The sequence below is a fragment of the Mauremys reevesii genome, unplaced genomic scaffold, assembly GCF_016161935.1.
Source record: "Mauremys reevesii isolate NIE-2019 unplaced genomic scaffold, ASM1616193v1 Contig55, whole genome shotgun sequence".
NCBI classification, from domain to species: Eukaryota; Metazoa; Chordata; order Testudines; family Geoemydidae; genus Mauremys; species Mauremys reevesii.
This window is the reverse complement of record NW_024100868.1, coordinates 10,481-154,659: the sequence shown is the minus strand read 5'-3', so window position 1 is coordinate 154,659 and position 144,179 is coordinate 10,481. Positions and strand designations below refer to the sequence as shown.

General features: G+C 43.6%; 1 protein-coding gene across 1 annotated transcript; it reads right to left on the bottom strand.

Annotated features, from left to right (window-relative positions):
- Positions 1–67,928: 67,928 nt before the first annotated feature.
- On the bottom strand, positions 67,929–127,066 carry LOC120394391 (trans-2,3-enoyl-CoA reductase-like). The gene is made up of 11 exons (XM_039518628.1): positions 126,997–127,066; positions 121,273–121,317; positions 117,260–117,363; positions 89,836–89,951; positions 87,182–87,287; positions 84,920–84,992; positions 82,646–82,689; positions 76,716–76,773; positions 73,650–73,735; positions 72,541–72,586; positions 67,929–69,406 (listed from the first exon to the last, which is right to left on the bottom strand). The coding sequence occupies exons 1-11, from the start codon at positions 127,016–127,018 to the stop codon at positions 69,279–69,281; spliced, it is 828 nt and encodes a 275-aa protein (XP_039374562.1). The 5' UTR covers positions 127,019–127,066; the 3' UTR covers positions 67,929–69,278.
- Between the last annotated feature and the right edge of the window lie 17,113 nt (positions 127,067–144,179).

Genomic DNA, 144,179 nt, shown 5'->3' with positions numbered 1-144,179 from the left:
GCTTGCCCCATTAGTGTGGACTCACAAAGTCGAATTAGTGTCCTTAGTGTGGATACACAAATTCGACTTTGTAAGGTCGATGCCAGAAATTCGACTTAAGTTGAATCGATCTACTCTTGTAGTGTAGACATACCCTGGTCTACACTAGGCATTTAAACCGGTTTTAGGAGCGTAAAACCGATTTAACGCCACACCCGTCCACACTGAGAGGCCCTTTATATCGGTATAAAGGGCTCTTTAAACCGGTTTCTGTACTCCTCCCTAACGAGAGGAGTAGCGCTAGTATCGGACTTACCATATCGGATTAGGGTTAGTGTGGCCGCAGATCGACGGTATTGGCCTCTGGGCGGTATCCCACAGTGCACCACTGACAGCTCTGGACAGCAATCTGAACTCGGATGCAGTGGCCAGGTAGACAGGAAAAGCCCCGCGAACTTTTGAATATTTCCTGTTTGCCTAGCGTGGAGCTCAGATTAGCACATGTGGCGATGCAGTTAAAAATCAAAATAAAGAAAGAGCTCCCACATGGACCATGCGGATGTGATCGCTGTAAGGGCAGGCAAATCTGTTCTATCAGCGCTCCGTTACAGAAGACAAAATTCAAAATCATTTTTAAAAAATCTCCAGACAGACGCCATAGCTCAGCGCACTGCTGCGTGACAAACGTAACGGAAAGCCAAAGAATCAAATGGACGCTCATGGACTGGAGGACTCAAGCTATCCCACAGTTCCTGAAGTCTCCGAAAAGTATTTGCATTCTTGGCTGAGCTCCAAATGCTTCTAGGGTCAAACACAGTGTCCGCGGTGGGTCAGGGCATAGCTCGGCAATTTACGCACCCCCCACCCACCCCCAGAAGTGAAAGGGAAAACAATCCTCTCTTGACTCTTTAACATGTCACCCTATCTTTACTGAATGCTGCAGATAGACCCGATGCTGCAGCACTCAACACCAACATCCTTGCTCCCCCCCGCCATGGGTGGCTGATGGTGCAATACGACTGGTACCCGTCCTCATCATCAGCCTATTGGCACATGGGGCAGTGCAAAAGGACTGGTAACCATGCAGACTAGCATCGGTGAGGTCTATCAAGGGTGCCTGGCCCTAATTTTTCCTGGTAGATGGTGCAGTATGGCTGATAACCATCGTCGTCATAGCAACAGGGGGCTGAGCTCTGTCAGCCCCCACCCTTCATGTGTAAAAAAAAAGATTCAATTGCCCCTGGACTAGCAGAGGGATGCTGGGCTCCTCTCCTCCACACTCCTTACTGTCCTGTCTGGACTATCATAGCAGCTGGAGGCTGCCTTCCACTCATTTCTCACTAACAAGTCAGTGTGTCTTATTCCTGCATTCTTTATTACTTCATCACACAAGTGGGGGGACAATGCTACAGTAGCCCAGGAAGGCTGGGGGAAGAACGGAATCAACAGGTGGGGTTGTTGCAGGAGCACCCCCTGTGAATAGCATGCAGCTCATAATTTCTGCAGGATCTGACACAGAGCAGCTGTGCTCTCTGATACAGTGGTTCTCTAGTACACTTGCCCATATTCTAGGCAGGACTGATTCTATTTTTAGATACCAAAAAGGAGGGATTGATTCTGGGAGTCATTCCCAATTTTGGCTTTTGCGCCCCTGGCTAAGAGCAGCCGGGGCACTTATGACAGCAGCAAATGGTGCAAAACGACTGGTAGCCATGATCATCTTTTTACCAATTTATGGTATGGTAGATGGTACAATATGGCTGGTAACCATCTCTGCTGTCATGCAAAAGCAAAAGCATGCTGCTGTGTAGCGCTGCTGAATTGCCTCTGTCAGCGGCATCTAGTACACATACGGTGACAGTCACAAAAGGCAAAACAGGCTCCATGATTGCCATGTGTCATGGGATCTCACCCCCACTTTGAGCTTGTGGGTTCAAAGATGGGGACCCGCAGGTATTCTTCCCCCACCCTAACCCTTAGGGTAGGATTCCTTCTCGCTGCCACCACCCGATTATTCGGTGAATCGGGACACCCCTCTGTTCCCCCCTGTCTCCCTTCAAAGACACTCCCTGGGAACACAGATCCACTCACAGAGGAGGAACCTTCCCCCTCCCTCTCCCCTAGCCACTCTGGGGAGATTTCTGATTCAAACTGCCTGAATCAAACCCAGGAGGACTGTCTCTTCCCTCCTCCCCTTCCCCTGAATTTCCCCAAGGGAAGGAATTAACCAAGTCCAAAGAAAAGAAAAAAATTTATTAAGAGAACCAAAAGAAAATACAGAATCTCTATGAGTCCAAGCTGGACACTCATAGGGTATAACCTTGCTAAGTTCTGGAGAGAATCCCCCCTCCTTCTCAGTACAACCAGTACAAGCAGAATTAAGAATAATCAATAACAAACACACAGAATTGCAAACATAGGATTATTAGTTAAGACACAATGTATCTTTCTAATACTCACTATCTTGGCTAGAAGAATTTAGTTCAGAAAGGTAGAACTTGTAGGGACTTGATTAACTCGTCTGGTCTCTTGAACTCCAAACGGCCAAAGACAAAAGACACAGAATCAGAGGGAAAAAGTTCCCTCCTAGAAATTTCAAATTCTTTTCCCTGATTGGTCCTCAGGTCAGGTGCCCACCAGGTACTATGCTTTAACCCTTTACTAACTATTCATGACACCATGCTATGGCATCTGCCAGGGCAATCCAGGGAAAAAAGGCGTGAAATGCTTGTCTGCCGTTGCTTTCCCAGAGGAAGGAGTGACTGACGACATTTACCCAGAACCACCCGCGACAATGATTTTTGCCCCATCAGGCACTGGGATCTCAACTCGGAAATTCCAAGGGGCGGTTGAGGCTGCGGGAACTATGGGATAGCTACGGAATAGCTACCCACAGTGCAACGCTCCAGAAGTCGATGCTAGCCTCGGACCGTGGACGCACACCACCGATTTAATGTGTTTAGTGTGGCCGCGCGCACTCGATTTTATACAATCTGTTTTACAAAACCGGTTTATGCAAATTCGGAATAGTCCCGTAGTGTAGACGTACCCCCACTGTCTCTATTTGTGCTTTACAGAGGTATAGTATGCCTGGGTCAAAAAAAGGGCTTGGCCCAAGACTTGAAAAATGAGCTTATTGACTTGTGTTATCTGAAGTGATTAAAATGATCAGACCTGACAGGAGGCTTTCTAGTTCCCATTTTCGGCAAATTATGAGCGATTTGGATGACGGACAGGGTCAATCAGTTTTAATAATTCCCTATTTCTGGCATACAAATGAGTCACAAACCAAAGTATCACAAATACTGAGTTAAACCTTATACTTGTAAAGTACAGGAGTGATGTTGCATTTTTACATCTTAAGTTATAACCAAGCTGCAGGAAATGCAAGCGCCATGCTGAGTAAATTATAGAATACTTTATTTGGCTTGATGATGCCCAGCGAGCTAAAGTAAATATGTCCTTAAAGTATTAGTAATTCATGTAATATGTTAATTACTCAGTGTGTAGTCATTACATTTCCAGTATCACTCATTACTCTAACAGCACTGTGGTGTTTCGGCAGAATTATTTGACTCGTAATTATAAGGCTAGCATTCTGTAAGTTTATAAAGGCAGATTTTTCTCTGATTTGCATTGATTTTGTTTTATTTGCCATTTTGCTGCTTGGAGTCTTTATTCCAAAGAGTCAACAATTATCAATTAGTTCAATCAAGAGCCAAACTAATAACATGGCTTCATTTGCTAAAAAATAAATAAAGAAACTCAAAACCTTACAAAATCCAATAAAAAATAAGCAATTAAAGTATTCAGAGTCACTGGAGCTCCTCAGTCTTTGATATAATATTACTCCAAATGGAAAAAGTACTGCACAGTTAGAGAAAAATGACTCCTTAGGAAGCTCAGTGTTGATTTTTGGCATTCATTGAGGTTGTGTCTACAGTAAAAATCTACAACTGCAGCTGTGCCGCTGAAATGTAGACACTAAGGTGATGGAAGGTGTTCTTCCATTGCTGTACTGAATCCACTTTTCCGAGAGATGGTAGCTAGACCGATGGAAGAATTCTTCCACTGACCTAGCACCGTCTATGCTGGAGCTTAGGTTGTTTTCCAGTATCACTTAGGGATGTGAAAAATTAATGTAGAAATGTAGCTGGGTCAACCTAACTTTCTTGCATAGACCAGCCCTTTCCTATGTGACCTTGGGCAAGCCATTTCAATCAGCTGGGGCTTCAATTTTCCAGCTATATAATGGGGACGGATTGCTCAGTGGTTTGAGCCTTAGCCTGCTAAACCCAGGGTTGTGAATTCAATCCTTAAAGGGGCCATTTAGGGATTCAGTAGTATCAGTGTCATGATCCAAAAATCATGAGTTTGCTCTTCACATGGGGTAGCAGTTGCTTTTGTGAGGGAGGGATAGCTCAGTGGTTTGAGCATTGGCCTGCTAAACCCAGGGTTGTGAGCTCAATCCTTGAAGGGGCCATTTAGGGAACTGGGGTAAAAATCTGTCTGGGGATCAGTCCTGCTTTGAGCAGGGGGTTGGACTAGATGACCTCCTGAGGTCCCTTCCAACGCTGGTATTCTATGAAATCTTCTCCATCACTATATAAAACACTAATACTTATCAGGTACTTTATGCATACATGGCTGATTTAAGCTTACAAGATGTGTGGAGATCAGTGATCCTACCACCAGAGACTATACTGAGGTATACTGACTATAATGAGGTAACTAGCAATGCAATGGATAATACAGAGTCTGTTTGGGCAATGGTCACATTGGGGAAGAAAACTACCAGAGCCTCACCCGGGATAGTGATTGGGGTGTGCTATAGACCGCCGGGATCTAGCTTGGAGACAGATAGAGAGCTCTTTAATGTTTTTAAGGAGGTAAACACTAATAGGAACTGCTTGATCATGGGGGACTTTAACTTCCCGGATATAGATTGGGAAACAAATGCTAGTAATAATAATAGGGCTCAGCTTTTCCTAGACGTGATAGCTAATGAATTCCTTCATCAAGTAGTTGCTGAACCGACGAGGGGGGATGCCATTTTAGATTTGATTTTGGTGAGTAACGAGGACCTTGTTGAGGAAATTGTTGTAGGGGACAACCTTGGCTCGAGTGATCATGAGCTAATTCGTTTCCAAATAAATGGGAGGATAATCAATAGTGCATCTGAGACTAGGGTGTACAATTTCAAAAGGGCTAACTTTACTAAATTAAGGCAACTAGTTAGGGAAGTGGACTGGGCTAACATATTTAGGGATCTAAGGGCAGATGACGCCTGGGGTTACTTCAGGTTGAAGTTGCAGGAGTTGTCAGAGGCATGTATCCCGAGAAGGGGGAAACGGCTCGTAGGTAGCAGTTTTAGACCGAGCTGGATGAGCAAGCGTCTTAGAGGGGTCATTAAGAAAAAACAGAAAGCGTACCAGGATTGGAAAATGGGAGGGATCAGCAAGGAAACCTACCTTATTGAGGTCAGAGGGTGCAGGGAAGCTGTGAGAAAGGCAAAGCGACGAGTGGAGATGGACCTAGCGAAGGGGATTAAAACCAATAGCAAACGGTTTTTTAGCCATATAAATAGGAAGAAAACAAAGAAAGAAGAAGTGGACCGCTTAAAACTATAAACGGAGTGGAGATTAGGATAATCTTGGAATGGCACAATATCTGAACGAATACTTTGCCTCGGTCTTTAATGAGGCTAATGAAGGGCTAAGGAATAGTGATAGAGGGACCGATGGGAATGAAGATATGGGGGTAGACATTACGGTATCTGAGGTAGAAGCCAAACTTGAACAGCTTAACGGAAGTAAATCGGGGGGCCCGGATAATCTTCATCCTAGAATATTAAGGGAATTGGCGAGGGATATTGCTAGCCCGTTAGCGATAATCTTTAATAAATCCTAAATTCGGGATTGTACCGACTGACTGGAGATTAGCTAATGTAGTTCCTATATTCAAGAAGGGGAAAAAAGTGACCCGGGAACTATAGGCCTGTTAGTCTAACATCTGTAGTATGCAAAGTCATGGAAAAATCTTAAAAGATAGAGTGGTTCCGGAGCATGAGGCCGATGGCAACTGGGACAGATTACAGCATGGATTTACGAAAGGTAGATCGTGCCAAACCAACCTGATCTCCTTCTTTGAGAAGGTAACAGATTTTTTAGACAAGGGAAATGCGGTGGATCTAATATATCTGGATTTCAGTAAGGCGTTTGATACGGTACCGCATGAAGAATTACTGGTTAAATTGGAAAAGATGGGGATTGAAATGAAAATCCAGAGGTGGATAAGGAGCTGGTTAAAGGAGACTGCAGAGGGTAGTATTGAAGGGGAACTGTCCGGTTGGAGGGTTACCAGTGGAGTTCCTCAAGGTTCGGTTTTGGGTCCGATTTTATTCAATCTATTTATTGCTGACCTGGGAACCAAGAGTAGGAGTGGGCTGATAAAGTTTGCAGATGACACCAAGTTGGGGGGTATTGCCAATTCGGAAGAGGATCGGGATATTCTCCAGGGAGATTTAGATGACCTTGTAAACTGGAGTATTAGTAACAGGATGAAATTCAATAGTGAGAAGTGTAAGGTTATGCATTTAGGGATGACTAACAAGAACTTTAGTTATAAGCTGGGACGCACCAGTTGGAAGTAACGGAGGAGGAGAAGGACCTAGGAGTCCTGGTTGATCGTAGGATGACTATGAGTAGGCAATGTGATGTGGCCGTTAAAAAAGCTAATGCGGTCTTGGGTTGCATTAGGCGAGGTATTTCTAGTAGGGATAAGGAGGTGCTAGTCCCGTTATATAAGGCGTTGGTGAGACCTCATTTGGAGTATTGTGTGCAGTTTTGGTCTCCCATGTTTAAAAAGGATGAATTCAAACTAGAACAGGTACAAAGAAGGGCCACTAGAATGATCCGTGGAATGGAAGGACTTTCGTATGAAAGGAGACTTGAGGAGCTCGGTTTGTTTTCCTTAACCAAAAGAAGGATAAGAGGAGATATGATTACACTCTTTAAATATATCAGAGGGATAAATACCAGGGAAGGAGAGGAATTATTTCAGCTCAGTGCTAATGTGGACACGAGGACAAACGGATATAAATTGTCAGTCAGGAAATTCAGGCTTGAAATTAGACGAAGGTTTCTAACCATCAGGGGAGTGCAATACTGGAACAGCCTACCGAGGGACACAGTGGGGGCGAAGGACCTCCATGACTTTAAGATTAAGCTAGATAAGTTTATGGAGGAGATGGTATGATAGGATAACGGGCTTAGTCAATAGGTCAATTAAGTGCCACACTGGTAAATAGTACAATGGGTCAATGGTATGATATAACCTTTTCCAGAGGGTTTGGCTAGAGAGTCTTGCCCGCATGCTCGGGGTTCAGCTGACCGCCATATTTGGGGTCGGGAAGGAATTTTCCTCCAGGGAAGATTGGCAATGGCCCTGGAGGTTTTTCGCCTTCCTCCGAAGCATGGGGCAGGGGTCGCTTGCTAAGGAGTGGGTGGATCGGCTTATGTGGCCTGCATCTTGCAGGAGGTCAGACTAGATGATCATAATGGTCCCTTCTGATCTTGAATTCTATGATTCTATGATTCTATGATTCTATACTCCCTTTCCTCCCCACCCCAAGCCAACATTTTCAAAATTGGACACTTTCTCAGTGTCACAAAACTTGATCAAGTCTGTCTTTGATTGTGGCATTGAAACTATTGTTATATCTGACCATGATCATATGCATGTCTTTAGGCTCCCAGGCTATGCACTCCCAACCAAAATATGGAGATTAAGTACCTCTCTGCTGTTTGATACATCATTTGGTAACTTCATCCAACAGGAATTAGAATCCTTCCGCTTCCGTACACCCCAAAAAAATGCCCCCGTCGCTTCTTCAGCTGTCACACTTCATCAGAGGCCATATTATCTCTTATGCAACCTTTAAAAAGAAAAGTATTTAGAAAGAACATCGAATTGATACCCCGGTGAAAGAAATTAAGGCCTTGGATATAGATTATGATTCTGCCTCCTCCTCAGAGAAATTCAAAGCCCTGGTCAACCTACGACACGAAATCAACATACTTCAATGCCAAAAGTCTGAGTGCTTTATTCTGTTTGAAGCACAACTACTGGGTATCTTGTAAAAGAGCTGGCACGCTGTTGGCATATAAACCTAAGCAAAAAGTGAAGAGAAATATGATTGCTGCTATTTGCGATAGCAGCAATAAATTATATACAGCGCAATCAGATATAATAAACAATTTCAGCAGTTGTATTCAAAATTAGCTGATGAGGTAATCAGTATGATGCCCTAACTGAGTTTTTAGTGGCTTGTCTCTGCCACGGATCTCTGACTCTCAGAAGGACCTCTTAGCTGCCCCTGTAGAAATCACAGAACTGACTCCGGCTATGAAAGAAATGAAGGTCAGAAACACTCCTGGGGTAGAGAGTTTCCCTATTGAATTTTCTGAAAAGTTCTCTGAAACTTTGACACGTAGATTATTGAATATGTTCAATGAGGCCAAGAATGAGCAAACTCGCCCACCTACTTTAAGAGAAGCTGTAATTTCAGTTATCCTTAAACCTGTGAAAAACCTTGCACTAGGCAGTAAGTACAGGCCAATTTCTTTGATCAATTGTGATAAGATTTTAGCTAAATATCTTACTATGAGAGTGGACAAAAAATTTTCACGTTATACACGTGAGGCTTCCTTTGTAATAGACGTGGCTTGGATAATTTGTGTCAACTGATTGATATTATTGCTGTTTTGAGAGCTTCTAAAGAACCCTTAACTGTCACCTCTTTAGATACCTTCGATGACATAGCCTGGGACGATTTTTTTCATGTGTTAGCAAAATTTGGATTTGATAAACAATTTATTGCTTAAATTAAGCTCTTGTACTCTAACCTGACTTCCAGGGCAGAGATGCGTCTTCTCTTCTGTTTGATTTAGCTCTAGAACCTTTAGTCATTGGCCCACCATGATTATGTTGATTTGCTCAGGTGGCAACCAGAGCTCAAAATTATGCTGTATGCAGATGATGCTCTTGTATTAGTATCTAAGCCTGAGATCACCATTCCTAACCTTCTAACCACTATCAGTAAGTGTAGACTCCTCTCAGGATATAAATTAATTGGGGTAAATCAGAAATTCTAGGCATTAACAAATATGCCAACAAAAGTCTCTTCTCAGTTTGGGACTTTCAATGACAATGCTATTACGTGAAATATTTAGTAATACTGATTCCCAATAATATTCAGGACATTCCTCAGATAAATGTAGAACCAATTGTTGCCCAACTGTCTAGCAATTTGGGGAGATGGAGTTTGTTAACCCTCAGCTTATGGGGTAAAATTAATATATTGAAAATGAATGTCTTTCCCAGACTTTTCCTGAGCGTTCTCCCTATTTCTAGTCCTCAAACTTATTTTAGAAATTCAAAAATATTTTCAGAACGTTCCTTTAGGGTGCAGGTAAGAAACCTAGACTGCTCCTGAACAAATTACAGCTCTCCCTAGCTCTAGGAGGATTTCATTTTCACAACTTGGAAAATTAGCAGATCTCTCTTTTGTTAAACCAGGCATCTTTGTGGCTGTTAGATCTGATCGCACAGACCTCCCCCATCTTGGATTCAGATTGAATGAGAACTCTTCCCCTTTCAGGCATTGTAGAATCAAATATTATAGGGTTAATGGCTCCAGAACTCCCACTATAATGGCTGTGAGGAAAGCTTGGTCAAACTTGGCTAGAAAGTAATGCTGCCATATGTTCTCCCATGTAGAGGTGGTCCTGTGGAGCAATCCTTTCCTTAAAATCTGGGACAAACTTTGATGTACAGAGAGTGGATGTAGAGACGACAGCTAATTGACAACGATAAACCATTTATAGCTCTTCAGGAAGAATTTGGATTGCCCTGCTCTGGAGCATAGACATATCTACGGTTAAAGCATTTACTTACAAATCTATTTGGACCAGAGGCACTGGAAGCTCCAGAACCTCCCGAACTTTTATTATTTTGGAGGAAACAGACTGAATTTACTCAGCCAGCAGTAGCGTTTTACAATTTTCTGGCCCAAATCTCTGCCAAAGATTGATAATGTGAGAGTTGCTTGGAATGGAGACTAGGATCTCTGAGCCAATGGAATAAAATCATATTGAACGTGAAAAAAGCATCTACAGACCTGAGAATACGGTTTATTCATGAAAAGACACTTTTTCTGAATATATTGTTTCCCACAGTGGTAATCGGCTTCATAAATGCTGACTGCTGTCGAAAAGGTAATTCTCTGGGTGCTACACTAGCTCATGTGTTTGGGGAGGTGCCGCTGAATCAGCAATTTCTGATATGAGGTGGGTCAAAAGTGGATGCTCTGCTCTCCCGCCCCCACCACCTGAAATTTCATTCTTGACTATATTCCTGAGACCTGGAGGTTACCTGGTAACAAGGCAGCTTGGTTCCAACGTGTAGCTTTGGTAGCTAAAAAATAAATCCTGCAAAAATGGAAAAGTCGATGTCCTGGCTCATTGCGATGGCTGAGCTCGCATGTAACAAATAACTGGCATTCCTCAGAAAGGGAATAACCAACAAATTCAAAGCAATTTGGGCTGACCTTTTAGAGGACTCTGATTAATGTAGACCCTGAAGATAGATGTATTGCTTGCTCAACCCTCCTTTTATCCTATCACTTCTTACTCCCTGCGGGCCTCCCCCCTCAACCGTTCCTCACAACTTCTTGTCAAGTGCTGCAAACGGACCATTTTCATTACCACTACAAAAAGGTTTTTTTCTCTTCTGCTGATAATAGCTCACCTTAACTGATCACTCTTCTTAGAGTGTTTATGGTGACACCCATTGTTTCATGTTCTCTATGTGTGTGTATATATATATATATATATCATCTTCCTACTATATTTTCCACAGCATGCATACGATGAAGTGGGCTGTAGCCCATGAAAGCTTATGATCAAATAAATATGTTAGTCTTTAAGGTGCCACAAGTACTCCTGTTCTTTTTCCGGATACAGACTAACAGTGCTGCTACTCTGAAACACGTCTTACTTTGTGTATCACGATGAAGCTGGGGTTTGGGTATATTTCTTGTATTTGGAAAAAATGATAAAAAAGTTATAAACTTTTTAAAAAGTGAGGCTGTTAATACTTTCTTTGTCTTTTCTAGAGTGTAAATATTTGGGGGCAGGGACCATCTCTCCCTATACACAGAAGCGCTCTTGTGCTCAGCTGTGTATATTGATGTACTATAATAAGAAGAAAAAAAATCTCTATGTTTCTATATGAGCATAGTTTGATATTTCGCCTCTCTGCCATAGTCTGGGCTAACATCACTCCATGACACCTGAGGCTTTTCCTGAGACAGTGCTAAATGGAGGCTGTATTATAAAATTGTGCCTTGTGGGGTAAAATATGGCTTTCCTGTTCCTGCCCTCTTGAGGACCACGGATGCCATTCTTTGGACTGTTACAAATTGTACATCCACAAATGGGGCATGTACTTGGTACTTCTAGAATCACAGGGCACTATAAGCTCTCAGAAAGATTGCAGGGCATTAAGGCAGGATTTGACCCACGTGCTTGATGAAGGGTATGAACAAAATTCAGAATGAATGAAAGTGTAGTACTGAGCTAATTAAGTCTCATGGAGAAATTGGCTGAAAAAGGATGGATTTTCTAATGGCGCCTGGATGTGTTTATTATTTGTTATTATGTATGTTTCCTAGAAGGCACCATTTTGCTGTGCTCTGGCTGAGTAGTTCATCCACATAGTGAGAGCCCTGAAGAGATCACGAGCTAAATAGTGAGGGAAACGTAAGTAGTATTGTGCCCATTTTAAAGACAAGGAACTGACACCCAGGAAGAGTCAATGAGTTTCCCAAGCTATCCAGGGAAAGCAAAGCCATGAATTGAACTTAGGTATTTTGAGCTCCAGAACCCTGAGCCCACCTTACATGTGATGGGGTTAAAAGAGAGTAATACAGAAATATCAACAGTCTTTATCCTTTTAAAATGTCTTAAAGCTAAGCCTGTTTTCTGCTTATGTAGCAAAACTAGTCAATAAATGCTGACAATTAATTGTGTGTGTAGAATGGAGAATTTAAAGAAACAAGCCAAAAATATTGCTTTCTCCAGTGTAATCTGAATCGAAAATAGTGTCGAGGCAATTAAAGGAGAATAAAGTGCTAATGGAAAAATAATTGCATATGTGCTTCCCAGTCATACACTGTCCCTGCTGGGCGCCGGGCAGAAACCTCTATTTTCACAAAGCATATTTGGTTTGATCCTACCTAGCGTTTAGGCTGTTTGGCAATGCATGAGAGCCAGCGGGAGCTGTGTGCGCAGCGCTGTGCCACTGTCATTGGCAAGTGTGTCTCCTGAACAAACCAAACAAAGTCAAATTTAAATACGCTAAAAAGTATTAAACCAAGAGGCATTTGACTCTGGTTTATTGATGTAGTCCCCAGCCACACTGCAGTGCCTGTCTATAGTTGCAGCAGAGTCTTGCACGTGCTTTGAATTTGGGAAGAACCGCTCTGTTTGACATCTGCATTCTCGTACTCTCATGGCACGCTAGGAAGTCTCCGGGGAACAACTTAGGGAATGAGGCCATCGAGGTGTTTGGGTGCATACATGTAAGGCAAAGCTCCCATTCATGTCAGTGGGATTGGAGTTAAGGTAGCACAGGATAACTCTGGGTCTCTCTTCACTGCAATCAAACCCCATGGCTCAATTGACTTGGGCTTGTGGGGTTTGGGCGGCTGGGCTAAAATTAGCAGTGTAGATATTTGAGCTCGAGCTGGTGCCCAGGCTTTGAGACCCACCCTCCTTGTGGGGGTTCAGCTCCATCCCGGGCCCAGGCATGTATGCTGCAATTTTTAAGCCCCACAGCCTGACCCCCCACAAGCCAGGGCCAGCTACGGGTCTTTCATGGCAGCATAGCAGTACCCTCTGAAAACCTTTGGGGGGGCAGGAATTGTCCTTTTTTGTAAAGCCCAGCAGGCTGGTCAATGACTGGGGGCTCCTGGAGGCTCCAATAATACAAAGGATAGATCATAATTATGAGTGCCACCAGTAGCTCATAATAAGCAATTCCTAGAGAGGCACTGGAGTGTTTCCCCTCGAAAATAAAAGCTGCCACACCATTTGCTCAAATGGTTGGTGCATGCTAGAAAATGAAGCCTGGGTGCGAGACAGGTGTGGGTAGTCTCAGTTCTTATCAGTATTACAGAAGCACCTGAGATAAAGGACTCATGCTCTAGTGCTATGCACATATATACTAAGAGATGGTCCCATCTCCACAGAGGGCATAACCTAAATAGACACCACAGACTTTGGGTCTGTGGGGAAACAGCAGTACAAAGATGTGAAGTTATTTGGCCAAGGACTCACATCAGGTTAGAGGCAGAGCCAGGAACGGCACGCCAACTCCTTTTCTTTTCTTTCTTTTGTTTTTTCTTTTTCTTTTTTTTTTTGTTGCTTGGGGCACAAAAAAGCCGGGAGCCAGCCCTGAGTGGAGGTGAGCTGCGGTGGTGGGGGGGCGCGGGGCGAACTACAGGAAGTAACCTGGGGTAGGGAAGCAGAGGAACCGCTCCCCCAGCTCACCTCCACCTCCTCCCCTGAGTGCACTGCATCTCCGCTTCTTCCCCTCCCTCCCAGGCTTAAGGGAGGGAGAGGTAGGAGGGGAAATGCAGCATGCTCGGGGGAGGAAGTGGGGCCAGGGATTTGGGGAACGGGTTGGAATGGGGCAGGGCTGGGGCGGAGCTGGGGGGCGCGGGAAAATTGTTTTGCTTGGGAGGGCAAAAAACTTGGAGCCGGCCCTGGCTGTTAATAAAAGATTGCTTTCTTTTGCTGAATCTGTAGCGGGAGTAAATTTTTTAATGACTCATTAGAAAAGCTAATAGTTATGAGTCCATTATACTCTACTGCCAATCTATCATAATATTTTTTTTCTGTTTGTGCTTCCAAATCTGTTGGCTTAAATCTGTTTCCATTGGAATCAATTGCTAAGGTCCCTATTCAGCCACATAGAGTGCTTAGTAGGGTCATCACAATTCAGCAAAGCACTAAGGGAGAGATTTTCAAATGCACTGAAGGGATTTAGAAACATTAGTCTCATTGGAAATCACAAGGGGACAGATTTCAAAAGGAACAAAGGCGTCTGAAGATGCAGACAGGTGCCTAGCGGCATTTTCAAAAGTGTCTGAGCAGGTTAGACACCTAAGTCCTATTGATGTCATTGTAAATTAGGTTGACTTCCTGGCCATTTTTGAAAATTCCAGTAGGTGCAGGTATTTACATATCTAGGCACTTAAATATCTCTTAAAATCTGGGCTTCCTACCTTTCCTGCATTTGTTAACATTTTGCACATGATCCTGTATTGGGCTAAATATGAAGAGCATTGACCTGGAAGCCATTTGCAGCACAAGAACTTTATTAAGCTTCCTAGCATATATACATTGCTGCATTCTCTTTTCTGCCAATGGATGTCACTCTTTCTAGTAACTATCTTCAAGCCTTCAGATTCAGTTCTGGTCTCCCCAATTCAGTAAGAGCGTCCAGGGATGATTAAAAGATTGGAAAACCTGCCTTAGAGCTCTGGGCATCGATCACTCTATTTACTGTAACAAAGATAAATGACGATAACAATCCATAAGTACCTAGATGGGGAACAAATATTTGATAATGCTTCGGTCTAGCAGGCAAAGGTGTAACACAACCAAGTGGCTGAAAGTTGAAGTTAGAAGTTAGACTGGAAATCAATTGTACATTTTTAACAGTGAGAGTAATTAACCATTGGAGCAATTTACTAAGAGTCATGGTGGATTCTCCATCACTGGCAATTTTTTAAAATCAAGTTTGGATATTTTTTTCCTACAAGACGCTCTAGCTCAAAAGAGATTATTTTGGGGAAGTTCTATGGCCTGTGTTACACAGGAGGTCAGAACAAATGATCACATTGGTCACCTCAAATGGATTAAACTATCTACAACCATTGGATGTTGTTTATCTCTTTCTCACGTGTCCATGTAGTCCATTGCTTACTGAGCAAAGAGTACTTACAGTAAAGTTTGGCAACTACGTTTCTTCCTTGTGAACTAGAGCATTAAATCCATTGTCAAGTGCTGCCATGGGGTGGTTTGTAAGCAAAAAAGAGTGGGTTCAGAGGTGGGTGACAAGAACTATTACTGGCCTGGAAAAAGGGCACGGAGAGATGGGAAATCTTAGGACTGAATACCGTAGAGAAGAGGCAAATAAGAAGGGATACGCTTGAGTTTGCAAAATACACTATGTCAGAAAAGGTAGATCAGGAACGTCTGTTCTCCCTGCCTCAATATAAAAACAAGCAGGCATTCAGTGGAAAGGAAAGGTGGCAACTTTACAGCAGGTCACAGGAAATTCCCATTGACTTCATTGGGAACAGGAGCTCCAACTCAATTAGGTCAATACAACTAATAAAAAACCATGAGGGGTATGATTTTAGTTGATGAGCTCGTCATTGAAGGGATCAGGCTCAAGTTACTTGTTGATAACTTGTTTTTAGCAGCAAATACTTACCTTTTGCAGTCCGCTCTAGTTTTTATCATGTGCTTAGAATCAGCCTGGCCCAGTGCACTGGGGCTGGCCAGAATTTCAAGAGACCTGGAATCAATTTCTTGCTCTGCCAGTGATCTTTGTCAAATTGCTTCACCTCACCGTGCTTCTGTTTCTCCTCCACTTTTTGTGTCACTTGTCTGTCCTTTGGGGCAGCGACTATGTTGCACTCAATGTCTGTATAGTGTCTATCACAATGGGGCCTGATCTCAGTTGGGAGCGTCTAGGCACTACTGAATTTATAACAGAACCTCGGTTGTATTTTCTTTGCTAGCTGTCCTGTCTCTCCTTCACTGCATGCAGCTTCCTTTGTTTTAATATTCCTAGCGCAGTGTGTCGCCTTGACATGCATCAGCTTGTTCGTCTGCATCCATGGCAGTGTGGCTACTATTATGCTAGAGATGTTTACAGATGCGAGTTGCTTTTACCTAGCCACAGAGACCCTAAAACAAGCACAAGCTTGATTCTGTGTAGGACTAACTCCTGCTGTAAATAATGGCACATTGGACTGCTAAGAGAAATTAATCTGGCAGGCTTTCTTTCATGGTACTTGGGGGCATCAAGATGTTACAAAACCTGTAAATAGAAATTTGTAAGAGCTACATCTACTTGCTCTTACTCACTGATAATAGAAATGTGTTTCCGCTGCTGCAGGCGAATTATGTGACCTGTCAGTTACACACTATACTCTATTAACCACTGTGTTTAGGCTGTAATCCGTTCAGTGCCTTTGGTCTCCTTTTGTTATATGTACATGGGGAATGTCCTTTTTCAATGCATGTGTGTAAGGTCCTTTTGTGCTAATGGAAATAAAACGTGGCTACATTAATGCAAAAGGCAGACATCATCTGAGGTCCTTTAATCTCTGTTCTCCCTCTAGAAGCAACAGGGGAATATGCATGTTTAATCCACAGATTCCTCTTAGACAAAAAAGAGGGAAAGAATGGTCACTTCCGAAATCTGGAATCAATTCCTGGCTCTGCTACAAACTTCCTATGGGACCTTCAGCAAGTCACTTAATCTCCTGCACTTCAGTTCCCCTCCGTGAAATGGAGATAAGCGTATTTCCCTTGCACTTGCATAGTTAGATGGTAAGTGCTCTAGGGCTCTGTAGATTTTTGGTACAGTGCTTTGGACTAAAGGGGTCCCAGTTTCAGTGGGGCATCTAAGTGTTGCTGTGACATAATGAGAACTGCTTCTGCTTGCCCACCTGGCCTTACTGCTCCATCTCAGGAATATCGGCATGAGTGTCCATGAATCAAGAGAGCAAGACGGGTGGAAGGGGATGTCTGTACGGCAGTCGGGATGCCATCACAGCTCGCGAAGACATACCCGAGTCAGCATTGGGTGTGTCTACATCTAAAGGACTACAGAGGCACAGCTTTGCCACTGCAGCTGCCCTGCTGTAGTGCATCGCGGTAGACACTGACTGTGCCGATGAGAGGGGTTCTCCCATTGCTGTAGTTAAGCCTCCTCCTCAGGAGCGCTGTCTACACCAGGGACTGGGTTGGTATAACTGGGACTGGGTCCGCGTTCACACCCCGAAGAGACCTTGCTGTACGAATGCAAATGCCTAGTGTAGACAAACCTAAGCTCTAGCTAGCCTGAGTCCCAGAGCAGGGAGGCTATGGCAGCACAGGCTTCAGTATGAGCCATACAAGCCCACCAGGAACCATGGGTCGTTCTCCTGGGGTCAGCCCATGCTGCAGCATGTACAGCCACAGCTTCACTGCTCCGGCACAGGAGCTAGCTGGATTAAAGCTACCTCACGGATGTCTACTCCAGCTGCAGTTAGGTCCTGGTTGCAGTGTAGACACTGCGTAGGAGTCCAGGCCGGATCAGGAATGTGTCTAAGTATTCACGCTGCGTTTAGGTGGCCCCTGTGGTTTCCAGAGAGCTATTGTTGTCCTCTAGGGGGTTTTAAGAAATGGGCAATTTTTAAGTCAATGTTTATAACAAACTGGGTCCAATTGGTGCTATTTAATCCTTGGCCTGCAATAAGGGCCAAGGTATCTGAGGGAGAACTTGGGCAAAATATTGTCTCAGGGCAGGTGCAGCCCCTTAGTACACGTGGTCAGTCCATGGTCAGTGTGGAAGGAAGTTGGACAATGGCCTCATCTCATTCTGCTCTCCCTCCCAGGCTCATTTAGGCTGACGCTCACTCCTGAGGGTGCATGGAGTAGTTACTGTGCTCCTTGAGTTCAGGCCTGATTCTGAAGCAATTAAGTGGGAGCAGCCTCCTTCATGTTGTCCCCTGGGCCAGTCGTCCGTTATGTAGCAGTGGCCTTATTTACAACCATATCATATTGCAAAATCACGTTTAATTTTCTGTTCTCTGTCACCCCAGGGTCTCTGTCACTCTGCCTTCGCTCTCCCACTTTCCGTCTCGCTGATTGAAAAAAAATACATCAACCTTTCTTCCAAAATGCCATCCTGATTTTTCATCACAAATTAGCAATTTCATATTTTTCGGCCAGCTCTCATATTTCAGATCACTTTCCTGTGCATGTATTGATCTGGCTTGGATATTTCCACAGTGAATCTCATCGGACGGTTGTGTTTTTTCTCTGACCTCATTGGTGCTCCAAACTCGCCCTAGTTTAGCATTTTGTGCACCTGTTTATGTGCTGTTTACTCCTTCCTGCAGATCAACAGTGAAGATAGTTCAATTATGTTGCACCTAGCTTGAGTGCAGTGGAATTGTGAGGTGCTGTTTCCTTTTAAAAATCTGTCCCAAAGTGTGGTGCTGAATTGAGGCTTCCAGTTAGCACAGGAAAGCAGTGTCAAGAACCGGGGCCTGGAGCGGAGCTAGTCTCCAGGCAACCTCATCTGTATAGCTAGTTTGCAGCAGGCCGCCTGACTGGCAGTGCTCCCTGATTGGCTGGAGAGGCCAGCAAGCCGGCTCCTTGAGCTGGCTCTTAAAGCAGCAGCACATTGCTGTTTGCTCAGTGCTCATGACCACCCCTGGCTGTCCTACGTTACCTTGTTCCTGCTGCTCCTTCCTGGCCTTTGTCCTGCCCCACCTCAGAACCCCTCTTTTCCTGCTACCCTGCTTGCTCCAAGTTCCTACCTTCTGGCTTGACCCTTGGCTCCTGCTTCACACTACTGACTCCAGAACTGGCACGAGTCATTGGTACCCAACACCTGCTCTGACCACTAGGCTAGGCCACCCTTGTCCCAGTCACCTGACAACAAATAGTTTGGGTAGGTTTGTTTAAAGTTGGTCAACTTCTTATTACTCTAGGATCTAGGGCCCTGATATGCTTGGGACTGTAGAAGCACGTCTTAGAAGACAATTTCTGCCTTCAAGAGCTTAAAAGCTGAAAGACAAAGAAGGGTGGCAGGAGACGCAGCGATGAAATGACTTCACTAATGTCACACAGTCATGCCAGAAATAGAACGCAGCCCTTCTGAGGGGCAGTCTGTTGCCTAAGCCATTAGACCATGCAGCTTCTCCAACTGCACTGGAAACTCATCCAACGTACACATTCTGCATTAACCAGAGAAAGACTAAACAATGTATGGAAAACTATTTTTCAAAAGGAAGCTCTTTAACATGCACTCCATGTTACTGTCCATTTCATTCAAGAGGAAATTCAACATGCCTTGTCCTCTCGTAAACATCAATGAACCATACAGTAGTCTAAAGCTCCTGTATAGCGATGTGAGAAATGGTTGGCTTGCAAACTAAAATGTATTGTTAATATTGGCACATTCAGCATTCCAGTATTTTAAGGGTAATGATTGTTTATGTATGGATTCTAGGTGGCAATTCCCAGTCTTAATTATCTGGCATTTAGTTACAGCAAATGGTTCCCTAATTCCTTAAATGTAAATAAATTAGCATGAGCATGTGCTTAATGGACTCGCTCATATTTTCCTTTTCACCACTGGAAATTATTCGACTGTAACTAAGCACCTCCATACTTTGTAACTGTTTATTTATCTCTCCTTCTCCTTTTGAAAGTAACATAGTCAAGCTAAATCGTTGGGCATTTTTTAGGTACTTGAGTGATGAATGTGCTAGCTATTTCCATACCATTAGTTCGTTGTTCATGGCATTTTTATCTTTGTTTAGGTAGGAGGAGAAGATGAATGAAGTGCAAATGTTAACTACATATTAAAAATTTGATTTATTCTGAAATGTAATAAAGCTCAGGGATGAGATTGCCCCATAAAGCAATGTCCTTGGTCTGGGAATGTCAGCTATATCAAATACCCCTAAGATAAACCCACCTTTACTTATTTGGTTAAGTAAACAGTTTGGCTGTTCAAACATTGGTGCACCCAAGAAACACACATTCCGGTTTTGTTTTTCAGCATAACACTCAAAATGTCTCTCTCTAGATTTCATGTATCATTCCTGGACATCATCACAGCACCATGGAGTTTGGTAACAAACTGATGTGATGTTGACATCACAATTTTGGTTAAATCTTGTCATGGATTAGGTTAAGCCTTCTTGAAACTGATGGGTGTGAATGCACCCTTCATTTAAGATAGCAGAAAGAGACGGTTAAGAGACGCTACCTAAAACAAGGCAGAACGGAGTTTGCTCAGAAACTATTAACGTGTGTGTGGAGGGTTCCGCAAGATACCAAGTTTGTTTGGGGTTCTTTTGGGGGCGTGGGGAGGAATTGCTGTCTGTGTATAAAAGACAAGCGGGAGGGCAGACAAACTGAGAGAGACTAGGAAAGGCAAGAGGGCCAAGCAGTCGCCTGTAAGCATGTGTGACTCTGGGAGAAGTCTAAAGAGTTGTTGGGGGTGCTGAGCCCATAAGCAAATTACTAGCTTTGTCTTTGATTCCTCCTGTGTTCAGAGAAGCAAAACTTTGTGCACTCCTTGCAAATCAACAACGTTACACCAAGGTAAATACCAGACTCCATCAGCAATTTCTACTCTCAGCTGGAATAATCTACAAGGGCCCATACATTGACTGTCCGTTTGGGTTGAAAAGGGGTAAGATTCTAAGTCCTTTACACCTGTATTTCACGTTGCATTGCTCGGTGATCTCATTTAGCTGCCAGGCTTTTCTTTGTTAATAACTTAGCTTTCACTTATCATACAAAATACGAGAGCCCTCAGTTGTGACAGAGACATGCACCAACTTCAAATCCCTGGGAATTGCATATGTCCTAACTGGTAGTTTAGGTTTTTTTACTTTTTTTTTTGACACCATTGTCCCCATTCTGCCTTTGATTGACCTAGCAGCGATTCCCATTTAAGCCAGTGGGAATTCCAGTCATTTAACTGAGCGCAGAGCTTGGCCTGTTATTGGCAGGGTAGCAGCCCAAGAGCCTTGTCATTTGGGAAAACTAGGTCTATGGGTCCTCTTTGCACTGTCAACTAAGGGAAAGGTTGTTTGTTTGTTTTTCTGCATTGGTGCACTTCTTCCAGTGGTAACAATGGTGAAGTGTAGAGTAGGAAAAACACATGCATAATTTCCACTATGTCATCCAAACCTTCAGACAAAGAAAGCAGCCAGGACTGGGCAATGGATGCATATGTGTGGGCTAAAGTTTGGACCTCATGATACACATGCTACCCATAACAGGGTAGATCACTAATAATACCCCCTTTTGAGCTGAGTGGTTGGCTAAAATTTGGGGTCTTGTAGCTTGCTTCTGTTAGAAGGAGACATTGATGACAGACCCAGGTATTCTTTGCATCAATCTTCTTTATTTATAAAGAAAGTACACAAAGTCCTGTTTTCCTGATCACAGTAGGAATCAAGCAACCGGAGGCAGTTTCCCTGTTCAATATCCCAAGCCTCTTTTTACAGCCAGCACTTTGCCCAAAAAGCTCCCTCTTACTTAGCTTTCTCTCACACTCCGCATGTCTTTCTGGCTGCCCTTGGCTTTCGCCTGACTTCTCTGTCTGCTTCTGAGGTGTCTCTGCCATGTCTGTGCACACATTCGCACATCTCCACCAAAAGAGTGCCCTGCCCTCTGCATTTGCATTCAGACCCCACTGAACCCCTCCAGTCACCTAGCTCAGTGCATGTGGCCTGTGTTTTGGACAGTGACATCTATTGTCTCAGCTAGTTTATTCCTTAAAGCAGCTTAATTGCTTCTTACCTTTATCTCGAATGAAGGGCAGCTGTATGCCCAACTGTTTCAACAAGATTTCGGCCAACCCCTAGCATAACATTTATGTGTTTATACAGTACATTGTCATGCTACTGTCATTTTACAATAATCCATGATAAAAAGTCACTGTTTAGAGTCATTCTAATTTTGCACATATTACTTTAATTAGATTAATTACTATCTGCTGTAGCTTCCTTTTTTTCTTCGTTAGTCATTTTATGTATTCTTGCAGTTTGCATGAAGTTGGGCAACATCTCCCTGTGAAAGCTGATGCTTGACATTATGGACAGAATTCAACACCTAGGTAAGGCAGCACAGCTCTCATTGACTTCTACTTATGTAAGGGTTCCATGAGTGTAGTGCCTGTGTGTGTGAAAGGGGTCCCATAATGACTATAAAAAGCACAGCAGAGATTTACCATCACGTACTATAGAGGGGAACACAGGAGGTTAACACAGGATGCAGGTGATGAGTTGAGACTGCTGTTTAGTCCTGGGTTCAAGATGTTAAGGCCAGAAGCAACCATCTAGTCTGACTTCCTGCATTACATAGGCCAGAGAATTACACAGGCCAGAGAATTACACCCATCCAGGATCGAGCCCACATCTTGAGGTTGAGTTAGAGCATGTCTTTCAGACAGAGAAATCAAGTCTCCATTTAACGATTTCAGGTGATGGAGAATCCACATCACCCGTAGATAAGTAGTTCTAAGGGTCAATTATCCTCACTGTTAAAAATGTGCATCTTATTTCTAGTCTGAATGTATTTAACTTCTGCTTCCAGCCATTGGATCAAATTATTTTTTGTCTGCTCGATCAAAGATCTCACTACTGTCAGAAATGTTCTCACTATGTTGGTATTTATAGATTGTGAGTTGACATATTTATTGCTCATAATAACAGCATTTTACTTTTGCTTGGTCCTCCTACCACACTCTCACCTATGGCATTTTATCATTATTCTAGACTGTGAATGGCCTAGCTCATGGACTGTTTTACTTGTGTGTACAGGGCCTGGTACAATAAGATCCTGATCCTGGAATGTTGCCACAGTGTGTTACCTAGATTTGGAAGGCTCATCCAGTCCATAGGGAACTATACTATGGCTTACAACACAAAGTTCAATTCCTGCTTCTTTTGAAATCTAACAGGGATACCTTGGCCAAGTCATTTAGCTTTAGACCTGTACAAAGAATGGATTTTCCAGTTAATTGTCTATTCTAAAAATATTTTTTAAAAAAGAGTCTTGGTTCACCTCAAAATTGAACTTTTTCTTTTTGAATTTCCTGTAAACAGCAGGTAAAAAAAAATTCAAGTCAAACAAACATTTTGGTTGGATGTTGAGCAATTTTCTACATTTTTTCATTGTTTTAAAATAAAATTGAAATAAATGTCTAAAGAAAAAAAATACAGACTCCCCAAAACTGATTTTTTTTCTGTTGCATTGTTCATTTTGCAGATTACAAGTTAGCCACTGAAATGAAAAATTGTTGGGTGAATCACCTCCTTTTAAAAGGAAAATGGAGCAGAAGGATGCTGCAACAGAGACTGGTAGTTCACTACAGTGATACGCCTCGGCCATAGGCTGCAGAGTTGATTGTGTGCAAGAACAAGGTAGTGTGTCATTTGAGTGAATTCATTTTCTTTGAAAAGGAGGATACAGGACATGTATTGTCAACAGATAGTAAATTATACAACATATGCTTTGCCTGTGGGCATCTTTAATACATTCTGTAGGGGTATTCGCCCTATACCCATCCTTCTCAACTTTTAAACTTGCCAATCAAATGTATGAAAGTGGAAAATGTATTTGGTTGAACCTCGCACCATACTTTATAGATTACAGTGATTATTTACAAGAATAAAAGTTTTAAAGGATGTTTTCTTACAGAGAAAATAAAATGAAACTGGTTTTAAGAGAACTGGAAACACAAAGCGTATTACATGCACATTCCTCGGTATAGGTCATCATCAGTATTTAAATCACATTTTCAATTCAGGCCACTAGCACTTGAGTTCCTAGAATAATTGCTAGCCTTTATGTGACACACATTGTCCCACTGGGTTCTAAAGCTATCTGCTAAAATAGAATATTCGACAATAGTCGAAGACTGGATAGCCCAAATTCTGCGTTCTGTGCCCGCCATTGGGAGGGGACTGTTCGGCAGTCGTTAGAATTAAGGTAATCAAGGTATAAACGGTGTCTTCTGGGGACCAGGTGAATCAGTGGCTACCGTTACGACATTCCCTGCCTTTGTGGTGTAATAGACCAGGTGGCTTGATGCAGAAAAGAAAAGGACTGTCATACAAAATCCAGAATGTTTGAGAGGCCTGTCCTTATGTCAGATAATTATTATGATTATTAGTATTCTCCCTACTATAATTTGAGGCACTGAATGAAGTTCAAGGCTAAACCAACAAGATTGTAGTAGGGCTAAGAGAAAGTGTCTCAGTTCTCTTCTCTTTCTATACTGCAAACATCACATGCCCCGATTTCCTTTTCTCTGACAGGGGACTGTAACATATAGGGCATTGCTGCCAGGGATTGTTCCACCTATTAGGAAAGATAGATTGATTGCAAGTTAAATATAATTATTCGTGATACACTTTTATATTACGGTAGCGCCAAAAGTCCTCAATTGAGATTGGGTCCCCATTGTACTGGGTGTTGTACAAACAGAGAAAATAGTTTGTTTCATACTGACACACATATCTATGCATGTGTAAGTGGGAGGCCTTTTAATTGCTAGTACAGTGAGCATGATGTAATATAGCTTTTTATGAATTGTTGTTATTGATTTCAGAAGAGCTGGGGAAATAGCAATGTAATAGATGTGAAAATATTTTTTTTCCTGAATAAAAGCACCAGGTTCATGCTGGCATGTCATTAGGTTTTCTGAGTATTTCAATAACTACCAGTTGGCTTGGATGACCAGCAACACAACACAAAAGGAAAGTAGTGAATTGTGGAAATGAACAATTAGCAACTCACCTACTACCTAGAAACTAAGCTCCAAATCCTTAGAAAGAAAATCAGGATTGCTAAACAAAAGAGGGACTAAATATGTAACAATTATTATTTGTAATATAGTCCGGATAGATGCAGTGGTAAGTAATATTGCATACGAGTGCAACAGTGGTTACTTACCAAGTAGTTAGCTTTTCCATTATTTATGGAATAATTATTCATACTGTGAAAGTCTGTCTACCTTCTAATGTGGCCCCAATTTTCACAGTATTTGAGTGCCTCACAAAAATTAATTACTTAATTTATCCTCACAACGGCCCGATAAGGTAGGGAAATATTAACATCTCCCTGTTTTACAAATGGGGAACTGAGCATAGAAAAATTGTCACACGGGAATTGCATGGCAGAGCTAAGGTGTCCTGAGTCCCACGCTAACCACAAGACCATCACCATAAAAACATACCAATAAAAATTTAAAAGACTGATAATTTTAACAAAATGATGCTTGATATAATACTGAATTACTGGTCAGTGCTTAGTGAAGCAAAAGTGGAAAGACGCTCAGTTGAAATTATTAAATTATCATTTGTCACTTTAGCCATCCTTTCAAGTGTTCTTTAATTTCTCTAGGGCATATTTGCTATAACCTACAATTGCAGAAGTAATCTGGGTTCGTTTCGTCTAGTTTTCTTTAGGTTACCTGGGTTCTGTGCCTTCAGGCATGCATTTTCTATATATTATCAGAGACATTACAATGGAATGGCACAAGTCCATAGAGAACATAGCCAACTTCTGCTCCATGTATTTTTATAAGGTACCTTCACAACAAGGCATTTTTCTTTCTCTGAGAGGATAATATGTTAATTTCAGTTAAATGGATTCTTAAAGGGGGTGCTTTCATTTCAGAATTTTTCCAAGTTTGGGAGCTTTAGGTTAGGTCTACACAGCAATAAAAGACCCATGGATCAGAGTCTCAGATTCTAGTTCAATGGACCCAGGCTGGCGGAGTATGGGTTGCAGAGCTAAAGGTACAGTGTAGACATTTGAGCCTGACTTCCAGCTCCGCACTATAAGCCCCACGAGCCTGAGTCAATATACTCAGGCTCCAAAATTCAGTGTGTCGGATTTTCTTTGCAATGCATCCATGCCTTTATTTCTTAGTATCCAGAATGATGCCAAAATTCAGAGAGAGAGAAAAGAGTTTGCTCCCTAAAATAGACAGGCACAACTCACCCCACCTTCTGGCTGAAAACAGATTGCTGCTTCCAGGAGCTGCACTACAGCGCACCTTTTGTCTATTTTAGAGAGCAGCCTGTTTTCTCTCTCTGTATTTGGTTTCTTGTTTGTCATCATTCCGAATACTAAGAAATAAAATGGTGTTACTTTGCAACTTTCCAGCAAGAGTAGTTATGTCTGTATCTATCTTCTCTACATATGTGCCATGAATATGTTTGCACGCCTAAAATAAGCAGAAAATAAGATACACGTTTTGCCAATGTGCACAGCAAACATGGTGACCATACTGTCTTATATGCTGTTATTTTACAGGAATTTGCTGTTCAGTGCAATCCAAAGATTACAGAAGTGATGGAGAAAACAGTCATAGCAATGGCATGATGGTGGCACTTGTAGATGGCTTCTGGGAGCTCCGAGGCCACTATGTAAAGCACTGATGTAGGAAAAAAATAATTATCAAAGTAGCCAAGAAAGCAAATTATTATTTTTTATCCTGCAGTGTAACTCTTCTGCCTTCTGGAGTGTGTGTATGGTAAGCAATATACATTGGGCTAAGTCATTTGTGCAGGGGAATGTGGGGGACTAAGATGCCCCTTGATTAGTCTGTGTGGGCTACCCACATTGTGTGGCAACACACGGAGGCAGAGCAGCCTCGCTGGATGGGGCTTATTTTCCCCCTCCGGTGCAGGTGGGAGAGCAGCAGTGGGTGGAGCTTTGGTTCTGTTTCCCCCTGCTGCCAAAGTATTGGCTAGCCAAGCTGAGACAGCGCAGAGGTGGACGTGAGCGACACCAAGAAAAAGGCTGGAGCAAGAGGGGAAACAAGCACCGATTCTGAGACTCAGACCACTTTGATCCCTATTCTGCTCCTGGGACACTGCAACTATATGGTGCCCCTCACTCCAAGCGGATTGCTAGGTGCCAATCTAGCCCCTCGTCAGTGGTTCTGAGGGCCGTAGCCGTAAAATATTGTCCAGTAGAGAGAGGGGTTTTCCAACCAGTTATATATGGTATTTGCATTAGATCCCGAGATAAACATTTTAAAATCCTGATACAGGAAATATAGGTTGGAATTACTGTCTACTCAAAAAGATGGGCTAGTTTTAGTCATATATTGCACCTAATGGCCATATGATGTAGTTGAGAAGGGAAAATGAGCAAAATATAGGAAGATTGTATAATTATATATTTTTGGTCGGGAAGTAAAAGAAGAAATCTATATTTAACAGCATTTTGTTTTTCCAGACACAGACTAATTAGATAATTTCAGCATGAATGATTTAAGTGTACAGCAAAACAAAACAAAAAACAAGAGTCAAGTTTCCAGGAGATTTATGATGTCAGAAGTAATTTTAATGAATAGCAATACGAAGACAAAATACATAAAGTAATACAACTAAATTATCTTAACAAATATGTAGAATGAACCCTATCAAGAGTAACTAAGGCCACCAAAAATCTTAGGAGAGCAAAAATCTCACATGAAAAGAACCAAAAAAATAAAATAAAAAAGGAAACCACAAAAAAACTCTCCCTAATCTAAGCAAATTTTAAAAACGAAAGGCCTAATGCCACTAAACTCAGTGGCAGACTAGTTCAAACAGACTATGAATGTTAGCCATTACACATGAAAAATCCAATATAAAGTTGAACTCTCTAGTTCAGAGTCACTTTCATGACTTCAAAAAGAATCTCAACAGCTCTTATGAGATTAGAAACGCTTTGCAGTCTTCATAATCAGAGTGAGGCATTTTGACGTCTTTAAACAGGCTTTTATTATCTTTTACACACACAAAAAGTCTAAAAGTAGTAAATGACATTCTGTCACCATTTCTCACTGCTATCCTGGCTGCCCTTCCTCCACAAATATACACGTTCCAACCCCAAGCAATTCTCCATCCCAAAACTCATTCATTACTACCTCTCCAATGCAATCGGTTTCAACCCCCTGCTACTCTGCATTCCTGGTGATGAAGGCCATACCAAGATCTAGTGGCTAGAAGCTGGCAATAGATAAATTCAAGCTAAAACGAGGCAGAATTTTTTAAACTAAGGGAAATTAACTAGTGTACCAAGAAATAGGCTTGATGCAGGAATTCAGTGCTAGTTGGGAGGCCAGAGTCGATGATCAGAAGGATTTCTTTCTGGCCTTAAAATCTATGGCTTTATGACTAGCTCACTGTTGGGAGATTGTGGCTGAATGCTACCTGGTGAAGATACAGAGCAAAAGTACAGAGAAGCACTGACGAGAATAGATTGGGTCATGCTGAAATTCCTGCCATTCGTTCATCAGTTCTTGTATCTTGCCTCCATCAGTGGGCAAAAGGTAAAGCTTTTGAGAAAGGTGAAAACCGTCCTAATACACCTACCAACCATGCTACACTTGTATGGGACAATTTCTTCTTTATTTCACCTCTTTTGACCTTTGCTGTCAAACACGCATGTCATCCATTTAACCTCTACAGCAGGAGACCTAATTAGTAATTTGGCTCTATGGATGAGGTAGCCATCTGGAAGCCAGAAGACCTGAGGTCTGTCCTGATTTGTTGTGTGATCTTCGAAAATTCAATGACAGCTAACTAAAATTCCTCTGTGCCACAGTTTTTCTCTCTGTAAACTGGGAATAATGCTATTTTCCCACTCTTGTGTTCTGAGACCTGTACACACAAAGTGCGATATAAAACAGAGCTTACATAGCTATGTAAGTGGCCATAAAAGAATTCAACCCTTTTAGAAACCCAGCCACTCACAGCACTTGAGTCAATGCATTAGCTGAATTCAACAGACGATTGTGTAAAAATGTACAGCATTTTACTGGGGCTGACTTAGCTGCTCAGATCCCATTGGCGGCGTCCCCTTTTAACCCCTTATGATGGGCAGTTCCTGAGCTGGTGTAAATTGCCCTAGCTCCGCTGACCGTAACTGAGCTGTGACCCTTAGCACCAGCTTAGGATGCACTCGCTAGTGCCCCCTGATATATAACACACCGGATCTGATTCTGGGCTGTCCATGCAGGTGGAGACAGCCCCTAAAACAAGAGGGGAGTATGTTGGCTTTACACCACCTTTGTAGCAGCCAGATTCAGGGTTCCTAGGGAGCGGGTGAGGCCCCTGACATGAATTAGAGCATCTAAGTGCTGTTTTAATATATGGCAGCTTCTTATGCACTGCCTATGGGTTCTATAACTGTCCAGAATGTCTACATTGGCATGCATAATGGATAAATCTGCTCCCACTCCCTGCACACCCCTTCTGCTGCAAGTTGCAAAGGCAGCAGTGTAGGGCCACCTGCTCTGGTGTCATTCTCCCGCTGCAACTTGTGGCACCTTTAACGGCTCTTGTGATGGGGCGGCTGGCTCTCACTGGAAGAAAAGGGGTTAAAACAGCCCTAGGAAGGCTGTGCTGGAGGCAGCCAATTAGAAAGGTGCTGAGAAGAGCAGCCAATCATGGCCCAGCAGGCTCATATAAGAAGAGCTGCAGTGCAGAGCAGAGGTCAGCAGTGGACTGGAGCTCAAGGGGAGAAGACCAGGCTTCTAGCAGAAGAAAGGAGCCTTAGCATCTGGGACAATTCAGTGCTGCAAGGAGGGACCAGCTGGCTGTTAGGACCTGTAGGCCGAGGCCCTGAGGTAAGGGCAGAAAAGGTTGCTGGAGCCACGTGGGAAGTGGTCTGGGGACAAAGGCCTGTAATTGATACTGAGGTAGTCAATTGCAGGTAGATTGCAGGTCCCCTGGAAGCGGAGAACACAGAACATGGCAGAGCCAGAGGGCAGTGTCGCTGAAGAGAACCCTGAGTGTTCTTGGGGTGACATGATTCCAGAAACAGGGTGAGAGCAGGGAGAGACCACTACTAAAGTGCTCAGAGCTAATTGGCAATACAGCCAGTGGAAGGTGCCACAGTGGTGATGTGCACCCTGTCACAGCTCTCTATGGTTCTGGGCAGAGAGCAGGACATAGGGACTGATGTGTGAGCGAATATCTGTCACTGAGCATTGTCAGTCTCACCTGGTTAAATCAGTTGGATTTTAGTTGTAACAGTGTTCCAGAAGTCCTTTTCTATGCACAACATGGACAAAAGGTGCATTCAAACACAAGGTTTTAAGGGTGGAGATCATCCTGCTAGAGCAGTGATACTCAGACTTGGGGTCGCAAGCCGCAAGTGGCTCTTTTTAATGTGTCTCCTGCAGCTCTTTGCAGCAATGATATTAAAACACTGGGATTTAGGTATTAACCAGTCAGTATGCTTTTACTATATCAACAAACTGTAGTTAATAACAATATGATACTTGTTCAATCATTTTGCCATGAGAGATTATATCCCATCATGATGTCTAAATATGAATATGTTGTACTATAATGAATGATACAATGAATATCAGGGTTGGAATGGACCTTTGGAGGTCATCTTGTCCAGCCCCCTGCTTAAAGCAGAACCAATCCCCAGTAAATAATCTGACTTTTTACCCCAGAGCTCTAAATAGGCCTCTCAAGGATTGAACTCATAGCCCTGGGTTTAGTAGGCCAATGTTCATCCCACTGAACTATCCTTCCAACCCCTGCCAGCCCACTACTCTGGCTCTGTTGGGTAATGTTGATTGTTAATTTGGCTCCTAAATCACTGAGGTCTGAGTCTCACAGTGCTGGACTGTTGTTAGGTTACGGATGCTGTATCCTTTCTAAAAGAACTAAATGTGATTAGCTGAAAAGCTACAGAGCATCTGCAATCTTCGTCATCTGAGCAATAGAGCAGCCTTCCAAGAGCTCTATGTCCAGAGACGTGTTTGTTCTGTTGGGAGTCAGGAAAAACCACAGCCTTCAAAATGCTGATGGGATATTATGTTCACCAATGGAAATTCAGTCATAACGGATGCACCTGGGAAGCTCCTGTGGAGCTGGCAAGGTGAAAAAGAAGTGGAAAGATTGAAGACAATATTAACTTTGCCTTTGTTGTGCTCATTATTTAATTATGTTTTATTTTTTATGTTTTAACCTAAATATGAAACTGAGTTTGGTGCCAGCACAGGAGGAGCCACGGCCGTCATTATAGCAATGCTAGCAGGTGTCAGCATTTCAATATATACCTGCCCCCTTTTCACCACAAACGTCTTAAAAATTCACTGAATAGAGAAACTTACTATACAAAAATCTAAGCCCAGGTGGAACATCATTGTAATATGGTTATACCACTGATGAACATTAACGGGCAAGAAGGGCCAGATTTTCAAAAGCTCAGCTCCCATTTAGGCACCTAAATGAACTGGCCCCATTTTAAAACATGCTCAATACTCAGAAGCTTTTATTCAGAGCAACGACATTTCTGGATGCTCTGCTCTTCTAACGCTTGGGCCATTTTAAGTGGGGACTTAAAATTTGAAAATCTGGCTATTTGTTTCAGTGCATAAAGAGGAATTTCTGCTTGAAAAGCTAACCAGTATTTGGAAAGAACAGCTAAACCATCTCTCTCGCTCGTAATTAGTACAATCCTATTTCTCTAATGATCAATGTTTTCTATTCTCTTGGAATGTCTCTCATGCTGGAAACTAGCATTGTGTAGAAAATAACATTTTATCTTCTTTTGTCTCAGCTATAACATATTTTGATAGGGAAGACAGGAAACTGAAGGTGTTTCATAAGCGACAGGCATCTAGCACTGAAAAAGGTAACTAAAAATTAATAATATTTTTCATTTAACAGCATTTTGCTAGAGCGGCGACAAGTTAATCAAAATATGGCCTTTTGCCCTGTATTAGAAAGTACTGAGTAACTTCTTAAATGGCCATGAACATTAAGCAATCTATTGACATATTCCTAAGAAAGCTGTAGAAAATGAAGGATGCATTTCTGTTACAAAATCATCGCCTAATGCTAAAACTTCAGAACATGAGCTTTGTTCCTACGTTTTCTTTCACTTCAGGGAGCTGTGCTCAAATTAATCATGACATAATGCATTGAAGACTTTTTCACTGATAATGAAAAATAAGTTCAAATAACTCCGGTGTCTCGGCATAAATGTCAGGAAGTTTGAAAATGCAAGTTTACTGTCTCAAAACTCAAAGGTCTTCAAATTAAGAATCATTTTTAAATTTGCAGCTATCATGTTGGTTTCAGCAGAGGGCATGTTTTAAAAGATGCAGTAAACGCATTGAAAAAGCTGTTAAGATTTATGTGGCTGTGGGAGGCGGTGTCTAGTAGAGTCTGACATTGAGCTTTCCTGGATCTGGTACGAGTCAATATTGTCAGTAATGACTTGGATAATGGAGTGAAGAGTATGTGTAGTGAGGCAGAGTAGCGTCCCACTGAGCCAGAGTGGGCGTGACCACTCTCTGAACCAAGGTGGGCGGAGCCAGACCATGCTCACCCCTACAAACGGAAGTCAGGTGGCGGGACAGGAAATATAAACGGCAGGTCCTGGAGCTCAGTTTGGCTGCAGCCGCCGAAGGAGACAGACACCTCCTGCCTGCTCCTTGGCGGGGAGACTGCAGCGGACCCCTGCCAAGCTGAGGCCTAGCCAGAACTGCTGGAACCACCCACTGAGCAAAGCACTGAGGTGTCGCTGGGACTGCCAATGGCATTCTGCGAATTTGAGGACCCTCCCACAGATCCCGGTAGACCCCGAGAGGAGGGGAGGGGAGGAAGTGGCCTAGGGGCAGTCAACCCTAGTCTGGCTGTGTTGCTGCCAGAGACCCAGTCAGCATGTTGTGGCTCAATTCCCCAGTGGGGGAAATACTCTGCCACTGTTAGGGCCTTGGGCTGGCACATGATGGAGTTGGGTGGGCCCACTTCCCCCTACCCCCTGCTACCCCACCCCGGGTGCAGTCTCCCCTCTTTGGGCTGAGAAGACTGTTTGTCAGCCATCCACCGGCGCTAGAACCCTCAAACCTCTTACTGCTCTGCCCTGAGTTCAGACAAGAGCCATAGACTCTTTGCTGCCATGTCCTGACTGCAGGCTTGGGCTCATAACTGGTTGCCACTCTGCCCTGACTCCAGGCCAGAGCCATAGACTTTGTGTAGTGCTCTCCTAATTTCCTGACTGGGGGCAATGCCCAGTGATGTAGTGAGGAGGAGTCGCCTACCACGGACCCTGAGGGGCAGAGACCACCGCTAATCCACCACAGTATGCTCATAAAGCATATAGATGACACCAACCTGGAAACACTTTGGAGGAAAGTATTAGAATTCAAATTGACCTTCACAAATTGGAGAATTCGTCTGAGGAGCACCATAATCAGTCAGGAACTGAAGTGAGGGGAAGCAGGTGATGTTTTCTGGCTTAGGTACCAGTACATTAGTGGGTATAGTCCGTCTATCAACTTTCCTTGGGAGGGAAAGCAGCAATCTCAACCATCTGGTTAGTGCTGTGGTAATCTGAGAAGCACACTTCTTCGTCAGTTACCTGGTCTTCTAAGGGTGAAACACAGGCTGGTTTCCTCCCACAGGACCTCCCCTGCAATCTTCTGATCAAATCAGGGGATCACAGATTTGCACTCCAAGTGCATTTTCCAGCCCTGGTCCAATGAGGTCAGTCTGATGCTTCCTTCCTAGAGTACTGGTTCTTTGTCACAGCCACAATTCTACTTCTATTTTTAACCAAGCAAGCAAACATAGAGATAGCAAACATAACAGGAGATGATGATGCCATCAACACAATCTCAAATCTCTTGTCTAGGTCAACAGATGGGGCTCCTAAATGGCTTCTTTTCCCTCAGGGACTGGCCACTTTCCTGGTAATAATTTATGACTCATTTTCCTTTGACTTAGAAAAATTGTTCCTTTCCCATTCACACAACAGATGCTTACACTTTTTCAAGGCCTACAAGACCTCATGACCACAGTAAGGAATTACAGAACTGTCACCCTGCCAGGGAAACTGTAAACAAAAAAATAAAAAAATTTCACTCTATCAAAGTTGAAAGTCAAGCTGCTTGAAAAGGTACTTATTAAATCCCATTAATATAATGTGCCTTGAAACAAATTTTCGCAGTTTTCTGTCTTAGAGATCAACCTCCTATTGTCATGGCATGTTCATTGATTTGTTTTAAAGGAGTGGAATTCCTGGCTAAAACCTGTTTGGTTGAGGCATATGAAGTGGTCATTTTCAAAGATACAAAGAATAATAGACATGCATCCGACAAAGTGGATCACCCACGAAAGGTCATGCTCCAATACATCTGTTAGTCTCTAAGGTGCCACAGAACTCTTTGCTGCTTTTACAGATCCAGACTAACACAGCTACCCCTCTGATAAAAGAATAGTTAGGTGCCCAGCTCCCACTGAATTTTAGTGGGAGTTGGCCACCTCTCTCCCATATATACATCTGACATTCTCTCATGCCGTGACTCAGCAGGGCTTGTGCTAAGCAACCAGAACCCCAGTATGAATCCATCCAATTAAGAGAATGATCGATATATTAAACTCCTAAGGCCTGCCAGCTGGGGGAGTGCCAAAACGATAACGATAATGTTATAACGATAACGATAACGATAACGTTTTAAGGAAGGGAAGCAGAAAAAGCCACGTGTTCAGACCTGGGGAGCATATGTGTTTGTAGATGGAGTTGATAGAGCAGAATATGGAGGATCCTGATAACCAATAGGAGGTGGGAAGGAGTTCCTGCTGTTCCATCCAGAATTGCGATAAAGTGGAGACAACGTCCGTCACCTCAGAGGTCTCAGTCAGTCCAGCTCAGTGTAGTCTCCACACCACATAAACATAACGCTGCCATTTCAACCTGTCCCTTCAGGCTGGATCACCCAGAAACCAAGCCCAAGCTATAGCTTTGGCAGCATTGCTGAACGTTCCTTTTTCTCTGACACTTTATTCATGTCATTTGGCTTTTGCCAGCCTTTTTGACATTATCCATTCATTCTCCTAAGCTATAAACTTTCCTATAACAAAGTTACAAGAAAGGTTAAGCCACATATTAAAGTTTCAGCGCAAAATTGCAGTTTGATCCCAATAAACACTAGCTTTTATGAGGCTGTAAATGTGTCCTCCATTTATAAATATTGTAACATAACTAGGGTTATCAGGCAACTAAACCTTATAACAAACTGAAATGCTTTCTAAAGCACTGCTCGTAGAATCCTTTACAGGCACCTTTACAGGTTCTCTCAAACAAGTCTCCTTGGGAATCTGGATGCAACATAAAATCTGGATCTCAAATGTGGGAGAATTTAACTGAATTTTTAAGTCATTTCTTTAGGATACACTGGACAGGACTTTGGTCATAACTCAGTGATATTCAAAATTGACTACATAACCTCTCAGGGCTAGTTTCACGAAAGGACTTAGGTACGTAAGTGACACGTTAGCTGCCTAGCTACCAGAATTGGGGCCCCCTGGGATTCACAAGCCTGTGCTCAGCTGCCCCCAAACTCGATAGCCATGCAAACTTTTTCAGCACCTACATTTTTGCTGTAATAACTCCCTAGTTACCTATGATTCTGCTTCTTAGCATGTACAGTACAGCCCCATGCCAGGTATCCAGTTGGCTAAGCTCCACAGCTAAGCACAACCAGGGGACGGTAGATGCCTAACTCACCTGTGGAGGCTGAGCCAATGAGTATGCTCAGACCTCACCAACCAGGATGGGCCGCTATAGAGAAGCTTCACTAAACACCACGGGGGAGGACAAGAAGGGCCTCCCTCATAACATCTAGCCAAGTGATTAGCACTACCTAGGATGTGGGTGTGCCATCTCAACATGAGGGGGAAAGAAGGAATTTGAACGGGGTTCTACCACATCATAAGTGCATGCCCAAACCACGGGGCCCTGGGATACGCTGATGGGGATGGAGATAGGTACCCTTGGTCTAGTTGAAGCTATTCCACTGTGGAGAATTAATTTTTTTAAAGTAATTGGAGAAGGGTGACTTGACCTTAGTTTACGTACTGTCTAGGGGATTGCTCTAATCACCAGGCCATAGAGTCGTTTGCACGATTCTTTCATTATTCTTCTTTTGCTATTTAATCCACGGTGGGACAGCTTTGACAGAAGAGACTGAGGGAGCTCCAGGCTAGAACTTCCCATTGCTCAGTGGTAAGGCACTTGTTCCTTGGTGACAGACTTCAGCTCAAATCCCTCCTTCCCCTCGGGTGGAGGTGGGGCTCCCACATCCCAGATGAACAGCCCAACTAATGGGGAGGAAAAGTGATAAGTGAGAGTCCCCTCCGTTTCTAGCTAAAACAGCAGTAACAGGTAGTGCCGAAAGAAGATTTGCCACTGAGAATCCCAGGCAGAGGAAGGAGTCTGACTCTGAGAGAAGGGCAGGTCTTAGCACACTCCCCTCAGCTTGGCAGCTCCCGTTGGCTATATTGGGCAAGGAGCCCACAGCTTGCTGACTTCTGTGAATCCCATTCTGCACAGTGTCTATCTCCTCCCTTTCATTGTATATGGAGCCAAGGCTCTAAACTCAGGCTTTGTGAATCCTGGTGATTTTTTCCAGGCACCTGTGAGTCAGGTATGGTGATATTCAGCATCACCCTGCTTTGTGAATGTAGCCCTAAATGTTAATCCAACAACAAAATGCATAACACACCTGTGTGTGTGTGTGTAAGTATTTGCACCCCTTTGCAACTGGCAATTCCAGCCTGTGAATACATGAGCCAAGATTTTCAAAACTGTGTGCTTAACTGTAGGCTACTAAATTCATGTTTCAGCATCTAAATAAGTGTGATAGCTCATGTGTCATAGCTTTTCAGGCCATTGTGATCATCTGGTGTGACCTCTTCTCTAGCACAGGTACAGCACCCAACCATTTCTGTATTAAGCTGTGATGGAGGAGCGTAAAGCCCCAGCGACAGAGAACCCAGGCCTGTAGGGCTACCAGGCATTTGGCACCTCCAGGCTGGGACCCAGCAGCTGTAACTAAGCTATGCTTAAGATTCCAAACAACCAATTGATACCAAAGCTCCAGTGGAAAATTTGATCAAGATTCTAAAGATGTGGTCAATGAGGAAAGTTCTATTCAGAATGTAGATCCAGAATTCAAATCCCAGATGACAAATAGCTCCAGTACAAAGAGAAAGCTGGTCACCATGAGTGGGTCTGGTCTCAACACATCAGCTCCCTAGTTTTTGTAGGCATCACGGCAAAGGAGAATCTTGAGGAGGGATCTGAAGGTAGATAATGAGGTAACTTTGGTGATGTTTTTTGAGAGATCCGCCCAAGTGTGAGGGGCAGCTGGGGAGAGAGTCTGAAGGCCCTTCTGTGAGAAATCATCAAGCGGGCACTGGAGGCTGGAATTGTGGGCTAACCGGAGGTGAATGTCAACAGCTAAATAGCAAATGAGACAGCAGAGGTAGGGAGGGTGGGCTTGACCATGGCAAGCCTTGAAAATGAAAAAAAAAGGAGTTTATGTTTGGGCTAGAGAAGGGCAAGTCAGTTTGCTGCTGATTGGTCAATGATACCTATTGGTCAATGATACCTATACCTATTGTATATGTGATTTATATTATAGGTGATGCTGGTAGCACTGTTTATTATCGTTTGCTGCCAAGTCCCATAATAAGACCCATAATAATAATAGTCAGGTGCTAAACTTTAAGCATTTGGGATGCTGGATGTGTCAAGGTGAATTGTTTTGGCAAATTTTGGCTAAAGTGGTTCATCCATATCTGAGAATGAAGTTCCTGAAAAATGCATTGTGTTTCTTATGTAAAAAAATATCTGACACTGTTTTCTTTGAATAAGTCTAGCACCCCCAGATTTTTGAGCAGGACTAGAAATTTCACAGGTGGTGGCCTTTGTCTCAATGTGCCTTTGAAAATATGTCCAAATTTGGCCAAGTTATGAGTCTTTGGGAAATAATTGCTGTTCACACATGTCCAATAGAATTCTTACATTTTAATCCTCATGTTACAGAAAAAGAACGGAGGCATGGCGACTTCTCCACGATGAAACAGGCAGTTTGTGGTAGAGCAAGGACTTGAATATAGATCTCACAGATCATGCCCTGGGGCCCAAACTTTCATCCTTTCTGAACTGTTAATGATGATTTTTAACAAATCTTGGAGCACTGGAATTGTACCTGAGACTGGAAAAAAGCTAAAATATTGTGTCAGTATTTAAAGAGGTTAAATGAGAAAACAGGAACTGGAGGGTGATTAGTAGGACCAATCCAGGGAAAAATCATGGAAAGGCTGTGAGGATGAAATCAGTAAAAATAATTAAAAGATTGTCACCTAATTAATGTCAATCAACATGGTTTTATAGAAATGAGTAAATCTTCCAAATGACTAGCAAATCTTGTCCTCTTTTATGCTCTCACAGCTTTGGTTGACACAATATATTGAGACTTCTGTAAGGTATTTGATTTAGTCCTTTGGGACAATTGGATTTTTTTTAAAGCACTATACAAATTTCAATGGATTAAAAACTACTTGAAAAAGTAATTGCAAGTAATGACTCCTGATCAGATGAAGGTGTTTCTACGGCAGTCCCATGGGGATGTGTGCTTGGCCCAATACTATTCAGTAAATCTCGGTCAAAGATTGAAGAAAATATAAAATTGTTGCTGGTAAAATTTGCGTATAACACAAATTGGTGGAATGGTAACTAAGGCTGGGGACATGTTAACCATACAGACTGTCCCCCACCAATTTGTGTCATCTGCAAATTTTACTTAGTAATGTGGACTCATTTAACCAACAAGCATTTTAATACAGCCAAATACAATGTCATAGGTCCAGGAGCAAAAATTAAAAAAAAGCTGGTCACATAAAATGAGAGACTTCATCTGGGAAAGCAGATTCTGAAAACAAATGAGGTCACAGTAGATAACCAATTGAACATGCACGCTCAGTATGATGCTGTAACTAAGTGAGCGAACATGATCTTTGGCTGTATAAGTGGGGGAACATGAAGTATGAATAGGGAGATGGTATTACTGCAATATATGGCATTAGTGACATGATTACTGGAAAGCTTTATCTTCGTCTGTCTTCACTTCCAAAAGGATATTGAGAAATTGAAAAGGGTCAGATAATGACAAGCATGATTCAAGGTCTAGAAAACATGCTTTATAATGAGAGATTTAAGCTCAGTCTATTTAGTTTATCTCAGAAGGTTAAGCGGTATCTTGATCTTGGTCTACAACTATGAACAAGGGGAAGAAATTTTCCATAGTAGGTGGCTCTTTAATCTAGCAGAAAAAAGGCATAATGAGATCCAATGGGGGAAAGACAAGAAAAAAATGAACATTTTTAATAGTGAGAGTTGGAACCATTGGAACAGCTTAGCTAATGATGTGATGAATATCCGATCACTTGAAGTTTTTAAATCAAGACTGAGCATCCTTATAAAGGACACACCATAGCTGAAGCACAAGTTATGGGCTTGATGCAGAAGTTCAATTGGTTATTGTTCTTTGGTCTGTGTTATGCCAGAGTTCAGTCTTAATGGCCCCTTCTGTCCTTAAGATGTATTAATCCTGCTGGAAATGTAAGTCAGGAACTATGAACCAGTATAATGCAGCTTGACGTCAGGTCAATTATCTGAGCAGTTAACAATTAGATTACCTTACATGAAAGTCTCACAGCTGAATTGCCATAAAACCAAGTTCATGGTCTATCCTGTATTAACCAAGCAGAAGAGCCAGTGCCTCAAACTAACACACTGTCAATTATTTCCCATTAGTGAAAGGAGCCCATGAAACTTTACAAGGGTTTTCAAACAAATTCTTATTAGGCCTGGATTCAAAACCTGAGAAATGTGAGGTGATAGGGAAAGCTACATGCATGCATCACTGTTCACGGGTATGTGTGTGGGGAGGAAAGCGTTTTTATCTACACAAGAATAATAACTTTGCTGTCGTATCACATTTTTCCTGATAAAAGAAGAGGTCATTGTTGTACATATATTCTGACAGAATGAGGCCACTGACGTTATCCCTGATTCGTTGACTAATAGTCATGACAGTTTCTTCGGTGCTTTACCTTAGACATGACTGGCTAGTTTTCTATTCTCTCTGACTTTTTTTTCCTTCTCCCATCCTTCTCCTCTCCCGTCTTGTAGAGCGGCAGCAGAAGCCACAATCCATGATTTTTTAATCCTCCTTGCAAAGGAGGAAAGAAAGAAAAATAAATGGCCTTGCCTATACTAGAAAAGTTGCAGCAATTTAACTCAACTAATTGAAACTAGTTAAACTGTTACAAAACCCTAATGTAGATGTGCTTAAACTGGTTCAACCCTTGCTTTCTCATGCAATAACAACTCCTCAAGGAAGGGAGCTTGTCTACATGGAAAATTTGTATCCTGTTTAACTTAAATTAGGTTTAAAACCTAATTATAGTTAAATTGTTGTATGCCCTCGTGTGGATAGTCTTATTTCAGATGAATTACCTGGAAACAGTTTTAAATTAAACATACAGAGAAATACGACTTTAAAGTCACACTTTACTCATATTCATAGATTCTTTTTAAGGCCATAAGGACCAATTAGATCGTCTATTTTGACCTCCTGCATAGTATAGCCCAGAGAATTTCAACATGTATTGAGCCCAATAACTTGTACTTGCTAAAGCATACCTTTAGATTTAAAGTTCTCTTGCCTCTGCTCCACCTACCTAGAGATTCAAACTCATGACCTGAACTCCTATACCCTTAGGCCACCATATTAAAGTTTTAGAAAATAATAGATGACAGAGAAGATTTTCATCATCATCATCATGGCAAATACCAAAGAGACTCCTTGAATATCAGGTGTCAGCTGGATTGACCTTTAGTTAGATCCTTAATGTGGTCCTGCTGGATATTCAGCTTATGTCCATCACCAGCAATTTTATTGTGCTGCCAAAGCTTTTGGTGGCCATGAAATCACCAGCCCTGCAGTGACATTCCTTTGTAAACACACTTCAGAAATCCTTGCTCGTCTAAGATAATAATAGATCCACAGCCAGAAATCCACCAAAACTGAACCAGTGCTAATAGAGGCGGTTGCTGGGTTCAGCTTTGAATAATATGGAGGACCTGACAAAGTCAATGAGAATCAAAAATATCAATCCACTGCTCTCCAGCCTTCATTTGTCCTCACATTTCACTGCGGTGAAGTAGAGTTGGTATAACCATGTTCTACAGATCTGCAGTTTAGTAGCAAATTTGATGTAACAAAATCGCCTCCATCACCCAGAGGCTGGTGAAAGGCAGCTGAGAATGTTTAATGTTAAATTTTCCTCTCTGAGGAAACTTAAAAGAGGAGAAATGAAAACAGAAATTACACTTTTTGGTATCTTAGTTGAATGTGGACTGAATTTAAACATTTTTTTTAACCTCCTTTAACCAGCAAATGGAAAACATATTCTGCTACAAAAATCTCTAAGGGAATGCATGGGCAATGTAATTAATCTAACTAATAACTGGACAGGTGGAGATTGAATTTTGTAAAGTAATTTCTTTCTTTTGAGTCTCACTGGGCTCTGAGCTTAAGTCGTCTGAAACGGATCAGACAAAGGGTGGTGAGAATCAGCTACCCTAACACTTAGAGTGAAACAGCATTATTATAAATGGGCAGTAATATGAAATACTGACCATTGTATTGTGAGATGGTAGTCGCCTGGTTGGATCCAAAAATTCCCAACTTTGTGCCGATTTGTGGTCCGTACAAGTTTCTAATTCACTAGGCATGGTGAAAAGTACGTCATACCTAAGAATAGGTTGTGGTGAACTGCAGTGTATTTGCTTAGGTGAAGCTTTATGTAAAGCATGGCTATAGTTTTCACTGAATAGTTGAGGGGTGAGGGTCTATAATGCACCTCTAAAAGGCACAGCACAGAGCTCACAAGCCAGTGGACTGGGAGTGAAGGAGGCTTTGTACCTTCCTGATTCTGGGCTGTTCTGTGGGGTGGAGAACCCCTAAGGGACTTGAGTTATGGCAGCGTCCCCAGGCTATCCCAAGGGCTATTACAGTGACTGGAATCTCTGCAGTGATATTTGCTCTGTCCCTCCTGCCCTAACCCCATGCTAGGGTTTTTATTTACTGACCAAGTTTTGTACATGAACCCATTTCGCCCCTCTATTTATAAGGGAAACAATAATAAAGCCTTTCCTTGAAAAAAATAATAGTGGCAATATAACAGAGAAAATAAATCCACAATCTGAAGTTATGACTACAAGCAGAAAGGGGAAATAATATTTTCCAAGGTTGTTACCAAAGTTGCTGGAGAGCTAATGAATATTATTTTGTCACAGATAAACTACTACTGTCTGGGGTTTTGCTGACATGGCATGCAATCAGTAACGATATATCTAATATTTTATTTTCATTTGCCACAATTAATATTTCACAGCATGGATGTGTACTAATAATTAAAAAAAATAATTAAAAGTTGTCATAGTTTTGGGTCTTTTGGGGGGTAGACTAAAAGACAAACAGAGCCATAAAGCCATGTGGTACCAGCAGTCAGAGTGTAGCTATAAATATGTGTAGCGGATTTTAATAACAAGGCATTATTCCTTTGTAATCTCTTCAGATTTTGAATGAAAACATGACTTTAAATGAAAATGCTTGTTATACAAATTAGAGTGATAGTACTAAGTACATTAATAATTTTTTTCTCTCCAAATGTTCACTTTACATTTTACTGTCATTTTACTTCATAGGCAACTAATGAAATTTAACAAATGTGATTAATTAGAGCAAAAATTTGCTGTGGCATTTTTAATCTTTTCATAATTATAAAATGGCTGGCTCCTCTGACCCAGGTTTTGCAGGTTTACAGAGTGTGTGTGCAATGCAACTTTAATGTGTCTTAAATATCTTTGACTGTTGGGTGAAGTTCTCCACTGTGCAGAAGGCCTATGCACGATTTAAATCCTGCTTATTTTGAAGGCTTATGTGGGACTTGCGTAGTATGTAGTTTGTGCTGTCCTCTCTGCATCAGGATGAGTTTTGCCCTTTCAGGGAAGGAGCTAGATTTCACCTCCACAGCCCAAGTTACTGGGAGATTTTTGTGCTATCCTTCTCCGCTGACGGTTCCTTGATGAAAAAAAGCAGCACAACACATTGCATTATCAGCTACCATCTGGCAAAATTTCTTTGTGGGATTTTAACTCACTTTGCGGGGAACAACAATAAAACTCCGCATTGAAGATTATTCAGCCTCACAACCAGATTCAGTAGTTTCCAATACAACCCCTCAGTTAGTGTGGGAAATTAATATGTTCTTTGAAATGTTAAGCAACTAATTCTGTAATTGAGAGAAATTTCATGTGCAGATTAGGCTACAACCATCTGCCACATTTCTTCTGCATTTCCTTGGATTTTTTTTTAACAGTCACTGTTTTACCACACACCAAGCATGTTCCTAAGAGAAATGAGCAGTGCTTTTGCTAAAAGGATGCTTCAGTTAATTATAAGTTTGGGTCCACATTCCTCATAGACTTTGTCTACAACCATTTTGCAAATATGTTACGCGATTTTACTTATAAGATACTTTTAAAAAAGTTTAGGAGAATATCTAGCAGAAGTCAGAAAACCATCGGTCATTTAAAGCACACAATTTCCAGGAGTAACGTTATTTTATGGATATGTTGTGCATGTGGTATCAGATCTATGACTTCATTTAAGCAATTTATCCAGTGATATTATATTACATTGATTGGTAAATAATTTCACTAAACAGGCTCAATCCTTCACTCCCCGCACCCATGCAATTCTTATGATCTCCATCCTTCTTTTTTGCTAAATCCAAAGTTGGATTTATCTCCACCTCTGTGCTCCTCCCCCATTTCCCAGGCAACAGATGTCACACAGCAAATGCCGATGAAAGAGATTTATTGACATATTTTCACAGCATGGGATGTGCTGTAACTACATATGGTGATTAAAAGTCAGTATAGGCATTAGAAGAGAGGCTAAAAGAGAATAAACCTATTCAAAAACTGCTCCTTAAGAAAATATTGATCCTTCCATTGACTTTGAAGTTTAGCACAGTTTCTAGCTAATGTAAGAATCATTCTATTTTACAAGTTCTACTTTCAACAGCTTTGTAAAAATATGTCATATATACATAGAGAACTACTGTATTAGAATAGGAAAGTCTATGCCACTTGTTTCTCTTCCAATAAGGAATTGAGACACGACCAAGGTCCAAGTCAGAGACAATGTACTCTGCTCCCAAGTTAGAACCATCAGGGTAAATATATTCATCTCAAGGCTTACATGGTTTGATAGCGCTTTGTCTGCTGGTTTCACACATATGCATCTTCCAGCTAGAGAAGAAAAAAATATATCTATGTGTACACTAACATTTTTTCTTAACACTGGCCAGCATTGACGATTGTAGGATACCCGTTCAGTGGTATGGAAAATGGGAGGGCTGAATCCCTTACACAGAGCATTTTGTGGGGTTAATTTTTACCATGGACAGTGGATGTCAAATGTTACAGTTTGGATCCAATAGCATTTTGGACCGACTTTGCTCAGATGTAGATGATCACACAAAGTGCAAGGGTGAAAGACTCAAGCTGTATAACTTTCCCTAATACTATACTACCATCAGGGCATACTGGAGAAAAAGCATCCATAATATTCCCAGGCATCTTCAACATTTAAAGGTGATGCTATAATTTTTTTACAGGCAATTTAATCACCATGTAAATAATAATAATCCAAAAGCTATATTTCGCTCTGCCCAATTCACACTAAATGAGCTGAGACTCGTCTCCCCTCACTTAAAATCCTTGACATATTACCTTTGCTTATTAAAAAAACACTTCATCAGTTCATTCATGGTTTAACTATGATGAAGACTATCGTGTGGCGAGAAATCTTATTATCTTCACCTAAATGTTTCATTATCTGGTGCAAGAGAATATTAGATTTTGATTGCTCGTTTTCTTTGGAGATTGCATCATTTAAGATCGTATTCCCATCTTCATTTTAAAATTTTATTGTATTTATTTTCTGTAGCTGGTTACATTTACGTTGCATTTGTCTTGTCTTTCAAGAGTTAAGGGTAGAAGATTTAATGGAGAAATGAGATATTCTCATTAGATTTTCCTTAAATTGCATAAATTATTCTTGTGTTCATCCACCCATTTAATTACATAACAACATGTAATCGAAATAATGGAACTCAAACTACTCAAATTGCAAATTTCAGTATGTGCCATACCTGAGCGAAAAATCCCTTTAAACAAACTACGTATGGTCCATATATGCATAGCATCATCACAAACATTTGGCCCTGACAATGTCACTCAGTTACAGTGAATAAGTTATTTAGGTATTTTAATGGATGACAGTAAAATATGTGTCTGGAGTCCATTAAACTATCAAAGGCATATATATTTGCCATAAATGATTCTTCAGTCTCCCTGAATCACTTTGTTCTTTATGCATGCTATAATATTGCCACTTTTATGAACAGACTTGATGTACCATGCAGTGAAGAAATGTATAAGTTAATTAAGTAAAGAACACAGTACTCTCTCGTCTGTTGCACATATCTTTTCATGACATGAGATTTCCTGTATTAGCATTTTCAGGATGATAGTTTTTACTATCAGGAAACTTAACTTTGTTCAACTGAATAATAAAGGAAGTGTTAGCTTGCCACAAACATGCTAGACGTGTTCATTTTACTGCCTTGCTGGTAACATACATTTAGGGCCAAGAGCTTTAAGACTTTTTTATCACTAAGTGGAGTATTTTCATGCATAGTAGCAGGGCCCATGAGATGTTCTGCATTGCTTTAAAAACACCAGTAGCACATTGCTTTGAAAACCATAGCAATTTCTCTGTGGTGAGACCATTGAAAGAGAGACGAGGGAACCACAATCATGCAAATATTCCCTGTGCTGATTTGGTATCCATGTTCAAAATGGACACACACGATAAGCGCTAATCCTCTTGTGGCCACACTATAGAACCTGACATGTGCTGTTGTTCTGTCAATAGTACACCTACCATCCCCAGCTTCTCCCTCTTCTTTTTATAGTCATCATCAGTGCCTCTTGCTGTGTTTATGGCATACACACAGAAGTTAGATGCTAACATAAATTATCTTGCTGGAAGTTTGCAACATAAGGCCACTTTAGAATTCAGAACGATGACACTCAAGGAACCAAGTGCAGAGAGAGACAAGCAGGCTGCTCACTAAGGCAGCAAGCTACAACTCTCCCCACTTTGCTTTAAACTGGCTTTTTTCCAGACTGACTCTGCTCCCCCACTTTGCTATGGCACTCACTATCCTATAAGCAGGGCCAGGAAACCCTGCTCTTAAAGTGATAGCTTGTAATTCCAACACAGTCTTCAATACACCACACGTCTCTGTAACTTTTTCTTTTAGCTAGATGAGATTAGAAACAGAAGATATGTTTGTCTCTATAAAAACTAATTCCTCCCATACCCTTCAGCACATTTAAGATGAACTGGGCAATTAAAATATGGGAAGGATTCAATTTCCATGCCCACTCTTACGCTTTGGAGGAGCACTATGGACAAATACACAAGGCTGCTACCCTATCCTCCTTCCAATGTCCCCTTTAAACTCATGTATGCCATAAACTTTTGATTATGGTTATGCACCTGATATGTTGTGCCCAGTGTTTATTACACTAGTTATCTCTTGATTACCTTGTCTTATCCATCTGTTGTCTTTCAGCATATACTCAGGTTGTAAGCGCTTTGGGGTAAGGGTTGTCCCTTTTTTTTTTAATTATTTGTGTACAGCACCTATCACAATGGGGTCTTGAACCCTGGGTGGGGCCTCTAAGCACTTCCACAATAAACAGAATAAACAATAAAACAGGGCACGGATAGAGTAGTATTGCCTAGTGTAGGGTTTCTCAAACAGGGGTCACTGCTTCTGTAGAGATAGCCCCTGGCGGGCTGGGCTGGTGTGTTAACCTGCCTTGTCTGCGGGTCCAGCCAATCGAGCTCCCACTGCCCGCCGATCGCTGCTCTGAACAAATGGGAGCAGCTGGAAGTGTCGGCCAGTAAGTCCCTTGACCCACATCGCTTCCAGAAGCTCCCATTGGCCTGGAGCAGCGATCTGCAGCCAGTGGGAGCTGCAATTGGCCGGACCTGCGGACGGGGACGGTAAACACACTGGCCCAGCCTGCCAGGGGCTTTCCCTACAGAAGCGGCGACCTCTGTTTGAGAAACCCTGATCTAGTGTCTAAGAGAACTGGATGTGGACATGGAAGACTTAAGTTCCATTCTTGGAGCTGCTACTGGCCCACTGGGTGACCATGAATAAGTCACATCAGCTCCCTGTTCTGTGCCTCAGTTTCCAGATCTGTAAAATGGGTATAGTGAACCTCATGTCCTTTGTAAAGTGACTTGGGGTTCACTGAAGGGGAGGAAAAATGGCTATAAACTAATGCCTAGAACAAGGAGTACTTGTGGCACCTTCTGCTCAGAATGTCTCAGCTAAATACAGTGTACAACCAAGAATGCAAGTTAACACATCACAAGAACGCATTCAAGGTGAAAGGGACAATTTGTAGGTCCTCAGTCTGAGGACAAAGGTGAGTCAGTGGGTTACAGAGTGTTGTAATTCCAGGGCCGTCTCCAGGGTTTTTGCTGTCCCAAGCAGCGAAAAAAAGTTGTGATCATGATCTGCAGCTCTACTGCTGCCGCTTCAGTCTTCAGCAGCAATTTGGCAGCTGGTCCTTCATTCTGAGAGGGATCAACGGACCGTCCACCGAATTGCCGCGGAAGAGCCCTCACCGTTGGCCGCTCCGAGCACCTGCTTGCTGGGCTGGTGCCTGGAGCTGGCCCTGGTAATTCAACACTTCACCTTGAAGAAGAGCTCTGTGAAGCTTGGAAGCTCCTCTCTTTCACCAAGAGAAGTTGGTCAGTAAAACATATTACTTCCCCCACCTTGTCTTGTGGATCAGGGCAGATTACTAGCATAAATATTTGATTGTTCTTTTCTTCAATGACATAATTAGGTCCAGATTTTCAAAAAAGCCCAGTTCCCATTGATACACCTCAGTGAACCAACATTCCCATTGGGAATCGTTTGAAAGTCTTGCCCCGGGTGCATTATTGGAGACTTGGTTTGAATGACTCCTTGCACAGTTTTGCTTTTCAAAACACAAAACAATTTTAAAAGCAAAACATTTTTAAACTCCAACTTGTAGAGCACTAATAAGAATACTGCTGCCTAGCTCTTCTACAGCACCTTTCAGCTGTAGCTCCCCAAGTGCTTTACAAAGAAGGACTGTAGCATCAGGAGCTGTGTCTCGCATTTGTCTTCGGCATTGGCTGCTAGAATCAGCTGCGCTGTGATTTCTGTGTCCAGTGCTCCTTGTTTATGGTGCTTTTTGCCTCTTCTGTAAACAAGAATCAAGTCCATTTCCAGATGATCCTCTGAGCCCAAATCAATATCAAAACTGATGTGCGAGAACACAAATATTGAATTTGGTCTAAGGGCCTGATCCTTGCAAGGATAAGGGTTGCTTAGCATTTTCAGGTAGGTGTGGGTGCTCAATGCCGTTCAGGCTGGCGTCCTAAAGCAGCACACTCGCTGGCCTGTTAGCAGAGAGGAATAGCTCTTTAGCTACAAGAATAAACTTTTTCCATCATTTAGTTCAATGAAATGTTTATTTCCTTGAAGCAGCTTACAAAAGAGTGTTGCATACTGAGGTAGCTGGAGTCAGAGGTTTGAAGGAATAGCAATGCAGAGCCTTCAGTGTTTTGACAGATGGATTAATTGGGTGGTGGTTGGGGGGCGGATTTCTCTGCCTCTGGTGGAAGTGTTCCCTTCTCTGGAATCTGATAAACAATTCTTTCAGAGGCAGCGTGGTCTAATGGATTGGGAAACTGAGCAGCAAAAAGAGCTACTAGATGACCTCCTGAGGTCCCTTCCAACCCTGAGATTCTATGATTTCTGTTGCGGGCTCTGCCACTGAATTGCTGTGTGACCTTGAGCAAGTCACTCACTATGATGCTGTTTCCCCTTTTTCTCTCTAGAGTGTAAGAACTTTGGGATATTGACACTCTGCTATGTTGTATGTACAGGGGCAAACATGACTTTTTTTTAATGGGGGGCGTGCAATGGGGTGCCTACCCCATGCAAGACTGGGCTAGGTAAAAAAGGGGCAGTTAACTGTGTGACAGTCAGGGCTGATGAGCACGAAGTGATTAGCTGGTATAAAACCAGGAAGTAGCAAACAAGAGGGGTTGCAGGAAGGAACTCTGCAGTCACTTGCTGGAGAGGAAGGGAGTTGGCAAAAGACAAGAAATAGTCCTTGGGGGAGTAAATCCTGGGAGCATGCTTTGAAATATTGGCTCTGGCAAGCCCCCTAAGGGTTTGTCTACACTGCAATATAAACCCAGTGCTGCTTTGTTGAAATAGGAATGCAGCTATTTCAAGGAAATATTAGAAACACATTTTTTTCAATCAATTGAAAATGGGGTGTTTTGTTTTGACTTTATTGCTCTGTTTCCTCTCTATCATTTCATTTCCATGAGTGTAACATTTTTTAAAAACTTGTTATTGATTTTATGGGATAATGTTTCAATAAGGGCATTTAAATGGTTCCAGATCAAAAAAAACTTTCAGAATTTCCACTTTGCCAAATATTTCAACTTTTCAATTTTGAAATGTCAGCATTTCCCACAGGATGGAAATCCTATTTTTCCACCAGCTGTACCATAAAGCGAGGAAATGCTGTGTTCCCCCCCACGAGTAGAACTATGTCGACAGTCACGTTTTCAAGTTCTGGTCACCACAAGGCCATCAACTTCCTTGTTTATTTCCCCATACAGGAAAGTAAATCACAGTTACGGCCCCAAAATGTATGAATTTATCAAAAGGAGCAATTTATCCAGCAATTATTCTACTCTATCATTAAATGTGCTGGATTATGTGGCTGTTGTTGTCTTTAGATTTCTGATAAATATGTTGTTGACAGCCAGCTGTTCTTTTCAATTGACCACAACCAAGCCTCCTAGAGAAGCATATTAGTGTGCATGGATCCATCCACTTTATTTGTGACAGTCAGTGCAATTACAATAGCCACCTGCAACTGCAGCCACTCCGTTTTTTTAAGAAATGAGATGCACCACTAACGGGCGGGTGAAGGAGGCTGTTGTTTCAGGTACATTAACTCTTCATGACAGTGTAATGTCATGGCTAACAGGCTTTTTGTCTTGTGGGTGACTTCATATTATTTCTGTGCTGATATCGTACCATCAGGTATCATTTCAAAGCAATGCTGGCTGCTAATAGTGCTCTGAGCAAGGGGCAGAGTATAAACCGCACCCCTGAGGAGCAACTCCCCAGAGTTGCTGGTGGGTCTCAGCCACCACCTGAACTTGGCTCCCTCCCCTGCTTGCTGTGTGCTCCCGGGAGGCAGTAATTTGCTACTTGTGTCTACCCCAGAGCAAACTACGATCCCATCTGCACTAGTTCAGTTATTTTGGCCAATGAGTAGGGAGTGATGGAGTCAAGGCATCACTGTTTCTTACCATTCCTCACCCATCCTGCTCCAGGGATGGAGTAAGCTGACTAATAGCCCTGCTTACGTCTACATGTCCAGACCCAGTGGCTGGGTAGCCCATACAGACGACAGACTTTTAGTCTTTTAGTCACACTGGTCCAGGTCAATTCTAACATTCCATGACTTCTCACCGTATTTGTTTTAACAAAAAGCCCCTAGAGAGAGCTTATTGTTCTGAAGAGCTTTCTCTGTTGTTTTGCTTTCTCCTGAACCCTGTGGAACCCTCCTGTTTTTCTCCGCTGTCCTCGCATTCCAGTCTACCGTGATTAACCTCCAGCAGGAGCTCAATCTAAATGCTGAATAGGAAGCCATCCATGTCACAATCCCACCCTTTGCGGAACTGCCCTGGGATTTCCACTTCGGCGGATGGACAGGGCCTTTTCTAGCTTGAAACGGTGGTGGGTGTAGTGGCATACTAATCTGTACTATACTGTTCAGCCTCCAAGCGCATGTGTAACATAACTTATTTAAAGCTATCCTTAGCCGTACCTGGCAGAGCACTATAGGCTCTTATGATGTACTCAGCTGGTTTGTATAAGCAATTTCTGCAACCATGTCTGGGGCAGAAGTATATGACAAGTGAGGTTCTCAAAACCACTTAGCATCAGCCTAACTGTGCTGCTGCCAAGGGGAATGCTATCAGCTGCTGCAGAATTTACAGTAACTAACAATGAGCTGACTGGCTTTGTGTGGGAGGGACGTAGCTACGGGTCTATAACGAGTGATGTAAGTTGCATTTGGAGAATGGGAAATACGCAGGGGCCAATTATGACCCACATGGAGCTCTCTGCAAAACAGCAGGATGCTTCATTGTTGCAGTGTAATAGCACCGAGAGTGCCCACCTGGGACTAAGCGTACGTCTACAAGGCAAGTGACAGGTGTGATCACAGCACATGTGGACATACCTGAGCTAGCTTTAACCTAGCGAGAGCGCGTATTAATAGTGGTGAAGCTGCAGCAGCATGTGGCTTCAGTAGACACCTAGCGTCTCAGGTGTGCTTGTAGATCCCGGCTGCTTTGGCTTCGATGTTATGGATACTCATGCTAGCTAGATCAAAGCTAGTTCAGGCCTATCTCTACACGTTGCAATCACACCACAAGACTGGAGTGCAGACATAGCCTGATACGCTATTAGTCTAGGTCCTGTACAAACACACGGTAAGACAGCTCTGGCCTCAATGAGCTTGCGATCTAAAGAGACAACACAGGCAAAGTGGAAATGGATATGCAGATATTTGTTCAAAAACACACAGCAGATCATGGAGAAGAACCCAAGGCTCCTGAGACATAACTCTAGCCACTGGACCACACAAATGCTCTCATACCACCAACATATTTCATTAGCTTTGAGGGAATTACAGGGTGAGGGAGAAGGAACACGTCTCACGTTTCTTGAGCTGCCCATGGCAGACTTGATGTGAACTCAAAGTAGCTGAGGTGAACTCAAAGTAGCTGAGGGGTGAGCTGGCCTGGAACAGTCACTCCGTTATCAAAAAGAAACACTTATTTCCACTTGCATATGTAATTTATTGTGAACGCCACAATATTTCCCTCAGTTATGCTGCAGAGAGGAGCTTTTTCAATGAGGTGGGAAAGGTAAGGGAGCCGACAAAATTAGCCAGGTTAATTATTAAATAAAACAAGACACTTAATGCTCAAAGAGCAGACAGCATTGTCAGCTTGATGATCTTGGAGATTTTTGATGCAAAATCCCCTCTGGGCATGAAGGAAACAGAAATGAGTCCTAAAAAGTTCTAGCGGAATTATCGCAGAGGGGTGTAGACTGTCAGAAATATCAGACCGAGCGCAGTCCTTGGTACTACTAGCCTTGCAAGGCTACGTCTAACCTTCCCATCGCATGTCCAACCCCTTCTGAAGAGCTTTGGGGCACATCCACATTTGGTGGGATGGTCCTGAGGCAAACCCCACCAACCTAACACATGGCTAAGCATGTCATTAGCATCTTAAAGATTTCACTTCATCCCATGGCTAGTCAAACATGCCCTGTCTCTGGTCGCCCCCCCGCCCCCCTTTATACCTTACACACTTGTGAGTAAGGGCACTGTCCCACAGTGTGCTCCAAGAGTGCGCTGTCAGTGTAGATGGGTGCATATGCAGTGTAGATGGGTGCATATTACCATGAACAGCACTCCCTACTGGAAACTGAGAAGCGTTGGATCGCACACTGCAAAGGAGTTGGCAGATGTGATTGCAGAGAAATTGGCCATTAGCTTTGAAAACTTATTGCAATCGGGGCAGGTCCCAGATGACTGGAAAAAGGCTAATGTAGTGCCCATCTTTAAAAAAGGGAAGGAGGAGGATCTGGGGAACTACAGGCCAGTCAGCCTCACCTCAGTCCGTGGAAAAATCATGGAACTGGTCCTCAAGGAATCAATTTTGACGCACTTAGAGGAGGTGAAAGTGATCAGGAACAGTCAGCATGAATTCACCAAGAGCAAGTCATGCCTGACTAACCTAATTGCCTTCTATGACAAGATAACTGGCTCTGTGGATGAGGGGAAAGCAGTGGACATGTTAGTCCTTGACTTCAGCAAAGGTTTTCATACGGTCTCCCACAGTATTCTTGTCGTCAAGTTAAAGACGAATGGGCTGGATGATTGGACTATAAGGTGGTGTGGCAGAGCTCTGACCTTGCTCCTGTGGGTCCTGCACTTCTAGGCGGTTTATGCTTAGCCTAAGTGGCTCACTGTGACCCTCCACGTAGCCCTTCTCTCTCTAGGGCCGGGGTTACAGTCTACCGAGCCCTTTTCATCATAGGCTGCAAGGAGGTTGGTGAGAGAACTCCCACAGTCTCTTTTCAGCCGCCTGTCCTGACAGGGGCCTGACTTCCCCTTCCAGGAGCTGTTCCTGTAGTGTTGGGTTGGGGGGAACCCAGGCCCGCCCTCTACTCCGGGTTCCAGCCTAATGGTAGAAGTTGTTGGCAGCCAACCTTTCGCTGCCAGAGTTGCTACATTTCCCTGGGCCACTTCCCCACAGCGCTCCCTTCTTCACCCTTACCTTAGGGCGCCTTTAACGATGTTTTAGGATGTTTTAGGGTGTCTTCAGTCACCAGCCCTTCAGCCGCACTTCCTCTCCTCTGGTTCTCTGGCTCCCCTGCCTGACTGGAGTGAGCTCTTTTTATAGTAACAACAGGGCCTTAATTAGAGTCAGGTGGTCACATTAGCCTGGAGCAGCCCCTGCTCTGGTCAGTCAGGGAACAGAAAACTGTTAGTCCAGTGGCCTTCTGCTATTCTGCTGTACCCAACTGGCCTGGGTCTATCACGTATCCCCCCCTGCTCAACACCAAGGTGTTGGGCAGCTTGGGACGCTAGACAGTGTACGTGTGATAAGCCATCGGCATTGCCATGGCAACTCCCTGCTCTGTGCTCTATGCGGAACTGGAAAGGTTGGAGGGATAAGAACCACCTGGTTACCCTTGTGTTCTTTTCCTTGTTCCGTTGCATCCATCGAAGAGGGGCATGGTCAGTCACAAGGAGAAATCTGCACCCCAGCAGGTAGTAATGCAATGTTTCCATGGCCCATTTTACAGCAAGGCACTCTCTCTCTACAACTGCATATTTTTGTTCCCTCGGAAGAAGTTTCCTACTGAGGTAGAGAACTGGGTGTTCCTCCTCCCCAACCATCTGCGACAGGATGGCCCCTACCTCGGATGCATCTGTCTGTAAGATAAAGTCCTCATTGAAATCTGGGGCTATCAATACGGGGTTACTGCAGAGGGCAGTCCGTAAGTCCGCAAATGCCCTTTCTGCTGTATCGGACCGTCTGACTGGATCAGAACCACGGGCCTTCACTAAGTTCGTTAGGGGACTCGCTCTTGTAGCAAACTGGGGGATGAAACGCCAGTAATACCCCACCACCCCTAGAAATGCTCAGACCTGCTTCTTACGACTCGGCCGAGGCCAATTTTGGATGGCCTCTAACTTATTCAGTTGCGGTTTTACCAGACCTTTTCCTACCACGTAGCCAAGATATTTGGCCTCTCTGAACCCTACAGCGCACTTAACAGGGTTCGCCGTAAGGCCAGCTCGCCGGAAGGTATCAAGGACCGCCCCTACTTTTTCCAAGTGGGTCTCCCAGTCTGGGGTATGAATCACCACGTCATCCAAGTAGGCCGCAGCATAACTGGTATGGGGGCATAATAACTTGTCCATGAGATGCTGAAAGGTAGCTGGAGCCCCATGTAGTCCAAAAGGAAGGACCGTATATTGGAAGAGCCCCTCTGGTGTAGAAAACGCCGTCTTTTCCTTTGCATCTTCGGCTAGGGGAATCTGCCAGTATTTGTCAAGTCTAAGGTTGTCAAGTACCGGGCATTCCCCAGACGGTCCACTAGTTCATCTATGCGGGGTATAGGGTAGGCATCAAACTAGGATATCTCATTTAGTTGACGGAAGTCGTTGCATAACCTTGTGGTGCCATCAGGTTTGGGCACCAACACTATTGGGCTGGACCATTGACTGTGGGATTCTTTGATGATCTCCATCTCCAACATTTTCCTGACTTCTGCTTTTATTTCCTCCATTTTGGCTGCTGGCACCCGGTAGGGCCTCATAGTTACTCTGGCCCCAGGGTTTGTGATGATATGGTGATATGTCCCACTTGTGCGACCTGGCTTTGTCGAGAATACATCGTGATATTGGGCAATCATCTCAGTTACCTCTTTCTTCTGTGCTGTCATTAGATCAGGAGACACCCTCACTTGTTCAGGATTTTTGTTCCCTGGGTGCAGCCCTTCTCGAATCACTGTGCATGCCTCTCGCGCATGCCATGGTTTCAGAAGGTTGACATGATATATCTGCTCTACTTTTCGACGTCCTGGTTGTCGCACCTTGTAATTTACTTTCCCTACAGGTTCAACTATTTCATAGGGCCCTTGCCACTGGGCCAACAGCTTACTTTCAGACGTGGGTACCAGTACCATTACTCGGTCACCAGTTTGAAACTGACGAAGCTTGGCTTGGCGGTCATAGTAGGTTCTCTGGGTCTCTTGGGCCTTCTCTAGGTGTTCCCTCACTATGGGAGTGAACTGGGCTATCCGATCCGTCATCCGTAGTACATGTTCTATTACGTTCTTCCCCTCACTGGGTTCCTCCTCCCAAATTTCCTTGGCTATGTCCAGGATGCCTCGGGGGTTGCGTCCATACAACAGCTCAAAGGGGGAGAATCCGGTGGCAGCTTGGGGACCTCTCGGATGGCGAACATGAGGTACGGTAGGAGGGTGTCCCAATCTTTCCCATCCTTGCTTACCACCTTTCTTATCATGGCCTTGAGGGTTCGGTTAAATCTTTCCACCAGACCATCAGTTTGTGGATGATAAACTGAGGTCCGCAGCGTCTGGACATGGTGCAGGGAACACAAATCCTTCATCAACTTGGACATGACTGGTGTTCCCTGGTCTGTGAGGATTTCTTTTGGTAGCCCTACCCAGGCAAAGATTGCCACTAATTCTTTGGCAATGCTCTTGGAAGCTGTATTTCGTAAGGGGACAGCTTCTGGATACCTGGTTGCATAGTCTAGGATGACAAGCACATACTGGTGGCCTCGGGTCGTTTTCTCTAACGGCCCCACAAGATCCATGGCGATCCGCTCGAATGGGACTTCAATGGTCGGCAGGGGTACCAGAGGAGCATTTAGATGTGTACGAGGGCTGTTCAGTTGACATTCAGGGCAAGAGGCACAGTACCGCCGGACATCTTCATGTCAGAAGAACCTGCGTAAGATTCGCGCCTGAGTTTTCTCCACTCCCAAGTGTCCTCCAAAAAGGTGACTGTGAGCGAGGCTTAATATTGCCTTCTGGTGTTTCCGGGGGACTAGGAGTTGGTGTACCTCTTGCGCCTGCATTTGCACGACCCGGTATAGGAGATTCCTCTTGATCCCAAAATAAGGCCCTGGCCCCCGGGCCTTTCCCTCTATGGGTACCCCATGTATCTCAGCCACCTCCTTCCTGGCGTTCTCGTACCTTGGGTCTTCCACCTGGTCCCGTCCAAAAGTCTCTCTCTCTCTGGGCTTAAGAGCCTGAACTCTGGGGGATCTGTCTCTGCCCTCTCGGCTGGCTCCGTGAGGTCTCTGACCCCTCCTCTGTCTCAGGGCCCTCCCCTTCAGTTGCCCATGTACGTCTGCCTACATAGGCGACCCTCTGTCCTTGTATCAGGATTCGGGTACCCAAGGCCTTGGCAGCCCTTCTTTCTCTTTTGGTCTTTCTGCCTTTCCCCGGGACAGGGAATAGCTCCTGGGACATTTCCGCGAAAAATGGGAGGTGACATTCTGCTGCGGAAACCCCCTGAATTTCGGGGAGCTTCTCTCCCTCTAATTCCTCCAGTGGGAGCAAGTTTCCAAACCCAGGGAAATCTCTACCTATGAGCACAGGGTATGGGAGGTTTGGGACTACCCCTGCTTTCACACCAGTGACATTTCCCTGATTTTCAATTTTTACTGGTATGATGGGGTAGTAGCTAACAGTCCCATGGACACAGGTTACCCCCGTACGCTTGGCCTGCATTAACTGGCTGCGCTTCACTAATTTACCTGAAATCAGGGTGATAGCACTCTCCGAGTCTATGAGTGCCATGGTTTCTACCCCATTCAACTTTACCTGCCTTGTATATTTATGTGGGGTGACTGTGACCCCTACAATATTGAGTAGGCTGCATGGGTCTGCCCCATTCCTCAGGTTACACTGCCTTGGCTCTATGACATTGGGGCACTGGGAAGCTATGTGCCCCAACTCCCCGCACTCATAACACCTATAATTGCTTCTAGTCATTCCCCTATCATGTGGGTTAGGAGATTTAGTCCCAGGGTTCCCCCCACTCAGCCCTTCCCCTTCCTTCTCGGTTCCCGACTGGTTTTCGACGTCCCTCTTCTTCCACCTAGGACTTCCTGGTGGATTGGCCGCCCGACCCTCCATGGTCGGGGTCAAATGTTTGTTTCGTGAGGGGCCTTCCTTGGGTAGTTGGGTTAATTCCCTGGCTGTTATCCGTCTTTCCACCAATGTAATTATTTCGTCATAGGTGGACGGATCGTTCTGGCAGACCCATTTTCGGAGATCGGGCGGCAGCCCCCGCATGTAATGGTCCATGACCAAAGTCTCTAATATCTCCTCTGGGTTGCATGCCTCAGGCCGTAACCACTTCCGAGCAAGGTGTATGAGGTCGAATAGTTAGGACCTTGGAGGTTTGTTCTCCCTGTATTTCCACTCCTGCAACCTCTGGGCCCGTACTGCTGATGTCACCCCAGATCGTGCTAGGATCTCTGCCCTCAGCCGGTAATAGTCAGCGGCATCCTGAGTGGGCAGATCAAAGTAGGCCTTCTGGGCTTCTCCGCACAAGAAAGGTGCGAGAATGCTGGCCCACTGCTCCAGAGGCCATACCTCATGCTGTGCAGTCCTTTCAAATGAGAGGAGATACGCCTCTATGTCATCGTCTGCCGTCATCTTTGGCAGACAACCGGTGGCCCTCAGGGTTTGCCTCCCATTGGACTCCTGGGCCTGGGTGGTGAGGCTCTTCAGCTGGTCCACAACCTCGCACAGGAGGGCTCGATCTTGGGTCGCCTAGCTCATTAATAATTTGTTGGTTTCCTGCTGTAACCTCATGCACTCCTGTTGTGCCATCGCCTGAGCCTGTGTTGCCTCCTGCTGGGCCGCTGTGGCTTGCACCAGTGCTCTCACCACCTCCTCCATGGTGGTATAAATAACAACAAAAAAAAACCCAACCAAAAACCCCAGTGCACCCTTTTTTGTTTGTTTTCTTTTTGGGTTTTTTTGGTTGTTTTTTTCTCTTAGTAACCACCTCTTTGTTCCGCCACGCCGTGAACAATCACCATCCCACTCCAGACACCAGTTGTGGCAGAGCTCTGACCTTGCTCCTGTGGGTCCTGCACGTCTAGGCGGTTTATGCTTAGCCTCAGTGGCTCACTGTGATCCTCCACGTAGCCCTTCTCTCTCTCTAGGGCCAGGTTTACAGTCTGCTGAGCCCTTTTCATCATAGGCTGCTTGGAGGTTGGTGAGAGAACTCCCACACTCTCTGTTCAGCCTCCTGTCCTGACAGGTGTTCTCATTAGCCTGGAGCAGCCCCTGCTCTGGTCTGTCAGGGAACAGAAAACTCTTAATCCAGTGGCCAGTATATCTGCCTTCTGCTATTCTGCTGTACCCAACTGGCCTGGGTCTATCACAGTGGATAGAAAGCTGGCTGGATTGTCAGGCTCAACAAATAGTAATCAACGGAGCCATGTCTAGTTGGCAGCCGGTTTCAAGCCACGTGCCCCAAGAGTCAGTTTTGTTCAATATATTTATTAACGATCTGGAGGATGGCAAGGACTGTACCCTCAGCAAGTTTGCAGATGACACTAAATTGGGAGTAGAGGTAGATACGCTGGAGGGTAGCGATAGGATACAGGGGGACCTAGAGAAATTAGAGGATTGGACCAAAAGAAATCTGGTGAGGTTCAACAAGGACAAGTGCAAAGTCCTGCAGTTAGGATGGAAGAATCCCATTTACTGTTACAGACTAGGGACCAAACGGCTAGGCAGCAGTTCTGCAGAAAAGGACCTAGGGGGTTACAGTGGACAAGACGCTGGATATGAGTCAACAGTGTGCCCTTGTTGCCAAGAAGGCTAATGGCATTTTGGGCTATATAAGTCGGGACATTGCCAACAGATTGTGGGACATGATCATTCCCTTCTATTCAGCATTGGTGAGGCCTCATCTGGAGTACTGTGTCCAGTTTTGGGCCCCACACTACGAGAAGGATGTGGTAATTGGAAAGAGTCCAGCACATGGCAACAAAGATGATTAGGGGGCTGGAGTCACATGATGTATGAGAAGAGGCTGAGGGAACTGCAGAAGAGAAGAATGAGGGGGGATTTGATAGCTGCTTTCAACTACCTGAAAGGCGGTTCAAAGAGGATGGCTCTAGACTGTTCTCAGTGGTACCTGATGACAGAACAAGGAGTAATGGTCTCAAGTTGCAGTGGGAGACGTCCAGGTTGAATATTAGGAAAAACTTTTTTACTGGGAGGGTGGTGAAGAACTGGAATGGGTTACCTAGGGAGGTGGTGGAATCTCCTTCCTTAGAGGTTTTTAAGGTCAGGCTTGACAAAGCCCTGGCTGGGATGCTTTAGTTGGGGATTGTTCCTGCTTTGAGCAGGGGGTTGGACTAGATGACCTCCTGAGGTCCCTTCCAACCTTGATGTTCTATGAGTCTATTAACTGGCTTCCTGTCTCCTGCTCTTAGCACAGAGGGCATGTGAATGATCTGACTACCACCACTCACTGTGCAGAACTACCAGTAAAGTGAAATCCCCCACTCCACATTTATATCAGTGAGAGCTTTGCCTTTGACTTCAGCAGGGCTGGATTTCATCCATCAGGTTTAATGATCCCCACCCCACACACATTTGTACTGGAGCTCAACTTTAGGATGCCTACATGTGCTCTGCATAGGGTTGCCACGTGTCCAGTTTTAACCAGAGTGTCCAGTCAAAAAGGGAAACTGGCAGCATCCCGTCAAAGTCCGGTTACCTGCAGTAACTGGTCTCTGCCCCTGGGAGATGGGAAGAGCAGCAGCTGCTGCTGGTAGTTTGAGGAGCCGCTCTGCTTAGCAGCTGCTGCTCTTCCCGCCTGATGGAGAGAACTGGCTGGCTCACAAAGTAGGTACCGCCACTGTCCGGGGGATTTGTGTAACTGTCTCCTCCCATCCCGCTGTGCCCTGATTTCCCTGCCCCAGCCCCTAAGGCTCTGTGTCAACTCCTCTGAGCCCAGCTCTGCAGGCAGTAGGTGAGTCCCAGGGGATGGGGGAGTGAGCGACTGGGGCGGGGGTGGAAAGCAAACAACGCGAGGGAGGAGGAACAGGTGGGGCAAGAGGCGGGGCCTTGAGGGAAGGGGGTGTTCAGTTTCAGGGATTAGAAAGTTGGCAAACCTAGCTCTGAAAGGGCTTGTGTGAGCAAAGGTACAGCAAGGTGCCTCCGTTTTACTCACATTTCCTCCTGTGGGCACACAACGCATGAGCCGCTGGCTGCAGAAACTCAGTGGGAGACAATGGCTCTATTTACTTTCTCCCACAACCCTCCTTCTTTCACCTTTTGATCAGCCTCGAACCTGGCTGCTAATGTGAACATTTTTATCGACGAATCTGAATGGCAATGTAGCCAGACTTGTCTGCTGTTCCATGACATCGTTATGTCTGGTGACCTTGTGTGTGTCCTTAATCTCTGCCAAACAAGTTCATCGCCTTATGTCGTAACTAATGCAGCAACGTGATTTTCTTCACCAAAAACGCTGCCCATCTGTCCCTTGCATTTGTCCCCTATTCTCCAGTAGGGCAGTTTTGCTGTCACTGTAGCAGCCTATTGATTGTATATGTCAACGTTACATTTGTGGGTCACTGAAGGATTTGATTTTAGTTCCGTCTGCGCAACAATATCTGAAAAAATGACCACTCTTGGGAGCTGCTTGGAAGCAGGCGTCTTGTCAACATGTTTTATAATGCGTTATTCACATATAATTGCAGCGCGGCAATGTGATTATACCAGATAGTGCCTTTGGCATCCGGAGATGGCCGCTCGGCTGATGTATGCTTCGGCAGTCCTGGGAATATAATAAAACTATGCTAGGCATGATTGCCCTGTAGTCTGTTGCACTTGTCCAGATTTAGTGCTATTGTATAAACTGTGTGCCAGTAGATAAAAGGAAACATTTTTCTAAGCAGTTGCTAACCGTCATTGCTGATGTCTTTCTTTTCCCTGCACGCGACAGCTGGGAAGAGGCAGTGAGTGTGGCAATGCCTGTTCGGTGGGATGGTGCACCAGCAAGTCACAGAACCCAAAACACTTACATTGAGCCATGCTTAAAGTATGGGGGGGAGGTGAAAGGGTCACAGTCTAACCCCCATGGCACCCGGGTTGTGCTGTTCCCGGGTTGTACTGCCTGCCCTCCACCCAGCCGCACTTTAAGCAATGGCACTGAGAGAATTTTATTGGCACCCCCCCCCCACGAGTAGGACTCACCCACTGGCTATGACACTCTCTCTCGCCCTGTAGGGACCACGACATTGTTTCAGCCCAGCTCAGCTTCTGCAGGGGAGAGAAAGTGTCCCTCTGTCATTAGAGGTCGCACTGAGATCTACCCTAACTCCCACAGCCCAGCATGAGACCTATTTCAGAGCTGCTCACCAAGCCAGTGTCCACCAGCTGCCTGTCACGCACAGGGCAGAAATACCCTTTCCACCCAGCAGGGTGATGGTGGCATTTTACCCAGTGGGTGCCTGCTCTGCATGGCAATTGTGGGGGCGGGGAGAGGCTGCATCCCTGCTGAGAGGGAGGCTGGGCCACAGGAACCAGCAATGTGAAGTGTCTCTGAAGCTCGAAGTAGCATGGATCTCGCTGAGGGTCCATGTTGCAGACATGGGCAAGGCCAGCATTTGCTCCACTGTTTCCAAGCCATCACTTTACAGTTTGGCAGATTACAGCAGCTTTGGCCCGGAAAATCAATGACATGTCTGAGCAGGAGGCTGCTTTCCCCATATTCATTTTTATCACGGTAGCACTTAGACACTCCATTGTGCCAGGTTTTGCACACACGGGACTGATTGTGAGCTCTCTGGGGGCAGAGGCCATCTAAACAGACAAGGCAGAAGGAAAGCAGTGATTTGCTCAAGCTCTAGACAACAACGCATGAGGAAATGCAAGACTAGAAACCCAGCCCTCTCAACTCCAAGTTCATTGCCCCAACTCCTAAACCTCACTAGCCATCTTATTAAACTGCTTTGTAACTATAAAGCCACTGTCCTTGTCTCTGGGTCGTGGTGCAGTGCTTTGCTGGCCCTTCATATTACCAAATGGGAGCCGGGTGTTTAATAACATGGGCTCTAAAACTAAAATCCTGTATTTCCAGTTGCTGCGGCCATTCCTCTTCTTAAAAGCCCTTGTAGAAGCAGGACTGGCTCTAAGTCCGTATGAGATTTATACCAAGCTTAAAGCCACGTCAAGCTTGTGCACGAGCTGCCGTGGCAGGGAGCCTGCCATGTCACAAGACAAAGAACAGGAATATAAGTAGTGTTGTGAAGAACGTGGGTATCAACTAACTGGAACTGCTCCTTTCTGTAGCTTTTGTTAGGACAGACAGCACTAAGGCTGGAGGAGCAAAAATGTGTATATAGGCACCACAGGAAATGCCACACTGGTTTTCAACCGGTGGTCCACAGATGCCTGGAGACCATGTCTAAGATGTGTAAAGGGGTCTGCACCTCCATTTGTAATTCTGTAGGGATACACAAATGAAGAATGGTTGAATGCCAATGCCATACTGGCTCACCCCACCCCCCCGAACAAATTAATCTAGGATCCTTTCTCTAACAATGGCAGGTAACAATGCTTTTAGAAGAGGGTGCAGAAACCCTGCAGTGACTTGTACCGAACCTTGTCAGCACTCAACATTTCTGAAAAAAAACAGGCCATTTACTTAGATGCCCATGTAAGGCTTCAGAAGCCTGACTTTCTGTACTCATATCTGAAAAAATCCTGGCCTTGATATTTCCAGCCCATCTTCTAGTAGAGAGAGTTCTTGGTTACCCAGAAAAACAATAATAGATACCCACAAATAAGAACTTATGAATCATAATTCTTTCATCCCCCTTTCTAGCTTATCTTGTCACAGAGCTAAGGTACAATACGACTATGTTGGAAACGTAGCCAAGCAGCGTTGGAAGAATTAGCTTTAATGTTTTTGGACAGAGAATCATTTAAATGGTTTCCAGTCTGGAAAGTAGATGCCGAAGAGGAGGCTCAAAGGAGATGGGGTATGTCTTTTTTCTCAAAGAAGGGTGGCAGAGTGGATAGGTCTCTCAACTGTGATTCATCAGACACAAATTTACCTCTCTGCTAGTCAACTGACTTCTTGTGTGACTTTAGGTGAGTGACTCACTCTCACTGCTCTGGCTGTGAAATGGGGCTAATGCTTCCCTCCTTCACAAAAGTGTTATGATAATAAATCCATGAATGATTATGCAAAGATCATATGTTGTGGAGGTGAGGGCACAAGAATACATTGATGGCTTCTTTCTCGTTAGACTCTTCCAAAGTGAATGGAAGTCTTTCCACTGACTTCACTAGGTATTGGCTCAGGCCCTACAGGCTGTGTCATAGTTACAGAGAGGAAGTTAGGAGGATTCCAACTTCAGAAGGCCACACAAAGGGCGCTGAGAAAAGATGTGATGTAAGCCAAAGAGTGGAAGAATACGAAATTCTTCTGTGTGACAAATATTCCCTGTTGGTTAAGGATGGGTACATTTCATTAGATATAATATTGGAGATGTGTCATCTTTAATCCATTGCTGTCAAGCTCTATTGTCAGAAAAGGTGCAATTTCTTTCCAAAACGACACATTCACTAATCCCTGACAGCGCACTGTGACCACATTCTGGTCCCTCACACCCTCCAATCAATGTTTCCTCGTGTGGTAATGCCCTTCAACCTGGAAAATGGCTTCAATTTTAAAAAAAAGATCTTAGCAAACTACCATTTTTTTAAAATTCATGGTTACTAAAAAATTTTTTGTCTTTCAGCTATAATACTTACGCAAATAGAAAGAGCAACAGCATTTCAAGGAGATCAGTGTCAGGAAGTGTTCATGTGGTATATTTCCACTGCAGCCTGCCTTGTAATGGTGCAGAAGAAAGTGTCCAAGCATAGCTAGAGCTGCAATTTTGAAACTAAAGTTTTCTCCCTGAGCAGAATGGTAGGATATTTGGAACACAAAAAGGACGGGCTGGCAAAGACTGTTTCTACCATTAAGAATATGAGTTTCAGAAGGGAGCTAGCTAATGAGACTGCATTTTTCTTAAAATAAAATAATGCTCTTTCAGTAAGACATTAACTAATATTGCTGGGTACTAGAGCAAGCTGGAAACAGAAATCCCTATCACTGATAAATTGTTGTTACTGATTTTTCCCTGAATCAGGACAAAAGTCAGAAATGTGAAATATCTTCTGGGAAGGGATTTCCAGAAAAAAAACACACTTTCAACAGCATCCAAGTGGAATCTTTTGACTCGCCAGCTGCTGGGTCTTGTCAATTTCATTGTCTCCCTGCAGAGGGAAAATGAAATTAGCAAGTGGTTTCTGACCTGGCAGCCATCAGTTTGATTGTCCTGAGGGAAAAAAAACAAAATTTCAACAAAATTGAAATTTTCCAGTGAAAAGATTTTGATTTTTTGCAAAAAAGGCATTTTCCATCAATCATTCCATTGGGAATTTCCCACCCTTATCATAGCTATTTAAACTGTAAATGCCTCTGCAGTTTTTCTTAATTCCGCTGTCTTCAAATCAATTGTCGGATGGACTAAAGCTGATGCACTTTGTATGCCCAGAGCCCTGTGGGGTGCTTAGCATTTTGTCATTTTTACCACATACAAATAACCAAACGACCGGCTAGTTCTCTCGTTTCACCTACTGAGCCGAAGAGTGTAAAGCATCAAACAAAGAGGCTAAAGAGTCATGTGTGCAGGGAAAAGAAAACTCAGGCTGATCCATGTTAGGACTTTTTAAAATAAGTTTATCAAACCACAGTGGCACTGAGCAAACATTCCCACAAATCCTTCGCTCTGTGAAGGTTATTCTTATTCTTATTAATTACATGCATTAACGGACTCAAGCAAAACTCTTCACAACAGTAAGAACAAAGAGCAGATATCCAGTCTGATGCAATCACAACCTAAAATTCCATTTCAGTTTATTTATGCAAATCCTCAAATTAGCATATTGTACATTCCTCTGAAACCTTTAATGGATTCTGCCGATGAGGAATGTGAGTTCAAGAGAAATCTCACAGCTAACTAAAAAACAGAAAAGATCTGCAAATAAAACATCACGCAGGAAATAGTATCTTCTTGGAAAACTCTTTATGGCTTGAGTTTGTGTTGACTTTAGCAGCACTTGTAGCAACTGTAACTAGATAAATGGGTCTGTGTTTTCTTTCCCTTCTATATTGATGTACAAGTCTTTGCGTTCAATGATTTTTATTTTAATACACTTAACTATCACAGTGGGCTCGCTTTGATATCAGTCTGCTTTATCCTGGTTCCAAGTGTGATAAAAGCCAGACATTGAATTGATACAAAACAATGTGAAATTAAGAGTATTTTGATGATAATACGAGTTTTAAAAGGGAGGGGAAACTCCTTTTATTCATCCGTCCTACTGCGCCTCTTTTTGGCTATATTTTCACCATAAAAGGATGGTGTTATTACTCTCATTCCTTTGTAGTCAGCTGAGATGGAAAGCAGAGGATATAATGTGTGTCTTGTATGGCAGGCATTTAAGTAGACACCCCAAGCTAAGATTTTCAAATCAGGGTCCTGCACGTAGGCTCATGACAGCACTAAACGGCCCCTTTTCAAACATGCTGAGCACCAAGCAGCTCCAATGGTTCTCAATAACAGCTGCTGGAGGTTGAGAACTTTGGAACAATCCAGCCAGCTGCACGTGTGGCAATATATTGCTTTAGAGGCCTAGTTTTAAGCCTTCCCCTCTGGAAAACCTTGGTTCGGCATTTGGGAGGCTGAAATGAAGAGATCTCTGTGGAAAATTGCAGGCCAGGCCAGATTCTTACCCACTGAAGCAGGCATTCCCTCTTTTTAAGATGCAAAGTTTTGCCTAGCTGCATCCAACCTTGCCATGACACAATGAGAAATTTGCTCCAGGATTTAGAACTGCCTTGGGAATCTGTGGGCTGCTGAATCACCAGAAACGGGCTGCCAGAGCTACTTGAGAGAGGGTGGTGGAACGTCTGAGAAGGAGCTGCTTCAGGTCTTCTCCTAAGTCTGGGGGAGGTTTTTAATCATGTAAAGTATCACTTTTTTGATTACAGACCCATCTGCGAGGCATGTGGGGAAGTTTTGTGTGGTGTTTTTGGTTCTGACCCCCCCAGCCCATAGCTTCTGTCACTGCCAATGTTTCCCAAACCTAGAAGCTTGGTGAAGAATCTCCTTAGATGCATATGAACATTAATGCCTCAACCTGGCATATGAGTCAGGGGGTTGCTCTTTCGTTTACTTATCAGTAAGTTCACAGTGTTGCTGCCTCTTGGGCAGACAAGAAGGACCCATCTATTATTGAATTGTGCTGAGCCACTTTGCAGTCTGGTGCACCTGCAGTTATTTACTAGTTGCTTCTACCAGGATCTGATTTCAGTGTCTTTGGTTGCCTTCCAAAGTTAAGCCTGTCTCCTGTTAATAGCTGATTGCTGAGAACGACTTTTCCGGTGCAGGGTGGGGTGAGATGTATCAGTGTCAACTCTGCCTTGAATATGTAATAGAATTCAAATTAATATAGCTCTCTTTCTTTGCCTATGTAATCAGGAGGCAATTGCCCTATTCCCCTCTACATAGGGATCCGGATTCCTGTCAGGGATAGTCTAGTCTATTTTCTCCTGCTCAGAGCAGGGGGATTGGTTAGGGGACCTTTTGAGGTCCCTTTGAACCCTGTATTTGTAAGACTGTATAAACCACATCTTTACAAAGAATGTAATTGGAAATTGGAACACAAAAGCATACAGCAAATACCATCTTCTAAAATAGATCTTTATTATGGGACATAATATTAGCTAATTGGTTGCTCACAGTGATTCTGGTGTATATATTGGCAGCAATGAAAAAAATGCCAGATGTTAACAGCTCACCGGTTTAAAAAAATATATGGGAAATTATGTATTTACATTACCAAAATTAAATGCAATTATTCTTTACATACATCATCCTTACACAGGATTTATTTGGTACACGCCATGTCACCACACGTTTCTAATCTGTTTCGGTATAATCTGCTGTGTTTTACTGAAAGGACTAAGATATGTGCATCTCCCAGGATTTATGGGTCCACCAAAGATGTTGTCATAGGCAAAAATTCATATATGCCTTTCCCTTTCATCATTACCTTAAACAATTTTCAAGTCAACCCTTCTTATTTCCTTCTCTTTCTTACCCTCGCCATATAACCAAACTCAATTGTTTTCTTCCTGTCCAAGTCTTTGAAACAACATATTTCACTCTACCTACCAGTCTACCAGAATTGCTGAAACTTACAATGTGCCTTGGCTACTATTTCACTTGAATATTTATAACAGACGCTACAGTCAACACACATAAATCGTTGCTTGTCTTGCTAACAGGATAAACACTGCAAGCCTGTAGATTAGACATCTGAAGAGGGATATGAACCCAATTTATTGGGCAAATTAACTTTGTTAGAGCACTTGAGCACAGTGCTGCTAGGCAAGAGAGTCGTTTCTCTCAGAGCCTGAACTTGTCCTGCTTTGCTGCTGTGGCTTGGTTCTACACTCAGCATTGAAGTTTTCAGCCAGGCTTTTTAACCTGCCATGAAGATGTGAGAAGCATCTATTAAGGTGCCAAATAAAGAGAATGAAGAACTGAAGATGTGAGGTTTCGTGAATTAATGCTTCGTGAGGCAACTCTGGCCCCTTTGCTCTCCAAAGCTACTACAATTCCATCATACCTTGCCTCTAAAAATTGTCTTACTCCATACTAAGGAGTCATTGACCTGCAAATGAATTTACGTAGAGTTTCCAGGATTTGAATAAAAGACCGTCCCTTTGAAAAGAATAATGACACTCAAAAAAGAAAAGCAAAGAAAGAACTGACTAAGCAACTCAAACCAGGGCTTGATTTCCAAAAGCAACCTCAAGATGCACGCGATGCCAAACGAGATTCATGAAGCGTTGCCCACTTGCACCAGCTGAGTATCTGCCCTGGCATGTTTGAACCAAGATAGGCCCTGAATTCTGGTGGGGATCCTCTCCCTTTCAGGAATAATTAGTTTTTAGGTACAGGTTACACCTCACGATCTCAAAGTGCTTTATAAACAGAGGATAAATGTTAGCCTGAGATGGAAAGTCTGAGGCACTGAGAGGTTACAGACCAATGTCTGATCCCATTACTCACACTGAGTAGAAACTTACTGCACAAACAGTTCCATTAATTCTGGTGTGATTAATTCAGCATGAGAGTTGGTGTCATCATCTGGATTCAAGTGATTTCCTCATGGCACAAGAGCACATACATGGCAAGGTGGGCCATACTTGGGGTGACCCTAAACCTGGGACTACCAGAAGCCAGGAGGGGAAGAGAAGGATGGATCACACCATAATTGCCCTGTTTTGAGCACTCCCCCTGACACTCCGGTACCAGCCACAGTTGGAGACAGAATACTGGGCTAGATGGACCATTGGTCTGACCCATTCTGCTAGTGCTTATGTTCATAAGACTGGAATTAGAACTTCATTCGCCTGATACTCACTTGATCCGCTGAGGCCATGCTGCCTCCTGGGGAAAAAAAAACAGACTTCTCCACAGTGCTGAGTTTAAGCCAGTTTGCATCATCAAACAACTTGCTAGTCATCAGAAATTGGTTCAGTAAAACAAAACTGCAAAGCTACCCTAATTAATACTCTATAAACCAACACTGTTTGGTGGTACACCTTAGAGGGATTTACGCAGAACATTCTGCTTTGAATGCAGTTAAAGCTGTGGCATTTCCTGCAATGCAAAACGCTCAGAATCTGATCTGCATTTGCTATTGAACCTTAACCTCACAGGGAGCAGATCAGCATCACCCCACGGGCTTGAAACAGAGCAACCCCCATTGACACCAGCTGGTGATTTGGCCCAACATTCACAGGACAGAGTTTCCTGTCTTCCTGATTAGCTCCATTGCACAAAATCTAATTCAATCATATCTTCTAACACAAACCGAGGGTTCAAAGCCACATTCTGTTCACTTAATTCAAAATGCCCACTTCTGATGTTAATTGTCTGAAAATGATACCCAACAATTCTTGCCTAAGTCTTCTTTGGTTACTAAATGAAAGAGTTCATTTGTTTCCAGAATCAGTTCTCCAAGCAGTAGAATCCCATATTCACTGTTTAAGAGCTTAGAAGATGAATGGAATCATGGCTGTTTTCCTAAGTGAACCCATATTATATTTCTTCAGGTAGAGCCTGTGTTTCTTTTGGGCCCAGAGGGACATCTGGATGGCCATCAGGAAAGCAAAAATTCCAACTGCAACAAAGAAAATGTGTGTCAACAACATTCATATTTACCATGAATAAAATGGAAGGTGGATCCCTACAGCATGAGCCACTCTCAGCACAGTGTTTTAAATTACATTTCCTGAGCACATCTGTGTATCTTATATACCCCCATCATTGTCTAGAGATGGGTGGGAAATGGTTTTCCCATCCTGGGAGAATTTTTGAGACTTTAACAATATTTCCTGTTTCAAATTAGGATGAAAAGTTGAAAATGTAAAAAAAAATTAATCAAAAGAAAAATTGGATTGGGTCCATTGAAACATTTAGCTTTGATTTAAACCTTTTTTACATGTTTTTAAATTCACTGTAAAATAACTTACATTTGAAACAAAAAGTTGTTTCACACCAAAATCAGAAACTTTGTTTTGCCAATGTAGAAATGGGATGTTTTGACAATTTCAAAGCTTTATTTTTTTCCCCCAAATAAATGATTTCCAAATGGGAAACTCTTCAAAACCTACCTTTTCTTGCAAAAAGTTTTGGTTTTTGAGAAGCATCATTTTCTGATGAAAAAATATTTCATCAAAACATTCACGACCAGCACTATTACCATAGTATCTGCGCACCTCACAGTCGTTTATTGTACTTATTCTCGCCATATTTCTGTGAGGTAGGGCAGGGCTATTATCCCTATTGTACAGATGAGGAACTGATGCATTGAGAGGCTAACTGACTTGCCCAAGGTTACACAGAAAGTCTGTGGCTAGGGAGAGCTTGTGCCCAGGTCACTCAAGTCCTAGACTAATGCCCTAAACACTGGACAATTCTTTACTATTTTGAATAGCCATGTAATTTGCATGGGAACTATTACAGGGGGAGGTTGATGTGAGCTGTTGAATTCTCTGGTTTGTTGGTCGTGGATATATATTCAAATATATTCAAATATAATTTGGGCTATTTATTCTGTTTTTCAGTTATGTCAAGGCCCTAATCCAGAAAAAACAAAAACAAACAAACAAACAAAAACACGGCTTATTTTTAAGCATGTGAGTAGACACATGGGGTAAAATCTTGACCCTCCTGAAGTCAATGGGGATTTTGCTATTGACTTCACTGGGGCCAGGATTTCACGTGCTTGAAGCTAAGACTTCTCACCCATCAAGGGGTGTGGCAAGTTACTACCTTTCCTGCCTGAAAGGAGGAAATGTGCCTCTCTGAGGGGTGATCTCTCTGTGGCGGTGTGCCCTGACTCTTGTTTTAAGGCCCTCATCCAAAGCCCATTGAAGTGAAAGAACAGTCACACTGACATCAGTGGGCGCTAAATCATGCCCTAAAGGCACAATCTAGTCTGTCAGAAGGTAACATGCCGGGAGAAAAAAGACCACTGGCATTGATAAAGGTACCTACTACCAGGTGTATAAAGTCTAAGATCTTAAGGTATGCCTAAACTGCAGTCCAAGGGGTAACTGCAACATGAGTAGACATACCTGCACTAGCTTTACCTATGCCAACACATCCCAAAATAATAGTGTAGCCTTGGGGGCATGGACATTGGGCTAGTAACTTTTGTGCCTGGGGTTCCCAGCATGCTTGTACAGCTTGTGCTAAAGCCCAACCATCATGTCTACACTGCTGCTTTGAGCTGTGCTAGCGCAGGTCTGTGTACCCATGCTGCAATCACACCACGGCCTGCAGTGGAGACATACCCTAAGTGTACGTCAGACAAGGCAGACGGTATTAGAAACATTAGCACCTTGTGGTGGTGGAGAGATACACCTCTACCCCGATAGAATGCTGTCCTCGGGAGCCAAAAAATCTTACCGCGTTATAGGTGAAACGGCGTTATATTGAACTTGCTTTGATCTGCCGGAGTGTGCAAACCCCCTCCTCCTTCCCGGAGCACTGCTTTACCGCGTTATATCCGAATTCATGTTATATCAGGTCGCGTTATATCGGGGTACAGGTGTACCAGTGTCATGGTACACTTATGTTGCCACAAACTACAGCAATCTGTTTTAATCTATATAAATAGGTAGCCACTTTGAGGAGGCTTTTGCAGGTTCATTAATCTGGCTTCCAGAAAGTGCTCCAACACAACATATTAGGTGCTAACAAGGCAAGAGAGTGGAAAGTGTTGCAAGGAAGAATACAATTAATGGAAGAAGAATTGGAACAGCACAGAACGTCAGATGTGAATGCCACGGCATCATTTAGCAAAACAAAAAGCAGTGCTGAGAGATGTCTGAGGTAGCTCAGGGCAAGCAGGGGAAGGGTAAGTATCCTGCAGCTCATTCTGTTACTTGCCTCTTAACTCAATAGCACCATGACCCTCACTACACATTCACGTCTTTCCTACAGTAACTATGTATAAAGCTGTTTGGAAAATATTTTTGTTTACATTGTGATAAATAAAAAAAATAATCAGTTAGTTAGTCATGAAAATTTTCATCCAGTCTTGAAATCACTTTTATTTAATTTTTCAAAGTATCTATTTTAATTGCAAAATTGTACGTGTGGCATTTCTTATTTTCTGGTAACAACAACAAAAAAATTAAATGAATTTTTTGAATTTTTTGGTCAGCTTAGCCATATGGGGCTAGATTTCCAGAGGAATTTAGACACCTCAAGACACAGCTAGGCCCCCTGGTGGCATTTTCAAAAGATTCTATGCAGGCTTTCAATGGGAGTTAGGTGCCTAACTCACTTAAGCCCTTCTGTAAATCCCAAGGGTGCCTATCTGCATTTTTAGGTGCCCTCAGTGCCTTTGGAAATCTTGTCTCTGGTGAAATTTCTTTTAAATAAAGTCCAAATAAAATAAAACAACAACAGAAAATGTCATATTTGAAAAATGATGAATAGTAAATGAAAAAAATCTATAGAATTTTTGTTAATATTTCAGATTTTTTTTATTTGCAAAATATTTTAAAAGAATAATTTCTCACACTGATGTCCAAAAAAGGCAAGTTTTCAACTTGACCAGCTCCACCAGGTACCCAGCTTCCTAAAGATGACACTTTGAAGAGTAATGTGTTAGGGGTACAAAAGAAGATTTGCTGGTGATAGTCCATCAATTATTCTTTGGGGTGATTTTAGGTTTACAAAACTCACTTTTGCCAGTAACGCATTTACATCTCATTCGCTTCCAGATGACGATTGTCTTACCTGGCAGCGTTTGTGTCATCACCGTAAAACTAATCCAAGACCCAATCTACATGAAGAAAGAAGAATTGTTAATCCTGTCTATGGCAAGGTTTTAACCATACTCTATACACAACGGCTCCCACTGCTGTCCACTGGAAGAAGAGAAGGTTGGGTGTCTTTACTACACTGAAGATAGGAGGTAGAATTAGTTGGGTGGCTGGATAAAAGGTGAGCATCCAATGTGTCAGACAGGAGTGAGGGAATCATCTGCACGGGCGGGTGACTCTGAGGGTCAGTTGGGAGCATTCGTTCTGGGGAGGAGGATGCAGAAAAGGGCTACTAGAATATCAGAGGAATGGAAAACCTGCCTTATGAGAGGAGACTTAAAGAGCTTGTTTAGCCTAACCAGATGAAGGCTGAGGGGAGAGATGATTGCTCTCTATAAATACACCAGAGGGATAAATACCAGGGAGGAGTTATTTAAGTTAAGTGTCAATGTGGACACAAGAACAAATGCATATATACAAATGGCCATCAGAGGAGGGAAGTTCTGGAAACACCCTCCAAGGGAAGCAGTGGGGGCAAAACACCTACCTGGCTTCAAGACTGAGTTTGAGATGTTTATGGAGGGGATGGTATGATGAGACTGCCTACAATGGCATGTGAACCATCGGTGACTGCCAGTGGCAAAAATCCCCAGTGGCCAGTGATGGGGCACTAGATGGACACTACAGTGAATTCTTTCCCAGGTGTCTGGCTGGTGGGTCTCACCCACTTGTTCAGGGTCTAACTATTTGCCACATTTGGGGTCTGAAAGGATTTCCCCCCCAAGTCAGATAGGCAGAGACCCTGGGGGTGGGGTGGGATTGACTTCCGCTGCAGCATGGGTCACTGGCAGATTTAAGCTAGTGTAAATGGTGCATGCTCTGTAACTTGAAGTCTTTAAATCAAGCTTTGAGGAGTTTAGTAACTCAGCCAGAGGCTAGGGGTCTATTACAGGAAGGGGTGGGCAAGGTGTCCGGGTGTCTGGAGTCGAGGGGACTGCACTAAAGAGGAGGGATGTTCACTATGAGCACGCTTGGTGCACCCTGGGCTGTAACCTCCCCCACGCAGAGAAGAAAACAGCATACCTCATACGTGTAGTTGGGACAGGAAACCAGTGTGAATAGCCATGTGAAGGGGTTGTAAGTTGGACTTGGAAAAGAGGCTTTATTCCCTTTGGGAAAGAAGAAAACACACATAAACCCACAATGTAAGTACAGCAGGGATCACTGGGGAAGAGGGCCTCATTGCACATATGACGGCCACCGTTTGCACCGACACACAGGGGAAGGAAGGAAGGAAGGAACCTCCAGAGCTCAAAGCACGAGTCCGCATAGCGCGAGCTGGGGCTGAACCAGACTCCTGTGCTCTGGGGCCCAATATGACACGCTGAGCAGTGGGTCTCGCATACGCCCTACAAACATGCAGAGAGACACTGCTCTCAGCATGGGACCGCTCACCGCCTCAGAGGAGAACCAGTAGGCTCATGCTGGTGGCTGAAGTTGCCATCAGGTGTAACCATAGGACTGACAGAACCTGCTGGCAGCAGTGCTTGAGTCCTGAAAAAAGAAGTGCCAGAACTCACTTCTCCATGGGAGCCCTGCTGACACCGGTCCAGATCAATTTGGCCATGGGCAGCAAACGGGGATGTGGGGGCACTATACTCCTGCCAGGACCCTTCGGCCTGTGGAGCGGTAAAAGGAGAGAAGATGGGGGTCTGGCCATAGGGGAGGCAGGGGCAGGGTGCAACAAAGTAGGAGGTTGCAGCTTCCTTTCCTGGCTGTGATGGAGACAGCAGTGCAGGACAGCCCCCTGGCTGAGGACCTGCCACCCACGCAGGAGGAAGCAGGCTGGGGCACCCACATCCCTGGTCATTCTGGTGCTGTGGGCTGGGTATGGAGGCCCTGGTGCTTTCCCCCACCCCCTGCCCTGGGTGGGGCAGCAGTGGTGGGGAGTGGAGAGGAGCTGCAGACTGAATGCAGGTGTCATAAACATACAGCTAAGGGTACCATAAAATCCCTTTTCACCCTGTAAAGGGTTAATTCCTCTTTTACCTGTAAAGGGTTAAGAAGCTCAGGTAACCTGGTGGCACCTGACCAAAAGGACCAATAAGGGGAGGAGATACTTTCAAATCTGTGGGGAAAGGTTTTTTTTGTCTGTGTCTCCCAGAGTCAACAAGGAACCAGGGCAGGGAAAATACATCTCCTTAAGCCATATCTAAGCTAAGCATCTAATATTGCAGAAATAGTAAGTAATAGCAAATAAATGTGGTAGGTTATCTTTTGTTTTAGCTTGTGAATTTTCCCTGTGCTAAAAAGGAGGTTTATCCCTGTTTTTGTAACTTTAAAGTTTTGCCTTGAGGGGAAATCCTCTGTGTTTTTGAATCTTTTGTTATTCTGTAAAGTACTTACCATCCTGATTTTACAGAGGTGATTCTTTTACCTTTTCTTTAATTAAAATTCTTCCTTTAAGAACCCAATTGATTTTTCATTGCTCTTAAGATCCAAGGGTTTGGGTCTGTGTTCACCTGTACCAATTGGTGAGGATATTATTCTCAAGCCTTCCCCAGAAAAGGGGGTGCAGGGCTTGGGGGACTAGGACTCCAAGTGGTCCTTTCCCTGATTCTTTGTCTAAATCACTTGGTGGTGGCAGCATACTGTTCAAGGCAAGGTGGAATTTGTGCCTGGGGAAAGTTTTTAACCTAAGCTGGTAAAAAGAAGCTTAGGGGGTCTTTTATGTGGGTCCCCACATCTGTACCCCAGAGTTCAGAGTTGGGAAGGAACCCTGACAGCAGGGACTTTCCGTGCAGAGCAGAGGGGTGCTGGGAGGCTGTGGTACCTCTCTCTGCACTCTCCAGGCTGTGCCCTGCTCCGGCAGTGGTACCAGACTCAGCAAATCCCAGTGCTTCCTTCGGCTCAGTATGTTCCAGCACTTATGTCCCAGGCCCCAGTGCAGGCCAATTTCCTCCTGTACGGGCCGGGAGGGGAGGCAGAAGCTGCTGGCCAAGGGTCCCCCTTTGTTGCGCCCCTGTTAGGACTATTGGAATCCATTCTAGGGTTCAAAAGAAGTGCTGGAAAACTGCTCGGGTGCAGCCCAGCAACACTGGTTGGTGCTTTGAACCCAATAGGGCTCCCATGTGGGCACTAATGACATTCAAAGAGGAAGAGTACTGGGGAGAGCTTCTCAGAGTCAATGGTAACTGGATGCCTACGCCACGTAGGCCCCTTTGGAATTCCAGCCTTCTTAAAAAAACAATTTCCATGTCATAGTAACAGAATTTTCCAGGAAAATAGTCAGGACTCAGAAAGAAAGTGCACTGCAGTAATAATAAAATAAAACAACAATAATACAATAAGATAATGTTATATTCCAGAACCTGACATTTTCGTTCCATGTTGCTAATGTTGTTATTACAAAATGCAATGTGTGAGACTGATGCAAATACCTTTCAGCTCTCACATTGGCCATAATGTTGTCGACACTGTAATGGTATTTAGAGATGAGGTTGTGTGCGTAAATAAATAAGTTTATTTGTTGCTTCTACTGCACATTGTGGCCCCTGTTAAGCACATGGTTAACTTTAAGCACATGCTTAACTGCTTTCCTGCATAGAGACTGAATTAAGAATGTGAATAAGTGTTTTCTTGAAATGGAGCCTATGCTAAGAAAAACAATGATTATTGTGCAATACATGTTTCTTTCTAGAAAATGTGCTGTAGCTATAATTATTTGCCCTAAATCCAAAATGCTCTGCAAAAATGAGAGGTGTGGAGCACATTTTAACAGCACGTTTGTGCACACGCTGATTTTAGGGCAGAAAACTATGCAAATTAGTTATTTTAATGTTTGTTGAATCTCCATTAAAATTAAATCCTTCATTGTCAGTCGACAGCATGTTTTAACACATTTAAACACTCCAATCAAAAATTGAATTGTGGATATTTCTAATGAAGACAAATTTGCTGCAAGCTTTAGAACAGCAATATTACAAATATCACCACATTTAATTAGCAGGTGTTATAACAATGGCATGCTATCTTGCTCAGCTTACATTATTTTGTAGACAGACATATAGGTTACAGTAAAAGGTCCCTATATAAAGTGCAATTCAGTATGAAGTAGGTGGGGTGGGGGAAAGTAAAGGGGAGACAAACCTGAGTGATTTTGTTGGACTAAAGCGACGTTGATAAAATGATTTCCAGCTTCACACATCTGCAAAAAAAATTAAAGCATGGTCACTGTTACACATTTAGGATGTTACCAGATAACTGCATGGCTGGTTGATTCCAGCAATAGGATTAAACTCTGCATTCAAAAGAATAGCAGAGCATTAAAAAAAATATTGAGAAACCCATTCAAACGGAAATATGTTACACTCATTGTGAGAACCCAGATGCCCCAGAAAACCATGCACTGGGTGAACTGTAGAGGTGAAATCCTGGCTCCGCTGAACACAGTGGCAAAGCTCCCAATGACTTCAGCGGGCCAGGATTTTACCCTTAGTTCCAGAGAGAAGTGTAGGTGCAATCCTGCAAGATAGCAGCAGACTCTTTGATCTCACAGGAGAGACAGCCTTGGGATCATCCACAACAGGCTGATTGAAGAGATTTTGCAAGACACATTTCTGGCTCCACCATCATCTCTTGGCTGCGGACTTGTGTGACGAAGTGTGTGGGGAGTTTTCTTGTTTTTTTCAATGGTTTGCATGCAGAAGATGTGGGACACAGTTTCCCTGGGTGTTACTGGTTTAATGAGGTGATGGGAGATGGAGTTTGTTGTTACAGAGGACCAGTGATGGAACTTGGGACCCCAGCCAATGGCCTGGAGAATGGATACCCCAGTGACTGGTGACCTGGTGACTGAGAGGCCCAGTTAAGGAGTCACTGCTGGTTCCGGCCAGTGGGAGGACAATGGGCTGCGAAGGGAGGACCCCGGTGACCTGACCAGCTGGTTCCAGCCAGAGGAGAGCAAAGGATGGTTGAGAGGAGAGGAGGCCCAGGTGACCCTGTTTACCTGGATAGAAGACAATGGACATAGGCTGGGCTTGGGGATGGTGATATCAGATGCCCAGCTAGAAAGCACAGGGGCTCTGGACTGGGGAGAGAGAGCAGGCAGAGCCCACCTAGATGCAGGGGAGACTTAGATGTGCTGTGCTGAGGGAGGCCAGGCCTGAGGGCCCTGAGAGTTTCCTATGCTGTGTTCAGACACTCGATAAACCCTCATGTTTCACGCTGGCTGAGAGTCGCTCCAGTCTAGAGAACAGGGCTGCATTATTCCCTTTGGGAGTGGAGGCCCTGGGGGTCCAGAGCGAGGGGAGTCCCTGAGGGTCCCACAGTGAAACAGGCGTGCTAACGCTCAGAGAGGTGCGGTTCTAGGAGGCGGAGGGGCTTAACTCCCAGGAGAGACTGGACCCCCGAGAAGGGCTGTCACACTGAAGTGGGTTCCCCCAGGACCGTATGGGGCCAAGAGTGGGCACAACCTGAGTCCATGACATTTTGATCCTGCCTCATGGAAGCTGATGAGAGTTCAGCCATGGTTGTGAGAGCACAATCAGGACCTAAGTGACCTGTCTCACTGTCAAATATTATGCCCATGCTTCCTCCATATTTTCAAGACCTTCTTTGTGACCAAGGATCACAAAAAACATATGCTGAATAAGTTACACAATGAAAAGAAATGGGCTGGATAATATTTGTCAAATATTACTCAGAAGGAACTGCTCCATGACGGGCAGTATGGTGCAGTGAATGGATCCAATGGATCAGCCTTCAGAAAACCTGGGTTTTCTATTTCCACCTCTGCAAATGACTGGCTGTATCACTTCATCTCTGCTCACTCTCCCCGATGTTATCTTTTCTATTTGGATTGTAAACTCTTTGGGGGCAGGGACTGTTTGTACAGCTTGTTTGTTTGTTTGTTTGTTTGTTTTAAAAGGACATTTAATTCCAGTGAAAAATTCTGAGCAGGAGCAACAACAACAAAGTTCTATTTTTTTTTCTTAGCAATTTTTCTGTTTTTCACAAGAAAATATCAAAACAAAATGGATCACAGTTTTCATGTCAATTTAAACTGAAATTGTTTCATATCTGTTTTTGAAAACTGAAAAATTCTCCTCAACTTTTGAAATGTTACACATTTACGTTATTTCATATTTCTTTTAACACTCTAACTTTTACGATGGGAGAAGTTTTAAAAAGTTACAGTGGTAAAGGAAAGAAAAGGAAAAGGAGGGGAAAACAAACTAACAAACTAGACATTGTTCATTCTGCGATATTCAGTGGCAACAAAAGAAAAAGGAGGGGAGAAGCAAAAAACCAAAAATCTGAAATTTCAAAAACATTTCAATTTTCAAAAACCAAAATGAAATGAAAATTTCAATTTGAAATTAAACAACATGCAAGATTTTGCTTCATTTCACTGTGAAATTTTCCATCAAAAATTTAAAAATGTAAAAAAAAGAGGCATTTTAATGTGGAAAAAAATCAGTTTTGAAGTAACCCCATTTTTCAGCAGAAAAGTTTTTCATTGGGGCATTTTGATCAGATCTATTTAAAAGTTTAATTTTGGCTGTGTAAGAACTTCAGGATTAGACCCAGTTCTTTTTTTCTGCATATTTTACCCATGATGAATAAAAAATGGAAAACCTCTGCACTCAAAAAATGCCAATAGATAGAAAAGGAATAAATATACCAAAATACTATAAAAGTGGCTAAAATTGGTATATTCCAGACAAAAATAATATTAAAATATATATATAAGCACCCAGCTTGTTTTCTTTTACAAAACAAAATTTTCAAAGTTAAAAGTAATTACATGAAACACTACGCAAATGCAGATATGTTACACACACATGACTGTGCAGCACCACCCATTCATAAATTTTACTTAACACCTACTAATTCTGTAATCAATTATAAGTAAAAGCAAGTTAGGGGCATTTTTGCCGGGATTCTTATTAACTTACCTTTGATGCTGCAGCTGCAGTCAGCTGTAATTAGCTTTTATCTCCCTGTTTAAAATTTGGCTGGTAATCCTCCAAATGAAGAAGTATAGCTAAATATAAGCCAGCCCTTAAGCTAATGTCTTAAATATTTAAAATCTAGGAATTTGCAAAACTTCTGATTTTCAATGTGTGACCATTTTCTATCTCCTTAATGAGTTGTACATACGTTCTTTTTTTATCTTAAATTTCAAATGCACCCTATTTGAAAATGTATCTCTTGGCTGGCTTGCTTCTATTTCTCCAAATAGAAACATCTTTCAGAAAGGTCTGCTGAGCTCCTTAAATGACTCCGTGCTGTTGTTTACCATGAATGTAGAAGCACATACTTAAAACAAATCAGACGTATCTGATAAAGACAAGCCATGAAGGAAGAAAAACCTTAGTCATATATTTTAGGACCCTTTAAAAATGACCTCAAATAGATTTTCATACATACTGCAATTTTAGGCTTCAGTGTCTTAGAACCTGCTAAGACTAGAAGCAAGCACTTGTATCTGGGGAGATGGCTCCCTTTTCAATGGTATAAATGTCCTGGATCTCAGACCTGAAACCTGGTCCTGTCGCTGGACTGACTGCTGTCTGCAATATTTTGCAGAAAAAAAATAAAATAAAAACCATTTCTTCAGGCAATCAACCATAAAAGATGATAAAAAGAATATTCCACTTAAGTTGAGGAAGAAATGGACCGCTTTTACTAAGCTGTTACTTTGGATAAGTACTATTTTTATTGTTAACATAAGCTGCATTGGTAATCCATTTCCACTGACTTTGAGATACAGACTGCTATAGTCGTGATGGCAGTAAGGTACTGTATGCCTCACTGGATTAACACACGATCCCCTGCAGACACAACACACTAAGTTAAGCACTTACTGCTTTCAGCCTCAGGGTTTCAGTGACTACATGAAGTTTTTTCTTCACATAAGTATACTGTCTGTCTTTGCTAGAAAACTGGTTGGAAATGTTTCAATGCAATTTTTGTTGTTGAAAAATGGTGATTCATTGAAACCAAAGCGTTCCATCAGAAAAGTTTCCACAAAACTTTTGTCAGGAAGGTTTCTCAGGTACAGGATGGAATTTGTGGTCAAGCCTAGGGAGAAAGACAGCCTGGTGGTTACAGCACTTATCTGGGCTAGAGAAGACCCAGTTTCAAATCCCTACTTCCCATTAGGAAGAGCAGGAAATTGAACCTAGGACTCCAGTGTGCCTGGTGAGTGCCTTAACTTCCCACCTGTTCTTGTCCCTGTGTTTGTTTGCAGACTTTTCTGTGGAAAAAAAATGGAAGGGTCTTGGTTTTATCTTTCTGAGGAACAGACAATATTCTGAAATCTCAAATATTTTCACGGGATGGGAAAACTAATTCCTCTCCAGCTTTACTTCGCTAGCCTGGCTCTGGTCAGGAAAACGTGGGGTGTAGTTGAGTCTCCAGGACCTGAACACAGCGAAAATTGTGATCTTAATGGTTCCGATTCAGGGAAGCATTTACACATCTGCTCAATGTTAAGTACATGCTGAAGCACTTCTTAGGCCTGGTCTACACTAAGGGCGGGGGTCGAACTAGGGTACGCAAGTTCAGCTACGTGAATAGCGTAGCTGAACTCGAAGTACCCTAGTTCGAACTACTTACCCGTCCAGACGCCGCAGGATCGAAGTCCGCGGCTCCAAGGTCGACTCCGCCACCGCCGTTTGCAGTGGTGGAGTTCCGGAGTCGATCGGAGCGCGTGGGGAGTTTGAACTATCGTGTCTAGATTAGACGCGATAGTTCGAACTCCGAGAAGTCGAACTCACCGCGTCGACCCGCGCGGTAAGTGTAGACATACCCTTAGATTTGGGTGGCTTTCCGGGATCAGTCTAAATCAGTCACTCTCCTCTTTTCCTGTTGCATCTCTGGAATCCTGATTTTCAAAGGGGATAAGCACATTTAACTGCCTATGATTTTGTTGGTATTTGTGGATGCTCAGCACTTTTGAATAGGAGGCCAGTATTGTGTGGGACAGAAAATAAGCTTCCATGAGCGTTCTTCTGTTTAACTAGATCCCCAGTGCTCCTTCTGTGATAATCAAAGCATCATATTCAACTTTCTCAGATTTCTACGCTCTCACACTAGTGCATTCATATACATCCCTGGACCACTCCATCTCACTTAGTAGACACTAATATATGGACCCGCTATGCTTGTATGTATTGGTCCAACTGTACACTCAGATATACATTTACAGTTCCCATTAACTTCAATGGGAGATGTTCAGCCGTATTTGAGGAAAGAATTGGGCTCTGTGTTAACTCCTGGCTCCTAGAAGCTTTTCTCCTGGAGAGACCTCGGCACTTTTATCCCATTCTGCTCCTAAATCACTGTATTTGTGAGTGGATGAGACCCAGAGGAGAAAAATCACCAGCTCAGAAATACTTAATTCAGAACTTTAGCCCCTCATGGGGCGCAGATCTAATGCTATGCTACAAAACCAGCCCCAGTGGCACGATCTCCTTCCTGTTGTGATTACAGAGCACAGGCTGTTCTTTCTGATTTGACGAAGTAGCTGCACTGAGATATTTCTACTCTGTAAAAATAGCACCTGAGCACATAAATACTGGGAAGATGGCAGCCCCGTCAATGGAAAAACAAGGTGAAAACTAGGTGAGGAAACAAATCTTCACCAGTCTTCATCCATAGATGGCCCTATTTTTAAAAAATCTGTTGTCAGGTGATAGCAGGCATGTTATTTAGGGAAGACAACTTTATTGGAAAGCCAGTATGGGATATATTTCCATATAATGTTATCACAGCATTTGAGAAATTATGGTAAGTGATAGCAATTGCCTAAATCTTCAACTTTGGATGTAATTCTGCATTTTCATCATGATGTAACACTTAAGGATCTCAGATAGGGAACAGGGCACCAACATAGCAGGCAATATACACATAAATAACATAAGGACTGTTCCTGCCCCAGAAAGCTCAATAGATCCATTAACATTAATAAGACGAGTGACATGCTGAAGGTCTGCAAGACCAAGCATTAATCTTCACTCACACAAGGTTATTCCTCTTGACAAATAATGAGTCTTTATTTGAATACCTACCAGAAAAGTGAGGGCAGCAAAAATAACTTGCCTGTTGCCAAATGCTAGAAAACAGAAGGAAATAATAAGTTACACTTCAGTCTATGTGCACAGTTCACTGTAGGTGAAGTTCGCCCTGGTGCAGAGTGCTAGAAATGCTTATGTCCCTCGGGGACTTTGCACAAGGGTGAATTTCACCCACATTGTCTGAGCATTATGCAAATAACAAACATGTTTGGGTCAATGCCAGTCTCTTTGTCACTAATTAGTAGTGCTACATAGAGCGCCTTTCACCCAGAGATCTCAGCACTCTTTACAGAGGAGGCAAGCATCATTCTCCCCATTTTACAGATGGGGGAGTGAGGCACAGAGACAAGCCTAAGGTCACTCAAAGGCTAATGGCAGTAGTAGGACTAGAAGCCAGATCTTCTGTTTCCAACAGAGATGCTTTAATCAACTAGTCCACACTGCCTCCACTATTAATGAAGCTGAGATGTATCCTGCCCTTCCTTTTTTGTAGCACTAAGGCATCATATATCAAGTACCAGCAACTCAGCCAGATCACCTTAATAAATACATTTAGTCCCTACAATGTTCAGCTACCCAAACCTACATTTCCCTATCCCTTTGGTATCCATGCATCATGAGAGTGTTACATCAGGAACATCTCAGAGGGTTGCAGTCTTCCTCCAGAACATCAATTGTGTTTTTAGAAGCATAGATCATGCTCATGGTCATTGATCATGCAGCTCCTTCCCCTGTCCTGCCTCTCCTCCTTCCCAAACCCACCTCGTCTCAACTCAGGCTGACACGCAGCTCCTCAGTTGGGCAAGGGTGATGTGCCTGACAGCACTTGTCAGGATGGCAGGCACAGCTGCCGCTGCTGAGCATGTGTCTGCTAATCAGATATTCTTCAAGGTTCCCGTTTCAACCTAGCTCAACTTGTTATTCCTGCATGCTATTCCCCAATCACCTATGTGTCACCAAAGAACCTGTCTCTGGGTCTGAGACTCAGGGGTCTGCCCACGTATATTTCCCAAAAGGAAGGGCCTGACATTCATATCCTTCTTCGCTGAGCCATCTGAGTATGGTACCATCCAGCTCACTGAGGTTTACTCCAGAAGCATCATTTTCAAGAGCATTAGTTTCAGGAATAAGAGCACCCAATGTGAGATACCTCCACTGAGAAATGTAGCAGGAATAGACAAAATGGCTGCCCTTGGCATTAGATCCTCACCCTAGTCTAAGGGGGGAAAAACACACGTTTCAAATAAATATTTGTGTTCAGTGCCTGCTGATTCAATGATCCAGAATCTAAGAGTTCATTTTCACACAGAAGTTCAATCTACTGCTGCCATTTCCACACAAACTTAAAACGTCATTTGAGGAAATGCCATTTTTCAAAATAAAATGTGATGATTTTTTAAAATTGAAAATATGCCATTTTTGAACTTTTTTGTTTTGTTTTAAATATCCCACTGTGACACTAATATGAGCAATTGAAATTAGCATTAGTATTCTCCCCAAACCCACAGATAGGGCCCTGACAACACACACACAACCAAAATAAAATAAAAAGGAGTAGTACAAAGATGGAATGCTAGCAAAATGAAATAGCCGAAGGAATGTGTGACAACCAAGCCCGTGGACAGAAGAAAACTCTGATGATTATGACTCAACACAAAAAAGAAAAAAGGGAAGTTCAATGACTGGACAAAAAAGACACCCAGAAAGACTAGCGGTGCGACAATGGAACACAAGAAAAAGAAATGTACAAAATGATGAATGACGATTGTACATGAAAAAGAAAAGGAGAAATTAAGATTTCCCCCCCCCCTCTGATGTTGCTGCACATATTTAACAGAGCCTTCTTGGGTTCACAAATCTTTTAGTTTTCATAAAAAGGCAGCTTCTATATCGAGCAAGAATGTTGTCATTTGGAAATACTCATCCACCTCTTGTCCCCTTGTATATTTTTTTAACGTAAACATATTGCAGAGGTGAGGATAATATTTATCACGCTGTTTCTTTCAATTGATTAATATTTCATGTTCACAAAACTCGGTGATGATTAAACTGGGTTAAACAGTAACATATGTTCACAGCCATAGTACCAGAGTGATGCTTCCATTAATCTTTCTACTGACAAACAATGCAAGCCTATGCTTTGGGCAGGCAAATGGTCTGATCCTACTTCCACTGAAGTGGAGCCCCAAATGTCCACTGATTTCAGTGAGCACAAGGTTGGGCCCAGAATGATTTAAAAAAACCCAATGTCATTTTCATGGTACATACATGGTGGAGTGTATCTGGGGTGATTGACATAATAAGCAATCCAAGAAGTGAATCCCCAGTAAAAGGCACAGCCCTGGAATAGAAAAGAAAAAAAAAGATACATTTTAGGAGGAAAAACTACAGGTAAATTCAAATCTATAACTTCATATATATTTTCTAGCAGCAGTGCTCTGAGTCCAGATGACTACAGTGCTTTTTTAAAATGATTCATTAATAAAAAGTAATAATATTCTTCCTTCTTCAAAATTATTGTCATTATTAAGTCCAAATTGGAAATTAGAGGCACATTTTTAACAGTGAGTTAAATGACTCTTGGCCTGCTCCGAGAGCAGCACAACTTTTGTTCTTTCCCTTACCAAGGGATCGCGGTAAATCAATGACCCTATAAAAGGAGTGTCACTTTATCAGAGTGCAATATAGCCGACGCTATGGGACAGGCATATTCCTTCTGACTCTTACACATCGATTTGAGATCTGTACGAGATGATTGTAGATAGGTTCAACTTGTCAATCTGTAATTTGTTTTCAAATCCTAGGATCCAAACTGAGATAGCAATGGGCATGTAGAGGTAAAATTTCAAAGGCAATAAAAAGCAAGTCACAAAGAAGTACATATGCAAATCAGTTCCCTTTTGGGGACTGCACTGGGTGGAATATTATTCCTGGATAAAGTATTACCGGTTGTGACAAAACTTTGTCCGTGCTATTCGTCCAACATCAGGAACTCTTGTAGAGTCACTTATTCAGCAAATGTATGTTTTCTTTGGGTAAAATGCATTAGCATTTGAAATCTCCCAAACACATTTTTGTGTAACTGAGTTAACATTTATTAATTATTATTATTTATTTGTCTTGCCATAGTAGCATGACCATTACTGGCCATGGACCAGGATCCCCTTGTTCTAGGCACCATACAAACACAAAAGAAAAAGACAGTCCTGGCCTCAAAGATCTTTAATCTATAGCTAATGTTTTCTTGATGCTATCTTAGATGTATATCACTTCTTTCAACAAGAAGGACCCCAAAGCACTTTACTGGGTAATAAATTCCATTCTGGAGGTTCCCTGCAATCTGAAGTCAATGGGAGTTGGTGTAGGAACGAGGAGCAATCCACATGGAGTTTGTTGCAGGACTGGGTCTTATGGATCTGATCTGGCCCTGATGGGGGCAGGTGCAGTTCCACTGAAATTAACTCAGTTGCACTGTACCTGATCCTATGTATTCAGCATCACTTCATCCACCCATGAGACACAGCCATTTCTGCGGCTGGAGCATGGCACTTGCGTGATGGTGACTGAAGAAAACCCCATTGAAGTGAAATGATGGGGGTGAAAGAGAGAGTACCGTACAATAAGCCAGTTGTAATCTTGCATAGATGCCCGGGTGAATAGTTCACTTCTTATCAAAACTACTATAGGATCCAAGTCTCATAAGTGCCTAAATGACTTTGGGAAAGTCACATGATGTTCTCCCTGCCTTGGTCCCCCATCTCTAAAACAAGGATAATAATCCTTCAGTTGCATTGTCTCTTTAGAGTCTAACCTCCTCAAGGCAGGGACTGTCTCTGACTACACGTTTGCACAGAAAATAGCACAGTAAAGGCTGATTTCAGCTGTGAACTCCAGTTGTTAACATAATACAGATAATGATGGCAAACCAATACCATTCAGTTCAAGAAATGCTACGCCCTCTGAAGGTGGGAGCCTCAGGTGGTGTAAATAAAAAATCAACACAGCTCTAATGAAGTCCCCTCATCAGAGGAGGTGGGATAGCTCATAGGTTTGTGCATTAGCTTGCTAAACCCAAGGTTGTGAGTTCACACTTTGAGGGGGCCACCTGGGGCAAAAATCAATATTTAGTCCTGCTAGTGAAGGCAGGGGGCTAGACTCAATGAGCTTTCAAGGTCTAAAAAATTTTTTTTGGGGGGTGGGGATAGCTCAGTGGTTTGAGCATTGGCCTGCTAAACCCAAGGTTGTGAGTTCAATCCTTGAGGGGGGGGATTTAGGGCAAAAATCTGTCTGGGGATTGGTTCTGCTTTGAGCAGGAGGTTGGACTAGATGACCTCCTGAGGTCCCTTCCTACCCTGATATTCTATGATTTACACCAGCTACAAATCTGGCCCTGAGACTTTAAATACTGTAACAGAAACATAATTACTGGACCTGGAAAACAAATGAATTTTCTTTTCCTGTCATCATTCTGGGCCCCGGTAGCATGAGGTACTTCTCTATATTGGATACAATGATAAACATGATTTTCACCTTTATCATGTTTTTCAGAGGCGTGTGCCCTCCAGAAATCTTGTGAACAAATAACGTCTCTAGAAGATGTCTGGCATAGTGTAAACAATGACAGAAGCAGGCCAAGCTGGAAAAACAATGAAAAAAGAGGAATGAAGGTACATGAAAGATGGGGGGTGAGGTCAGTTTTGTCTTTTTTAAAAACAACAACAAAAACCACACACACACTTTCTGTAAAAGCAGCAAAGAATCCTGTGGCACCTTATAGACTAACAGACGTTTTGCAGCATGAGCTTTCGTGGGTGAATACCCACTTCGTCGGATGCAAGAGTGGAAATTTCCAGGGGCAGGTAAACAGAAGCAAGCAAGAAGCAAGCTAGAGATAACGAGGTTAGGTCAATCAGGGAGGATGAGGCCCTGTTCTAGCAGTTGAGGTGTGAAAACCTTTGGTATTCACCCACGAAAGCTCATGCTGCAAAACGTCTGTTAGTCTATAAGGTGCCACAGGATTCTTTGCTGCTTTTACAGAACCAGACTAACACGGCTACCTCTCTGATACTTGACACACTTTCTGATACATCACACTATTTTCACATAAAGAATAAGGACTAATAGTCTAGAACTGAAGAGTCATGCTTGAAATCTCTGGGCATAGACTTTGCCTTAGCTAAAGCAACTGAATCCCGAGATGAATGGAATCATTCTCACAGACTTATATAACACTGTATCCATTTTATGGCGGAAGCAACGGATTTTACCCACCTTGAATTAAAAAGGACACAGCATGCTCAGAATGTAATGTACTGCTATGACAGTCGATTAAAACAGTACAGCTGTGTATACAAGCAGACGCCTGCGATGCTTCAAACAGACGGCTCACACATTTTAGGGATATCTTAATGCTCTCGTAGGATGTGTCTGACATTTGAAAACATTCTGAATGGTTCGCTTGTCCTTTAGTAACTACAGTAGCTACGCAGAGGTAGTTTGTATTTCATTTCCTTGTGGAGTCAAAACGAGATTTTGTTGCAAAGTGAATCCATTGCGATGGCTTTTTTGTTCCAAGTTACAATGGAACGAGATAATTGTTATAGAATGTATTACACTGATTCCCTTTTGAGGCGGATTATGAAACAACAACCAGCACTTCTGATTTGCTTCAGAGAACAAGCCGCAGCTCATAAAGATTGAGTTTAAAAAACAAATGTCAAGAGTGATTCATGACGGCATTTTATCTTGGTTGTATTTATCATATTGGCTGTGCCTGTCTTACTGAAGCCAATTATGAGACATAAATGAAAAGTGATTTTCAGTGTGTGAAGTTTCAGATACTTTGGCCACCGTACAAAATGCCCAATAAAAGTCAAAGATTAAACAATTTTGAAGTAATTAAATTAGCGAGGTTTGAGCTTAGGAAAATTAATGACTGTGCAGAAGGCTGAATCACACTTTCCTTCTTGTCAGGGATTTAAAAAATATTTGGCTTACATGAGGGACCACAACAAAACAGCTTTAAAGGGATCAACAGAAAGACTCTCTGTCCCCAGCCCCAAATAAATAATGCAGATATTTTGGACTCTCTTCCATTAAAACCCTCCATTTCCTGTTAAATGTGAAACCCAGAGGAGAAAGGTGGTCTTGTGGCACTCTGTTACTCAGGAATTATTCTGGGTTCTATGTACAGTTCTTCCAACTCAATCTCTCTGTGTCTTATTTCCCTATGTCCCTCCCAGTCTAGTACTTCCTTTCTCCCAACCTTTCTCTGGCTTGTCTATTTAGGTTCCCCTGATCCTACAGCTGATAGCACACAAAAAGACTGCTGTGCCCAGGGGCTGCTCTGTTGATGGCAAGGGAATATTTTTATTAGTAGTTCAGAAACTGTTCTTAAGCTCCTTCAGGACTCTTGGATGGATCCCATCTGGTCCAGGTTGAACTTTTAGAGTGAGATTTTCAAAAGCACCTACAGGATTTAGGAGCACGGGCCTCATTCAATCAGAGCCTTGCACTTAAATGTCTTAGATCCTTTTGAAAAACCTTCCATGTATTCACCACTTTGTTTCTGAATGTTCACTTCTGACACCCCAGTCTCTGACAATGCTTCTTCTTTACTACCTGAAAAGAGCAGATATGGGTATCCTCTTTGCTGAAGACTGATGCCATTAATCTTATAATACCCTCCTTTATGCTGTGGTCCTGATCCTGAGTTCATTTGGATACTGGGAGGTACTCTGGTCTAATGGATAGGGGGCCCTGGACTGAGGTCCTGGAGTCTACTCCTCATTCTGCCACTGATATACTGTGTGACCTTGGGTGAGTCACCTTCCACCTGTGTTCCCATCACATTTTTTGTCTGGCTTGTGTATTTAGATATAAACTGTTCGGGGCAGGAACTGTCTCCCACTATGCGCACACACAATGCCTAATGCAACAGGGCTCCATTTTGGGGTGGTACTACTGTAATACAAATCATAATTAACAACAACAACAACCTGAAACTTTCATTGACTTCAGAGAGGAGAGGTTTGGATGTGGAAGGAATGTAGGGTCAAGCCCTCTCTGGGCTCTCCCATTACAGAAACAACAGAGAGCATTAAGAAACAACAGAGTCTCTTTATCCATTCATCTGGAACATTGAATGGCTTACCATCCTGCATGACTTTGGTTCATGCACTTACTGAACTACTGGGTGGCGGAAGCTCTCCGTACTCTCCTCTTCAACATAAATACTTGAGAGACGAATGTAAAAGAGCAAGTAGATTAGTAGAGGCCCACTGTATTCAGTCAGAAAAACCTAGAAATGAAAAAGACTTCTCAGGGTGGGAATTGAACATCAAAAGAATAATAAGAAGAACTCATAGTTCTTAGGCAGTATTTGATCTGCCATGGCAAAGGGGTCAGTGGTACACCCACACCTTGAATACTGCCTGCAGATCTGGTCACCCCATCACGAAAAAGATATATTGCAATTGGAAAAGGTACAGAAAAGTGCAACAAAATTTATTAGGGGTATGGAACAGCTTCTGTATGAGAAGAAATGAATAAGACTGGGACTTTTCAGCTTGGAAAAGAGACGGCTAAGGGGAGATATGATTGAGGTCTATAAAATCACAACTGGTGTGCAGAAAGTAAATAAGGAAGTGTTACTCTTTCTCATAATACAAGAACTAGGGGTCACCAAATAAAATTAATAGGCATCAGGTTTAAAACAAACAAAAGGAAGTGTTTCTTCATACAAATCACAGTTAACCTGTGGAACTCCTTGCCAGAGGATGTTGTGAAGGCCAAGACTATAAAAGTGTTCAAAAAAGAACTAGATAAGTTGATGGAGGATCAGTCCATCAATGGCTATTAGCCAGAATGGGCAGGGATGGTGTCCCTAGCCTCTGTTGCCGGAAGCTGGGAATATACATCCCTCAAGTCCTGGGATCAGTTCTGACCATTTTTTTCAACTGGAAAAAAATTGAAAAAAGTTTCAAAATTGTCCACAGGTTTCATTTCCGGTTCAAAAATAACTTTTCATTTCAAAACTTGAGCTAATTATCATATAAGCAAGTGGGGAAAAAAACCCTCAAAAATGGTTGAAATGGAAACAAAGTGATTTGACTGACCCAAGCTGAAATCTGATTTTGAATTTTTGCTTCATAAAAATTTGCATGATTTTGACTTTTCATTCTAATTCGGGACAGTAAAAATTTTTGATATCTTGACAATTGTCGCAGGATGGGAAAACTCTTTCCCACCCAGCAGTAGTTATTACAACATACTTCAACTAGCCATTTATAGCCCATTGCCATATGAAGTCTGGGGCCCATCCTGCAGTCCTTATTCAGTGAAAGCCTCCAACTGAAATCACTGATGAGGGATAGCACTCCCAAGCCTTGGAGAGAAATGTGTACAGACAGTCAATAGAGGTATATAAGGCCTGGTCTACACTAGGACTTTAATTCGAATTTAGCAGCGTTAATTCGAACTAACCGCTCAACCGTCCACACTAGGAAGCCATTTAATTCGAACTAGAGGGCTCTTTAGTTTGAATTTGGTACTCCACCCCGACAGGTGGAGTAACGCTAAATTCGACATGGCTAGCTCGAATTAGGCTAGGTGTGGATGCAAATCGAACTTAGTAGCTCCGGGAGCTATCCCACAGTGCACCACTCTGTTGACGCTCTGGACAGCAGTCCGAGCTTCGATGCTCTGAGCAGCCACAGAGGAAACGACCTGGGAAAATTTGAATTCCTTTTCCTGTCTGGACAGTTAGAATCTCATTTTGTGGTTGCACATCGGGGCGAGCTCAGCAGCGCTGGCAGCAATGCAGAGCTCTCCAGCAGAGGAGTTCATGTAATCTCTGAATAGAAAGAGGGACCCGGCATAGACTGACCGGGAACTCTTGGATCTGATCGGTGTGTGGGGCGAGGAGTCTGTGCTTTCGGAGCTGCGCTCCAACAAACGGAATGCAAAGACCTACGAGAAGGTCTCCAAAGCCATGATCCAGACAGAGGATACAGCCGTCATGCAACGCATCGCCGCGTGAAAACCAAGGACCCCAGACAAGGCTACCAAAAAATCAAAGCGGCAAACGGACGCTACGGAGCCTGCCACCACTGCCCCACCAGTGACCGTGGACTCTGACGATGGGACAGTGTCGACGGCCAGTTCCTCGGTGATGTTCACGGACGGGGAAGATGAGGAAGGGTTTGTGGAGGACGAGGCAGGCGACAGCACTTACAACGCTGGTTTCCCCGACAGCCAGGATCTATTCATCACCGTCATGGAGATCCACCAACAACCCTCCCCGGCCATTAACCTGGACCCTGAATCAGGGGAAGGAGCAGTCGGTAAGTGCTGTAACCATGTTAACTTTTATTCTTAATATAACAGGAATCTGAACTGTGTGAAAAGGAGGGCTCTCTAGATATGGGGATAGAACAGAAATCATCCTTGGAGATCTCCACGAAGCTCTCCTTGCGTTAATCGAAAAGCATCAGCAGGAGGTTCCTGGGGAGAGCTGCCTTATTGGGTGCTCCGTGGTAGCAGAGTTTTCCGCGCGAGGCTTTCATGAGGAACTCATGGAGCACTGCCTCCCCGAGCACGGCTGCATCGGGCCCTGGTTCGTGCTAGCTTTCACGCAGCATGCGCTCTCTATCTCCTTCAGTGACCCTCCTCAGGGTGATCTCGCTCGGAGACTCCTGCATCTAATTAGGGTAATTACTGTAATTTTACGCCTGGTCCAAAGTATTTTTCAGAAATCTACGGACAGACGGCATAGCACAGACTCAGCACGCAGCTGCGTGACGAGCGTAACGGAAAGCCAAAGAATATAATGGACGCTCATGGAGGGAGGGGGGAAGGAGGACGCAAGCTATCCCACAGTTCCTGCTGTCTCCGAAAAGTATTTGCATTCTTGGATGAGCTCCAAATGCTTCTAGGGTCAAACACAGTGTCTGCGGTGGGTCAGAGCATAGTTCGGCAATTTACGCACACACCCCACCCACCACCAGAAGTGAAAACAATCCTCTGTTGACTCTTTTACATGTCACCCTATCTTTACTGAATGCTGCAGATAGACGCGATGGTGCAGCACTCAACACCAACATCCTTGCTCCCCCCACGCTATTGATGGCTGACGGTACAATAAGATGGAAATCCATCCTCATCATCAGCCTCTTGGCATATGGGGCAGTGCAAAAGGGCTGGTAACCATGCCGACTAGTATCAGTACGGTCGATCAAGGGCGCCTGTCCCTAATTTTTGATGGCTGATGGTACAATATGGCTGGTAACCGTCCTCATCATTGCAACAGGGGGCTGAGCTTCATCAGCCCCCACCCTTCATTGTAAATAAAAGATTCAATTGCCCCTGGACTAGCAGAGGGATGATGGGCTCCTTCATCCACACTCCTTAATGTCCTGCCTGGACTATCATTGCAGCTGGAGGCTTCCTTCCAGTCATTTCTCACAAACAAGTAACTGTGTCTTATTCCTGCATTCTTTATTACTTCATCACACAAGTGGGGGGACAATGGTATGGTAGCCCAGGAAGGCTGGGGTAAGAACGGAATGAAGAGGTGGTGTTGTTGCAGGAGCACCCCCTGTGAATAGCATACAGCTCATAATTTATGCAGGATCAGACACAGAGCGGCTGTGCTCTCTGGTTCTATGATACAGTGGTTCTCTAGTACACTTGCCCATAATCTAGGCAGGACTGATTCTATTTTTAGATACCAAAAAGGAGGGATTGACTCAGGTAGTCATTCCCAATTTTTGCTTTTGCGCCCCTGGCTGCTCGGCCAGGGGCACTTATGACAGCCCCAAATGGGGCAGTGCAAAAGGACAGGTAACCATGCCCATCTTATTACCATCTTATTACCAATTTATGGTATGGTTGATGGTACAATATGGCTGGTAACCATCTCTGCTGTCATGCAAAAGCAAAAGCATGCTGCTGTGTAGCGCTGCTGGCCCGCCTCTGTCAGCGGCATCTAGTACACATACGGTGACATACAGAAAAGGCAAAACAGTGTCCATGGTTGCCACACTATGGCGTATGCCAGGGCAATTCTGGGAAAACGGGCTTGAAATGATTGTCTGCCGTTGCTTTCCCGGAGGAAGGAATGACTGGCGACATTTACCCAGAATCCACTGCGAAATGATTTCTGCCCCAGCAGGCACAGGGTCTCAACCCAGAATTCACAGAGACAGCCTAGACTCAGTTAATTGTTCGCCAAAATGTATCATTGCAAGGAATTCACTCCCTGTTTCCCATCTCACAGCTTCCACTGTCTCCAGACCTGCCACAGCATCCCCCTCGCAGAGGCTGGCGAAGATTAGGCGGCGAAAGAAAAAGACAAGGGACAAGATGATCGAGGAACGTATGGGCTGCTACCTAGCAGAGGCGGACCAGCAGAGCCAGTGGAGGGAGACCGTCTCTGTGCCAGCGCTCACACAGCGAACGGGAGGAGAGGTGGCGTGAGGAAGACAAGCAGGCGACTGAAACGCTGCTTGGACTAGTGAGGGAGCAAACGGACACGCTCAGGCGCCTTGTGGATGTTCTGCAGGACCGCAGGAGGACAGAGCCCCCCTGCAGTGTATCTGCAACCGCCCTCCCCCGCCACAAAGTCCTATACCCCCCTCACCGAAAATAATCAGGAGGAGGGGCGGCCGGGGACGTGAATACTGTCACTGCACCACAGCACAGTGCTCAAGTACCCAAAAGCTCTCATACCCTACAGTTGCCGAAGTCCTTCACTTCCAGAATCACAGTAGTCCCAATCCCAGTCCCATCCCCTAACTGTCTACTTAATTAATAAAAATGCTTTGCTGTTAATTACTGTTTCCGTTATGTTTTTTCAAAGAAGACTGTGTTCGAATGGGGGGCGTGGTGAAGGGTGTGGTTAATTGCATAGGACAGTCACCTTTCCCAGGGTACAGACACGGGGGCAGGATCAGCAGCGGGTCACACACACGGTGCTGTCAGTAGGCAATCTGGTCGGTTTTTGGAGGTGGTTTCCAGGATCTGTGTGGGCGGGGGAGATGTGACTTTGCAGCGGGGGAGGGCGGTTACAGATCTTATACAGCGGTCCTTGTCCTGGACCGCTGAGTCACGCAGCTGAGGAATCTGTATCCGTCCTCCTCCACCACAAGGTCACATATCCGCCCGCACACAGAATTCCATAAAGAGGGATGGCAGGCTCCGTTGAAAGAAGCCTTCCGGCACTGCGGACTGCTGTAGGAGCAGGAGCCTGTCATTCCTTGAGTTTAGAGGCGGTCTTTACATCACCGCACACCCTACCCAGCACAGCCTGCGTCCCAGTTTCAACCCTTTCACGAAAAGTCAGGAATAAAGAAACCTTTGTTAAGTAATAATGGGACATGTATTTTATTTTTACACGTGTGCTGGAAGTGGGGGTAACGGGGTGAACGGGGTATGTAACCGAAGAGGAGAGTCAACAGTCATTGGGTAAAGAAACAGGGGCAGGTTCAGCTTCTCTGTAAAGAAACTGAACAATCACAGGTCACGCTGCTCGCTGCTCGCTGGTATTTCAAGAGTTCCTTGTCGCTGTCCCAGGCGCCTGTATAGGGCTTCATGAGCAAGTGCATTAGCGGGCAGGCTGGGTCCCCGAGGATGACTATAGGCATCTGCACATCCACAACAGTTATTTCATGGTCCGGGAAGAAACTACCTTCCTGCAGGCGTCTGAGAGCAGCCCACAGTTCCTGAAAACACACGCATCATGAACCTTGCCCGGCCACCCGACATTGATGTTTGTAAAACGTCCCGTATGGTCCCCCAGTGCTTGCAGCACCATTGAAAAGTAGCCCAATTTCTCAGCAGCTGACTGTGGAAGAGGTGGATGATAAAGTGCGAGGAGGAGAAAACGGCGATGATCGCAGCGGGCTCCATGCTTGCAGTGCTGTGGCGTCCGCGCTGTCACTGACCAGAAAAGTGCACAAACAGATTGCCCGCAGGCGCTTTCATGGAGGCAGGGAGGGAGGGAGGTTGTGATTGACGGTTCAATGACGACACTTACCCAAAACCACCCTCGACACATTTCTCCCCCCAGCAGGCATTGGGGGCTCTACCCAGCATTCCAATGCGCAGCGGGGAGTGCAGGAACTGTGGGATAGCTTCCCACAGTGCACCGCTTCCAAAGTCAACGCCGGCCCCGTTAATGTGGACTCCGAAATTCGAATTAGTGTATTTAGTATGGATACACAAATTCGACTTCATAAGGTCGAATCCACAAATTCGAACTAAGTTGATTCGAAATAGTCTTGTAGTGTAGACAAGGCCTAAGAAGCAGCACTCCTCCTTCTCTCAGAGTATGCTGTGTCTACACTAGGGGGCTTTGCTGACATAGCGCCACAATTTTAAGAGGAAAGGACATTCAGAAAAGTAGAGCCCTTTGGATACATGGTCATAGCCCTTATTCAGCTTCTGGGGGCAGTAAGATGAAGTGAGCTCCATCCTCCTCAGCCCCACTCAGACTGTGACTTCTGCCACAGGTGGAAGAGTGGGGGCTGCTTGCCCACGACTCTATCCCCAATGTGAGCAAGTGAACAGTGGAGTCCTGGCTCTGACCCTCTCTGCCCACTCACCAGCCACAGTAGTTGCCTGGGCGCACAGAGGGGAAGTAAGCTACTCGGCAAAGCTGGGTGCTGTTGTCTAGCCGCTGTAGCACTTCAGTGTAGACAGTCACCACAGTGATGGGATGGGTTATCCCATCACTAACCCACCTCCCTGAGAGGCGGGAACTAGGTTGGCAGAAGAATTGTACTGTCTATCCTGGGGGGTCAGTCAGCACAGCTGGGTCTCTCAAGGGTGTGAATTTTCCACACACCTTAGAGATGTAGTTATGCCTGGGTAAGTGTTCAGTGTAGACCAGCCCTCAGGCTATGGATATACTACAGCACCTATGCCAGCATAGCTATGTCAGCAGAGCCCCCAGTGTAGACATGGCATACAGAGAAGGAGAAGATCTGCTGCGTAGGAACCTCCACCTCCCCAACCGACATTAGCTATGCAGACAGAAATCACTTTCTGTCGGCATAGCTGCGTCTACACTTGGGATTTTGTCAGCATGTTGCTGGGTTGGTTTGTTTTTCTCACACCCCTGCCTGACACATCTATGTTGGTATATGTTTTAAGTGTAGACCAGGCCTTACTCCTGCCCCACAGCAAGGGGAAAGCCGGGAAGTCATTGGGACTCCAAGGGCTTGTCTATACTGGAAATACTGTAGCTGTGCCACTGTAGCACTTCAGAGATAACACCACTTATGCCAACAGGAGGGGTTTTCCCATTGGCACAGGTACTCCACCTCCCCGAGAGGCGGTAGCTAGGCTGCCAGGAGAAATCTCCCATTGACCTAGCTCCGTCTACACTGGGGGTTAGGCCAGTTTAACTGCAGCATTCAGTTAAGCAACAAAGTTATACCAGGCTAATTTCCTAGCATAGACAAGGGCTCAGTCACACTCCATTCTCTAGTCTCTCCATTGGGCGATGCAGCTATGCATCACCCTTTTCTCAGGGCAGTCCAGCTCATGGAAAACAGCCTTCCTTTGATATTGACACAAAGCTTTAGAGAATCCCTGCTGCGGGAATATGATGTGACCAGAACAACATGGAGCATGGATCTGATTGTCTAGCCTCTCTGGAATGAAATCCAGGATTAAAACTAGGTCGTACTAGATATTTACAGGAGATTGTAATGAGCAAATTGTAACTCAAGAGCATAACACTGCAGAAAGGAGTTTAAGGGATATAGATTCATAACTAATGGACTATTTAGCTCAGTGTTTCTCAAACTGGGGCTGCTGCTTGTGTAGGGAAAGCCCCTGGCGGGCCAGGCCTGGCAGGTTTGTTTACCTGCCCCATCCGCAGGTCCGGCCGATCGCAGCTCCCACTGGCTGCGGTTCACCGCTGCAGGCCAATGGGGGCTTTCCCTACACAAGCAGCGACCCCAGTTTGAGAAACACTGATCTAGCTTAAAGGTGGCTGTTTGCAGGGCGTTAGAACTCTAAATGTTAAATGCTTGTGGTTTAAATCAATTTAATTTTGAATAGCTTTCTCCAAATAGTGCTTGGCAATCCATCAGTGGACCCCCTCCCCCATGCATTGTTTTTGAAATCTATCTTTAGCAGAGCTTATAAATGACTGCAGCAGAGAGACTTTCCTTGAGAGCTAGTCTTTAAATTGAGATAGCTTTTATTTTGGGACATTAAAACTCTTCCCTTTTCCTCTGTTAGCTGCTATGGGACAAATTCTCTGATGGTGTCAATCCACTAATGTTCCAACTGAGCATCCTATTCTATGTGGTGGCTTTGAAAATCTCTGCTGATAAATGTAAGGCTCAATTTTCAGAAGGTTTTGCTCCATTGAATTAGGCCTGTGTACAATCCCCCTCTCTCCAAATAAGTGTTTCCCTAACTCCGGCTGTCAGTAGACAGGCAGGAAGAAGGAAAAACACTGAGTCTGTGTAAAGGACGGCACAGCTGGAGGAACTTCAAGGCTGTGCAGAGAGGCCAGTGTGACGGCTGTTCACCTCTTTCATGCCACTTCATCCCCAAGTGAACTGAGGCTGCCAGAGTTTGTGGAGTGAGTGTGCCTGGAGGGTGAGGGATCAAGGCGTCCTTAAGAAAACAGGCTCACCATGGACTTCCCAGTGCAGCACGCCCAGGTGGAAGTGAGAATGATTATAAGTGATATTACAGTGACGCCTAACAGTCTGGGGGTCCCATTGTGCTAAGTGCAGGACAAACACGTAGTAGGAGACAGTGCCTGCCAGGAAAAGCATATACACTAAATAGACAAAGGGTGGGAGAGGGGAAAGGCAGAGAGGTGAGTAGCTTGCTTGAGATCACCCAGGATGATGAGTAGGAGAGGGGAAAGGCAGAGAGAGGTGAGTAGCATGCTTGGGATCCCTGAATCCCAGCCCATTGCCTTACGGAACAGATCTCACTGCCTCTCTGCACTAGTATCCAAGGTGTGCACTAAAAAAATAAGCCGGTAATTGCCTGCACTAGGCAGCAAGCTCACAGCAGCTGTTCTGTGGGGAGTAGCCAGGGACAGAGCAGCAGTATTTGGCAACAGTTTGTGGCAACTTGGCACTGCAGCAGAAACATGCTCTCTCTTGACCCTTCGGTCAATTTCAGACTCAGGCAGGAGGAGGAGAAGCAGGCAAGCCCTGTGGATGGAGCAAGCCTGACTTTGCCCAAGCAGCAGTAATCTACAAGCTATGGGCTAGCTGATCCCATATGCCCGAGGAACAAGCCTCTCAGAGATACAGATCGCTGCATGGGGCAGCACATGGGATAAGTGCTGGGGATCACCTGCAGCATTATTATTTAGAGCTGATAAAAATACCTTCTTTTTTTTTCTGGAAAATATTCAGGTTTCTTTTTTTATTTTTGTTGAAATTTCCTTCAAAAAGTGAGTTTTTCAATAAAAAATTTAAACCAAAACCCATAAAATTTTGATTTTTGAAAACCACTGTGGACAAAAAAAAATAAAAATCAGTTTTCAAAAACTGAAAATCTTTTCCCAAGAAAATGTTTGGTGTACAATTAGTCTTTGAAAACCTGGAGAACAATCATCATTGAAAATGAATTTCTTCTGCAAAAGTTTGCCTTAAAAAAACTGGGGAAATCCCTTTTCACCTAAAAATGTTGACCTGCTCAGTAGTTAGTATTACGGTAGGGAGAGTGCTCTGCAACAAACATTCCTGTGCTGGACATACATTCTGCCGGGGACATGTATAGTGACACCTGTACAACAGTGTGTGCTGCTCTGTAGGAGTGTGGACTGCTCTCAGAAGGGACATACCCTCTTTTTCCGTCCCCACTATGAGTTTCTCATCTCATATCCCATGAGGTGGATAGCTGCCTTCTGTTTTTGTTCCCTCCCAGTATGCCACAAATCTGTCACTCCCCCACCCCCCGACTGTCCCTTTTTCTTGGTGGCATTGAAGAAGTCTATTTTTTTTTTGGCAAACCCATTATGGGCTCATCACCAGGTGCTTAGAAGCATCTTTACTCACTGGTCCATCAGAGGGGCCTCTATTTCTCCCTGTCCACACCATTGCCTATTGCCTGGTTAACCACTGGCACAATCAGATGTGTAGCCCACAACTGGTTGTGTGGGAACACTCAAATTCTATGTGCATAGAAATATAGCCTAGATGATCCCTTCTAGTCCTATCTTCCCCCCCTCCCCCGCCAGTCAACTCTTTATTTTCAAACATTTTTCAAACCACTAGTTCCTTTTTGAAAATAAAAGGCCAAACAATGCCTTGGTGCACTTATAACAAAGCCACAGGAGGGGTCAGCTGCAGGGACTGAATTTGGAAGCTCTGGATCTAAAGCCTGTACACCTTGAGCTACAAGACCACACCAGTTATCTTGGGGGAAGTTGCAGACTCATAAACGTCCACTTGTGGTCCAGCCACTAGGAGCAGACAAAGAGCCACTCTCTGCCAGCAGGTGCAACACACTTCTGAAAATGGTGCACTTGCTCAGTGCCTGATTTTCACAGGAACCAGAGCTGGGATTGGTCTCAACTGGAGTTGCTGGGCACTTAGTATGTCTGAACATCAGACGCTTAATGGGTTAGTCAGTAACTTCTGACCTGACAGCACCTACTAAAAATATCACAAAAAGTGATCTGTGATTATAGAACAATAGTAGCCCCGAGCATATTAATTCTATCAGCATTAATGGAGATTAATGACAAAGGGACACAGTGGAGGAAGCCTCATATACAGCCTGACCCCTCATTCATCCTGCATGGATCAGATTATTCCTACCTCTGATAGGTCCCTAGGGGGCTGGCTTTTATTTTATTTACCCTTTGGTAGCATTTGTACTGTGTGTCATGCCAATAAAGCCTGACTGCCCTGAATAACAATCAGGTCAGGGATTATAATCCCAAACTGCATGAGGCAGTGAGTATATTTAGGAGACATGACTGCAGAGGAGGTGAAAGGAGCTCCTTAAAGTTATTCATTGCCTGTAACCCAAATGGAATGTGGCAGAGACATGAGACAATTTATCTGACTGGTTGATGCTGCTGGATTAGAGCTTTGACATGAGCCCAGTGGGACCACCAGAGGGGATCACAGGATTTCTAATGCCAGTTAATAGCACCACATGCACTAGTTAAATCAAAAGATAAAAAGAAGATAAATTGGGGGAGGGGAGCCTGGAGCACAAAGCAGAAACATTATTTTGATGAAATAAGAAATAGCAGGAAAATCCCATACATATAAACTAGAAGCCCACAGAGTCACAAATAAGTCTTTATGAGCATATACTAGCTGATTCCTCTATATAACACTTTTGACGTGCCCTTTCTATCCTGCCATGGAACAGACCCCTAGTGTGGATCAGATTGCATTTTGGAATAGTCTAGTATTATTTCATTTATGATGAGCTGTGGGATGGGACTCCAGAGAGGCCATTTAACCTTTCCCCGCTGCTCTTACTCAGCTACGTATCATGGCTCTTTCCATGCCATGTAAGGGTAGTTTGCCAGTTCATGGATGACACTTCCATCAGTGAGAGCTGCTAATAAGGTACTGTGCGCACAGGGAGGGGAGCTGATGGGAGTGGTTGAGAAAGCACCCTTGCTAGGAGCAATGAGTTTGGGTCATTGCCTGAGGCTATGAGCAAAGCAATAGCTATGATGTATTTTAAGCATGTATGGGGCAATCATGTGGACAAAACCCCACAGCTGCAGTATATAAGTAATCTAAAAGACTGAGTTTAGTTTTTTGACAAATGAAAGACAGAGGGTGGCTGGGTGTACAATTCTGAGTCTAGGCCAAATGGATACAGTGCATACCACATAGAAAATATGATACTGAATATCTTCTATTTATATACATTATAGAGACCATTACTCTGTGTGTGTGTGTGTTGATAGTGGCTGGGATTTCTAAGGAACCTAAGAGAGTTAGGCACTCAACACCCACAGGCACCCAAATCCTACAGCACTGAATGCCTAACTCCCTTAAACTCCTTAGAAAAATCCCATCTCCAAGTACTACTGTGTTAAATCTTAATATGCAGCATTAGCTTCTGGGCCAATTTCTACCCCCACTTATACTTCTGCTACCTCAGGAAAGTCAGCAGGGAACCTTTTTGGCAATATCTTCAAATGATCTCTATTTTTGGCCTTTTATCTCAACTGTTGTTAAGGGTTTTGGAGGCAGGTTTGCAGTGGACAGTAAAGTCCTGCAATACTAGCTGGATAGTCAAACAACTTTTTGTTCCCAACTCCTGAACATCTCCCCAAATCCGCAGAGCTATGTTTTAATTCCTGCAGACAGGGTCTGCCCAGACCAGTATTTCTTGGCCTGGGGTTACAGTGACAGCGAAGCAGCATTTCTAGCTATTTAAGGCTGCATCCAGGCTTGTGCTGCAAGTGTCTGAGGTGGAGCAGCCGTCCGAGGAGGAATCCTGCCGGACTCAGTCAGAACTGCCCCGCAGAATCACTGGAGGAGTGAACAGCGAAACGGGTGCAGCTCCCACCCTGTACCAGGCTTGCTCTGCTGGCTATGGCAGAAGAGAGGGAAGGCCTCAGTCCCAGGTTCTCTCTCCCCAGTCCTGGGATGCTGGATGCCACTAGCCCTCCCCATTCCTTGCAGAGGACTAAGGCTCTCTGCCACTTCAGTAGGACACATACCTGCCAGCCCCTGAAAAAAAACCAAGTGATTCCAAATCAGTGCACAGTCATTCTAGCTTTGTCTATATTCAGGCACAACCCAGGTGACACATGTGCATATCCATCTGCAACTTAACTCCAACATGGACAGAGAATGACTGGCAGTTATGGGGCACTGGGTGTATTTGTGGGCCAGATTTAAAAAAGAATTCAGCATCCATCAGCTCCCCTGTAGGCACCTAAATGAAGTGGCCTTTTTGAAAACCTGGTTATTTAGAACAGTGAGTAGCACATCCATGGAACTTTTCATCTAGAAGTCTCAAAGGCGGGTTATCTCCATTTCACAAACTGAGGCAAAAAGAGGTTAATCTGCTTACCTGAGGTCACCAGAAGGCGAACCCAAATCTTCCAAGTCCCAGTCCAGTACATTATCCACTAGGCAACACTGCCTCTCTTATTTAGGTACCTAAATGGAAGGTGCTTGAGTGCTAAGGTCTTTTGGAAATCTGGCTCATCTGGTGCTGAGCATTTTGAGAAATGGCCATAGTTAAACCTAAAATATAGATCAGTTCTTCAGTACATAACTTCTTCGGCTAAATTCCTACCTAGCCTGCCCTTGAACAGTCCAGCTCTTTCTGAACTGTATAAAATGGACTCCATGGATCTGGGATAAAAGACACAAGAGCACATTTTTGAGGATCTAAAGAATCTATTAACCACATCCCTAATACTAGCATTTTACGACGCTCCCAAACCGACAGTCAATTCAGCCCATGCCAGAGCAGTGGTCTCGATGTGACTCTACTCCAGTTACACAGAGATGATTAGAAACTGGTAGCTTGCTGTTCCAAATGGCTTTCAAACTCTGCAGCCAGAACGCAGAAAGGATGTTTGGGCAGAGCGTGGGAGAGAGTGACAGTTTATTTGCAGCCTCTTGTTAATTTCAAATTTGTGGACGGTCACAAGCCACTGTTAATAAATAGTACATGCACCCTCGCATGCCCAACCACTTCTTTAGCCTCATGGCATTCCTCTGCTACAATACAAAGAATCACGAGCGTTCACAGTAATCCAACAATCTTCTGATCAGTGAACATGTTGTGCAAAATCCATTGCTGTTCTGCTGCATAAATCAGAAGTCACACAGCATTCCTTAGGTCTAACATTCTACGTTCGACATGGATTTTGTATAGAATTAACAGTAACAAGAATCTAATCCACCACAATTAGACAAAAATGGAAAATATTGTGGTGCATACAGCTTGTTAGAGTTAAGAATGTGTTCACGAGTACGAGAATGGGATTTTCCAAGAATGAATTCAACGGGATTTGGGTCCCTTAGGTGACTGGGGATTCCCAGCCAGAAATACTATTTATATAATTGTTACACATGCCCATGCCTCTGGGTAGATCGTGGGCAGCTGGGATTAGCTATGGGACCCCTGCTTCTAAAAGCACAAACCTCTCCTGAGTGCCATATTCAATGTGTTCCATAAAGATGTTTGCCATTGTGTTATATAGATTAAATTATCCTGTCCTACTAACCTAAAACTCTCATTGAGACCTCCCATATATCTCAAGGGAATGAGTGGGGTCAGGACCTGGACCTGGACTGGGCAGCCTTCTAAGAGTCACCAGCTAATGTGTCTGGCAACTCCACATTCCACTGTTCAAAAGTTGTATGAAGTTTGTTGAGCAAGGCCCAGTTAGTCCTCATTCAGAAGAGCCCAGAAGAGACCTTTAAAGTGGGATTAGCAACAAGTCGCAGCATTGGCCTACCTCTGTTACCAATGATATGAATAGTAAAACTATCAACATCGACAGGAGCCAGAGGTACACCAGCACTGAACATTTTTTGGAAATCCATCTCGCTGAGCCACAGTTCCTACAAAATGATCCAAATATAGACAGGTCAGATGGCCAGAGTCTATCAGCCTTCCTCAAAGTGAGGAGCACCCCACCTTCCCAGTATTCTCATTGGTTTCAGTCAGGTAACACACTGCTCTGAGTCAGGGGAATAGAAATCAGCACTTAGCAATTAGGAAAATGACTTGGCTACTTCAGTTACTTGGAATTCTGTCTACACTGTCTATGCCGTTACAACAATAACAACCCACAGGGGAAGGCCTATAATACGTATGGACCCATTCTTCCACATGTGCTATGCTCAACTGAACATAAAACGTTCACCTCTCCTAAAATTCACTAGGCTCCCAGCTGCCTTCCTGGAGAACTGACATTCTGGCAAGGTTAGTCATATGCTTGTGGCTTTGCTCCTGAGACAGAGAGAGAAACAATCATAGCATTCTACTTGCCCTTATTAGCAGTGGCATCTGATGAATTATGATCAGCCAGTTGGCCAATTTCAACAGCAGGAAGGTCCCTGCTTCCCTTATCAGTAGATTTCACTGGAGCCGCTGGGCACTAACAAAGGGCCGAGAATATATGTGGGCCAAAGAAAGGCCTAAACATTATAACATGGCACAGTGTCAGGCAAACTCAATCTGTTCCTTGCTGATAGCTCTGGAAGTTGAAAACTATTTGACTTAATTAACTAAAGAACAAAACCAACCATGTGTGTACAGCAAAAGGCTACAACATTTTCAGAGTTCACAGTGTTGACACGCATTAGTTCATGGCTTGTGCAGTTGCGCCAAGGTAAAGCAACATGCATTATACGTAACATTATGCATTGACTCAGAAATCTCAGCCATGAACCAAGTGCCTGTTTAGATCTGAGGTCACTTGTGTTTCGAAATTATAGTCAGAAAAGTGACTGTAAAAAACCCACCTTCTTGTTCAGTATATCTACTTCCTGGGACCGGATTCCCAAGTGATGTAAATGGGTGTAATAAATCAGAAAGCTTTGTCAAAATGTGGCTTTATGATACCTTCATGTGTTAGTCAGTGTTAAGACAATTGTATACTAAGGACATTGAGCATGCAGAACTAGTTAATAAAATGTATGTTCTTTTGCAATTGTCACTACTGCAGAGTTTTAAATTTACCCCAGAATTCCTTGGTGGTGCATTACAGAAATCAGAGGGCCTTGCCACATAATTGTAGTCAAATTGGCCACAGAATCCACAGGCCTAGGCTCATATATGATCCACTCTTCCAGTCATCCACTGGCATATCCTCCCAACCATCAGCTCACCTATTCTATCTGGAACTCAATTTTTCTCCCATTCATTGATCCTATCAGCATCTCATTTCCTGCTCTCTCTCCTCTTTACACTGATCACACAAATTTGCTGGGACTCCTATTCCCCCATTACTTCCCCATACTCTGTGCACTTCATTTATCTTGCCTCTTACCAAATGATGGTCTCTGGACTGCAGTATTGTATACCAGCCCATTCCCTGGCCTCTTTCACAATCTCACATTGAGTCCAAGCCAAATAATTTGCTTTCTCTATGGCAAAGATTCTCAACCTGTGGAGTTCCCAAACATCTTCCTATATGGCCACATTGGGAGAGGTCTGGACTAGAGAGGAGGAGATGGTCCTGTTATGGAAAAGGTTGAGAATCACTGCTCTTTGGGGATTTGGCAACTTCCTCTCACAATACATTGAAACAAAAGGGCTTGGAGACTGATTCTCTTCTTACATACCCCAATTTCATTACACAGACTTCATAGAATCATAGATATGTCGGGCTAGAAGGGACCTCCAGAAGTCATCAAGTCCAGCCCCCTGTACTGTGGCAGGACCAAGTCAACCTAGGCCACCCCTGACAGGTGTTTGTCCAACTTGTCCTCAAAAGCTTCCAATTATGAGAAATCCACAACCTCCCTTGGAAGCCTATTCCAGAGCTTAACTACCCAGAGAGTTAGAAAGTTAAAAAGGTAACATCTGAGTCTCCCTTGCTCCAGATTAAGCCCATAACTTCTTGTCCTACCCTCAGTGGACATGGAAAACAATTGATCACTGTCTGCTTTATAATAGTCCTTAACATATTGGAAGACTGTTATCAGGTCCCCCGTCACTCTTCTTTTCTCAAGACTAAACATGCCCAGTTTTTTTAACTTTTCCTCCTAAGTCAAGTTTTCTAAATCTCTTATCATTTTTGTTGCTCTCCTCAAGACTCTCTCTAATTTCTCCACATCTTTCCTAAATTGTGGTGCTCAGAATTGGACACAGTACTCCAGCTGAGGCTTCACCAGTGCTGAGTGGAGCCGGACAGATACCTGCTGTATCTTCCATACAACACTAGTGTTAATGTATCGCAGAATCATATTAGCCTTTTGTGCAGCTTCAGTGCATGGACGACTCATAATGTGTGCGTGGTCCATTATAACCCCCAGATCCTTTCCAGCAGTACTACCGCCTATGCAGTCATTCCCCATTTTGTAGTCGTACATTTGATTTTTCCTTCCTAAGTGAAGTACTTTTCACATGTCTTTATTCAATGGCATTACTCCCCGTTTACACCAGTGTACCACCACTCACCTGGATGGGTTGTTGTTGGCAGGACGGACTGAACCTGGGAACTCAGGATCATGAAACACAAGCCTGCTTGAGCTAAATAACCCCACCCCATTAATCAAGGCTGGAGCAGACTCCTCAACCTAGCCATCACTAGCAGGCGAGAGTGCATGTTCAGCAGGAGAAGAACCAGGTGACTTGTCTCTTCCGCTCTGAGGGAACAGGAATACCCGATCCTTTCTATAAACCATGTCCTCTCCTCCTGCACGGTGTTGCATTACCCAGACATGAATAGGGGCAGGGGAGGGATAGCATTACAGCTATTATACTTTGTTATTTTGTAACCATTTAATGTTTCTGTCTCAGTTTCCCATGTCTCTACATTGGGAATAACATTACTTATCTGCCCCAAAGGCATGTGGTGTAGATTGATTAGTTTGGAAAGCATGTTTAAGACAAAAAGTGCTATCATCCTCATTATGTTTCCATTATTTATTAGGGACTGTAGATGTTTTTTTCCCCCAAAGTAAAAATTAAAAAAAAATACATTTCTTTGACCAAACTGAATAATGTTTCCATTATTTGAGACTGTAGGTTTCTTTGTTTCTTTGACCCAAAAATGTTTCTTTGACCAAACTGAAATTTTTTGGTATTTTTTTTCCATTTTTTGGTAAAAATGTTTTTTTGTTTTTTTTTCTTTGTTTTCAGATGCTGAACATTTTTTATTGAAAACAAAAACAATTTTCAAAAATGGAAAAAAAATGCATTTCAGTGTTCTATCAAAAATGTTTTTTTATGGGAAATAATCAAAATAATTTAATTCCCATCTAAAATAATTCCCATTTTCAACCAACAGTATTATTTATAATTATAGACATCCATTGTAGTGTGCAGTAGTAAGTCAAGTTAGAGAATGAAAGTCTTCCTGCTCTTAAAACAGTGTAACTGATTATTACTAATTACTTGCATTGCAGTGATATCTAGGAACTTCAGTCTTGGTCCAGGACTCTATTGTGCAGGGCACAGCACAAATACAGAACAAAAAAGCAACCCCTGCCCCCAAGAGTTTATAATCTAAATCATTACAATCTAAAGGCATTGACATGGGAACACTCAGAGAGATTAATCTGAATTAACTTTAAAGTGGATTAATTAAATCACATGGAACCCCTGCATGGATGCTCTTATTCAGAATTAAATTGGACTTAATCTAATTTATTTTAATTAAAAAGTGAATTAATCTAAACCAAATGAAATCCACTTTATTTCAGAATAAAAGCATACACCTAGAAGTTTAACAGAGTTTCAGTAATCCACTTAAAATTCACACCTTTAGTTAATTCAAATTAACTTTCCTGAGTGACATGTATAGACAAACCCTAAATAAGTGTGCCAGTCCTGCTGTTAAACCAAACATTTTAAATGCCCCCAAACAGCAAGGTACTTAAGAAATTGCCTAACTTTAGGTATATGCATAATCTCTTTGAAGTCAATGGCACTCATGTTCTTAAAGTTAGGCACATGTTTAAATACATTGCTGAATGGAAGCCTAAATGAAGTTGTGTCTTCAGGTTTTAACACCCTTATTAAATTGGCAGACTTAAACCTCAAATTAATAAAGCTTCATTCTCACCTCTTTGAGTTGGCTTTTATCATATTTTCTTCACCTCTGACTATGAGGATAATGATGGTGCCTGACACTTTTAGTGGCTAGATAACAGAACTAGCTAAACCTGATTGTGTAATCACTGCCCAAATAAAGAGAGTTTTAACAAAAACCTGAATTAGATAGACAGAGGAGTGGCTCAAGGCTGATTTACACTCCTCTGTCTTGTGTATTGTTATCTGTCAGACAGACAACAAGGCAATATATAAAAGGGGTCTCTGCCATCTAGATTAGGCCCAAAATTAGTCATAGATTAAACAAAACCCCAACACCCCATTAATGAGGAATTCAAACTCATCAAGGTAGCATTTTTTCAGGAGCCATATAAAAATGATCTGTGAACTCAGCTCCCTTAGCATCTCTGAAGCAGCAAACTAACCATTTCTACTCCCAGTACTTAGCTAAAACAACCAACAGTGCTTGCATAGAAGGACATTACACGTTTGTGCTAATTTTAGTTCCATAAGAAACCAGGAGGGAAAGAGACTAGAGATGGAATTTCCTGTAAGAAAAAGCCATTTTGATTTTACAAAATTGTATCAATTATGAAGACATTTTATTTCAGAAAAATGTTGAAAAAAGTTTTGAAAATATTATTTTGACATTTTTAGAATAAAAAGTTTTGATTTTTGTTTCAAAACTTGCATATATACAAAATTAAAAATAAAACAACGGTTGACATTGGAATAAAATGTTTTGATTCACAGATTCTAAGACAAGAAAAGACCATTGTGACCATCTAGTCCTGTGGCTCTCAAACTTTTCAACTGGTGACCTCTTTCACATAGCAAGCCTCTGAGTGCGACCCCCCCCTTATGAATTAAAAACACTTTTTTATATATTTAACACTACTATAAATGCTCGAGGCAAAGCAGGGTTTGGGGTGGAAGCTGACAGCTCATGACCCCCCAAGTAATAACCTCATGACCCCCAGTTTGAGAATCCCTGATCTAGGGTACGTCTGCACTACGGGATTATTCTGATTTTACATAAACCGGTTTAGTAAAACAGATTGTATAAAATCGAGTGCATGCGGCCACAATAAGCACATTAATTCGGCGGTGTGCGTCCACGGTCCGAGGCTAGCATCGATTTCTGGAGCGTTGCACTGTGAGTAGCTATTCCGTAGCTATCCCATAGTTCCCGCAGTCTCCCCCACCCCTTGGAATTCTGGGTTGAGATCCCAGTGCCTGATGGGGCAAAAATCATTGTCGCGGGTGGTTCTGGGTAAATGTCGTCAGTCACTCCTTCCTCTGGGAAAGCAACGGCAGACAATCATTTTGCGCCCTTTTTCCCTGGATTGCCCTGGCAGACGCCATAGCATGGCAACCATGGAGCCTGTTTTGCCTTTTGTCACTGTCACCGTATGTGTACTAGATGCCGCTGACAGAGGCGATTCAGCAGCGCTACACAGCAGCATTCATTTGCTTTTGCATGATAGCAGAGATGGTTATCAGCCGTTCTGTACCATCTGCTTCCATTGTAAATTGACAATGAGATGATGGTTACCAGTCCTTCTGTACTGTACTCTATGCTGCTATCATAGGTGCCCCTTGCTGAGGTCGGCCGGGGGCACAAAAGACAAAAATGGGAATGACTCCCCGAGTCAATCCCTCCTTTATGGTATCTAAAAATAGAATCAGTCCTGCCTAGAGTATGGGGCAAGTGTACTAGAGAAACAGTGTATCAGAGAACCAGAGAGCACAGCCGCTCCATGTCAGATCCCGCAGAAATGATGAGCTGCATGCCATTCACAGGGGGTGCCCCTGCAACAACCCCACCTGTTGCTTCCCTCCTCCCCCAGCCTTCCTGGGCTACCATTGCAGTGTCCCCCCATTTGTGTGATGAAGTAATAAAGAATGCAGGAATAAGACTTGTTAGTGAGATAAAATGAGGGGAAGGCAGCCTCCAGCTGCTATGGTAGTCCAGGCAGAACAGAATCTGTTCTTTACACATGAAGGGCGGGGGCTGATGGAGCTCAGCCCCCTGTTGCTATGATGAAGACAGTTACCAGCCGTTCTGTACTATCTACTGGGAATGACCAGGAGTTTTTTACCCAGGTGCCCCCGGCCGACCTCAACTGAAGCCAGCCAGGAGCACTCACGGGCTGATGATGAGGATGGATACCAGTCCTTCTGCACTGCACCATCTGCCACAAGGCTGATGATGATGACAGATATCAGTCATACTGCACCATCTGCCACCAGGGAGTGGGAAAGAGGATACTACAATTCACTGCCGCAGCATTCAGTAGACATAGGGTGACATTTAAAAGAGTCAAGAGACGATTTTTTTTCCCTTTTACTTCTGGGGTGGGTGGGGAGGGGTAAATTGACGAGCTATGCCCTGAACCACCCCGGACAATGTGTTTGACCCTACAGGCACTGGGAGCTCAGCCAAGAATGCAAATGCTTTTCGGAGACTGCAGGAACTGTGGGATAGCTTGAGTCCTCAGTCCCCCCTCCCTCCCTCCATGAGTGTCCATTTGATTCTTTGGCTTTCCGTTACGTTTGTCATGCAGCAGTGTGCTGAGTCCCTGCTGTGGCCTCTGTCTGGAGATTTTTTAAAAATGCTTTGGAATTTCGTCTTCTGTAACAGAGCTCTGATAGAACAGATTTGTCTGCCCATACAGCGATCACATCCGTACGGTCCATGCTGGAGCTCTTTTTGGATTTGGGACTGCATCGCCACCCATGCTGATCGGAGCTCCACGCTGGGCAAACAGGAAATGATATTCAAAAGTTCGCGGGGCTTTTCCTGTCTACCTGGCCACTTCATCCGAGTTCAGATTGCTGTCCAGAGCGGTCACAGTGGTGCACTGTGGGATACCGGCCGGAGGCCAATACCGTCGATTTGCGGCCACACTAGCCCTAATCCGATATGGTAATACCGATATTAGCGCTACTCCTCTCGTCGGGGAGGAGTACAGAAACCGGTTTAAAGAGCCCTTTATATCGATATAAAGGGCCTCTTAGTGTGGACGGGTGCAGCGTTAAATCGGTTTAACGCTCCTAAAATCGGTTTAAACGCGTACTGTAGACCAGGCCCTAGTCTGTCCTCCTGCTTAACACAGGGCAAAGAACTTCTCAAAAATAGTTCATAGACCAGCGCCTTTACGGGGAAAAAAATCCAATAATTGACCTGAACCAATTTTTTCCCCAGAATTTAATTTTGTTAAAAAAAAAGTGATTTTTTTCTAAACAACTCCAGATAAACAAATCTCAAACTGTTTTGAGGGATAAATAATCCATTTTCTGACCAACTCAGCAGGCAAATTTACAAAAAGCTCTATGGAGCTCAACAGCTTCTCTCTCCCTCACCAACAGAAGTTGGTCTAGTAAATATTGCCTCATCCACCCAGCACTAGAAGAGACTGCTGGAAGAGAACAGTTTTCCCCCCCAATATTTCTTAAAGGAATATTACTGTATAAACTGGGAGAACAAATCATTAATTTTATATTATTTACATACACTGGTTACACTTTAAAAGTTCTTTCTGGTATGCAAAATTCTCCTGGTCTGATAATTATTCACTTTTACCCATGATGGGGAATTGCTTTGGAACTGCTTCCAAATCAAACAGAAGAAACCTCTTAAGAGTAGCTGTATAGTGATCAAAAGTATGTTAGTTGCTTGGAAGACACATAGGGCCAACTTCTGAAAGAGCTCAGTTCCCATTTAGGCATCTAAATCAGCTGGCCAGATTTCCAGCACCCGTTGAGACTGGATTGTGGGGAAGAACTGTTCTCAGTGGGAATGTTAGTTCTTGAGTACTGGTTGCAGGGTGCTGCAGGGGAAGCCCTAATCAGCTCCTGCCACTCCAGCCCCAATCAGAGGAAATGGGTAGAGGCTGGTCACTAGCTAGGACTGGCCTGGAAACTGGCCACACCTGCCCACCTCATTAACAGGGGCTAAAAGCTTGGAAGGAAGTGAGCCCAGGGGGATGGAGACCAGGAGGGGGAGAGTAGGCACAGAAGGAGTTGGGAGCCTGGTGCTATTGAGGCCTGTGCTTGGCCGAACCTGTAAATAATCTGTAAATAGTTGGAGCTTGGTGGTGGTGACTGGACACAGGAATGAAGAGCATGGGTGTTGCACCAGCTAGAAATGGTCCTGACTCATTGGGGAGCGGGGTGAGGAGGCTGAACCCAGTGAGACCCCGTCATAGTACTTCATGTGACAAAGCACTTAGGAGTTGACAAAGCACTTAGGAGTTTAAGCTCCATTTACTTTTGATGAGATTTAGGGTCCTAAGTGTCTTTGTCATTTTTTAAAATGACACTTAGGCTCTTAAACCACTTGGGGTTAGATTCAAAAACTGGCTTAGGAGTTGCAACCACTAACTTTTAGGTGCCCTGTGGCCAAGTGGAATTTTCAGCTCCAAGTTAGGTGCCCAGGCTCCCATACCACGCATGGGGAGATTCAGGTGCCTAGAGAGAGAGATGCTCAGAAGCCAAGAAGCTGAGTGGAGATCTGCCTAAGCTCACAAGGCCTGACATGCAGAGGGAAGAGATGGGATTTAGGGCCCAGATTCACAAAGGTGCCTAACTCCCATGGATCTGGCCCTCTAGATGACTGATGGTCTGAAGGGAGATGCCAATCTCAGCTTGGGATTCTCAACCATGAACTCTCTCCAGGAGCTGTGCCCAACCAAGCCAGCCCTTTGTCAGGAAAAACCAGCATAGGGGGCCAACCCACTGCAGAATACCCAGAAGCCTGGTGGCCAGTGCAGTCAGGTGCTCAAATCCCTACTCTACCTCATTTGGCTATAATCATTAATAACCATAAACCTTAAATAAATAAAAGTTTTAAATGCCTTTTATTGTACAATACAATAGTTTATACACTGTAACTATATTGTTATAGAATAACCCTACGATAAAAGTTCTGAATATTTAAACTAATGGCACAGCGAGGAAGAATATTCCTCCTGCTGAGAACTGAGACAGTTTAGTATATGGAACACAATGTGGTAAGATGAATATTGAGAAACCCATGGAGAGGACTTTCTACACGTGGATTAAATAGTAAAAGATGCTACCGCCTGTGGTACTGATGCCTCGCTATAAATTCATTATTAACAATGGGAAATTAAGCTTTGGTTATGCTACTGTTTTAGGTGACATAAACCACTGGGAAGGAAGAGATTAAACACGGTTATTGCAGATTATTTAGTTGTAACAAACATGAAACAGCACCAGAAGCACTTTTCACTTTGCAGGGAGGTTCTACAATTCCTCCCCATGAGTGGGATACTTGAAAAAGAAAGGGGGCCAGATCCTTATCTGGTGTAAATCAGCATCACTCTATGGAAGTCAATGGGCCATATATGGTAAATTGAATTAACTCCACTGAAGTCAACACTAGGGTTGTAAACCCTCCACGATTGGCCTGGAGTCTCCCAGAATCAGCATCGATCTCCCGGTGACTATTGAAAGCAATCTGGGAGATTTTAATAGGATATTTTAAGAAAATGACATTACGTCGTGTTGCAGGGGAAAAATTTCCCAGAATAGCTTCAGTCAGAGTTGGCAACCCTAGTCAACACACTTATGCTGATTTACACCAGTTGAGGATCTGGCTGAAGTGGTGGGACTAGACACTCAAAGGGAAGGGCATACTGGGCAGATGCTCCTGCGATTCTGAGCTCAAACTCCAAGAAATCACCTTTCAGGGTGTTGCCTTCAGCCCTCCAGGGTAAGCAGAGATCTATGTGGCATTCATCCAGCAGGACAGCTACAAATGCCTACAGGGGAGAGCCTAGAGGGCTAGGACTGTGAGACCATCACAAGCTGCAGGGAAGAGATGTGCCATTTTGCAGCTCTGACCCGGAAGCTGCCCTGGACCAGGCCAAAGTCGGGCAGTAACGAGCCTTTTGCCAGTGTGTCTGCAAAGCCCTAGTTCATTGCTGGGGCACAGTAAAAATGGGTCCGTTCTGTAAGTGATTTGCAGTAATGCGCAGTGATTGCTACCTACCCGGATTACTGAGGAGCAGATCATATCCCTGCTCCATTACACCTTATGCAGCAGTGCAGGGGAGGCCCTGAGGAGCCACTACACATGCACAGCTTGTCGGGGTATGTCTTCACTACAGAGTGAGCCCAGCGAGAGCCCACATGTCACCCCTAATTCTCCCATCTCTTCACACAGGAAAATCTCGCACCCAGGCTGTGGGGTGCATTAAGCCCGAGCTAACAGGGAGAGCTGGGGGTGTAGGCTTGAGCTGGAATTCCACTTCATGGGCTGGCAACATGCCTACTTTGCGGTGAGAATGCACGCGAATCAAGCGTCGGTACTGTTAGTCCTCCAGTGCTATCCCACAATTCCACCCAGGTTGTAGATTCCTGTCTAACTGTGCCCTGTTTCTGCACTGTGTCTTAACCCAACCATTGCCGGCTCAAAGGCTGTGGAACTGCAGCATGCAGAGATGCCATCCAAGAAATCGTCCTGCCAGCATACGGTCAACCCCACCCCCTGAGGAAGCTGTGATGTGAAGATCCACTTCTAAGCGTGGTGGACAGGAAAGAAATGGAGAGGTAGAGAAGTCAGTCAAGCACGCTACGGCCCACTTGGTGGTTTGCAAACTGAGTTCCTGGATGACATGCTCATTAAAAGCTCTTGCTGCCAAATGCTGTTTGCTTTCGCCTTCAGAACTATCTGCATAAACAATAAGTAACCCCACTTGGAGATTATATTCATGAAGCATTGTCCCCTGTCCCTGCCACAGAGAGCAGCTCCCTGCGACGTGAGAGAGAGCACCCTGTGAATGAATTAACAGAGCAGCCCACTTTAATGCACTGCTAAGAACCATAGATATACCCCCAGAACTCCATCCCAGCACATGGGCTAGTACAGAACCGTGGATGCAGTTACATGGGTCAGGCACAGGTAGCACTTTGCAACGGGGATGCTCCACGTGTACGATGCTAGCCCAGGCTTGGCAACAAGACTTACCCTGCAAGGACTAGCCGAAATGGCAGCCCGTGTATTTCAGGGAGCACAGGGGCTAGTATCTGGTTGGGAGCAACTCACTGGAAAGAGGGCAGAGAGTGGGTGGAGACAGCCAGAGCTCAGCCCTCTTTCACTCTGTGCACTAGCCTGAGGAGCTGTACAGCCGGGGGGGGGAGGAGGGGAGGAGGGAGTGTGTTGCGTCCCTGGAGGAGGCGTCATAGATTAATTTCCCACAGTGCAAGTGAGCAGCTTTAAGAGACATCTTACTTCTCTCAGGTGGGAATCTTCCCAGTGCTCTCCTGCCCTGTGGCAGGGCTGTGGCTACATGCAAGTTAGCTGCAAATTAGCTTCCCCTATTGATTCTGACCAACAAATTGAAATGTTACGGGCCAGATTCTCACAGCCTTCCTCGCCATGGGCTAGACTTGGCCCTGGCCATGCTCAAGGCGAGCAGGACAGTCACATTCCCCTGCTTTCCCGGTCCCTGGCTCGACCCACTTGGATCTTCGGCTTGGTGCAGAGTGGAGGCCCTGCCTTCTTGTTGCACGCCCCTCCCCAGAAGGGGGCTGGGAGAGGGTCAAGAGTAGTTGCCTCGGCACACGGGCAGAGGAAGCTGTTCCCTTGTAAGACATGCAGTCATTCACTCCCTCCTGTCCGAGAGGCGGGTGGCTCCTGGAGTCACAATTCCCTCCCAGGGCTGCCTCTGGGAAGCAGCAGTTCCACACTGCCCCTCGTGCAGTATGGCTCCACCTAGCCCATTGAAAAGGGCTTTAATTCTGACTCTCTGACTGCTAAGGAGTCCAATATTCAGTATGGGGAAGGCTGGGAGAATCCGGTCCTTCCTCCTCAATGGCCATTAAAAACTAATTCCAATGCAACATTAAAAGAAGTGTAAGTAATTTACAGAGAGTGTTAATTGCTATGAACCACTACATACTTCCTCTTATTGCTTTCAGAAACCAAGCAACTCTAAATAACGTATGTTTCCGCATGCAAAAACCGGGAATTCCCTTTCCCTCCCCAAAAAGCTGTTTGCTGATGGGTTTAGGGCTCCCAAAAATCACATTTGAGACCTTACAGAAAAGCCACAGGGTATGGCAGCATGGTGGAGTAGACGGAGCACTGGATTGAGTGCAGGAGACCTGGGTTCTAATCCCACCTCTTCACCAACATGATGTATATCTCCATTTCCTCTCCCATCCTTTAACTGTCTTGTCTATTTAGACACTAATCTCTTTGGGGCAAGGACTGCCATTTAGTATGTGTCGGTTCAGCGCGTAGCACAATGGTAAGTAAGCTCCAACAGGTGCTACTGTAATATAACTAAGTTGCTATTTCATAAAGTACATTTCAGTATCTATGGCAAATTAATTCTGTCACTGTGGCAACCCGTATCAAAGAGGTTAAAATACCTTGGAATCCTTCGCCTCATTAATCAGCTTCATAACTTAATCTATAGCTTGATCCTTCCTATCCGTCTTTCAGGCAAACTGATGTGTAAATGCACTGAGCTACTACAATCAGATTATCTTCCTGTTTTAGTAAAGTTTTATATCTATAGCCTTTCATTCTGAATCCCAAAGAGCCTGTGCAGTAAATGAACATCTTTGGTCAAAGGTCCTTCACTGGTATGTTAGCCTAAGATAAGATAAAATTGTTTTTAAAAATGGATTTTTTTCCCCCTCAGGCACTATTGTTATGTTCATCCTCTAATCTTTAATTGGATGTCTGAGTGACTAGGTTGATAACTTGGCTGACTATCACTTAATTCGGGTTTGAGGGATGATAAAATAATTATGCAATTTGACATGGAGAAGGATGGGCCAAGGCGGAGCAATCTGAATCTTAAATGTGTTTTACATTAAGATCTATCATGTTGATTGTTACAAGGACATACTTACTGTGGTCCAACTGACCTGCTGACCCAGATCTGTAAAATACAGCGTAATGATGGAGGAAACTGCCAAGCTTTGAATGCTAACGGAATCCTTCAAATAGGGCCCATCTAGAATGACAAAGAAGCAAGACCAAATGATTTGAATAATACACCCCCTGCAATGACTCAGCATAAAATGCAAGACACACAGGAGTTAAGCAATGGTTATAATTCACATTCCACCCCATGAACTGGGCCTGAAGTGAAAAGGAAACCCCTTGTTTTCTGATGTATTTGGTGCTTTCAGTTCTTACTCTCTATGCCTAGCACTCATAGGATTTGTATTAGATTTTATCCTCATGATGATGCAAGTGTGAGGATGACACTGCATTGAGAAGCAACGCACAACAGTTGTTATGGGGTTGACACATGTGCATCGTCTCTATAAAGGGACAGATTGTTCAGAATTGCACAAACTCTTCTGTCAAGTATCAGAGAGGTAGCCGTGTTAGTCTGGATCTGTAAAAGCAGCAAAGAGTCCTGTGGCACCTTATAGACTAACAGACGTATTGGAGCATGAGCTTTCGTGGGTGAATACCCACTTCGTCGGATGCATGTGGGTATTCACCCAAGAAAGCATATGCTCCAATACGTCTGTTAGTCTATAAGGTGCCACAGGACTCTCTGCTGCTTTTACAAACTCTTCTGTAAAGCAGTTTTAGATCATGCCTTAGAAGGTTTAACAGAAAGGCATCATGTGAGATGAGATGTCTCCGTCTCTGAATCCCTGAACTGTTTCTGGTCAAATGTATGCTTGTTTCATGCTCAGTGGTAGTTAGTGATGGGTGGAACTGCAGAGATTACGAAGTCAGCTTCTGTTTGGACAAGATCCCATAACCCAAGATCTCTATGTCAACCTTCTTGGACCTCATCAGACTTTTTGAGTCTGGGCTTAGAAAGCTTTTCTCACTGTACTTCCAAGCACCAGCTTCTACTCCTGCTGAATCCAGCATGTACAGAATATAGTAACAGCTGCGGGGGAGGTAACATAGTTTGTTTAAGAAGTAGTGGATAAGGCAGTGGACTGAAAGTTAGGAGACCTGGGGTTTGTTCCAGGCTCTGCCACTGACCTCCTGTGTGACCTTGGCTGAGTCACTTCATCTATTTCTCCTTGTCCTTCTAGTCTATTTAACTTGTAAGCTCTTCAGGGCACAGTCTCTCTCTCTCATTATATGTTTATACATCAGTGGGCTGCTACTGGAATACTACTACCAGCAGACTGACAAAACCATTTGAGCCTCCAAAAATTTGGTGTATATTTTGGGAGAAAGTGCAAGTGTCTTTACATATCATCTAAGTCAGCGGGCTATTGTGATTTCTGTTATCTACCTTGTAATAAATGGTGGCCATAAAGCATTTGTCAAATGCAAAATCCAGTGGGTTTTGTCTCTTTCTGACTTTGTGAAGCATTTGCAAGCTAGACGTGAGATTTTTCCACCATTACTTACATGGCATAGCACCTTACTCCCTGAGAGTAATCTCACTGAAATCAATGGGAGAGTGAGTAACACTCCACGAGGAAAGCCACACTCTATGGATAGGGCTAGATCCCAAACTAGTGCGTGAGTTTGGATGCACTGAAATATGAGCCACATTCTGTTCACTGTTTTGGCATAAAAAGTCCCTTTCAATGGGAGTTCCTTATACAGGACAAGGACAGAGTGCAGTCCTGTCTGCATTCTATCTTTCATTTTCTTTGTTTTAGAGGATCCTCAATTCTGTGTGTGAACTGTTCGGGCTTGAGAGAGGGTTGGCCAGTTTGATGTTCTGTGCGAGGAAGCAAGGCTCTCAGAAGGGCCTAACACTGGAAACAACAGTGGCCTGCTCACACAGATCATCAAACTGGCCAACCCTCTCACAAGCCTGAACATTTCTCATACACAATTGAGGACACTTCGGTATGTTTTCACCTCCAAAACAAAGAAGACGAAAGACAAAGGGGAACAGGTTGCTTGGGACACATCAGAACAGTGCAGGGAGGGGTGTGGGGCGACAGGTACCTATAAAGGGCACCAGTGGTGGTGAAACAATAATGGCTGCCCATGCCACAAAAGAGAGATGCCACGGAGAAAACCAAGGATCACCTAACTGGTGGGGGACAAAAAATGGAAAAAAAAGGAGGGATGAATCACAGGTTCAAAATCAGGGATGCAGAAGTAGACAACCTCAGACAATGCCCATGGCTCCGTGAAGAGAACTGAAGAGTCAATGCAATTAAGGGGTCTAACCTACTTGACCCCTACAGATATGGGTGGGGCTCCACCCAAGCCCCCCACATGCAGCCATCCCTCAACAAAAATGAAAAATAAGGATCAGAAAAACAGAAAAACAAGGATCAGCTAATTCTGAGGGACAATGAATGCAAACACAGTGCCCACTACTCTGCGACGGAGCCAGTGGAAGTAAAAGGTACAGGTTGACGTCACTGGCATATGAAATCCTTTATTTATTCACACAGGTGCAGCTTGAGCACTCGCAGTCCAAGTTCTCCTCACTGCCCATGTCCTTCAAGAACTATTTAAATGAGAGAGCCCATAGACCGCTCTCAATGACCCATTCAGTCCTCGGCTGCCAAGAAGGGTGATGACTGGTGTCAACCATGATGGTGGCCAGTGGTGGATTTAGAGTTAGTGGGGCCCTGTGCGCAGTGTCATTGTCAGGGGGCCCCCTCAGGACCCAGCCAAGAAAAAGAACATTCTCTCTTACCCCTCCCCCCCCGGGTTTTTCCATCCTTTTTTTCTTCATCCTCCTCCTATATTATAAGTAATGGGGAGTAAATGAAAATAAAATGAGGTACCTTGATTGGGGCAGGGGCTGGGGTGCAGGAGGGGGTGAGGGATGGGGGCTCTGGGAGGGAGTTTGGGTGCAGGGTGCAGGCTCTGGGCTGGGGCAGGAGGTTGGAGTTTGGGAGGAGGGAGTGGGACGGCGTCTCCGTGCACTGCCCGGGGGTGGGGGCAGAGCGCGGAGCTGCCTCCTCCACCTGCCAGTGGTGCGCAAAGACGTGCCAGCAGCCAGCCACTTCCGGGAGCGGCCTGTGGACACCGGCCATGGCATGCAGACAGCCTGCCTGAGCCCTGCTGTGCACCGGCCGGGACTAAGGGGCAGGTTCTCAGATATTTGTCCTGCATTTTGGGGGCCCCCCTGTCGCTGGGAGGCCCCGTGCCACCGCACGGTTTGTTTCATGGTAAATCCACTCCTGATGGTGGCAGTGGTTTTGCACTGGCACCAGGGGTGAAAGTAACTTACAGGACTTACCGGTACTGTCGGAGTCCTGAGGGGGGCGTGGCCTCATCCGGAAGGGGCGTGGCCTCTCAAGATTTAAAGGCCCTGGGGCACCAGCTATGGCTGGGAGACCCAGGGCCTTTAAATCAACCAGGGGCTCCCAGCTGAAGAGGTGGCTGGGAGCCCCCCAGGGCTCAGGGGCAAATTAAAGGGCCTGGGGCTCCGGCTGCCGGGGGGCACCCCAAGCTTTGCGGGCCTGGGGCAGGGATTTAAAGGACCCAGAGCTCCTGCCGCTGAGGAGCCAGAGCCCTTTAAATCCTGGCCCCAGCCCGGCCACCAGAGCTGTGGCTGGGATTCAAAGGGCTCTGGGCTGCCCGCAGCGGCGGGGAGCTCTGAGCCCTTTCAATCCCCGCCGTGGAAGCCGGTGCGGTCCAGCAAGGCGTACTGGCTCTTGCCGGTATTCCGGACCGGACCGGACCGGCTTTCTTTCACATCTGACTGGCAGCTTTCCACTGAAAACTGCTGTCCCATACTAATATTAATATTTGCCATGAGAGTGCATACTGAGCTAGGGTAATGTGAAAATCCACAGACAGATTCCTTAATTGAGGAGAAATCTAATTAGCTAGTCATACATATTAATTAGCAAAAGTGCTAATGGCTTAGCCCATATGGTGTAATAGTGTTAGGAAGAAACACCAGCTAACAGACTCGTAATATACTAGTAGGTGGTTTGACATCCAAATAAATACTTACTGCGTTCTAGTCGCAGGCCAATACGGGAAGGGTTCCACTGGGGACCTATTTAATTCATAAAGAATTACATTTAATGTCATGGTGTAGCTTCTAAACCTCATTTCTTATTAGTAGCAACAGTGTCCTTTTCGATCACAGCTAGAACCATGAGACCATAAAACTGTCTATGTGTTTTAACTCTAAAAGTCAAATACAGTAGAAATATGAAATGAACATGCAGTCCAGTACATATGGTTATAGGGGAAACTGCCCACCCCCAAACTGTCTGGTTGGCTCAGTTTGAATGTCATCAGATGAGTGTTGTGTGTGTGAATGCCCTAGCCTTGTGGCATAACTGTACCAAGGAGTGTGTGTGTGTGGAGTGGAGGGGGAAGGAATCCATGTTTATTTTAGCCTTTTCTTTGAGTTCCATCTCTCGCCCAACTTCCAAGGAAAGAGCTGAGTTTTCTACTCGAGTTGTCTGGAAAAGGTTCTTTTTCCCCTGCAGAAAAATTCAGTAAAAGCTTGTTCTCACCAAACTTTTCAGCAGAAAATTTAAACTTTTGATAAAAATGCCCCCCAAGCCCTCAAAAACTGCAATCCTTTTGGTTTTCAGATTAAAAACAGAAAAATGTTCCGTTTTTCACCCCCTTTTTTCAGTTTCGGGGGTTTCCAACAAAAATATATTAAAAAAAATGAGGAAAGCTGACATCTGTGAACATTTTCATTTTACTGAAAACCCAATTTTCCATTTAAAAAAAAAAAAGTTTTTGATGGAAAATTTTCAACCATCTGCATTTTCCACCTGCCAAGCCTGCAAACTCCACCTGGGAGGGACTCTGCAGTGTACTATTTTAAAAGGAAAAGAGAGGGACTCTGGCCCTACTTTGTGACTTTCCTCCAGTGCAAAGTGCTTCTAATCCCCTAATCCAGCCCCCAGAGCTCCCCCATGTAGAAGGATCATGAAGCAGTATGGAACCACTGAGGAGCTCCTATACCGCCCCTTCCCCCACGGCAGGTGAAGGATACCTTGCTGGGGAAATGGGTGCATCTAGTTCTCCTCTGTCCTACGGAGAGCCCAGCAGCGCTTTTCAGCCATCGTCGGCTGGCAGAGGGTGGATCAGCCTTCAGAACCCTGAGGCAGACTGGATGGAGACCAGGCTAAACAACCCAGAGTGTGATTACAGAACTCCTACCGGAAATCTGACTTAAAAGCAATGGCTATAATTGATTTTAAGAACCTAAAACTGTCCAGTCTCACTGAGAGTGAAAAACCAGCCTGGGCTGTCACCCAGACACACTCTCTCCTTCCTGTTAAAATCCCTTCATGCATCAGTTAAGTCGCTGGCAAAACAAAACAGAAGGCCTCTGCGCAGGAAATAATGGGTGAGGTTCTGGATGGTTTCTGTTGGTGCCTCATCAATTGCACAATAAAAATCAGGCTCTAGAGGCAAAACCTTATGTGCTGGGTGGTTTGCTACGGCCATGTCTAGGTTATGTAGAACACATATTAGCTGTCTCTCATCAATGCTGCATCCCCCTGTCTCTCCAGGGTTGGTCACAACCATCTAACATGTTTTAAAGCTCTTAAACACTCGTTTTCATTTGCAGTTTTGAAACGTGTTAGCAAACGTATTTTTTAAGCATAACTTATTTCCCTAGACAAGGCCTAAAGGAGCAGCCAGGCTTTTCAAGATGTGTAATTTTGCCTTCCTCTCAGCAAGGGCATAAATATTGATCCAAATGCACCAGCATGGATCCAAAGCAATAACCTGTCTTTAACAACAAACACAGCAGGAGTCAAATTTTCTGAAAATAAAGCTGCAATCCCAGGGACTTTAAACTGGCTCCATGGCATAGAAAGGGCTCTCCCTTCCAGCCAGTTATCCAATCCTTTCAATTCAAACACAGCCATTCCTTTCTTTAGGTCTGTGATACGTCTGTTAACAGACATGAAAAGTTGCTCAACATTCTCATTTATTTACTGTGAGAAAACACAGGGATTGTGCAGGATAGAAATATCATTTGGTTACTATGTTGCTGTTTAAATTGGTGGTGCTGGTCAAACTGAAACTGATAGATGCTGAGCACTTTGGAGAGACATACAAGGTGTTTTGTAATGGTTAGATGACAGCAAAATAAAATCCTTGTTTGCCAAAGCTTTTAATAAAAATGTACAAGCAGGTGGAGCTGGACAAAATTTTGTGTCCAATTTTTTTAAAATAAAATATGCATTTTCAATTATCCTGAAATGTTTCATGAAGATTCTGACAGTTTTTTTATTATTTGAAAGAAAAAAATCTGAAAGAAATATCAAAATTTTCATTTTGACAGTTTTTGTTTTTGGATCAAAAAAAATTTTTAAGGTTAAACATGCTTAAAATTGAAATATACCTCTACCCTGATATAACAAAACCTGATATAATATGAATTTGGATATAACGTGGTAAAGCAGTGCTCCTGGGGCGGGGCTGTGCACTCTTGTTGCCGGCACAGAATGCCTGAGGCAGCAACAGCGGTTCGTTGCCCGGTGTGCTTCGCTCCAATAAACCCACCAAGGTGGAGAAGCAGACAAAGTTTATTTGAGATCTCAAAGCGGTGCTCGGAGACACAGACACATCTCAGATCAAGCACACACCTACAAGCAGTTTTTCCCTCTTTATACATAACTTCAGCTAAGCATTCCTATTACCCCCAGGCCCCCCCCTTCGGCCCCCTCCCGTCTATTTTTCTATAGCAGATACATCATGCAAGTAGCAATTACATTAAGCAGTTAAGTCATACTTGGCAACAACCACTTTAGCTCATTAGTAACTCTTCTGTGAACAGTTGTTGTTTTATTTCTTTTGATCTGTTATTTTGCCCCTTAGCCAGGAGCAAGCAGGCCTCATTATAGCAGGCCTCATTATTGCCTTCTGGTACAGGTGTTGCAACTGATAACCATTCTCTGTTGCTGGCCTGTTAGGTCGATTAAAGTTCAAACATAAACATGGAAGTGCTTTGGTCAGACATGGAGTGACTTTAGTTCATTCAGGCCTACTACAGAAGGGCTTCATTGACACTGTGGTTTTCCACCCTCCTGAGTTACCTAGAGTCATGCCTAATGACACCAACACTCTGGTGGATCAAATCAAGTTTGATATAACGGGGTTTCACCTATAACGCGGTAAGATTTTTTGGCTCCCGAGGACAATATCGGGAGCGTTCTATCGAGGTAGAGATGTGCAACGTTTCTCTTCGGTCAAATGAAACATTTTGTTTGACCTGAAATGAATTATTTTCCAACTTTTTGATTCACTGAAAATTTAGCATTTTCAGTCAATCAAAAAGTTGGAAAATAATTCATTTAGCATTTTCAGTCTGACCCCCAGATATTTTCTTTTACTTTTAAAAATAGCCAAGAAACCAAAATATACCTTGTTCACCCTGCTCCTGCAGTTAGACAAGCTGTGGAGAGCAGAGTTGCATGCACACAGACTCTAAAATATAAGACTTCAGCCTAGAACTCTCTTGTTTTACGGCAGAGAGAGTAAGTAACTTTTGTCAGAGAGTTCAGTAGCAGAATACTAGCCAAGGTTTACTGATGACCCAAATCAGTTTTAGCTTTGATCTCTGCAGGCCAAAGAATTATCCACAAACTGATGCTAGAAGCACAAGAAAAACCCTATCTATCAAATAATTTTAAGATAGATACCAACTAGTTTTCTCAAGGTAGCAGAACAGACCATGGGTATTAGAGATAACAAAAGGAAGACAGAGAAACAGCAGCTGTCAGACGTGTGGAGGATATGATTTGCTCCAGGACAGCAGATATCAATAGTTACTGGGGCCTAAAATGCAATGTGCTTGTGCTAAATTGATTTTTTTCCACCCTGCATTACTGTATGTTTCAATAAAAGCAATATGCCTGATTCTGTGCTTTGAGGCACAGCTCATAATCTTCAATAGGGCAAACAGAGGCTGTGCTTTTAGGCATGTAATCCTACATTTCAGTGCATTATCCCCAGCACACCATTGCTTTATAAACAGACGACCACCTTCTCCATGCAAGAAGATCTTTGGCTTAACTCTGCTATGACTATGCTGCTCAGGTTCCACGAGGAAGAGCTGTTTATGTTTTCCATGGGAGCTTCACAAGCTGTAGAATATTGCAGAGACTGAGTTGTTAATTGCTTTGATTTTCAGGTGTTTGGGTCAGAAACCATCTCTTGGTTCTGTGTTTGCACAGAACCTGGCACAATTGGGCCATGCTCCATGACTAGTTCATAGGTGCTACCATAATTACAACTGGTAAGAACGTTTTGAAAAAAATGACATTTCAGCAACGTATGCTGTTTGGTCAAAACTGAAAGGAGACATTTTGGTTTCAAGGAAGTCTTAATCCAAATGGGGTTCTGTTGGCTCCAGAGAGACATTCTAGCTACAGAGAATCCTGTGTTATGTTTTCGGGTTGGAAGAACAATGCAGACAATCTCCAGTCTGTTACAAGGGGATATCCGTGTACAATGCATAATTTTATATACCATTTAATTCTTCATTAGCATTCCTCCTATTACGGTCTAAACACAATCCCTAAAACATGTGTGTCTGAATCATACCTTTTAACCCTTGATGTTCAGGTGGGTATAAAATTAGGCAAAGCGAGTGTGCCCATCCCTATAATTATATTTTTATATATATTTATAACTTATAAGGCCAGAAGGGGCCATTATGATCATCTAGTCTGATCTCCTATATAACACATGTCATAGAACTTCCTGAATTAGTTCCTGTTTGAACTAAAGCATATCTTCTTAAGAAACATCCAATCTTTATTTAAAAAATGCCAGTGATGGAGAAATCGACCAAGTTCTTTTCCAAGGAAAATTTTTGACATGAACCTTTTACATTTTTCATTGACATCTTTCAGGTTTTCATGGGGATAATGAAAACTGATTTTTTTTCCCAAAAACTTTTCAAATCACAATTTCTGTTTTGTCAAAAAGCCATTTTTTAAAACATACACACAAAATTCAGATGAAAAAATTTGACTACCACGAAAAATTACAATGCAGAACCCTTTAAAAAAGATGTATTAATTCCATTAGGGATTGGCAAGACAAATAATACATTTCCTGAACAGTATGAATATTGGCCTTATTTGATTCCTGAAATATTTCCAAATATCACTCAGATGACACATACTGGGGAATGCATGTTTTGTCCAGGAGGTTGATTACAGAGAGATTTTCAAAACTCATGAGTGCATTCCTGCCAAATAAGTAGCTTTATTTAGACACTCAGGCATATGACTTTGGAACAATGATTTTTTAGTCACTCCTCACTGACTTCTGGTGCTGGCTGGAAGTGATTGTCATTGCTACTGCATGTACTGAGCCACTGCTGCCCACCTCACTCATGGAGTAATCATTTCCATTTGCAGGTTTGCTTGCTTTGTCCTTCTCTAGCTCACCCACCTAGGGATGTCTCTACCTCTCCCACGTCTAAAGGAGCATGCACACATCCATAAGAAAAATCATTCAAAACTGAGAAAATGAAACACTTTTTTCACACAATCCCTAATTAGACAGTGGAACTCATTGCCACATGATGCCATCAAGGCTAACAACTAAGCAAGATTCAAAAGGTATTAAACGTGTGTATGTTAACACAAATAGACTAACAAAGTTTGGAAGGGATATGAACTGTCAGGCTTCAAGGTTTAAACCAATCTCCAACTACTAGAAGTGAGGAAGTTCCTTGCACCTTCTTTTGAAGCATCTGGCATCGGCTACTGTTTGATGCAGAAAACTGGACTGGATGGTTCTTGGGTTGAATCCAGTCTGGCAATTCCTGTGTTCCCACTGTAGATTTTAAAACCTCCATTCCCTTTGCATGTTATGATGATTATTTGTGTAATATATTATTTGCATAGCAACAACAGAATGCTAGATACTTGAAAGAGCTATGAAGACAAAGTCATTGCTCTAAAGGGTTTACAATCTAAACATGCAAAACAACAACAGTGGTTGAAAAGTTCTTGAACCATGACACAAACAAACCATGTGTTTTGAGTTTTTCTTTTTTTTTTTAAATCATTATTTGATTATTGGATAGTGATTTGAGGGCCTGGCATCAGATTAGCTACTGCCTCTATGGGCCTGATTCTGATACCCTATTCCATTCTGAATAGCACCTTACTCCAAAGGGGTTATCTGAGCAGTAAGGTACTATTCAACATAGGTAAGGAATTGCGATCTGGCCCTACACATGGGGGACAAAGCATTAAGCATTTGGAAGGGGTTTGTTTTAGAGAGGGACTTGGAGGACAGAGGATGGCATTATGACAGATCAGGTCAAGATAGGGAATAGAGCGGGGGGGGTCAGGTACAGGGAGCTGTATGGAAGAAAGCCCAGATATGGGAACTGGAGAAAGAAGTCAATTTGTTGTGCAGCTTGGAGTAGTCAATGGAGATAATAGAATCATAGAATCATAGAATTCAAGATCAGAAGGGACCATTATGATCATCTAGTCTGACCTCCTGCAAGATGCAGGCCACATAAGCCGATCCACCCACTCCTTAAGCAAGCGACCCCTGCCCCATGCTTCGGAGGAAGGCGAAAAACCTCCAGGGCCACTGCCAATCTACCCTGGAGGAAAATTCCTTCCCGACCCCAAATATGGCGGTCAGCTGAACCCCGAGCATGCGGGCAAGACTCTCCAGCCATACCCTCTGGAAAAAGGCTAACAATATCCTATCATTGACCCATTGTACTAATTACCAGTGTGGCACTTAATTGACCTATTGACTAAGCCCGTTATCCTATCATACCATCTCCTCCATAAACTTATCTAGCTTAATCTTAAAGTCATGGAGGTCCTTCGCCCCCACTGTTTCCTTCGGAAGGCTGTTCCAGAATTGCACTCCTCTGATGGTTAGAAACCTTCGTCTAATTTCAAGCCTAAATTTCCTGACTGACAATTTATATCCGTTTGTCTTCGTGTCCACATTAGCACTGAGCTGAAATAATTCCTCTCCTTCCTGGTATTTATCCTCTGATATATTTAAAGAGTGCAATCATATCTCCTCTTATCCTTCTTTTGGTTAAGGAAAACAAACCGAGCTCCTCAAGTCTCCTTTCATACGACAGGCTTTCCATTGCTCGGATCATTCTAGTGGCCCTTCTTTGTACCCGTTCCAGTTTGAATTCATCCTTCTTAAACATGGGAGACCAAAACTGCACACAATACTCCAAATGAGGTCTTACCAACGCCTTATATAACGGGACTAGCACCTCCTTATCTCTACTAGAAATACCTCGCCTAATGCATCCCAAGACCGCATTAGCTTTTTTAACGGCCACATCACATTGCCTACTCATAGTCATCCTACGATCAACCGGGACTGCTAGGTCCTTCTCCTCCTCCGTTACTTCCAACTGGTGCGTCCCCAGCTTATAACTAAAGTTCTTGTTAGTCATCCCTAAATGCATAACCTTACACTTCTCACTATTGAATTTCATCCTGTTACTAATACTCCAGTTTACAAGGTCATCCAAATCTCCCTGGAGGATATCCCGATCCTTTTCCGAATTTGCAATAGCTCCCAATAATAGCAGAGACATAGTCAGGAGCTGGGACACGCGGAGCCTTGAAGGCAAAGACAGAAGCTTCAGTTTTACATAGGAGGCCAGTAGAAGCCATGAACATGATGATGCCCTTACTCTTCTGCCCATTTGCTAACATTATTTCCATTAAAATCTCAACCCGTCCTGCATATCATCTTAATAACAGATCTTCCAGAGACAAATGTACAATCAGGATACTGGAGTATTTACTTGGCCCTCTTAAACGTTAAGTGTCAGAGACTCTTCTGCCATGAATGGGCATAGCTCCATGGAAGTCCTACATGGCTACACCTACTGGCACCAGCGGAGGAGCTCACTGTGAGAGCTAAGCCTGGCCTTCTTGCAGCAAATGGGAATTTTGCCAGGATTTGGCCCTACCAAACTAATACACACCACCAAGGAATACTCAATCGGATGAGATTTTTGATGCTCCTGGGTTGGTCATCTGCAGGGACTGAACCTAGGTTCTCTGATCTCCACTGCCTGGGCTGAAGAGCCAATACTCTTAGCTTGAAGGAAGTAGCAAACTTATTATCCTCTTAGGTGTTTGAGTGACTAGAGGGTGACAAAGAACTGGAGTGCATTGGTGTGGGTGACCAAGGTTATTTAACATGGAGAAGCTAATTAGATTCATAGATTCCAAGGCCAGAAGGCACCATTGAGATCATCTAGTCTGACCTCCTGTATAGCACAGGCCAGATAACTTTCCCAAAACAATTCCTACAGCAGATTTTTTAGAACATCATCCAATTTTGATTTGAAAATTGTCAGTGATGGAGAATCCACAATGATCCTTGGCAAGACGTTCCAATGGTAAATTACTCTCTGTGTTAAAAATTTATGCCAGATTTCCAGTCTGAATTGATCAAGTTTCACCTTCCAGCCCTTGGATCGTGTTATATCAGTGTTTCCCACACTTTTTTGGCCACAGAACACTTTTTAGCCTATTACGGAACACTTATAATATTATTTTGTAGTCGTTTGGTTTTCAAGTAAAAAACTGCGATATTTATGCTCAAATATATTTTATTTTATAAAACAAAGCAACAATACAAATTTAAAATAACTTGAACTAACAATGTCTAACCGGAAAGCACATATAAAGTAGTACAAAAATCAATTGCAAGAGTCTTTCATGGAACACCTATTCACAACGTGCTGAACACCAGTGTTCCGCGGAACACAGTTAGGGAAACGCTGTGTTATATGATCCAATGGTAGATTGAAGATTCTGATATTTATTCCTTATGTAGGTGCTTATAGATTGTAATCAAGTCACCCCTGAACCTTCTCTGTGTTACACTAAATAGATTGAGCTCCTTGTGTCTATTGCTATAAGGCATGTTTTCTAGTCCTTTAAGCATTCTCACGGCTCTTCTTGGAACTCTTTCCAATTAATCTACATTCTTCTTGAATAGTGACACCAGAACTGCACACACTATTTCAGCAGTGGTTGCTCCAGTGCCAAACATAGAGGTAAAATAACCTCTTTACTCCTACTCGAGATTCCCGTTTATGCACACAAGAATTTCATTAGCTGTTTTGGCCACAGCATAACACTGGGAGCTCATGTTCAGCTGATTATCCACCCTGACCCCCAAATCTTTTTTGGAATCACTGCTTCCCAGGATATAACCCCCATGGTGTAAGTATGGCCTACATTCTTTGTTCCTAGATGTATGCATTTACATTTAGCAATATTAAAATGCATATTGTTTGCTTGCAACTCATCAAATGAACCAAATAACTCCATATTAGTGACCTGTCTTTGTTATTTACTCCTGCCCACCACCTTTGTGTCATTTGCAAACTTTATCAGGGATGACTTTATGTTTTCTTCCAGGTCATTAATAAAAATGTTAAATAGTGTAGGTCCAATAAGTGATCCCTGCAGGACTCCACTAGAAACCAACCATTCTATGATGATTCACAATTTACAATTACATTTTGAGACCTCTCCATTAGTCAGATTTTAATCCATTTATCGTGTGCCATGTTAACCTGATCTCTTCCTAGTTTTTTAATCATATGTTATGCAATACCAAGTCAAATGACTTACAGAAGTCTAAGTATATTACATGAAGGGTATTATCTTTGTCAACCAAACTTGTAATCTCATTAAAAAAAAAGATATCAAGTTTGTTTGACAGGATCTGTTTTCCACAAACCCATCTTGATTGGCATTAATTATACCTTTATTTCTTTATTAATCAAGTCCCATATCAGTCACTCCATTATCTTGCCTGGGAATCAATGTTAGACTGACAAGCCTATAATTACCCAGCCATCCTGTTAACATTTTTTAAATATTGGCACAACATGAGCTTTCTTCCAGCCTTCTGGAACTTCCCAACTGTTCCAAAACTTACTGAAAATCAACATTAACAGTCCAACAAGCTCCTTGGGCAGCTCTTTTAAAACTCTTGGCTGCAAGTTACCTGGACCTGCTGATTTAAAAAAAGTGTAATTTTAGTAACTGCTGTTTAAGATCCTCCTGAGGTACTAATGGAAAGGAAAAAAATGTTTTCATATGATATGACCATAAAATCTGGGTTTTTTTGCCACATACAGAACACTTCTGCCTTTTCTCCATTATTATCAATAATTCTTCCATTTCAATCTACTAATGGATCAATGTAGGATTTATTCCTAATATACTTTATCAATTCTCTCTTATTCCCTTCATCCTGCTGACCATAGATTTCGCCTTGTGTCCCTTTGCTTCTCTTATCAATTTTCTACAATTCCTAGATTCTGAGTTGTATTACTATCTACTTCTCCTTTCTTGAATTTGATTATATATACACACACCTCCACTTCCCTTCCAAACCATTTTTTTTAACTGATACAGTCTTCTTCCTTAATTGTGGCTTTTTGCACATCTAGTAAAGTGTTCTAAATATTTTCCAATTATCACTCACATTTTTTTTATTAAATTCTTCCTTACAGCTGATTTGCCTAAGAATTGTTTTCAGCTTTGTGAAATTGACACTTTTACAGCACCAGGTATAAATAATTTGTATCAGTTCCTCTTTATCTGTCAAGGCAAGGGCTCATATTAAGAGTTCCTCTGTGCTGGATGCAACATTTTTTGAGTTAGGAGATTCTCACTTATAATGTTTAGAAACTCCAAGGATGTTTTACTACTGGCAGCATGGGAGCTCCAGCATATGTCACTCAAATTGAAGTCCCCCATGATCATACAGTCTTTTTCCCCAACATATTATAGATAGGTATGTAAGGAGCTGGTCAACCTGGTCCATAGTGTGATTCAGTGGTCTATAGCAGACACCAACTAATACCCTATCTTGTGCTCTATCTGGTAGGATATTGATCTGTAAACATTCAAAATCATTTTTGCTGAGTCATCCATGACTTGGAAACAGGAAATGGTATTTTTACACAATAGTTCCACTCCCATTCCCCCCCCCCCCGCAATCTTTCCTAAATTGATTATAACCACTGATTTTAATATTCCAGTCATGGGAATCATTGCACCAGGTTTCAGTTATTCTAACTAGATCAAATTTATGCTCATAAATGAGAAATTCCAATTCCTCTTGTTTGTTACCCAGGATCTTCTGGTGATTTTCTTTGATTGTTGATTAATTTTGGTCTCAACATCTTTATTATGTGCTGAGTGCTCAGATCTTCACTATTTTACCCTTCCCTTTTGCTATTAGTTTAACCCCTTCTTGACTACTCCAGGCAGCCTGTCCCCAATGAGATTGGTGTCTCTTCTACCGAGGTGCAGGCCATTTGAACTAAACCGCCCCCTCTCCCTGTGGAAGGTGGACCAATGTTCCACAAAAACCAAACTCCTCCACCCTACCTAGCCAGCGGTTCACTTCCAAGAATCTTCTGCCTTCTCTCTTCCTTTGCTCATGGAAGAGGAAGGATCTCAGAGAAAATCGCTTGGACGTTCTCCTTCTTTAGCATTCTTCCAAATTCTCTGAAGTGATCTTTATCTGTCTGATGGTCTGCCTTAGTGCCAATATGAACCATCAGCAATGGATCCTTTCCCATCGATTTCAAAACCTACACAATCTTAGAGTGACACCTCTCCATGAAGGCAGCACATCATCCTGTGGTCCACCAGTCCCTTGCTGAATGTTCCTTCAATTCTTCTGAGTATTGAATCCCCAATAAGGATTGCCTGTCTTGCTTGGATGGTTGAAGAAGTCTTTGTGGACAAGCCTGATTTTCTTACAGGTTGGAGCAGCTGGATCTTGAGAAGTAACTTCCAGTTTCCACACTGAGGACCTGTTATTGATTGGAAACTTCTAGCTGTGACAAATTCCTCAAGATCCTCTCCTTTCTGTTGGCCACAGCCTGCCCAGCGGTGTGTCCTCTTGCCTCTGATCAGGGCCAGCTCCAGGGGTTTGGCCGCCCCAAGCAGCCAAAAAAAAAAAAAAGCCACGATCGCAATCGGGAGGTCCTTTGCTCTGAGTGGGAGTGAGGGACCCTCCGCCGAATCCTTGAAAGTGCCGCCCCACTCCCGAGTTGCCGCCCCAAGCACCTGCTTGATAAGCTGGTGCCTGGAGCCGGCCCTGCCTCTGATGGTTACAAACTGACAGGATTCCTCTCCGTCTCCTTGGTGGCCAGCTCCTTCATTCCTTGAACCTGGGGTATTGATGTTTCCCGAACCTGGCTGTCTAGGAACTCCTCAGCTTTTCTGATTTTCAGAAGCATCTCTGCTTGCCCTTCCAATCCAAGAATCTTCTCCTCCAGCACAGACACTCCTCCAGCAACTTGCACTTCACACATAGGATGTCCCCTTCTGGCGTCATGCAGGAAGGAAAACATGGCACATCCATTGCAGGTCATCACCACTGTCCCATCACTGGGCATCTCAAAATTGCACACAAAGCCTCTCACACTCCCTCTCTCAACTCCCTCTGAAACTCTCATGTTAGCTGCCTCTGTCTGAAGCTCTTGAGTTTGCCTAGCAAATGACTTTTTATACCTGCTTTGCTCAGCTCTGCCCCTCACTACCAGTGACCAATTAACCTCTCAGAGACTTCAAATAGTTACACAGCCTGTACACAGAGAGCGAATAGTCAAACAAACAACCCACAGACATACCAAAGAGTGATATACTGCGGCAATAATACCTCTTTCTGATATAGCACTTTTCATCAGTAGATCTCAAAATGTTTTATAAGAGGTCAGTAACGTTATCCCCATTTTACATATGAGAAAACTGAGGCAGTGGACAGTGACGTGAATTCTCCAAAGTCACCCAGCAGCCCGGGGGTGAGCTGGGAATAGAACTCATGGTCTCCTGAGTCACAGTCTGGTTACATAGAGCTGGACTTTCAGTTTTAGCTCTAGGCTTTACAGTTTCTGTCTCATTCTCATCAACACTGCGAAGGCTAAAGATCTCATGTAACACACCCATTAAAAGCAGACGTAGATACAGTGCCTTAGCCTCAGGAGATGGAGGGGTACGTGTTCCCATTCACTAAAGGTTATTGCGCTAGGGATTTACACAACTAGCATTTCAAAAGGGGGTCTAGAAATATCCTTGTGCAACTTCATTTGTCTGTTGTATCAACCTGGTGCCTCTTGTTTTATATTTAATTGTAAACTCTTTGGGGCAGGGGCATCTCTTTGTTCTGTGTTTGTACAATGCCACACAAAATGGAGCCCTCGTCCATGCTGAGGCCCTATCATAATACAAATAAATACAACAATAATAATAGCCTCAACTCCCTGGACACCACGGTCATCTGCAACAATGGACCCCCACAAAAAACTATATACGAAAAACCCATGGATCATCACACCTCAGCAACCACTAGAGGAAATCTGTTAGCTACAGCCAGGCACTCTGGCACCACAGAATATGCTCCAAAGAGAAAGTGGTAAAAATATCACAAAACACCCTATCTCCCATCGTTTTCACAAAACAATCCCTGCATATCTGACCTCTCATCCTCACAGCAAACCTGCACAACACCTTCAAAAGATGAGCCTGGGAGCTAAAATTCAGAGCTCCGCTGAACATTAAAAACCACAGACTTAACAGAGACATTGGTTTTAGTACAATGATTTGTAACATACCTTACTGCCTAATGCTTAATTGCGGCTACAGCTGCATGAACACCCTACACTTACCAATATGTCAAACCCTGTATTTAGCTTGGATGCTGTAGCTTGTCCAGCTCTGTGAAGCCTGAAAGCTTGTCCATTCCACCAACAGAAGTTGCTCCAATAAAAGCTATTACCTCACTTACTTTGTCTCTAACAAGAACAATAATAATATGTATTTAATGGAGCGGTGGTGATGATAGACAAACATACAACTCATGTATCAAAGTGTGGACAGATCCCATTTCAAAGCAGGTAGAAAACAGCGAGAAGGTTAAGCTGTATCCAGAGGAGTCTGTTATACAGAAAGGCACCATACCTTCCCAGCAGTGCAATGCCATTGACTCGCTTGTGTGTGCTTTTGGATTAAAAAGGCCAAGAAATGAGTCAGCCTAAAATCATAGGAACTAGTGACATTTTTAAAGGTTCATATAAAATTTTAAAGCCTCTCAATGGTATTATAGCTGCATGACTCCAATTGACTTTAATGGGTGCTTCCGGGCAAAAGCTCCACGGCTTTGAAAGATAAAAGGTAAGTGTTGTGACTTTTCCTGCCACTATGTCATTGACGGGTTCCCTATACAACATTATCATTTTGTACCATTTCATAAAATGGTAAGAAAAGTTCTCTCGGTGCTTTACTTCATCTTGTCATAAATTATATGATTGGATGCTAATTAGTCACACAGCATTAAGGAAGAAATCGTAATGTATATCACAGAAAAAATAAAAGTATAGTAAATGTGTCTTCCTGTGTGAAATTGGGCATTTTCCCTCGAATTCGGCTCTTCAACAGTTACTCCTTCAAGCAATAAACCATCTAAAAACCAGATAATGGATTTGATGGACACTGTTTGGAGATAATTTAGCAGACTGACTTTCCATGAACTGCTAATTTTATTATCAGTTAAATTGTTTGCTTCTGATTGTATTTTACTACCCATGCATCTCTAATAACAAAGAGGCTTAATAATTATGTGCAGCACCTGCTGTGATATGAATAGAACAATATGAACAACAAAATTACTATAATCAATCATCAGCAGCATGTTTTAAAAAAACCTTAGAAACATAGGATGTCCTGGGGTATGCTGCAATAGCAGCAATTCATAAACATCCCATCATATGATCACAGATTGTGATTCACCAGCTGAGAAATAGAACAGGACTTTCCCACAAAGTACCCTGCAACTATACCTGATTAACGTACCTCATCAAGGTAACCTAACTCGGGTGTAGATCTAATACCTATAAATCATTGGCGCTATGCTGCTATGAAACTGCCATGACTGGAATGTAGCTGATTCAATGGTGTATACAAACTGTGGTGATGCACAGCTTATCTGACAACTAAACTTGTCAAGGTCTTTCCATGACAAGTGAATGTTGAGCAAATGTTGGTATTCACATCCTCAACCCTTAAAACAGCAGAGGTCATGAATGCCACATCTATTGGTTGGAATGTAGCATCTGAGAATTCTCAAGAACACTTCAGAGTAACCAAGAGTAGATAAAGATATCATCATCCTGACAACCGAGTCCTCTGCTGAACGGAAGTTTGAGTATCACTGCTTCCTGAAGCCGTAAATGCTCACAGAAAGCAGCTGAAATGACAGAAGGTTTCTTCTTTCCACTTTCATTTTGAGAAAAAGCCTAGGGATTTATTCTGCTAATACCAAGTAACTGATTTGTCAGTTGGCGGCAATTCTGAAAAAGTGGGGAGAAATTAATTAGGGTTGACATGAAAATGAAAGTTTTCAACATTTTCTGTGAATTGAACAACTGAAAAAAAAATTCAAATTGAATGCAATGTTTCTTTGCATGTTTCATTCAACCCTAAATGAAATATTTTGTTTCAATTTCAAATTTCTAAATTTATTTTAAAAAAACATTAAAAATTGATGGTATGAAGGTGTTTCAATTCAAAACATTAGGGGGAAAAAAATAAAAGCCCTCCTGCAAACAGACTATTTGGTGAAACAGGCACAAATTCACAAAATGTTTTAGTCTTGCCAAATCTACCTTCTTCACCTATAAAGGTTTGCCCACCACTATGCATAGGACTTGTGGCAGCAAACAGTAAGTGAAGCACAACCACCCATGAAGGAAGCCAGAATGAAGCATGGCTGTGGCACAAAGATAAAAAGAAATAAGAATATTTGCTTGACACCACAATCTGCAAGAGACTCTTGCCACTGAAATGGCAAAATAGTAACAACAGTAACATAGCTGGGGTAGATCAGGCAGTGGAGACACGGGCTAGCTGACCCCAGTACATACCCATGTGGACATTGTGGGTACATGATCAGGGTACTTAGCCCATGCTGCCACTCACCACGACCCGTGCTACTGCAGGTACACTATTATTTTTAGCACATGAGCTCAATGACAGCTGGCACAAGTACATCTACTCAAACTGGGGACCCCACCCCTAGCTCCAAGTATAAACATAACCTGAGTCTAAGGCAGTAGTGTCCAACCCTGGAGGCTATAACTTATAATTTCTATGTGTTTCATTAGCCAGAAGTGATGTAGCAGACAGGCAGCATTGTAGGAGAGAGATCTTCACTCCATAGGCTGAGAGGTCAATTACACGCTGAGGCTGAGGGCAAGCAGCCGGAGCTCCACTTGCATTGCTGAGCCCCTGGCACCATACCACCCTAGCTCACTTACGAAACCTGACCCTCTGTCTCCAGTTGCACGCATCATGCTCCGCCATGGGCAGCTGTGTTAAGAAAATGTGTATTAGATAACAGAATGAAAGTGTAGCTGCTGAGATGCCCCCTGCGAGTGTTTGAATCTGGCCTGCCCCAGAAGCAGATCCAATGTGAGTGACCCGAGTACCTGCTGTGTCCTCTCTGCTTTTCTGTTCAGGTTCTTATCCCACTCTCATCACGGGAGTATTTGAGGGCCCCCCACTACTGCATCTAAGCAACATGGTCAATACCTGTCACACGCCATGCATTCTCTCTCCCATCCTTTCCCCCAGGGAAGAATTGCGTGTGCAGTGGAGGGTTCTGGTTTGGTAGGGATTCTTTGCTTTGTTTTGTACATGCTGTTACATATTTATGTTGGAGAAGGCAGGTGGAAGAAATGCCCCTTGCACTTGGAGTGGAAAGTGGTGAGGTTTGAGATGTTCCTCAGCTCCTGGTGGAGTTCAGTCCATGACCCCCGGACTGGCGCCTCACAAATGTCTGACTCCTGCACCGACGAGCTTTACCCTGGTGGTAGAAACTTCCATTGTGCCAGAGGTGTGGAGCTGTTGACCAATCTTCATCCCACTTAGGCTTTTTTAGATATGCTGGGCCCACGTGATGGATCGTCCTGACAATAAGGACCAAGTCCTCAAACTTGATTCACTATTCCATGGGAAGCCAGAGGAGGGAGCAGAGGACATGCATGAGGTGCTCATGGTAGCTCCTGTTGTTGAGGAGACATGCTGCTGAGTTTCCTAAAAGCTGATGGCTTCATGGCCTGGTATATTATGTTGCTGTGATCTTTAGCCTGAGCAGTACAAAGGGAGGGAAACAGGACAGAGCATCTACCCCAAAGTATTGATTGTGGCCTTTGACCAGAGCAATGAGCAAGATTTCTTTAGAGTTACAATCCAGCAATGGGAACATTAAACTCCAGTGCTCACATAATGCTGTCTGGGCAGAGCAAGAGGACCAGTTAATTGCATGTGTGAGCACAAATTTCCCACAGAAAGGCATGGAGAAATATCTACTTGTGACAATCTAAAACTATCAGCACCCATCTCCGAAAGAAGAAAAATGGACTTTGCAGTCTTCAGCAACAACCACGGTACAGTAAATAGCCTCGGGCAGTGGATGGTTGACAGCAACAATTTAACTCTGTAAAATTGCCCTGAAATGTCTTGAAAAATTTGCTGTACTTTTTAGTTGCTTGGTCATTCTAGTTTCACCTCCTACACTCTACACATCCTTTTAGCGCACTCTAGCTGAGCCAGTCACTGTCTACCACATAATCCTTTCTGACGAGTGAATGTAAAGGACACGCTTTGCATAGCTTTCATCCAGTGAACAGGGCATTAGACTAGCACTCAAGAGACCTGCATTCCACCCTGGTATATGATGGCTTTGAGGATGAGAGCAGCAGGAGGCAGGTTGAGATGGGGAGAACGTTTTAAAAATCACTGGCTTTCTCAAACAAAGGCTGTAATCCCGCAATTGATAGTGCAAGAGTAGGGTGCTGCTTCTAAACCAGAAGACAGTGGGTGCTGAAGTCTGCTTGTGTGTGATCAGTTGGAAATTTTGGCCTATAATAAATACATCAGCACAGAAAGCAGTGAGATAAGAAGGGAAGACACGGGGCATTAAAAATGGATATTTAAGCAATGGAAATGCGCCATGCCTGGAGACACTTTGTGTACATTTCAGCTCCTGAATGACAGCATAGGGTACTGCAGTGCGATCAGATACAAAGGCCAGGCTGGATTAGTGACTAGGAAGAACTATGGTATGAACTCACCTCTACACATGATGCGGGGGCGTATGGTCTTGCAGCTGAATGTGCACCCGCCATTGTGATATATAAAGAGCTGCCGCTGACAGGGAAGAGGGTCATCTACCACACAGCTGTTATTGTTAGGGAACAAGGAGGTGCCAGAAGCACCATCAGTGTCAGCAAGGAGCAGCACTAGTGAAGGAGGAAGGGGAAAACAGCAGCAACAACGTGGGTAACACGCTAGAGGGTAGTGGATAATAGATTGTTGCTTCTGCATTTGACCAGTGGGTGGCGCTATGCAGCAACAGGTATCTGCACTGGGTGACCACCCCTCCTGGGTAGGGTGGGTGATGGAGGAGGGATTTACATAGCTGGAGGAGGGACATGGCGACCACTTGAGCAGTATCAGCAAGCTGCAAACTGCTAGCAGTTTCTTTTGGTGTCAGATTCAGTTCTGACCTTAACTACGCTGTGAGCAGGCTAGTTCCTCTGGCTGGGAGCTCTTGAGCTGCAGAGTCAGATCCCGGCTGTCAATCACAGACAGAGCTGGTCAGAAAACAGGAAGGGAAAATGGCACTTGGCTCCCCTCCCGCCTCCCACCTCCCGTTATTTTCAGCCTTCCAAGCACAGACTACACACACACACACACAGTCACTGAGCTCATTGTGAGGATGACTGTAGCCATACAGTCAAGTCAATATTTGGTGTCATACGTCGGTTAATGTTTTCCTGAAAAGCCGAATTCCTACAGTCATGGATGATGAGAAAACCTCACTTGTCTCCTTTCAGTAATTTTCTAACCTATTTGGTTGTGGAGAAATGTGACCCAAACACCCCTTAAAGGCTCCCAAACCGGAGGGGCCAAGGCACCAAAATGTATTATTTGGCTCAAAAAGATGAGACTTTTCTCTTTTGTAATCTCATTATGTTGAGGGCCCTGTTTCATGGTTTTCCTTTGGGTCGGCAGTACTGGAATGGTGACAGGTGACTGAAAATGGGAGACTGGTCAATTCAATCCATGCAGTAAGCAGATACATACAATAGTGTTGTATCAACACAGCATGGGACCGGGAGGGAACGCTTACAATACACATGCTCAGCCATAGTTACTTCTTAAACCAGAAAGGACTTCGAAAAGTATCTATGCTACTTATCTGGCCCCCAGCACCTGAGCACCTGATAATCTTCAGTGTATTTACCCTCGTAAAATCCCCATGAGATAAGGCAGTGTACAGGTGGGGAGCTGAGGCACAGAGTCTATTGATACCAATTGAAATCATTGCTACCAATGGCAGCTAGGCACCTAAACACCTTGGAAGCTCTGGGTATAAGGGACATGCCCCACATCACCCAGGATGTCTGGGATAGAAGAAGGATCAGAACGCAAGTCTCCAGCAGGCCCTGTATTTCCCCAACCATCCTTCCTTTCACATATGGGCCCAAACACTTGCTAAATGCCAAATCTGCACACACAGGGCCCTGTATGTCTAGCCATAAGCATCCACCAGTGGGAGGCTTTGCCTTTTTATAGGCACAGAATGGGCTTGGGCATCTCATGTGGATGCACGTGTTGAAGACTTTGGACTGATGAGTCCACTGCCAACCCCCCAATTTATGGCATGGGGGATCCTCCCGCCAATTCCTGCTGAGCGTGGGATGGGCTTGTTTTGTGAGCAAAGGAACAAAGATGCCCCTTTAGTGCCAGTCCTGCCCTAGTGAAATCAGTGGGGCTCTGTACAGGTACACGTGTCCATCTGTACAGCTCAGAGTGTAGGAGCAGGAGCTGACTTAGGTTAGCCGTGACAGCAACTGTTACAACTCTACGTCATTGTGCAGTTGGGCATTAACTGTAAATGGTTAATCCCCTCTTTATTCTGGAACACATGGGCAGCCATGAACTTGCATCACTCTCAGGAAAGATGTTGATACATTGGAGAGGGCTCAGAGAAGAGCAAAGAGAATGTTTAAAGGATTAGAAAACCTGCCTTATAGTGATTGGGCTCTTTGAGTCTATCTATTAAGCTTAAAAAAAGAGAAGGAAGGGGTGACAATTACATATACAAGACCTATGTGAGGAACAAATACTTGACAGTGGGCTCTTCAGAAAGAACAGAAAGATCTAACAGGATCCAATGGCTGGAAATTGAAGCTAGACAAATTCAGACTGGAAACAAGGTGAACATTTTAACGCTGACAGTAATTAACCATTACGACAATTTACAAGGGTCATGGCGTAGTCTCCTCACTGACAATTTTTCAATCAAGATTGGATCTTTTTTCTAAAAGTTATAGTGCAGGAATTATTTTGGGGAAGTTCTATGGCCTATGTTACATAGGAGGTCAGACTTGGTGATCACAATGGTCCCTTCTGGCCTTCAAATCTTTGACTCTTTATGCTCTAGTCCAACCAGGACCCCACAAATTCAGAAGAATCAGGTACGGTAGCTCATTTAGCTCTAGAGTCTATTGATTTATTTGAAAATAGTTTTAATACTTTGTTAGCAAGGAAGAAGAAAAATACTTAAGATTGAAAATTGTCCATTCATAGCTAAAGAATAATGAACCTATTGGAAACATTTACTATAAATTGATCTGATGAAGGTCAGCTGTTATAAGTAGCAGAAAATAACATTCTGCTTTTCATGTAGCAGCTCCTATCAGTTTGTCGCTTCTGTGTTTAGTATTCTGTTTTAGATGTAAAGCAATAAGACCCTAAAAGCAATTTTTGATGCCCACATTTTCAGCAGCAGATTACAAAAAAAAAAAGCAAACATTTAGCTGTGTATTTTAGTGTTATTAAATTATTTTCTTCTTTCAGCTTGTAAAGTCTAAAGAAAAAGCCAAGTCCATGCATTATTAATTTTCCATGTAGCCTGCAAAAGCTATAATTAATTTTGAATTTTTAGGCATGCATTTGCATTTAAATGATTTTTTACTGCATTAATAGCAAACAAAGTGGGATGTGGCAAAACAGGAACATAGATATACTGACGGGACTGGCATTTGAAGTGGTGGTTGTAGCTATAAATCAATCCATTTAACACTGCCACTGCCTGCTAGAGTCATGACTTTAGCAAAATCAACACCTAACACCAGCGCTAACAGTTGATGGCCACCTCATTATTCAGCAGTTCAGGAGATACAGGTCCTTTGCATACCTGACTGATGGAACTGATTCAGCAGAGGCCTGCCTTTGCTCACTCTGAAACGGCAGCAACAATTAAAACAGTAGCGCTGGTACATGCTGGAGACTTACATTCACAACAGAGATTATCTGTCCCGTGGTAGCTAAGGTTGTATTGGGCTTTCCTATTACAAATCTGTGGAAAGCCTTTGAAAATGATGAAGTTGGTGCCGATATACCCTGCTGGGGAAAGAACTAAAATAGGATAGACCATGATCTTGTTGGGTAAGTTAAGGGCAAGTTGAATCTCTCCAGCTCAGAGGGATCGGGATGAAGACCCACTGTTAAGGTTGATTCCTGTTCTCGTGGGCTAGAAAAAACAATGGGCTCAAGGAGCAGTGGTTGTGTTCCAATGTGTTTATAATGGGTCAATAAATGAGTAATAGATGTTTTAACAAATGCTTACTCAGTTGTTAAGGAGTCCAACAGGTCAGCAGGTTGCTTATGACCATCTCTGACACCTTCTTCTACTGATGTATTTAGAACCATTGGTAAAACGCATTGTTCATGCCTGTAACATGTGTATAATAGGCATTAATAATTTATTAACCCTTTATAAATGGAACCTCGGTACAAAGTGTGACAAAAATGCCAGGGATCTCACACTATGGACCAAACAAAGGTACTTATATGGCCCAATAACCATAGTGTCTGAGCACCTGACAATCTGTGATCCATTCACCCTCCCCACACCACTGGGAGGATGGGCAGTGCTATCATCCCCATGGTACAGATGGGGAACTGAGGCACCATGAAAATAATGCCCCGTTTTCAAAGCTCTTTAGGCATCTAAAGATTCAGATAGGCACTTTTGTAAATGCCCCTAAATGCCTAAGCAGGTTAGGTGCCTAATTCCCATTGACTTTGACTGAATATCTTTGGAGGTCTGGCTCTTGCCCACGAACAGGAAATGGACAGTAGAGTAGGGGACTGAAGCCGTGTTTCTCAAACCCTAGACTAATACCATAACTACTGGAATATCCCACATGGACTCAAAAACAACACTGTGAAATAAAAGTTTATTTTTACTTTTTAAAAAAAATCTGGGGTCAGTTTCAACCGGTGCCAGTTTCAGACAGAACAAAGAGTTGCCGTGGCTTGCAGTGAGGAAGTGTTGCTCTGATAATGCTTTGTTCTGAGCACACTGATTGCACATGCCCTCATCCCACTATCAGAGCTGCAAAAAGCTTTGTTTTGGACACTACCATTTATTTTTAAGGCTGTGAAATATTTTTTTTACCCAGCAGCTCTGGACAGAGCTATAGGCAGAGAACACACAGCTGATAAGAATTTAATCAGACCGGGCAGAACCCCTTTCCTCTACTTGTCTTTCCCAGAAAGGCTACTTCTGTTGGGAAGTTCACACTCAGCGCAGACAAGAGAACAGAGCCCTATCTCAGCTTTGACTTCTCTGTCTTCCTTGATAAGTGGCACATTCTCAGGACTGACCACCTCCGAGGAGGTGCAGAATGATCTCCACACTCACTCAAGGCTGTGTGGGAGAGTTAATGAAACATGTTCCAACTGACCTACAACAGAAGAATTCTTACCATGGGCTCCTTTTACTGGGGCTTTA

Excerpts from the sequence above, each read along its gene's own strand:
- LOC120394391 (XM_039518628.1), bottom strand. The coding sequence starts at position 127,018 with ATGCCAGATGCTTCAAAAGAAG. Across the intron at positions 89,952-117,259 it reads AGCAGGTCAGTTGGACCACA|GTTTTTCTGACTGAATACAG; the intron begins GTAAGTATGTCC and ends TTTCATTTCTAG. Across the intron at positions 72,587-73,649 it reads GTCCCAACTACACGTATGAG|ATTGGGTCTTGGATTAGTTT; the intron begins GTATGCTGTTTT and ends TTCTTCATGTAG.